This window comes from Procambarus clarkii, chromosome 28 (genome assembly GCF_040958095.1).
Source record: "Procambarus clarkii isolate CNS0578487 chromosome 28, FALCON_Pclarkii_2.0, whole genome shotgun sequence".
In the NCBI taxonomy this organism is placed as follows: Eukaryota; Metazoa; Arthropoda; class Malacostraca; order Decapoda; family Cambaridae; genus Procambarus; species Procambarus clarkii.
Window position 1 is genome coordinate 3,220,033 of NC_091177.1, and position 121,896 is coordinate 3,341,928.

The following is a 121,896-nucleotide window of genomic DNA, read 5'->3' on the forward strand; positions in this document are numbered from 1 at the left end:
ATTGTTTTCTCATTAGTACTGTATAACTCAGTAATTATTATGGAGCAGTGTTTTCAGCTCAAGTATTTGGTAAAGTCTTGCCAAAAGCCATGTACATAATTGTTATATATATATATATATATATATATATATATATATATATATATATATATATATTACTAGACTTATTAATAAGTAAATATATATATATATATATATATATATATATATATTACTATTAATATATATATATATATATATTACTATTAATATATATATATATATATATTACTAGAACATGCTAGTCAATGCATTATTACTCACTGACAAACTTTTGACACTGGTTCTACATTGCAGTCATTATCACTGACAACATTTGTGTCGAGATATTTATTATTGTAGTCATGACTTTGTTTCAGTAAAATGCAATGTTATAGTATTTGTTTTAAAAGGCCTCTGAGTTTTTGACTGGTTATTTACATCAATATTACATTCAATCTGGTTATGAGGCCAATTTTGTTTTTAGTGGAGGGGAATAAATACGAGAGAATATTCCCTGTCCACTTCCCACTTCCATTCTTTTTATTACACATAATATGGGCAATTAGCACCACTAAGAGTGGGGTGGTGAATTCACCCCCCCCCCTGTGTGTGTCATTCAAAACATTTGAAAAGTTTTTTTTTTTTTTTTTTAACTTTATTTAACCTAACTTTCAAATATTTTTAATTTCTTAAAGGTGTTTGGCTATTTAGCTAAATATTTTATAACATTGCATTATTTTGTAATTCTTGCTGTTCACGTCAAGGGCATTTTTATGGCAATTAGTGAATATAATAAAATTCATTGGTATCCATGTATTTATTTGTTCTTCAGGTTATTTGCCATTGTGAAATAGCTAATGTTTGATATATTAATCCTATAAGAAAATATTTGTAAATTTTAATTGAACAGTATTTTATTAAGTACTGCGAGTTGTAGAAATTATCCAAATGATATTTTGATGGTTTAAAAATAAAAGACATGGAATGGTGCATTTTCAAGGAAGCTTCAGATTACTTGGCTGTCAAGAACCTGTCTTTATCTAATAAATTGACAATGTAGTTGCATGGAAATGACTGTTAGCATAAATTAATCGAAAATACAGTACTAATGAACATGACTTAAATATTTTTTGTTTAGCTAAGATAGAAATGATAACATTAAACATGGTGCTGCATATTATTAAAATTCACAGTAATTATAATGTTAGTTTGGTATTTGGGTTAAATCCGGTTTTCATGCAATAAAGGTGCATTAACTAAATGCGTTTCACTTTTTTTTTTAAATTTAGTATACAAATCACAGTTGATTACAAAGAGCATCTAAGTACTGTACATTTAGATTTCTCAATTCATTTTTATTTGAAATTTGGAAAAGTGTGTTGACATGAAGAAATGATCTTTAATGTATTTTGCAACTTATATTGAGTACAGGCAGGAACATGTCTAATTTGTATTTAAAATTATTATTATTGATTTTTAAAAATTGATACTATAGTGTTAAATTTAATATGGACACTTCAACAGGAATACACAAGTAGATACTGTATATGTAAATACATGAAGCAGGCCTAGAAAAATAAAAATGAAAAGAAATGGTAAAGTTTAATGAAATGAAACATCCTTTGGTAGAGTGGTGTTTCAAAACAAGTCTCAAACCAACTTGATTTTTTTTTATTTCTAGAATATAGGCAATTTGTGCATTAGTGCTTCCAGTGGTGGTAATTATAATTATCTGAGTTGTCACTTGTTGAAACCTGTAGCCATTATTAATGAGAGCATTAATGTCTGTAACCCACCAACAAGTTACCTGTACCCTGGTAGCAACTGTAGTGTAATTGTGTATGCTCTGTTACAAATTATTTTCGATAATATCATTTTTACTTTGTTTTAGACATGAATGTGTGTTTGATAGCGCTTAATTAAAATTCAAGAATATATTGAGACATTGCTTTTGTCTCCAATTGAAAATAATGTTAAGTACTTTAGTGTATTTAAAGAGTATTTTTTATGCTTAATAAGTTGGAAATTGTGTGTATTGTGATATAGTGTACAGGGGACCACCCAAGATGCAAGTGGAAAAAACTAATATTTTTCTTTAATATGTACTTCTTTGTAATGATTTGCATGTACACTGCAACATAACCAGTTTATTTTATTAGTGTATATATATATTCTTTATTTTATATGCGTTAGAATGTGGTGTGTATATGACGTGTAGCCAATAACACATTAAGACTTATGCACTGAGAAAAGCAGTTGTGGTGTGCTACTTCAGAGTGCACAGCTTGTATATTATAATAGAATTAAAGAAATATTGTTACTTTTATACTTCCATGTGTGACCAATTCTCTATACAGTATTAAAATGTGAATAGATTAATTATCTTTGATTTATCTTTGTAATTACCCTGCTGTATTTTAAATGAAAATGTTCATATACAGTCTAGTGTATTTAGCTTACACATGTAGGCACAGGAAATATTGTGCAGGCTGAGAGCTTTCCCCTGCTCATAGCTCATAGTAAAGAAATACTTTCATTCCCCCAATCCACCAGTGGATTGACAGTTGAGAGGCGGGACCAAAGAGCTAAAGCTCAACCCCCACAAACACAACTAGGTGAGTAGTAAGCCATACCCACTAATTTCCCTGGAATAATACCCACCAATCGGTTAACATCCAGGGGCCAGATTCACGAAGCAGTTACGTAAGTACGTACTCTGTCGCATTCTCGATTGTGCGTCGAGAACGAACCCGACTAATACTGAATCCCTCTAATTACGACGTTTCACTAGCTGCAGTGTATATACATAAATGTGCGCACTATCTGTACACGTAAATACAGTATATTATACCTGTATACATTGTAAAGCAGTTTAAGGGGCAGTGTGGGACAAGCGTGCGTGACCTGGGCTGACCATTAGGAAAGCCGGTGCGCGCGCAGCTATACACGCTAGTCTCTAGTCCCTATATATCACCCATATCCGTCCTGATGATTTTTTTCTTGCTAGCTACAGCTAGCTTCAAGTCTACACTAATCCTTCATACATAATATAAGGTAGCAGCACGTTGCTGCGTATAACTTGTATGTATAACTATTGTATGTACTAGCTTTATCTATAAATCCAACATTGTTTTCTACTCTCATAACCCAATGTACCTTCTTGTATAGAAATAAATAAATAAAACAAATTATTATATATAAAAACCATTATTATTATTTTTGTCATAAATGTAGGCTTCAACTAACATACTTATACGTAACATACGTATATGTTTTGGGATAAAATCATTGCTTATATGGATGTTAGCTGTTAAATTATTAAATAACATAAAATAACCTAATAATCTAAGCCTATGTTAACCAGACCACACACTAGAAGGTGAAGGGACGACGACGTTTCGGTCCGTCCTGGACCATTTTCAAGTCGATTGAGAATTTTCTAAGCCTATGTTTGCATGGTATTTATCTAAGCAATTGCAAATCTAAGCCTATGTTTGCATGGTATTTTTTTTATTTGTTTTGTTGAGAGTTGCATGAGGCGCCTCAGTGACCATCTTGGTAACATTGTACAAACCTCAGTGTTGCCAGAGGCTCTTCGCCTAACTCAATAACTTCACTCTATATTACAACCACCTACAGCCAATTTTAACGCTCTAATATTTTTTATATTAAATATCATTAAAGTTAGATTAATGTTGGATGTAAGGAAGAGCGTGTGAGGGTGAAATAGTGTGAGTTATGGGCGAGAGTTGCGCTTGACGCTGCTCGGCTCTCTTGGTGTTGTGGCGACGGCGCGCGCTGTTACCAAGACAACATGGCCGACAATTATCACCAAGATGACTTCCAAGATGTTAAACCCAACTTGGGCTACTGGTTCAGCGTGGAGGAAGCCCTGGAACAAGTTGTCTTGCACGAGGAAAAAACGGGTACCAGATACAGCTTCCTGAGGGCCGATGCCAACTTTGGTCGGGCAAGTGAGTCTCAGCTATAATACTTTAAGGGGGGAGATATATATGAGGAGGCGCTCCAGGGGTGAATATCTCTGGTAGGAAGGCGTCTTGGGACACGGGTAGCTGTGGCAGGGGTTAAGGAGGCGAGGCAGAGAGGTAAAGAAGGCTCGTTGGTGAGTGACAAGGTTGTGAGGCGGGAGATGAGTGGTGGTGAGGGTGGGAGTGAGAGGTGTGTCGCGTGAGGTGGGAGGCGGCAACACTGCTCCCTCCCAGGTATATGGTCCTCACTCCTCTCTTACCTCAACCACTTGGGCTAGACGGTAGAGCTATGGTCTCGCTTCATGCGGGTCGGTGTTCAATCCCCGACCGTCCAAGTGGTTGGGCACCATTCCTTCCCCCCGTCCCATCCCAAATCCTTATCCTGACCCCTTCCCAGGGCTATGTAGTCGTGGTGGCATGGCGCTTTCCCTGATAGTTCCCTTCCTTCCTGTCACACGGTGGAAGACGTAATACGTCACTAACGTACCATGAGTCTTCGTGAGTAAGCTGACCTGACGTGGGTCCTTCAGCCATCATCAACACCAAGTTGATGGTTGAAGTGATGGCTCTCAAATCCCTCATGGAACAAAATCATTGTTAACCCTCGGTTACCAATAAAGTTACCTTTAGACTACACAACAAGCCTTCAGTAGGGAACCTTATAAAAGCACTTGACAATATAACCTGGAAATCTAAATTCAACAATACACGGGATATAAATTCATTAGCAGACATCTTTCTCTCCAAAACTAAGCCTCTAAAAAATAAAAAAAAAATAAAATGTTTATTCAGGTAAGGTACATACATACAAGAGATTTTACATAAATTGATTGATTTATAGATGGAGCTAGTACATACAATGCCTAAAGCCACTATTACGCAAAGCGTTTCGGGCAGGAAAAACATTAATGACTAAAAACTTAATACTATTGAGTATAAAGAATAAAATGTGTTGAGAACAAATAAAAATAAAGATAAAAAAGGGGGAAACATGGCTGAAAATGTAGCACAAATACAATTAGGTTGACAAACAGCGTTATTTAAGAACTACAACACACACTGTCCTCTCCTCACTAAGCAAGTTACTGCCAAAAGATTAAACAACCCCTGGCTCTCAAGTGGCAAACTTAAAAGCAATTAACAAGAAATACGAATATGAAAAAAATAGGATTAGACTAATTACAAAAGGAGAACTTAAGAGATACTCATCAATGCTTACCAATATAATACGAAGAGCCAGAGCTTCCTTTTATGAGAATAGATTTAAAGAAACGCGTCTACCAACATCTGTACTGGTGCAGTCATCGGGAGGACAAACCCTTCATGCAAACTGCACCTACTAACAAAAAGAAGAAAAGAAGAAGCAAAAGGAAATATGAAAAGTACATGGAAAGCCATCCCTAACATCCTAGGGTCTAAACAATAATCACATAACAAGCCGATAAAACTCTCCAAAGATGGTTACACACTTGCAACAGACTAAGATATTGTAACTGAATTCAATAGCTTCTTTTCATCGATTGGTGCAAACCTTGCCAGAAAAATCCCCGAGATCCAGACAATGTTACTGCTGTACATTATCTCGCCGGCAGCTATCCTAACACTACTCCTTTTACCAGTCAGCCCGACAAACCTTATATCCATAATTCAATCACTTAAAACGAAAGCTGGGAACATTAATGAAATACTGTACCATCTTTGATATATAAGAGTGCTGCCCCCTGCTCTTACACAACCCATAGCTCTGCTATTCAACAAATCTCTAGTGTGTCATACTTTAACCGGTATCCTTAAAAATGAAAGTGACGGCAGTTTATAAAGGAGGCAGGGTGGAAATCAGTAGTTATACAAGTTGGTCAACAAACAACATTCTTGGAAAATGCAGTAGCAAGACATGGGTTGACATTTAGGGAGTAAGGTAGGTTACATGGAGTTTAATAGGTAGTACTGTTCCTAGTTTTTCTAAGTTGAGAGTTGGTGGTTGAGAGAGGTACAGCCTTTGAAGTGATTAGGAAGCTCATTCCATATTCTGGGTCCCTTGATTTGCAGAGCATTTCTAGTTTGGTTAAGTCATACTCTTGGAATATCAAATAGTATTTGTTTCTGGTGTGGTGCCCATGGGTTCTGTTAAAACCTTCTAGTCCTTGTAGGACATTGTAGAGCAGGTAGCATAGTAGTGCTCCTGGGCGCAGAGGCTGTATCTCTGTGCTGGCCTGGTGCACTTCCTGGTGTAGTGGGAGTACTGGTAGCACTTGAAGCACTGCCGGAGCTCCTTGAAGTGTTCCTTGATCACTTAGGTGGTTGGTATGGTGATTCCTGCACACATAAGTCCATAGTCCATGGTATGGGTCGCTGCAATGGCCGTGGTGAAGGTCACCTTCAGTGTTCATCTGCAATTAGACCTCGGCATTGGAGATGGTTTTTGACCGCTACCGCTGTCAGCGTCAGGGTTTTGGTCGTTAATGCTGGCGAGGATGTTGTCGTCGTCGCAGTCGGTGATCCAGGTTCTGATATTCCTGCTGAAAATGGTCCTGTCTGCCAGGTAGCATCATGGTGTTGTGAGGGCGAGGCCGGCTTCTTGCAGAGTAGTGATGGCGGTAGTGGTGAATATCTGCTCAAGGTCCGAATCGCTGGAGAAGAGCAGGTGAATACCTTCTCTTGTCTCCAGGATGTAGGCCGGAGAGACGTCCATTCCCTGTATGAATCGTAGTGAGTGGGGTGTCATGCTTAACACAGTGAGAGAAGTGAACTGATGATGGCATGTTTTTTTTTTTACTTCATCGATGCATGTCACTGAAATATAATTGAATTTATAACTTATATTTTTATATGTAATGCATATACTGTACTATATTTATATGAATCAAAGAGTGAATTTATTCAGAGTCTGCAATCTACCTTCTTTAATATATGTATTCTACAAAATCTAGATGATGTACTACACCATGAATACTGTACTGGCTTGACCATGCTTAGTTGATTTCCAGCTTGGAATAATGAAGACTGCCGCATACAGTGGGAAGAGAGTGAAAAAGTACCCTGAAGGAGAACGGCTGACCTTTGATGGAGTCCCTTTCGTTGTTCTTGGAACCAAACATCTGGGTTGTCAGTTTGGTGTACGGAATCCTTGCAAGAAGGACAAATATTTAGAATGGAGAAAGGTTAGCAGAATATAGTTACACCAGAAATGTAACTGTTTTGCATTTGGCTGTTATATACTGTAGATCAAAAGGAAGTAAATACAGTAGCTGGCCAAATTTCTTGGGGTTGAGTTTATATTGCAAATAGGAAATGGAAACTATTCATGTCTTATACAAATACTGTACAGTACTGTATTACAAATACTGTATCTTAGTTGTTAATATCTTGTTATAACATTAAAAGTAACTCTAGATGTTCATAAAGTAATTTATAAACATTAAATGAATGTACAGAAGAAACTATCCTTGGAAAAAATGGATTCTTATAATACTGTACGGTATATGGATAATGTGTAATATGGATCTTGCATATATAAGAAGAATACTTTAGTACTAATATAGTGGATATATATTTAAAAGTATTTGTGCATAACTCAGTTGTATTTGGTTATTCCACCAACAGGACCAGTGTGAACAAATAAGTCCACCCAGGAGAGGCAGCTGCCCAGCTAAGGTTGTACTGAAGGAAGTTATCAAATTTCCAGATTATAGAGTACGTGTGTATGTTGTGTTTGGTGTAATGTAATAATGTGTAGTATTCAACAGGTAAAAATAGAATGAAGAATAATTGGTCATGAGTAATGTACTGAATTGTTTGTTGTACCTAATATCCAGAACTGCACTACGAGCTCTAAAAAGTCTAGTGTTCTTATGTTCTTATAACAAGTTTGTAGAGAAACGTCTGCTCTGGCTATCTTCTCATTATGGGAAGCTCCTGGGGAGAGAGTAAAATATTGATCAATTAAAATATACTATAATATATAATCTTTTTCTAATATCTAATTTTGTTAATGTATTTTGATTGCAGATTGACAGCAACACCAATTATGAAAGAAAGAAGTGGTCTAAAATGATACGTGATGATTTGTTATTAGGCAATGCTCGTCCCCAGCAAAGAATATATGTTCAGCTTCCCAACAGTGATGCTCATGTTCACACTGTCTTAGTAAAGGTACAACAATTTTCTTTAATGTACATTATTTCCTAAAACTTTTAAGTCTGGTATTTTTTAGTTTTGTTTTAATATTAAGCAATATCTATTAGCAGGTTCATGATATAGTAATTATCTTCATCATCATCATTCCATTTTGCAAAATTATGGGGTGGGGGAGGCACTTTTGTAGGAAGGATGAATCCCTCATATTAAAAATGATTTTGTAATAATTTTTCACGTCATATGCTAATTATATGCATTCTGTAAACACATTTTACACAAATACATTATTTATAAATTCTGAAGAAATTAGTTTTTTTATATTTCTTTATATACAGGTTTTAAGAAATTCTGTAATTTTGTTCAAGTTTTATTGTATAGTTAGTTAGTTTAATTATTATGCACCTCATACTCATCCTGTAGGTAGTAGTGGAAAGGTTATTCAACTACATAATGGGCTCAGGAGTAGAGCTCAGAATATTTATGTAGCTAAACACATAACATTGATGAACTAGTTAGCGTTTAACTTTTCAGTGTTCCAGTGACAATAAAATGCACCATCCGTACTTTGACAGTAAACATTCCAACCATCTTGAAATTCCAGAAAATGGTTATTTTTTCTGAGCACAGTGTGGGCATAGCTTATCAGGGCACTAAGCAAAGAATCAGGGGAACCATCAAAAGATCGCCTCAGCCATCTCCCTATCACACAAGATGATAATTGCTCTGCTTGTGAGTATTTTCACAATGACTTTCAAATTACCTGCTGGAAAAGTGTAAACATCAATTTTTTTTCAGTGATATAGACTGATCATGTGCAAACTTCTCTATTTTTTATTTTTATTTATAATAAAATAAGTACAGTAGTGGGGGAAATGGGAGGGAATGGATCAAAGGGGTAAACAGAGGATAATGTGGTGAAGGTGTGTGGGCTACAACCACTCATTTTCCTTGTATACAAATTGAGATGTTGTTTTTATCTTGTTATCAGTACATAATTGTATCATCTAAATTATAATTGGTCTGATGAACAAATCCACAAGGGCCGTGATGAGTGTTCGAACTTACGCCCGGGATGATCTGGGCGTAATATAATTGGTCTATTCTGTGAGTGCCCTTCACTCTCTTACACGTGAACTCAAGTTGTAAAAACACAATACTTGCATCTAAAGGCATTTGTAGAACACAGTTAATGGTCGACATATTTATTTCCCAAAATGTATGGCTTCACTAAATCATCAAAGATGCTATTATGAGTCGAGTCACTGATAAGCAATATAATTACTGTACGACTGACTTCCCCTGACATGTTCCTAACATTTAAAAGAAATCATAGGATACTACCACTCTTAAAACTCACCAAGGTCTGAAATAGCTAGTTGGTTGGGATAGTCTGGTCTAGGCCACACATGGCCTGTAAAGCCCTCAGTCTAGAGGTTCTCAATGTCTGAATCTGAATCAGAATTCTGAATCTTGAATCCTGAATGTCTTTCCTTAAACTTGCTCTGCTATTTTGGGGGGGGGGGGAGCTACTGAGCCAAGCTTCACTCGTTAACGAATCCTAAGGCAACTTCACTATCAAACAATGACAAAGCAGCTGCTGTTTGTTGAAAAACCTGAAAGCACACCAAAATGTGATCCAGCACAATTGAGATTAGTAGATTCCAATATCTGCCTTGTCATTAAGTGTGGACCGCAAGTCCTGACTTCTTGGTAAAGGTGCAACTTTACAATCTGTAGGTGTGACCATGCATTGTCTTGCAACACTTCCTGTCACTGACAATCTCCTCTTGTCATACTAGACTCAACTCCTCATGCTGTATTTATCTAACAGTGCTCTACATGATCTTACAATGTTGAAAAATATATAAGGAATGTTAAAATGTTCATAAATATTCATTTATGAACATATACTGTACCACATAATTTTTGGTCTCAAAAAACATTTTGACACCAAATTTATTGTTATAACTCCAAGGTTAACAGAGAAAATTTGAAAAGAGTACAGTATGAACATTTTGGGTGTCACTGAATGGGACCTTGAGATGCCCAGAATGTTTACAGTTGGTTATATGCCGATGGATTGAAGCATTAAACTATTAATATATACATTAACAGTCTCTTGGTAGTTTTGGTTAGTTTAGCTTAACAGGTTACATAGTTGTATAAAAGGTTCAGTAACTGGATTACACTGTTTATAGTGTAAGCAAGTTACATTGGTGGTTACCAATGCAGTATTTAATATGCCTCATATTTGTAATTAAATTTACATGGGTAGTGATATATATATACAGTATTGTGGTACATGGTTACCCAGACACATTAGTACACACCGATAGGTAGTTTTGTAAAAAAAAAAAAATCACTTCCTCAATTCAGAAAAAACTTATAATTTAAACAATTATGCAAATACTGCACTCACCACGATGGTGATCTATGTAATAAGTAATAACATGTATTCTATGTAATAAGACTTTAGACATTGTTGTACAGTTTCTATACAGTACTTACAAAATACATTAGATTTTTGCTTGAACAAAGCAATTTATTCTAAACCTTCCCATTGCATCCAGTTTTGGATGTTTTTCTGTGAAGACGTCTGGGGCTAGGAGGGAAAGAATGGCATTTTAGTTTAGAGCAAAACAGTTTGCTTAGGTAGGGACACTACTAACAGGACAGCTTTATCTAGACAAGTCACAAAATTGATAAGGTAATTGGTCTGAGAAAGTGGCATTCAAATACCTTTTCATCTGTTTGTACATAAGGTTTCCTGTAATAATGTTATGATGTAACACAGAATAACAATGAGGTTTTGAGGCAAATGTTATAGAAAAGTATTGTTTATACAAATGTATTTATATCATTGCAGAGAGTAAATGAAGACACAGTCAGCAAACCCAACCCACCCCACTGTTTAATCTGCAATGCTAAACTTTCAGCATCGACCAGATCTGCTATTGCTATATTTTCTGGGCAGGTGAGAATTTTATTGGTATGCTTCATTGTTGCACATTCATGTAAATAAAGAACTAGGTACATATTTGTTGACCAAACCACACACTAGAAATGGAAATGACGACGACGTTTCGTTGTCTCTTCTATTTCATTGTCCCATTATCAAGTCACACAATCGACTTGATAATGGTCCAGACGGACCGAAACGTCGTCATCGTCTTCTATTTCTAGTGTGTGTGTGGGTTGGTCAACAGTTTTCAGCCACGTTATTGTGACTTTTCATCTGCATAGGTACATATTTGCTAGTCATATCCTGGAAAGACTCCTTAGCCCTTAATTTTCTAAATTGTGTTTTTGGCAATCACAAACATTTAAATGAATAGAAAAAGCTTGAATAGATACTAAAGGTCTTGTATAGTTTATTTATACATACTATACAGTACTTGAAAATTTATAATTTTCCCAGTAATTGTCATGTTTGTACTGTACATACTACAAATCGATCACAAAGATTGCACTAAATTATCTGAACCTAACCTAACCGAGGACCCACGAATAGAAAATATGACAGCCTATCAATTTTGTGAGCTGCTATGATTTAATGTTTTGGCTGTTGGGGATTTATACATCATAATACGATGTGCTATTCGAGAGGACAGGTTGGTTATGCAGTGCTTTTATTAATATTCCCGGGATGAACATTGTATTCTAATTGGTTTGCATGAAACTAAAGGTAATAGGTCCATTATATAATATAGAGATGTTCATCTATGTTTTTGTGTGTGTGTGAGATTGTTAAAGGAAGAAACTTGATAGCACATATAAATTCTTTTCCAGGTCCGTACTTCACATCGAAATTTGGAGTTGCACTCTATCCTGGGAGAAATTATCAACCAAACTTTGGAGGAAAATTTGCTACATTCCACTATCATTTGCAGCAAGTGTTTCAACCTCATTGATGATATTGACTCTATTGAAGAACAGTTAATTAATAAGAAACAAGTAGGTTGCATTGACCAAGTATGGCACTAGTCAGTTGTGTGAATATAGTACTTTTTTTTTTTCCTCTGGAGAGCCCCTCCAGCACCTCGGAGCTATACCGGGCTGATGTGTATATATTAGACCGTGGCAACCTAGAACTGCGTCAATCGATGGAGTTCTAGGCCTACTGGGGACCACGAGCCAGAACCTGGCCCCCTCAGAGAGGCACGAGGAGCAATGGCCTATAGATACCCCCATATACTGTAGTTGGAAGCAGTCTATGTCTGCTATCTACCAGGCCAGGACCCAGAAAGATAGGAATCCCAAACCAAACTACAGATGGTTAAACATTGCAAACCGAAAGCCGAACGAGCAAGCAGAACTCCGCAGTCAGAAAACGAGCAAAGAAGCATGACGTCACCATGCCTTGCACGTCACGATTCATCCGGGGTTCAGGGACTGGCTCGGTTTTGTTGTGGGGCAGCATGCTTACCACTTTTGATGCTTGAATCTGGTGCCTCGCACTTTTACACGCCTTACTCGGGTCATGGTGACCCGTTTGCTTCTGTATTAGGGGTTCGGGTTTTGGCTTTCCTTGATGACTGGCTGGTCTGGGCTTCCAATCAGTCTGCATGTCTGCTCGCCAGGGATTTGATTCTTTCTCAGCTCGCTGGGTTTGGGTTCTTGGTGAACTGGAGGAAGCAGTTCAAACTTACTTAGGAGGGGAACCATTTGGTTCCCCTCTTATGTTTGAACTTGGCTGGGTCTTGTGCGAGACTCTCGGACCTCTTCCTTGTCTCTCCCTCCAGCGGTGTTGCTGCAGCTGTGGTCTCGCCTTTGGCTGTCTTTGGAGGGCAACCAGGTCACTTGTTGGTTGCTCGTGCAACTGTGCGGGAGTCTGAATTTCGCTGTGCTGATCTACCCGTCATGTTGGATCTGACTTCGGCGACTATTCTGGTTCCATCGGGGACGTCCCTTCCGCCGCTGTTGCGATCGCTGGGTTCGGACCCTGGGGGCCTTACGTTGGTTACTGTATCGCCAGCTTCCTCTTCTGGTTTTTCGAGTTCAGTGGCGTGGCGCCTACCCAAGCCCTCACTCGATGTGTTCACGGATACCTCGTCTCTTGGCTGGGGCTTTGTGACCAGTGCTCATCAGGCTGGACATAGTCGGTGGGGTCCGTCTTTCCGTCGGACTTGCAGCACAGTGCAGGAGTTCATGGTGGTGTGGCTTTTGCATCAGAGGGTTCGTGTTGCTAGAGGATTGACAATTCGGCTTCATTTGGACTGCTTCCCGGTGGTTCATTGCCTGAACCGTGGAGTGGGGGCGTTCGATGCAGTCCTTGGCTCTTGGGGGCTAATCACTTCGGATGACTCGTCTGCTGAGTTCTTGGGGTTTGACTTTCCCGGTGGTTCATTTCCAGGGGGTGACCAACGTTCAGATGGACGCCCTGTCCCGTTTCATTCCCCTCTCAACGGAATGGATGGTTACGACGCCTCGTTCCTTTGGCTCTGCTGAATGTTCCTGCATCCAAAGGTGGACCTCTTCGCATCATCGTGGTCAAGGCATCTCCTGGTTTATGTGGCGGCCTTCCCCGACTGCAAGGCCGTTGGGGTCGATGTCTTTCGACTGGACTGGTCGAGGTGGGGCTACCTGTACCTCTTCTCCCCAGTTTGGTTGTTGCCCCAGGTCCTGGCTCGCTTGGAGACTTACCAGGGGAGAGTAGTCCTGTTGACCCCTTGGTGGCCAGCCCAACCTTGGTTTCAGGCGCTGCTTCCTCAATGTCCAAACTCGAGGGTCTTGCGTTCCGCCTCTTTCAGCAGATTGGTTCGGTCCAGTGCGTGGCTGGTTCCATCTTCTCCGATCTTCACGTCTGGTCTTTTTTGACGTGAGTTTACTACCACTTGTATGGTGATCAGGTGGCTTCATTGATGGTGTACCATCTGCGAGTCTCATCTTGGCGACAGTTTGAAGTTTCCTGGTGGTCCTGTCGGCATTTCTTAATTATTTGTAGGTTGTCTCCAATTTCTGATCAGGTTGTTTTGTCCTTTCTCTTTAGGTTGTTTCAGGACTGTCATCTTATGCCAAATACTGTCACCTCGTATCGTGTGGAGCTGGTGGAGCCGCTTCAGCTTACGTTTAAGGTGGATGTCACTTCTGCTCCGTTCCGCAAACTTTCTAGGGCGTTGTTTCACCTCCGGCCTGCTCATGCTCCGCCTGAGCCGTCCTAGTCGTTGGACCGGGTGTTCTTTTTTTTTTCTCTCTCCTCCTCGGTTTGTGGTGGCTCAGGGGGCATGCTAGGATGGTTTTTCTAAGGCTCTTTTTCTTGTTAGCATTGGCTAACAAGGGGGTCGGGTTGGGGAGCTTCATGCTGTCCTTCGGCGCAAGGGTTTCTGCTCTTTCGGTCCTGGTGGTCATTTTGTTCGTTTACTGCCATTTCTTTTTCTGGCGAAGAATGAGACTGCTGCTTTCCAGAGGGGTCCTTAGGCTGTTGATGCTTGGTTGGTTCGGCCGGGGTGCATCATGATTTGTATCCGGTTGTGGCTCTTCGCCGTTACTTGTGTGCCACAGTCTCCGTGGCAGGGGAGGCGTTTTGGGTTGACCCGGTTTCCCTTCTTCTCTGTTCCAGGGTGCGTGTCTCCCAGGTCATCCGCAGGATTATTCAGTCCAGGCAGCCTGCGGTCTATTCCTGTGCCCATGACGTTCGTATGTTCGCATGGTAAACACGATTATATCCACATAGAACTATTATATCCTTCTTTGCATTATATATGTAAAATCCAGGTAATAATGGCTTAAATTGTCATATGATGATAAGCTAATTGCCCCGTGAATAAACATATGATGATAACTGCTGTCTAAGGGTTAAGATTTGAATTTGAGGGAAGACGTTTTTGTATGTGTGGCCACCCTGCTCTTGGGAATGTCTTTGGAAGGACCAAGAAAAAAATATATATATTTTAGTCTTGACAAACTGTCTTAACATTTGTCTTGAGGGAGCAAGATCAAGAACTCTATATGGGAGTAAATATGCATCATTAGTTGCAATATGGAGCTTAGGTGAATGAGACCATGTGTTTGTATCGTTTGGGTATATAATCAAAACATCTAACCCCCACAACTCAAGTTAAGGAAGGGGATGATGCTTCAGTCCATCCTGAACCATTATCAAGTTGTGTCAAGAGTATACACAGTGACAAATTATAATGAAGTATTTATATGAAAGCATTTTGTAATTTTTGTATACAATTGTTATTGTTATATCTCTGCTTCCAGTTAGTTGTCAACAGATATAAGAGAACAGTGGCTGAAATCCAAGGGCGTCCCGAGTCTCCAAATAGCTTTATGCTGGAGGACGATGAATATGATGAGGTGTCATATGGTGAGAAAATGTCATTTTATTTTTTTTTTTATCGCCTTTCTATATCTGTTGTCATTCTTGAGTTTAATTTACATGGAATTCTTCATTTGTGCTCAAACTTCTCATTTCCCAGCTGTTAAGGGAATACTCTATTGCAGTTGCTCACTTCTGCATATAAGTCAGTTGTCACAGCAACCATCATTCTCTCTTTGAAGCTTCTTGTGCATTCATTTAGTACAATATTATCATTTTTGAAGTGTCTTAATTTGCTTATTTTCCCAATTCCAAGGAACATAAGTCTACATAAATTGTGTATATTCCTGTTTTACTTTCTCTGTCTAAAGTTATGGAATTTATACCCATGTTTTTCTGGTAATACCCAGTTTTTAAAAGATTGTTGCAAAATAAAAAGCAACATTATGCCCATCATTTGAACTCCCAATTAATCTTACTATTTAGCCTTCCTTTTCTTCTAGTTCTCTCAATACCACATTAGATGGGAAGTTTGCATATGTGTTTTAAAGACCGAATGATAGAATTGGAATTAAAGAATGCTCAACACAATCTTTTTTGACATAGGTATTGTTTTAAGATATATTAGCTGAAAATTGAAATTTATTGAATAAGAATACTAGTGTATGGTATATCTGTTATTTTTTTTTTTTAAAGTGTCTAATGAAAAGTGTTTCTTAGGGAAAAAACGCGGTCGGGGACGAGGTCGAGGAAGACCACCAGGTCGAGTCCGTGGAAGAGGGAGAGGACGTCCCCGTGGAAGACCAAGAGGCAGCAGTCCCAAGAAGTCTCTAGGAGAATGCATAGTGAAACTGGAATTGGAGCAAGCTGATGATGAACTTACAAATGTTACTTTCTTTTCAGCCTTAAAGTCCCCTCATTCTCTGAAGACTATTAAGAAGGAAGATATAATGGTGAGTAAAAAACATCTTACATCTTAAGATTACTTTTAAAGCAAAAAAGAAAGCTTAATTAGAAGTTTGTTATTGTTACCTGCATTGAGGATGCCTTACTCTACACTACAGTGTAGAGCAGATGCCTTACAGTTTGTGTAGAATCAGTCACATAATAAAATAAGCAAAATCCTGAAAGGTAAGGGTAATTAACAAGTTAAAATGCTAAGCTAGTATGACTAGCACATGGAAAGGATATGAGGACAAGGATCTTGGATAGGATGGAGGTAAGGAATGGTGCCCAACCATTTGGACCGTGGTGTGCCTGACCATTCCCTCAACTTGAAGCATCGTGATCCTACCCCTGCCCCCAAGACAAGACTCCAGGTCCACTGTCTTTCCTGTTTTTCTGGTATGACTTGTGCTTGTGTGTTGAGTCCCACTCCACACTTCTTCCTCTTCTAAGTTCCACAACTGCTTCCAGTCTTTAAACTCTAACACCTCCACCAGCTCCACGTCTTCCACTTCTCTACAATCTGATCCGAGGGCGATCCTCTGGTATCACCGACCAGCATTTTCACCCTTATTTCTCGGGCTTCCCCTACCTGCTGTATACAAGATACAAGATTCTTATTTTAGTGTACAGTATACTGTACACCTCACCTGGCGAGGTGATTCGATGAAATATGTCCCAAAAATTGACCACTGAGTGCTGTTGGGGGTTGGGTTAAGGGTCTGACACCTGCCAATCCTTATGACAGTCATTGTGGTCTAGTGGGTAAAGTACTGGATACGTTAAGGTGCATAGAGCTCTGGCTGTCTGGGGGTCGAATCCTTCAAGGGGTAATGAGTTTTCGGTTATAATGTTAATATATATATATATATATATATTAATATATAGTATATATTATATATTATATATTATATATTACAGGGAATGGAGTACCACCTTTGACTGGAAGAAGGGGGACCCATAGCCTAGGAGGAAACCACGCATAACGCATTAGAGGGAATGTTTGGATCCCCTCCAATACAGTTTCTGTGTGCTTTTCTCCTACCACCCCCTTCCCTTTTTTGTGCTTTATTATGTATTTGATGGTTACAAGATATATATATATTTATATATTTATTTATTTATTTTACACACAACTGCATAAGATACATAATTGAACGGATAAATTGCATGTCACATGAAATCTTAGTTGTATTTGGATTTTTTATCTAAAACTTTATTAAATTAATTTTACATGGGGTTTGGTGCCTTCTTTTGATAATTACCTTACCTTACCTTAATTTTACATGATTGTTGATTAACACTGATAAGTTATCTTTTCCAGAATGACCTAGAATCAACTGATCAGAAGCCAAATAATGAAAATATAGAGATTTCTGAAGTGAATGGAGATGATTTGACTGAGGATGATGTTGGAGAAGCAGACATGCCAATAGTTGATGGGGATGTTGCCATGGAAATCCAGGGTGATGTTTTAGAAGTTGTAGAAGAAGTTTTGGAAGAGGAAGTTAAACAAGGCAAAAGATTTTCTTGCTCTGAATGTGAAAAGCAATTTCTGACCAAAGCTGCAGTTAGGAACCACATCAAAGTTCACGATAGACTCGATTCATATGACTGTGATGAGTGTGAAAAGTCATTTGCAACTAAGTATCGCCTTAAAGCTCACTTAAAAACTCATGTGGACAGGGACAGGCCTTACAATTGTAGAGTTTGTAACAAGGCATTTTACACACGTTATCATTTAAATACACACATGAGATCCCATGAAGGAGTAAGGAATTTTGTTTGCCAGTTGTGTGGCAAGGCTTTGTCAACACAGAAGACACTAGAAATTCATGCTCTGACACATACAGGGGAAAAACCATTCCAATGTGAAATTTGTGGTTCTACTTTTAGGCAAAGAAGTAATCTACTAACTCACATAAAAGCAACACATTTACAACAAAAAAATTATCATTGCCAAATGTGTCAAAAATCATTTGTAAGAAAGAGGCTTTTGGTATATCATATAAATAGTGTTCACACAGGCCAAAGGCCATATAAATGTGAGCTGTGTAATGCTTGTTTTGTATATCCACATTATTACAAAAGGCATTTGCGGAAGCATACGGGTGTTAAACCACACAAATGCCATGTTTGTGGTAAAACTTTTGCATCGAGAGAGAACCGTAATGCGCACATGTTTATCCATTCGGATAAAAAGCCTTATGAATGCAAACTTTGTGGTGCAGGTTTCATGCGTAAGCCACTGTGTGCAAACCACTTGGCAAATCATGGCCACACTGAAAATGCTGAGGCCTATATTATTTTTAATTCTCCAAGCCTTCTGGTTGGTGGTCAGGAAGAATTAATGGTAGCCGAGGACGAAGAAGCAGCCCGTGCTGTTCATGCTGTAAGGATGGCTGAAGAAGCTAGTCCACAGGAAACTATAGAAGAACCAGCACAGGTAATGCGTGATACTAAAGTAATGAAAGTAATGTCAAGACCTTTGCATATTATTGAAACGGATGATGCTACTCGTTATGTTATTCACTCGGGAGACCGCGTTAGAGATGAAAATATGGAGCACTTTTTTGCTGCGTTACAGGGGCAAGTTGTAGAAGTACGTTCAGAAGATTTCTAATGCTGTACTTACCTTTTTGCTCATTTTCCTTAGACGAAATGTGTTAATTTCACATTACTATTACTTATTTAAAACTATATAAATTTATTTGTTAATTTGTTTTCTATATATAGACCCATTGTATGTGATGTCATGCAACCACATGGATTTTATTGTATGGGATAAACTACTAGAAGAAAGTTTAGCATTAAATGAGTGTGGAAAAATCTCTATATACAGTGAAGCCTCAGTACTCAAACTTGATTGTTTTGTACCTGGATTGTACCTGGATGAGGCTCTAGGAGTTCTACTTCTGAAGCCAGGCTTGATGCCAGGCTTGACTTCCTGAAGACCTTTAAGTGCCAATCTGTTCAAGTACCAAACCATTTTTTTCCATAAGGAATAATGTAAATTGGATTAATCCATTCCAGACCACACAAAATACATATATGAATACAATAAATACATGAAATAAATGCAAATACTGTATATTCTCACTTTAACTGCACTTTGGAGAGTTGATGGCATATGTGGAAGGTGGTGAGGCAGAGGAGGAAAGATGATGATGTTTGGTAGTAAGTCCTCTAACATAATAACTACAGGTAATTGGTAATTATACTTCTGGAGTTCTTTCTCTTTTTCTTTTTTTTTCTTTTTCTGTTTCCTTTTTGAGACACTCTGGATGTTTTTCTTACAAGAAACTTGTCCAATGGTGATTGCTTTTGCATGCATTTTAAAATGTTTCTAAAGTGGTACATAGCATTGTCATTCAAGAGGTTTATAAAACAGTTTGTCACAGCTTTGTCACGGTGATATTTTTCAAGTAAACGTACTACTTTCCTTCCCCTCAATTTTGCACAAATCTCTCTTATTAGAGAACTAGGGACATCCTACCCTCATTCTCTGAAGAAAACTCAGCTGCCATATGTTGTTGCTCCCTCTGAAGATCCTGCAGTTCTTTCATGGTGAGCTTTGCTCTGTCCTCCACATTATCAGCACTAACCCCCAAGCCCCAATGACTTGCCTAGACACACACTATCCCCCACAATAATCTCAAAGCCTTCAAAGTCATTTTCTGCTACAACATTTGACAGAAGTTACAAGATGACTTAAACAAATTGAAGGAATGGTCCAACAAGTGGCTACTAAAATTCAACTGGAGTAAATATAAACTAATGAAGCTAAGTGGAGGGAACAAGAGGCTAGACATGGTACCGAATCGGAGACAAAGTCCTTCGCGAAACAGAGAGAAAGATCTGAGAGTTTAGTGGCATATGCAAGGTTGGCTAACATTAGAACTGCTGTTAGAAATTTTGCGTAAGGAATCGTTTAGAACCTTCTATACTACATACGTAAGATCAGTCCTAGAGTATGCAGCTCCAGCATGGAGTTCATACCTAGTCAAGCATAAGATGAAACTGGAGAAGGTTCAGTTGTGCCACTAGACTAGATCTAGAACTAAGAGGTATGAGTTACAAGGAAAGGCTGCATGAATTGCACCTCATGTCTGGACAGCAGAAGAGTTTGGGGTGACATGATTACCACATACAAAATTCTCAAGGTGAATAAAGACATAACAGTATTTAACACAGGTGGTACTCGTACAAGGGAACATTGATGGAAACTGAATACCCAAGTGAGCCAGAGACATTAGAAAAAGCTTATTTAGTGTTAGAGTAGTTAATAAATGGAATGCATTAGGAAGCAAAGTGGTGGCAGACTCCATACACAGTTTCAAATGTAGATATAATAGAGCCCAGTAGGCTCAGGCACATACACCAGGTTCTTAATGTTGATGGGCATCTTAAGAAGCACATCAACAAACTGGAAAAGGTGCATAGACATGCCACTAAGTGTCCTAGAATTGAAGGACAAGAGCTACGAGGAGAGGTAAGAGGCATAAATATGTCAAAACTAGAAGGTAGAAGAAAGAGAGGCGATATGATCACCACGTACAAAATCAGGAATCTAAACTTGATTCCCGAGACCTGGAACTTCAAGAACAAGAGGTCATAGATTTAAACTAACTAAACAAAGCTGCCAAAGAAATGTAAGAAAATTCACTTTCACAAACAGTGGTAGACGGTTGGAACTAAGTTAGGTGAGGTGGTGGTGGAGGCAAAACCGTAAGTAATTTCAAAGCGTTATATGACAGAGTGCTGGAAAGACTGGACACCACTAGCGTAGCTCTCATCCTGTAACTATACTTAGGTAATTACCAATTGATTGACAGTTGAGAGGCAGGACCAAAGTGCCAAAGCTTAACCCCCTGCAAGCACAACTAGGTGGGTACAGTGCATACATAAACACATTGTGTTCATATATTTTGATTGAATATACTGTAGTTATATGAATGCAAAAGTGGATGTATAAATGTACATTTCATATGATGTGTTGTTTTAAAACTTGAAACACAATTATACCGACTTCTGAGTGACTTATAGTTCTATGGTTTTCTCGACAAATAGAAAAAGCTTTTGAAGAGTTGTCTCCCATTCCTGTTGTATCTTTTTTTAACCATTTGCCTTTATTAAAAAGATCGTCAACCTGTAAAAAACATTTAAAATGTCATCGGTGGTGGACATTTGTGGGTTAAAAGGAAAAAAATTATGGTTGTCAAGTTGACAATCATCAGCACTGGTGTGACCAACTTAAGCATGTTTGTTCATGTGAAACATGCATTTATACATCACTTTTTGTGCATACAATTACATACAATAAGAATACTGTATATGATTACAAGCATTACATCATTATTACCCTGTTTACCACTTTCATTGTTGGTGAGTTAAAAGTAAAAGGTTATAGATATTAAATAATAAATCACGAACAAAAAGTTACTCATCCATTCATTATCATTCCAATACAGCATCATGGATAAACAAGTGCTACCCGATACCAGCATTTATCCACAGAAGCAACTTTTCGCTTGACAAGACTAGACGTACAGTGCTCCTTGTAAATTGTCATTTTCATTGTTTACTATTACACTTAAAAGAATGAGAAATTTTATATTTATTTAAGATTTTAAATATATTTTATAAATATATTTAAGACACAAATTTATCAAAGTACATTTGTGTACACATTTCTAAGTTTTGTCACCCACATCTGCAGGAGTTGACATAAAACAGCTGTTCGTATGACATCAATGCAAGGGCTCTATACAATCTTGCACTATGTTGTAGATAAACTTATTTAAAGTTTGCTTTTTACAGTGGGTTATCATAAGGGATTTCATATAAATACCTTATCTCCTTTGCTTCACACAAGCACACTTGCCTGTCCTTCAGTTTTCATGACACATCTATACCAGTTAACCTTCATCTTTATATTTTGCTTAATTTTTTAGTTTACTCTTTCGTATTTCATGACTTGCTCTTTGAACATGTTTACTGTGTATCCTGTTTATAGAGTATTCATAACATATTCAGTGCAACCTAGAAAATCAAGACTACTGTATATTGTTCAGGAATGTTAAAGTACTGTACAGACATTTATTACTTTTTGCTATATTTATTTTTGATCGCAAATAATGTACCACACTCGCATATTTACACACAAAATACAGTACTGTATATAAATATTGATTTTTTATTATAATATTAAAAATTTAATAAAATCAAAATGTTTTATTTACCTTTTTGTTGGGTAGCCATATCCTTGTTACCCAATGCCAGCAAAGTTTGATTTGGTCTACAATTTAAATGGTAAAAATTTGCACATGATCTTGCCTGCCTTACTCCCCAATAGGAAGAAAACCCGCTGGGTTGTTCATCCTGTCACTTGTACCCAGACACAGCTGGGACTTGCTTAACTGTCTCAAGTGAACAGCTCCTCAAACATGAAGATTAACATCTATCAACCCCTAAAAGCTTGTACGATGTGGACCGGTTAGTGTCACTTATTCAGTTAAATTATTGGCCACACTCAACTTTATTAAGCAACATGCAGAGACTACAAGCATTTTACCTGTGGGCCGGCTATTAGTTTCAACTCTAAATAAATATATATTTGTTTTTTGAATTTGCCGCCGAAAAGTGCAGAATCTAAAGTCAAAATGTTTATGCTGTATTTATAATGGTTTACAAGACAGAAATTTTGATATTTATCATTTGTTATACTATTTCAAGCAGATGTATATTATTCCAGGAGGTAGGTGATAGTGAGTGAGAATAGTTTGTGATATGATTGTTTACGTGGTGTGAGGATCAATGTGGCGGCGACACGCAGCTGCTCCCTGCTGACACTTGCCGCTCTGCACACACTCCACCTCCACCACGCCACTCACATCACAGTTGCAACATTCCAGTAAAATGATGGATACATTCATGGGGTTTTCAGTTCACATGGTAAGTAAAGCCACAGCTAATGGGAGGAAGTTGAGCAGCTGTGGATGTTTGTGGCCCCCTAAGGCTGCACTTGACATATGTTGTTAGCTCAACACTTTACTCATAATTCATGTCGGCCTTCGCAACGAGATTCATTAGACTTTAGCCCAACCACTTTGGCTGGACGGTAGAGCGACGATCTCGCTTCATGCAGGTTGCGTTCAATCCCCGACTGTCCAAATGGTTGGGCACCATTCCTTCCCTACCCCAAATCCTTATCTTGATTCCTTCCAAGTGCTGTATAATCGTAATGGCTTGGCGATTTCCCCTGATGTTTTAATTAATTAAATTAGACTTTAGCTTTTAGCGTGGAGGATGTCTGCTTAACTCTTCAGTCGAGTTAAGCGCAGTTGGATCTAGTCAATGATTGTTTATTGTGTGTGTGTGGGGGGGGGAAGGGCAGCCAGTGCATATGGTCGAACACCTTGTGAGAATCTGACCAGATTGTCAATTGGGTTAACCCATGTGTTGTTTCCACAATGGTCGCCCAAGTTAAAATCGGTGAAAGCCAAAAGAATATTGTTGAAAACATCTTGATAACTTATTCAACCAAAAGTCCTAGTTTTTTAACATTAGGTCAGGTCAGTGTTTTACCACTGTGCCATGGGGACTTCATATCTATGGGAAAATTTTGAATGCTAAAACCGGCATTTGCCTATTTTAACTTGAGCGACCATTGTGGAAACGCATCACATGGGTTGACCCAATTGCTACTTGGGTCAGATTTCATTATTGTTTGGAACAACCCATGGAACCCACCTACCCACCAAAGACATTACTGCAGTTCAAAATAAAATTAGAAAAAATCCACAGGAAAATTTTTACCTGAATTTATTTAATGTCCAACATCTCTAGTGGCCTTAATGGGGACAGGATGCCATCAGCTTGTGAAAGGTCCACCCCCAAGTTTTCCTGATTTTATCCAGCTTGACTTTTAACTGCAGCAATGTCTTGGCATAACAACCTGACCTTGGAAGTAGGTACCCTGGAGGTAATCACTTCAAAACCTCTACATAATTATTGCTATTATCTACTTCCTATCCCTAGTTAGGTTAGGTTACAGTATATTAAAATAGTGTATTATTCTCAAATGTAGAATGTAACACTAAAAAAACTATTTGAGTGTCCCCCCCCTCTACCATTTCATTTACAGAAAACTAAAGTCATCACCGTTACAAAGAAAACAAGTTAAGCATAGACTTTTTATACTTTTGACATTATAATACAATAAAGTTTCAACTTTAGAATATCCTCTGTTTAAGACAAAGGTTAACTTGCCAGTTTACAAGTAGATTATTTTTAAAACTATAATATGCTTTCAGACCATCGCACATATCTAGGTGTTTAACTAGGGCAGTTGGCTGGTCATTAGAATCACTTTGCCCTGAGAACAGCTTGCATTTATAGCTTCGGCAAGTACCATAGAAGCTCACTAATCCAGACTGTGGAAAGGACCCCCAGCCTGATTAGCACTACTCCAGATTAACGTACTTTTTCACCAGGAAGTCCAAAAGTAGCCATTTCCAACAATTTTGATACCACAAACAACAATTTGAATTGCTGAACCTTTCTTTCCTGCTGGGTGGGTGGTTAGCTGCCTGGCTGGTAGGCGGGCAGATATGTGGGTGAGTGGGCAGGTAGGTCAGACACCCACCCCCACCACCCACCACACTCATACTCCTGACATGCACACACCCACTTCAGCCTCCCAGCTTGCCAGAACCCTGCCTGATTCCCTCCTTTCCTGGTGGTAGTGTACAATGAGTGTTGGGCCCAGCATTTCACTTGTTTCTCTCTTGGTGGTAAAGGTTCAGATGTTATATTCTGAGGCAAGTCGACCCTTGGTTTTGGAGGTATTTTTAGGCTTGAAACACTCTATCAGTATACACTGATCTGGCCAGATATCCGATGGCCCGGCTTCTATAGACATTTTGGCTGGATAGGAAGGTAACTTAATCCGGCCATGATTTTTGCCAGATTAGGGGGTTTTCCGGATAGAGAGATCCCGGATTAGCGAGCTTCAACAGTATGCAGTTCTGAGGGTTTATAACCCTATGGGTGAAAATTAATCTCCAGTTTTCTGTCTTAAAAAAACAACAACATTATTTTAAATGTTTAGAAAACATAAATGATGTGCACACACACACATACACAGGAAAATATCTATATGCTGTCATCAAAAAGTGAAGTGCATCAAGAGGTGTAGTGGAAGCCACCTTCATCAAAAGCATATATGACAGTGAATTAGAACACAAATTTCATAGCTCAAGGTACAACTGGGTAGATCTTGGTCTCATTACAGATAGGTAAATATACAGTATTCTGTATATTTTATAAAATTATTTTTAATTTTGAGATTTTAATAAATGTAACTTCTTGAAACTTGAATATTACTTAATTTTTAATATAATGTCTTACTCTTGCAGGACTTCGAAGGACAGAAATTGGCAGAGAGACTGTTTCAGATAATTGTAGTTGCATTTGGAGTAAGTAGCATTACTACTTTATTACGGTTGTATTTGGTGAATTATAGAGTACAGGACTGTAAAGCATACAAATTTTTCTATGGGAAGACTAGGTTTACAATTGGTAAAGTATATTTTATGGGTATAAAGTTAGGAAACATATGAAACAATTCAACCAAAGAGAAAATACTGTAGCTCTGAAATGAATGCAAATACAGTATATACAAATGAATGCAAATACAATTCATGGAAGAAATAAAGCATGCAGAATACAATATTGTTTATTGCAGATAAGTTTGCAATAAGACTTAATGATGATAAGATAACATGGCTGAAGAGTTGACACCAAACCCGCCACATCTGAAAATGAAGACCGACACTGTTTCGGTCCTTCTTCGACCATTATCAGGTCGTGTAATTCATGAAATTCATGACTCAAAAATTTATTTGAGGGCCACTAACACACTAATGGCCTCGACAAGGACAGGAAGCTGATGGCTTGTCAAAGGTTTCCCCATTTGTCCTGATTTTTTATGGCTGTATTTGAAAATTCAACAGTTTTGGTATTTACTGCATCTATGGGTAGGTGATTCCATGGGTCTATAACCCTGTGGGTAAAAAAATCATCTGTTTTTAGTCCTGCATTGTGGCTTGTTCACTCACACACACCGGTGAGGGGAGCCGGTGGCCGAGTGGACAGCACGCTGGACACGTGATCCTGTGGTCCCGGGTTCGATCCTTGGGGCCGACGAGAAACGAGGGGCAGAGTTTCTTTCACCCTATGCCCCTGTTACCTAGCAGTTAATAGGTACCTGGGAGTTAGCTGTCACGGGCTGCTTCCTGGGGAAGGGGGGGGGGGGTAAAAAAATAGTAGTAGCAGAAACAGTTGATTGACAGTTGAGAGGCGGGCCGAAAGAGCAGAGCTCAACCCCTGCAAGCACAAATAGGTGAATACAACTAGGTGAATACACACTCGCATTCAATCCAACGACACTCGTGGATCCATTTGGGTACAATTTTTCATCAAATTTTGCACCAGAATTGCATGTGCATGCATTGCATACTGCACGGGCCGTGCTGAGTTTTTACAAATGTTAGAAAGCTGCAGGAACACGCAAGCCATAGATCACTAAGAACTCTAGTTGACCCGGCCAGGATTCAAACCCATGCCATCCAGGATCACCCCTAAACGTACACAGTACCGTGACCACTGCACTAATGATCAATGCACCAATGATCAATGCACCAATGATTCTTAGTGATCTATGGCTTGCGTGTTCTTGCAGCTTTCTAACATTTGTAAAAATGCAGCGTGGCTCATGCATGTCCCAGAATTTGATGGAAAAACTGTACCCAAATGGATCCATGAGTGTAGTCAGAGGTGGATCAGTCGTGGAGCTTAGTAAGCACCAGGACTGACCAATCCTTATAGATGATCATTGGTGCAGTGGTCATGGTACTGTGTACGTTTAGGGGTGATCCTGGACGGCATAGGTTCGAATCCTGGCTGGGTCAATTAGAGTTCTTAGATAGCTACTGATATTATGAAGCTTTGTACCTCTAGTCCCCAATTATTTTTATTGATAAAATTGTGTGGATTGATTGAATTGTGAGAGCTGTGAGGAATAGTCAGTGGTGGCAATTTCAGCAACATGGGTTTATTTGGCTGGCAGCCTAGTCCCTGGAAAAATCTTGGGATCAGTCATTAACAGAAATTGCCAAATGTCAATTATGGAGTCTTATTTAATAACATAATGTATTCTATCATGAACATTATTAAAGATGAGAACTTGTATTAATATTTGGTTAGGTTATGAGAAACCTCTTGATGTATTTTTAGTCTGTCCACATTGAATCATTCTGAATTCTTGAGGCTCCAATAATTGAGTAATACTAGTGTATTAATACTGTATCACTCATTCTGTGGTGTGGTTTTGTTCTAAATACTGTATATAGGGTGAAATATTGGAGCATGTAAACAGATTGACTGTGTTATTATTTTCAGGCAGGTGGTTGGCTGTATGGATACTATGTACAAGACTTCTTCATCACTGTTCTTACCCTTGGTGCTGGCTTTGTTCTGGCTTGTTTGGTTAGTAATGCATTTTTTTTTATTAATCTTTTATTGTACAGCAACAATGAGAACAGGTGATAGGTATTATAAAATTGGTTTGTGCATATTATATAAGGCTAACTTTAATTCTTGAAATTTGGTGACATAAAATTAGACAAGAGATTCTTTATAAATGGGTCATTACTAGTGTTCAGGGATATTGGGACAAGGTTTCCACTCATTAACCTTATCACTAAGGGTTAGGTTGGTAACTACAGTTACTATGATGTTATGCTCCTTGTTGCAGGAGTTTTTGTATAATCTGTTGGGTATTTTCTTACCAGATACAAATACAGCAATAGACTGGATAAAAATTGTCTTTGAAATTCTGTAGTTTTACTTGTGCTGCTTCTAGCAATTACTTAAAAGATAAACAAATTATTTAAAATTTCAAGTACTGTATTGTGCATAGACAAGGTCTATACTATTGTGTTAGGGTGTACAGAAACTAACAGATTTTGTGATTGTATTGGACTTCAGAACTGAAGTTAAAACTTAAATTTACCCTGAGAAAAATTTTGATGAATGTGCCAATTTAAACTATTGGAATTTGTATGGGGATTGTTTCATAAGAATAGAGTATTGTAAAAAAGCCAAGCACTATTTTTGTGAATATTTTCTTTAGGTAACACTGCCTCCCTGGCCAATCTACCGACGTTACCCCCTCAAGTGGGCTCCCTCTCAAGAGGCGGCAGCTTCAAACTCTGCTACTGAAAATGCATCGGGCAAAAAAAAGAAGAAATAGAAGTCTGTTTTGTCAAGAGTGATTAAAGTTCTATAACTAAAATTCAAATTTTCATACATATTCAGTTTTTCTTTTGTTGAATTCAAGAAATTTTTATAAAAATTTAGTACATTTTCATACTTGATGGTTTTGTTTAGTTTTAGGGTCACACTAAACATAAATTACTTGTTCCTGTAAGCATCTGTTAAGATTTATTCCTTATTGTAGCTAGTTAAAGTAATGTTACATGACACGGCAAAATGTACAAACTGGTTAACATACTGCTTAGCTCAAATATACTGTTCTAACCTTATTGACATATACTGTGTAATGGATTGTGACCCTTGGTTTTACTGGTACAGTAATGGGTACTAGAGCTGAAAGGGTTTCGTACTAAAATGACGAAAAGACATTTGTTTTACGTTTCCTACTTTAAAAATGTAAAAATGTGAATTTTGCACCAGTTGCCTTCCCTCAAGACCGATGCCTTGATGTGATGTGGGTTCTTTAATCTGAAGGGCATTTGAAGAGGGACCATGATGTTCCTCTTCTAGCTTAAGGTAATATAATAGGTGTGAGGTATAGTAGGTATATGTATAATAGGCATATGTATAATAGGCAATAGGTACTCACCTATTTGTGCTTGCAGGGGTTGAGTTCTAGCTCTTTGGTCCCATCTCTCGACCATCAGTCAACAGTGAGAGGTAACCGAGGCTACTATATAACCTGTGTGTTTTCTTAGAGATCTGTATATTTCCCATGTCTTTATTTGAGCTCGAGTCTGTCCAAGAGTTGTAGCTTCAAGGGTCCAACCACTTTGACTGGTTGGTATAGTGGCGGCCTTGCTTCTTACAGGTCTGTGTTTAATCCCTGATGTTCCAAGTGATTGGGCACCATTTATTTCCATTTTATTTTAGTTCATTGTCAATGTGTCCCTTTCAAGTGGTGTGAAGTCATACTGGCTTGGTGCTTTTTCATAATTACCTTGCCTCCAGGGGCAACATTCTAGTCACTGATCAGTACTGGTATTTAAGACTTGAGTATCAAAGATAACTGAGGGGGGTGTATGTGCTTAGGGTAGATTTTAATTCCAACTACCAGTTTGGATCACTAATGGAAGCTCTCTTCAATTTCAATAATTGCCGAGAGTTTAACCAGTCTGAAATTTCAAAATAATTGCGATATATTGAGTACAGTGGTACCTCGGAATGCGATTGTCCCTGTATGCGAGGTTTTCGGAAGGCGAGCAGTATTTACTCCAAAAATTTGTCTCAGAAGGCGAGGGTTACTTCGGGACGCGAGTTTGTTGATACGCGTACAGGCCGACCTAGCGCGTGGTGGTTCGGCGATCGTCGCCCCTCCGCCCCTCAGTTTACCATTGTCTCGCGCTCAGTGACTACCCCCACATCAATTCTTCTCGCGGATTTTCAGTGTTTTGTTGGATTTTTGGTGATTTGTCTATACAATTTGTTATTATATATCTCACCATGGGTCCCAAGAAAGCCAGTGGTAAAGATAAAGGCCAGAAAGCCCATGTGAGGATGACAATAGAGGAGAAACAAGAGATCATTCGGAAGCATGAGAACGGTACACGTGTTGTTGAACTTTGTAGGCAGTACAACAAAGCCACATCAACAATATGCACTATACTTAAGAAGAAAAATAAGATTATGGGTGCTAAAGTGGCAAAAGGAGTAAGAACATTAACGGCACAAAGACCACAAATACTTGAAGAAGTGGAAAAGTTGTTATTAATTTGGATACACGACAAGGAGTTGAGGGGTGATAGTGTTTCGGAGGCCATTATTTGTGAGAAAGCCAGGGTGTTGCACGAAGACCTTCTAAAGAATACCCCTGCAACGAGTGATGCAGATAAGAAAGAGTTTAAGGCAAGCAGGGGCTGGTTTGAAAAATTTAGAAAGAGAAGTGGTATCCATAGTGTTACAAGGCATGGGGTTATGTGATGTGATTATGGAAGGGGACTCCCCTTCCAAACAGTAACTCCTCTCCTCCTCCCCACCATCTTCTATACGCCTACAGCACTCGACAGCAAGGTAAGTAATAACTGGAACACAGTTTTGTAGGTTTATTTAGATGAATTAGGTAAATTAGGTATAAAAATTTAGTTTGATGTGGGTTTTTTGGGGTAGTCAGGAACGGATTAATTCATTTCCCTTTATTTCTTATGGGGAAATTAACTTCGGAATGCGAGTTTTCGGAAGGCGAGGCGTCTCCAGGAACGGATTAAACTCGTATTCTGAGGTATGCCTGTACTAGACTCAAATCCCATGGATATTGTTGCTTTAGTGGGCATAATTCACTTTAAACTCAATCAGTTCCTCTTAAAACTGAACCATAACGATGGCAGATGCTTGATAATTCAAGGTTTGATATTTCAAACCTAATTCCCTAGGTTTGTATTCTAAGGGCAGAAACTCGAACATGATTCATAGCTCAAAATCTGTGAACCTCTTAAAAATATGCCCTCAGCTTTGCTAAATAGCTCTGCACAGTCCATTTTTTATTCAATTATCAGGTGGATCATGTACAGTATTTGAATGGCCCTTTCTTAAGACAAATGGTCATCTCCAAGTGACTTACGAAAATTGGAAACAGGACTAGTGCAAGACACTCCCTCATGGGTGCTGCCTTATTTTTGCAATCCCCTTAATGGATGTTGCCTTGTCCTGTGAAAGGGCCTCTAATGTGTTACCCTCGTACTAGTGTAATTAGCTTCAACCCCCTTCTCTGCCTGTTAGGACCCCATTTAGTTCATCAAACCACCTGCCATAAGATGGCTTAGGTTGTCCAGGCTGAGGTGCAAGGGAAAATGGGGTTTCATCTACCTAATCCCTCGGTTCAGTTGATGCTCTGGGTCTTTTCCAGTAGAATTGTACTCGAGCAGGCTGATCCTCCTGGCTCTGGTGGCCGGCTCGACCTAGGTTTCCTGTTCTTCTGGCACTGGTCAAACCCTGGCATTTTTCTGCAGCTCCACCTCTTCTCAGCATATTAGCCCAGCAATGTACCTTGTTGGTTTGATCTCTGCTCTACATCTGGAATTTCTAACCATACAAATGGTTTATCACAATTTGTATAGTCAGAATTGGCCTCAACAATCTTTTCCTTTAGTGCATTCCACCTGCCAACCATCTGTGCAGGGAACGAGAATTTCCTTTTATCTCTTCGTCTCAATTGCATGTCCAGCTTCCACCTATGTTAGGGGTGCCATAGGCACAATCAGAGAACACTGTATAGACATAAGAGGTTCACGGTTGTTCAACATCCTCCCAGCGAGCACAAATATTGCTGGAACAAATGTGGACATCTTAAAGGGAAAACTATATAGTTTTCTTCAAGGAGTGCTGGACCAACCGGGCTGTGGTGGATACATGGACCTGTGGGCTGCTCTAAGCAACAGCCTGGTGGACCAAACTCACAAGTCAGGCCTGGCCTTGGGCCGGGGTTGTGGAGAACTACTACTCCCAGAATCCCATCAAGCAGGTATGTCCTCTTATCTTACTTCTCTTTAATTTAAATTGGCTTCCCTTATCTACTTTATTCCCTGTCAAGATCTTGTGTTTTGGCATTGGTACCATTTTGCAAGTTCTCTCATCACCGTCTGCAGACTTAGACCCATTGGTGAAGATGGAAATGGAGTGGGAGTGTGAAGAAAAGTGTTCAAGGAAAAGGCATTTCAGAACTGTAGGAGGGAATAAAATCTTTAGTGATGCAGGTTAGGGATTTACAAAATGTAGGAAGGGGGACCCTCCACGTGGACAAGGACGGAACAACACGAGAAATATTGGTAATACGAACCGAAACAGAATCTTGCAGGCAAAACAACCAGACAGAAAGAGGGATGTGGTGAAGAACAGGAACTACAGGAGGGGTAAAAGTCAAAGCACAACAGAGGTGAGCGAGGGTGTTGTAAGGACCCACGCAAGGTAGAAGACCGTAGTGATCACAGCGGTCCTGGAGAGATAGGGAGCCAATGTCAACATAGAAGCTGGGGTAGGAGTTGAACGAAAGGCACCAGAGCCGAGGCACAACCCAGTATGCTGCAAGGCATCAAGATGGCGAAGAGTAGAAGAAGCAGATGAGTAAGCAAAGCAACCATAATAGAGTTTAGACAGTAGTAGGCATCCATCAGTCTCAGGAGACTATGATGTTGCGCTCTAGTTGTCAGTCTGAAGTGGCCTCACCAGGGCGCAAAGCCAGGGTAGGTTGATATGGAGAAGCTGTTACCCAGGCAGCAGAAGGCCCCTTCCCCCTCTCCACTGCGCTGAAAGTCTCCAATGGAAAGACGAATGCCAGTGCAACTGGTTCCAGCGCTGTCGCAGGAAATGAGTTCCATGGTTGACCTCGAAGTTGGTGAAAAAGGGCACAGGGACCTCCAAACCCGGAGACCGCCGTTGACGGGGCTGATGAAGAAACATCATCATCATCAGAAGTGGAGTTAGATGAAGAAACATCTAACTTATATATTATGTGAGAAATCTTAAAAAAAATTCTGATAAAGAAAGATCTAGGGGTGGTTCTAGATAGAAAACTATCACCTGAGGACCACATAAAGAACGTTGTGCGAGGAGGCTATGCCACGCTTTCTAACTTCATAATTGCTTTTAAATACATGGATGGCGATATACTAAAGAAATTGTTCACAACTTTTGTTAGGCCAAAGCTAGAATATGCAGCGGTTATGTGATGCCCATATCTTAAGAAGCACATCAACAAACTGGAAAAGGTGCAAAGACATGCTACTAAGTGGCTCCCAGAACTGAAGGGCAAGAGCTACGAGGAGAGGTTAGAGGCATTAAATATGCCAAAACTAGAAGACAGAAGAAAAAGAGGTGATATGATCACTGCGTACAAAATAGTAACAGGAATTGATAATATCGATAGGAAAGATTTCTTGAAACCTGGAACTTCAAGAACAAGAGGTCATAGATTTAAACTAGCTAGAACTTCAAGAACAAGAGGTCATAGATTTAAACTAGCTAGACACAGATGCCGAAGAAATATAAGAAAAATCACTTTCGCAAACAGAATGGTAGACGGTTGGAACAAGTTAGGTGAGAAGGTGGTGGAGGCCAAGACCGTCAGTAGTTTCAAAGTGTTATATGACAGAGTGTTGGGAAGACAGGACACCACGAGCGTAGCTCTCATCTTGTAACTACACTTAGGTAATTACAACGAAGTCAGAAAAGGATCAGAGGTATGCCACCAGACTAGTCCATGAGCTGAGAGGTATGAGCTATGAGGAAAGATTGCTGGAACTAAACCTCACAACACTGAAAGACAAAGGAGTTAGGAGAGACATGATCACTACCTATTAAATTCTCAGAGGAACTGACAGTAGATAAACTGTTTAGCACGGATGGGACACAAATAAGGGGACACAGGTGGAAACCTAGTACCCAAATGAGCCACAGGGACATTAGGAAAGTACTTTTTCAGTGTCAGTAGTTAACAAGTGAAATGAATTAGGCAGTGATAAGGTGGAGGCAGACTCCATACACAATTTCAAATGTAGATATGACAGAGCCCAGTAGGCTCAGGAATATGTACACCAGTTGATTGACAGTTGAGAGGTGGGACAAAAGAGCCAAAGCTCAACCTCAATAAGCACAACTAGGCGAGTACACCATTAGTGGGAATGGAAAATTATAATTATCGTTCAAATTTGAGCAAACAGACTTCTGCTGTCCACGGCACTGAGACGGGTACTATAGGACGTACTATGGTACGTGAGGAAGAGTTGGTGCCTAGTGATAGCTAATAACTGTAAATTTACCACAGGGAAACTGTGAACATTAGTATCATAGGAACTATAAGCATTATGTGACATAAGTACTATGGTATCCCGAGGACAGGTTGAAACTGCCATAAAACAGAGATGGCACCACTCCCGTGCCAGGTAAGTCCACTATGGGCTCACCATAGCCCGTGCTATTTGCCCCGCTCCTGTGCCAGGTAATTTACGGGCTCACCATAGCCCGTGCTACTTGGAACCTGTTCAGAGTAGCTGAATCTATAACAACAACAATACCATGAATATTCCATTGAAGAATAGACATTGCCAAAAAGACAACAGAAAGGGAATGAGAGAACAAATGTAAAGAATGGTAAATTGCAATCTAGCAAAGACGACGGAGTCGAGAGAGTGGTAGGATGGGCCAGAGGCAGACTGACAGAATCTGGAGTGGGAGGGGGCATCGGAGGACAGTCCTCACCCCAAAGGAAATGAAGTGAGGAAGGGCAGAAACAGAGGAGTGTACTTTATCAAGGATGGCCCCCGAGAGAGAGAATTAAGAGCCAAGGGAATCTTCACAGCTGAGACAGGTGATGCCACTATTAAAATGAGAGGAAATGCAAGGACAGAGTTGGATGCAGAAGGCAAGGGATGTATTTACTATTTGTGCCTGCAGAATCTAGCCATTAGCTCTTGGACCAATGTATTGATGCGTTCTTACCTGTCAGGTTTACATTTTACGACAGACAAGTGTACCGGTAGCAATGTACTGGGTGGCAGCCTCCACAGTCTCAGCAGGAGGAAGAATGAGAGCAGACAATGCAAAGATGGCAGGAAGTAGGATGGACAACGGCCTGGACAGACAGGTGTTGTGGAGGGCTAAGAAGAATGATAGGGTCGAGAGCACAAGAAACAGAAGACATAAGAGAAGTGACACGAGGACGAGTAGAAGACTAGGAAGGAAGGAAACACCAGGCAGGGAATCATGAAGACCCTCTGTTTCAGAACGCAGAGGAGCAGAAGTTGGGAAGTTGGTGGAGGTGTTTGGGTCCAAGGAACTGGAAATGGTTGTGGATCTGGGAAAGGTTGAGAAGTGGGACGCAGTACATGCTGAAGATAGAGGGAAGACGATGCACCTGGCATCTCGCCTTAGGGAAAAATAAACAATCACAATGTTTTAAATTAAGAATGGCTTCCTCAAACTTGTAGTGCACATGTGGGAGAAGGCAGGGTGGGAGTCACCACTATTGATGCAGTGAGCTCGGGAAGATGAGAACTCCTCAGAATGACCCGAGACTACACAAGGGACACAGACACCTCACTTGTGCACTTCAAAGACCATGTCCTAATCTCCAGCGCACATGGCAGAAGCAAGGAGAGGGGCTGTACTCCTGAACGTAGCATCTGGCACATGCAAGATTTATGAAAGACAGAAAGATCCACTATCAAATTGCTACAAATTTGCTACACAAGGGGGTCGAGTGAACGTATCAATCTGGAGGATAGAATGACATTAGGGCTTGAAGATATATTTAATATCCTTGTGGCAGTCTGAGGTCCCCATCACAAGTCATGATGTGGTGTGGGAGAATAACTGTGGCAATGCTGCCATTTAACCAGGCATTTTTTGAGATCCAAACTGGGGGTCTCACCAATGCAGGACACGTAGCCAGGTGGTCCGTTGCCTCTTGAGAAGGGGCTGCAACTACATGTTCCAGTTTGGGACATAAATGAGGTACATTGCATATTCAGATGCACGTTTCCATACAACAAAAGTTAATATATCGTAGTCAGCATAACTATTTTGTAATTACCAGATATGATAAGGATACAGCTTACAGGGATGACTATTTGTAACTAAAAATCTTGCCATACTATATTCTTAATTAATATCCCTTGTACCATAACAAATAGGTTTATTGTCTACTGTAATGCCAAAAAGAACATTTGAAGTCTGGACATTTACCTACCTTCCTTCCTCTTAGCTCTCAATGTTTTAAAAGTCCCCAGTACAACTCATATTATTTTAACAAAAGTCAAGGAGTTATAAAAATTTCATTACAAATAAAACTTCAATAGTATTTACTTCTCCATGTCTATTTTTCTTGCACATCCACTTATCACATATAGGATTGAGAAACCACTAATTAAATGTACACAACAAATAAGGCATTTACCTTATATATTTGATTGGTATACAAGTAAGAGGGAAAAAAAAATCTATACTACAGGTTCTAGGGCAGATTCATTGGCTAGGATTAAATTACGCTGAACACACAACAGCTTTGCTGCTGCTCTTCTCGCTCCAGCTGCTTGAGCAGGAGTCTGTGCACCTATAAAGTTACCAACAAACTCTCTGGCTGTATCGGTCTGAGGTGACGGCTTAGGTGCAGTGATAGCCAAGAGTTCTGCATATGTGAATGCATCTGGTGGAGACAGAAGGGGCACTAAGTTTGGAAGAAGTGCTGGTGGAGTGAGTGTAAGAAGAGTGTGGCTGTATGGGGCAGCTATCAACTCGTGCAGGATGTTCACAACCAGCTGGGATACAGGACTCACAACTCCAGCCCGACTAACCTTAAAAAAAAATATATATACACATGTAAAAATATACATGGGACTCGGTTATTATGTCTCCTCACATACTATATTTCAAGACTCTCCCCCCCCCCCCACCTACCCATTCCCAATAAGTGAATAATGCATTGAGACAAAAGTCTCTAGGATGTCAGTAAGAAAAACCTTGACTGGTTACTGGAAAACCAAGGCAAGTGATGGTAGGATGCCACACACATAATGATGGTTACCAGTTCCTGCAACTGTATTGTGATGATGGGTGCTGTCACCTAGTGGCAGTTTGGGTAACCTTTGGTTGCTAACTAGTATTTAACAAAGTGAAAGCTGCATTTTTTGTTTTCCTTGCATTTTTATATTGTGGCTTAAGATTGACTCCAATGCCTCCATTCCCTGAACTATAACTGGCACAAGGTCAACAGGAGTCTGGTGGGTTCCGATATAGATTCTGGCCTGAGAAGCATCCAAGAGGTCAGTTGCTAGAAACAAATGACAAGTATCAATGGAGAGAAGAGATAAGGAAAAAAATAAAGAGGTAGGAAAGAGAAAGACATTAAGGATACAGCCATAGGATGTAATTGAAAAAATGACTTAATTAAACTATTGTTTCATTATTACCTGTGTCATGAGCATGAGTAGTGACTGAACAGCAACTAAGAGGGATGTTCCATCTTTGGTCAGCCCTGGAGTGCCCCTGGCAATAGCCAGGTCCATTGAGTGAAGTTGGAGGTTACACTCTAGATCCTCTAATTCCCTGTCATGATAAGTCCTCTTTCTGTTGACCCCACCTATCACAGTCACAGATGCTGCTGCTGCCTGAAAAGTTTGTAAAAAAAATTAAAATTTAATAAATGTACAAAATAGGTAAAGATTAATGAAGAGCTCAATAACAGTGTGAATTTTTATTCTCTCTTTTATGACCCATGTTCCACTTTTATATGGTGGATATCTCCAGTAGATTTAAGACAGTGGAGTTTTGCTGGGTTGCCAGCCATATTAGCATGTCCTTAAATGAGCTTGTGACGCTGTTGCTAAGCAGACTATCTGCACTTGTCCCCTCTCCCTTAAAGGTATCCCCTATTATGACTTCTACATAGTTATCCATTCCTCAACCCTTGCCCATTGGCAGGGTCGTTGGTCTTCTGTTACTAGTAACAAACTGCGTGCTCTTAAGAGTAGTGTATCCCCATGGCCCAATCTCCAATATATATAAATACCAATATATGGTATATATGTATCTATGACCAATACTGTATATGTATCCCCAATATATGGTAAATACTGATACCTTAATTACTGTTTTATAAACACTAACCTCAGACTTGACTGGGGCTTGCTGGACAGCTAACCATGCTGATATAATCATCATGACAGTCAGACGAGACAGCGCTTCTGTACGTTGTTTGCTTATTAACTCCCCTAAAAAAAAAAAAAAAATTATATATATATATATATATATATATATATATATATATATATATATATATATATATATATATATATATATATATATATATATATATATATATATATATATATATATATATATATATATATATATATATATATATATATATATATATATATATATATATATATATATATATATATATATATATATATATATATACATATATATATAATATATATATATATATAATATATATATATATATAATATATATATATAATATATATATCTCCATAAAAAACATTAAAACATTCATTTTTAACAAGTGAAAATAATACACTTAAATTACCTGAAGAATTCCCCTCATTGTTACCTGGGACAGATTTCTCAGGTGATCCAAAAAATTTGTTTGATGGTTATGTTATAATTTAATTGAAAATGCCTCAATATCTATTGTTCTTATGTAAGTATACTTTAAGGCTTTGAGTATTTTATTTGAAAAGCACTTTTTTGAACAGTATACAGTACATAACAAAGGTAAGATCCTACAAATTGCTGATTAGAATGTGGTGCAGTTAGGAAAACAGAAAAACTGGAATGGTAAGAACAAACCGTCTCCTACCATTGGTGCCAGTAGACAAAATATGGCCACCACAAAAGCATCATAATCAAGGTTATGGGGCAGCAGATAGGGAGTTTGTAGTTCCAAGCAAATACGTACATTCAAATCGACTCGAGGGATTGAGTATTTTCCAGGATCTTCCAAGCACCAGAATGACCCAGTGTAGACAAGTTTGAAATGTTCCCTGCTGTACCAGAGCGAAATGTTGACCTGCTCTGACTGCCAAATCCTAATCAGGAATTGGTACGATCTTGTCTTAGGAAGCAACCGAGTGGAAAATCTTGGGTAATAATGCAAGTACGGAACTTATATTTACAAGCAAATATACATCATATCAATGTACTAAGGCTATATTAATTTACCAGTAGCTAGCAAAAAGCAATCAGTTTATTGACAAAATATACAACTACTTAGATCTTACCTGAACAAGGCCCAGATATATACATGGGTAGAGCATGTACCAATAAGCTTAGTGTACAACCCACTACATCTTGATGTAGGAGACCATAAATTATGTCCATTCCACGAGTCAGGTCAGAATGAAAGACACTATGCATACCAGCCTGTAAATAAATAACTAATTACAGCTATGAACAAAGTGAAGTGATCATATCTTAAATTTATGAAACTCACAAGGTTCTTTCTTATTTCTCTTAGAGGTCTATTTTATATATTCAGTATAATTTTCTTTTTCATCTTCACTAAATTTAGCTTCATCAAGGATATCTACAGATTAGGACAATAGGCAAGACAACAAACCACCATATTTTAGGTTAAAAGAAACTCTAGGAAGAAATTCATTTTGTGCTCCTGCTAGGCAGACTGAAATGTATAACCAAGGAAGGCTAACGAAAACACTAAGAATGTACTAACCTTAATGAGATCGCAGACGAACCACCTCGTGCCTCCTAAGCGGAGAAGATCCCTGAAAGTGGCTAAAGCCTGGTGTGAAATAATGCCACTGGGAAATACTTGGTTCCAAGTTTCTCTTAAGAGATGAGAAAGTGGCTCTTGGGAGGACAAGAGAGTGTGAGAGTTGTTCTCTCCTGGACTACTGTTGCCACTTCTGTTATTGAAAAATATAATTTAAGTCAATATTTAACTGACTTTACAGGAAAAAATATGTATCACAAATTAAACATTTTAATAAACATTTCATCAGAAATTTTGAGCAAACAAAAATTTAAATATTAATAGTGTCAGTTATATGGAAGGAATGATGCAAGTCAAGATGGATAAAAGTATTTCCAATACTGTATGGATGGATGTATTTGCAATACTGTATGGATAAATGTATTTGCAAGCCAAGATGGATAAAAATGACATGAATAAAGTGAGGCCCTACAAACCTGGTTATATTTTAAGGGGTGTTTAAAGAACATGCAGTATATTAGTAGTGTAAAATTACCATGTACTGTTATCACTAAATCACAAAGAAAAGTGGTTTTTGGATGTCATTGCTTAGCACAAAATAATAAGGAATCTTTCTTATGATAAAGAAAATGAGTCATGTTTACACAAAGAGGCTGTGTTTGTTTTAAAGCACAGACTGACAAATATGAAATTATTCTAATCATCTTCACGATGGGGTATCAGACTTACTTACATTGTTCTTTAACATACCTATTACTGTTTGCAGAGTTTGATAGTGAATGGACTCCCCCTTTCATAACCTGCACCATATTCTCCACAATCTGTACCATCAGTGTTGACCTGATCACAAAGTATACAGTAGTAGTGTATTTGCATAACAAATGCATGGTATTTGAAGGACAAAATAAATCATAACTAGTTAACTAATATTCCCTATAGCACGGTATGACCAAAACAAAACAAATGGCGGCACTTGCGTATGCTCAAATATTTCAACATTTTTATTACCTGTCTTTAAAGTTGTCAAGGGTAGGTATAGATGGATCATGATCACCAAGAGAGGTATGTAAATAATGCAGAAAACTAAGGGGCTCAACTGCTTGCTCTGCATCCACAACCTGTAATGAAATTACAAGTTTCATGTACTCTGCCTGCAACTTTGTTACCAAAATAATATGGCAGTACCCTAATTATAAAGCAAATTTTATATATGTTTAATTTCCTCTGATGGGTAGCATATAAATATATATTTTTTGTTGTCAAACTATAAAATACAAATAAGTGTAATGTCTCCCAGACATTACACTCATCTGTGAATGTGAGCTTCACATACACCACCCATTTAGATATTGTGTGTCATAATTATTGTGCACGATAATTGCCTGTCCCATTGACAGTGCCATTGTGATTTATTGCACATCATCATTACCCGAGTATCTGGTTGGAACTCCTGTGACCCCTTTGCACACCGGCAGTTAGGTTTGCTGTGTTAATGATTGGCTGTCAATCGTGTTAAGTTAGGTGTTTCTCCACGAGTGGATCCGAATCGATTAGTCAGACGTCAAGAGTCTCGCTAATGCAACCATAGCCTTTCTGACGTCAATCTAAAGTAAATCAAACACTCTTTGTATTAGTGGTTAAATTGTAAATAAACTACTGTTAAGCTTTATGCAGTGTTTCTGTTGAACCACTTCTGAATACTGCCAACTATTACTCAAGCCATCAGCTCCAGGTGTCTTCAACACCGAGTTGCCTATTATTCACTGATCTATCAATGTGAAGAGGACCCTAGAAGTCCCTTAAAGTGTTTCAAACATTGAGGAGATTCTTATGACCAACATGGATCAGGACCAGGTGAGGCTAGTCTGAGAAGAGACCCTCAAGGACTAACTCGACCTTGCTCCTAGGCCCTGTACGGTTGCTCTCGTATTTTCTCTGCTGGATTCCGACAGCTTCGTGAAACGTCTGCCATATGTACATTGGTGACGTACGCATTGCAGTCAGGAAAGGAAAATAGAAAACCCCACATCATATTTCTTGTTCGGCAGAATTCACAGTACTGTATCCTAATTACTATTCGGATTAAAAGGTAAAAATGGGTTAAAAAGTGGAATGTGAATTCGTTCCGAATACTCTTTGAGATTCGGCTTACCTGAATCTGAATTACAGAGCTCTTACAGTACAGGATTACAGCAAACTTTTTTTTAACTCGCCTGAACATGGGAACAAAGCCACGTGACCACACAAATAGGGAGACAGCAAAGGTGATATCGAAGTCGGTCGAGGAGTTCCTTAACATGCTGTACTGGAAGTGCTCCTTGTTGTGCAGCACTCACCACCTCCCTGAGTGCCACAGTTGCTATTTGGCACACGTCACTCCATCTAACCATACTGTGGATAAACCATTATACGAGGTAATGTAATACAAAATGCTAAAAATGGCTATCAGACTGATATTCAAGTCTACTGTACAGCATAAGAATGTGAAGCAGAACAGCATGACCATTCAAGTGCAAGAGTGATATGAGGCCATGAAGTGAATGAACAAAATGTACTACTGAATAATAGACAATATTTAAACACACACAATGTAAGTGGTTGGTGTGAAGAATGGAGTAATTAAATGCTAAGGAAAAGGGAAAAAAATGTTTTGAGAAAACATTCACTTTACCACAAAGCAAACAGGAAAACTTTCTTGTCCAACTACTTGGGGTGGACGGTAGAGCAACGGTTTCGCTTCACGCTGGTCAGCGTTCAATCCCTGACCGTCCAAATGGTTGGGCACCATACCTTTCCCCGGTCCCATTTCAAATCCTTATCCTGACCCTTTCCAAGTGCTATATAGTGGTAATGGTTTGGCACTTTCCCTTGATAGTTCCCTTCCTGCCTTACTTGAATTCTAATGAATAATTACCTATACTTATTTCAATATCTAAGACCTACTGATAAATACTACAGTTTACCTGGATGATACAAAAAAGCTTGACAAAATATACTCTGAGAAATAAAGTTATAATTAGATAATAGGGAGGTAATAGTAATTAATGCAAGAATTTGAGCTCTGACAAACTATCACGTGTAGTTAGTGTGTTGAATGAATGAAACAAAGCTGCCAAAAAAATTACAAAGTTCACTTTTGCAAACAGTGTTAGACAGTTGTAACAAGTCGAGTTCCAAATGTATTTGGAAGACAGGACACGAGCATAGCTCTCATCCTGTCATCACTTGGGTAATTATGAGGCAATGAAATGGCTGAAAGAGCAATGTGGAAGTTGTGCTTGTATGGAGGCACTAGTTTCCTATGGTATCCTACCAAGTGTGTCGAGTGTCAATGCAAATATTTTAAAACCCTTTCCTATTATATCTTCCTTTTCTCTAGTATTTGCCACTCCACCTCCAAGCAAGAGGGAAATGGAATAGAGAGATAAAACACAAAGCAATTAGAAAACACACTTGTACTTCATGTCAAGCTCCGAAATATTGACTTCTCTAATGAATTCTTCTACAGCATTCTGGTCAGTGCGAATAGTCATCAATGGAGCTTTGACACGACCTAGCTCTGGCATATTCTCTTTCATCCATTGCTCCACAAAGGTTTCACATTTTTCTGACACTACAACCTGAAAAGAAATTAACTTTGAATACTTATGTAAAAATAATAATTTATTAATATTAAGTAATATTTAATGAGAAATTTAAAATCTTCTCCCAATGTTCCATTTAAAAAATAATTCTGTAAATCATTCCAATACATTCATCTGCCAAATAAATATAAACACAAGCACGCACACACACACACTACGAATATACAAAATAGTAACAGGAATCAACAAAATTGACATAGGAATTCTTGAGACCTGCAACTTCAAGAAGAAGAGGTCATTGATTCAAGCTAAGGAAACAAAGATGTCAAAAAATATTTGCTAACAGGGTGGAAGTAGTTAAGCAAGAAGGCATATGACAAATCATACTGGAAAGATGGGACACCACGTGCGTAACTCTCAACCTGTAACTACACACTACTGTATTTCCATATTGTACACTCCCTCCACACACGCACACAAACACACATACTTTGCTTGTATTTTATATTACATCTCAATATTCATCGGTTACATAACTGGCACCTTTCACTATTCATTCCAGTACAACTATAAAAGTTAATTTTACTGATTATCATTGAAGAATATCTTAAAATCTTAAGAAATCATAGAAGAAAATATGGAATTAAAACATCATATAGCTCTGGAACCCTTGACTTTACATTTCATCAGGATCACTGGTTTTCTGGAGACAGAACTCCAAATAATCATCCTTATACACATCTTGATAGACTGAACTTTACCTCACCCCATCTCCTCTCCAGTGCCTTTTGAATATCCAAGACACAGACAATGCTACATAGTTTTTCTGGCTTGGTACCTTTTAATAATTACTGACTTGCTTCCCCTTTCCAGCCAGGTGACAGTTTCATTTACGTTACTTATCTAGATAGGAACCCAGGGTTAGCTGGTTAGTTGTGCCTGTCCATAATGCAAGCCATAGCTTACAAAACTTTGACAGCCTTGCTCACAATTATTAATATATTTTTAATATCATACATAGATACTATATACAGTACTATATTCTTTTCTTATATATTCTGCTTAATTTTACACACACACACACACACAAATACAAGGTATTCCACACTTACATCAATGCCATATAACTGTACTATATGGCATAGCAGAAGAAAGGATATATCAAACATAAGTGCACGGTTGATGGCCATTTTCGTAGTTTCACCAGGCTGTGGGTCCTGTGGACAGCAAAATGAAGACGAAAAATACAAATGAAATATCCCACACATTACATTTGCATTATTAATGTATCAAAGAAATCAAACAAAATGTCCAAATTTCAAAATAACTCACCATACTTAGCTCATTGAATTTAACAAATTTCTGAGCAAATATATGTAAGCTGCCAGAGGCTGCAGCAGCTGCCAGGAGGAGGTCTCTGCTCTTGCCATTGATAAGGAGATTCATTACAGGTAACACTGATTCCTGAAATATAATTTAACTGTTCACAACTCAAATTACAGGACTAAAATTTAAATGTGAATCTCTCTCCAAGCAAAATGATCATACACCATTATGCACTTGTTTTGTGGAGGTACTTATTATGGAAGGTACTAACATGGAAAGAAAATAAATTTAGTTATGTGAAAAGCAAGCCTACAGAAAGTATGAAGGTAAGGTAATTATGAGGTGAAAGCACTGAGTCAGTGTGACTATACAGCATTTGGAAGTGTGGTGGTGCTAAACTTTAACACAACGAAAGGAATGCACATGACAAAACAGCAAAAAAAAAAAAAATTGACAAATTTTACTCCACTTCTTAGTGGAGAAACAGAATATACTTAGTACAAACAGAATATACATTATCATTATCCTGTTTCCCACTTATGGGGTGGGAAGGTATCTGACAGGCAAAAAAAAAAAAAAAAAAAAAAAAAAAAAAAGGCAAAAGTTTTAGATAGTCAATTCAAAAATTTAAAATATCACTCAGTCAGTATGTGATATATCCACAAAATGTACAGTAATACGATGGCTAGCCAAGCACTGCTACCACTCTGGCAGTTATCTACAGCAAAACCCTCATTGCTTCATTAAGACAGTGTAGAGTGCTCCTCATCAATTGTCATATATAGCATACAATTTGCTCCCCTTCCTGCAAGCCAATTCACTCAGCCTTGTCCCTTACCGTATCTCATGCATTATATATACTCGCACCCAGTTTCCTCACACAACTCTGTCACCATGTATACCCATCTTCTTGACCTTTCTCTATCCAACTTTATTCAAATGCATTAGTATATTTTCTCTTCACAAGTACAATACAGTATATCTTCCTTCGGTTACACATTCCCAAACTACTTAAAAACTCTTCAATATTAAAATTTAATGAACAAATGAGTTTGGGGGGATATTAATAGGAACTGCCTCATATGGGCCAATAGACCTTCTGCAATTTTGCATATATCATATATCAAGTATAATTTGATATATGTGCATATATCAAATCTAACATTCTCAGATTAGCTATGAATAGGTCTGCAACCCTCTTTAGGACACTTGCTTTTATCTTCTGAATAATCCATTCATGTTACCACAGTTCTGCTGTATATACATCACATGAACATCACTACACCTATGTGAATATTAAATCACTCATTACTGCATTAACTGTTACGCATACACTACTTCCAATAAACAAACATTACACAGTGTTTAACAAAACTCAACCAACTACTGTATATGTGTAAAGTGCAGATAGTGCCAATGTTTGTTGCATTGGTTCTAAACTCCATCACATTAATTTTAAATAATCATTGCCCCATGTTGACCAAACCACACACTAGAAGGTGAAGGGACGACGACGTTTTGGTCCATCCTGGACCATTCTCTAGTCGATTGTCACAATCGACATTTTCACAATTGACTTGAGAATGGTCCAGGACGGACCGAAATGTTGTCGTCCCTTCACCTTCTAGTGCGTGGTCTGGTCAACATATTTCTGCCATGTTTTTGTGATGCCTCGTCTGCATCATTGCCCCATACCCCATTCTTTTCTTAACAGGCACTTCCTTTCTTCTTTCTCTTGTTCTTATAATACTTACCTGATTTTTATTACTTAAGGTCTTCAAGATGCTGGTGACGGTGGGCTGTGCACGGAGGACAAGATTTGGGGTGCCTGGATGGGATCCCTGGGCATCATTATTTTGGATGTTGGCCAGGACATTTGATTCTTGAACTCTGCAAGAGACATACATTAGTTATTCATATGCAACGTTTTTGTACCACTATAGCTGAAAACATTAATAATCAAATAAAAATCAATCTCAGAACTAGCCATCAACCTCACTGCTATGATGGCTTGAGCATCTCTCTCCGATATAAGGCTTGTTTTATTGACAAGCTCATTTAGGAGGTACTCCAAACAATTGCAATTGACACGTAAGTCAACTTGGTCCAGGAGCAGCGTCAGTTGAGACAGGTGTTGCACAGCTGTCAACAAGTCCTCAGATTCTCCACTGGTGGCTTCCCCTGCAAATAAAGAAAAAGTATTGAGCTTTCTAAACAAAAACTAAACACTTTCACTAAACACACTTTCTAAACCGGTCTTGCAGTTGTTCCCAAACCAAAGTCATCATTGTCAGAATCTTATCTCCTGCCAGCCTTCCGTTGACCTTGTCCCACACCATGATAAGTCACACTGCAGACAGTTTTGTCAAGGTTTATAAGGAAAGAAAGGTAGTGGAAAGTCTAACATTAGCTATTGCTGAGGGACAAGACTGCTAAAAAGATATGCAAATTATTGTCTTGTTAGCTGCAGTACTTATTAAGAAACCAAGTTACCAGATGACAGCACATACCATTATAACAGTGTCAAAGTCAGCAACCTCTCTTTAAGCCAGACCATCCAAGCAAGCTCTGGAGAAAGAGATCAAAATGTTGGAAATGGAAGCATCCAGGGGTTTGGCTCAGAAAGGAGTGTAAGTGTGAATCCCTTGGAGTGACTCCTGAGCCATCTCCCAACACTGAACAAAGCTATGCAAGCTAGATAAAAGGAATGAAGAAAAACAGGGCACGTATGTTATCCAAACATGAAGTGCATGGTCCAAATGAATGGAAGTTAAACCAGAGAAGAGACCAAAGGTACCCATAGCTGCCCATCATCAGATGCAGCCCAAGGCAAGACACATTAGTGAAGTAGCAAACTGCCAACATATAATTTGACCTCTAGAAACCATGGTCCAAATGTCAAAGCTTAACTACCTGGTGGTGAAGCTATGATAGGTATACTGTGGAATATAGCCAAGGTGTATGGATTTGAAGAGCAGCAGCTGAATGAGAAGCACAGATACTTGCACAACTAGGACAGAGGGTATGATGAATATCAGGGCAGAGGAACCAAGCCAGAATAGGAAAGACAATGATGAAAAGTATGTAAATCATTCATAGCTAAGAAATGAAGTTATAGCCACTGACCAAAACCATCAGGGAGCAAAGCCTTCAGACTTACATCCTCCAAAGGCGGCAAAACCCAAAATCAACAAGGACAAATTTCTAGAACAATGTCTTGTAGACCATAAATGCTTTCTAAAGAGTATGAGAAGGATGAAGAAAAATTACAACCCAACTTAGGAATAGGAGTGTTGTGCATGAGGTAGAGCTCAGGGAATAACCATGGAAGAAAATGTCATGAACACTGCCACAGATGAATGAAGACAATTGAAGTACAAGAAAACAAAGCCAGAAACCAGTGATTGGTTTAGTGATGGCTGGTGACAAAGCCTCAGCACATGCCAGAAACATCTGCTTGAAAACAACATCAAACAGCACCTGGGAAGGTAATCCTGAAACACAGTCATGTCAGATATCTTTAGCCAGTACATAACTAATTATATATGCTGAAAGTCAAATTGTAAAACATGGACAAATCCCCTGTGCTGAAATAGCAGCATCAATGGAAAAACTAGTAAGATGTAGAATGAAGCACTATGGTTGGAAGATGCTAGGCACAAAGTGAAATTGTCAGCTTTTCCAACCCTGTTGATGTGTAAGGTGCTACTACCTGGTGGTGTGAGGAGCATGTAGTTTTATAATAGCAGTTGGTGCAGTAGTGAAAAAAAGGCATTCTTTGTGATAATTAGAACATACAGAGGTTGTTGAGGGTATTGCTCACTTTTTGGTGTAATAGTGAGCTGGCCTCCTCTGTGGTGGCAATTAGAGAAATTCCTGCAAGAAGTGCGAGACCAACAGTTATAGTGGATAAATGGGCCTGAGGGTTGCTTCAAGCAGTAGGCTGTGGGACTAAGTTATCACAAGTCGAGCCTGGGCCCCAGGCCAGGCATGGGGAGTAGAACTCTTGGAACCCTCCCCAGGGTTCCAAGATATTTGAACCCTTGCAATAACTCTCCAGGGTTATCTCCAGATAACACACAACACACTATCTCCCTTACCCTATATATCTCTAGTAAGACCATTTGCAAAAATCTTTGTCAGATTAGAGCAGCAGCATCACAAAAGTGTAGTGTGGGGATACAAGTAATAGTGGACCATAATGGATTATGCTCAGAAGCACCCAAGGTCTTTCAGTTCTGAAAATATATAGCCGAATTACTGTATTACCAGCATAATAGCAAGTGAAAAATACCTCTGGCTAGGTTGCTCATTATCCAAATGTCATTAAATCATGGTTATTTTATAGAACAAAGTCTTGCACCTAACTGTCAGAATTGAATTGGTAAAGGGGTAATTTATGCACCAGATATAAATGGGTAGGAGGCAGTGCATAAACAACTAATATCACTCATTCACCTGTAGCCACTGATAGATAAGCACCTATTAGTACAGTATTTTAGGTACCGCTCGTATTTTCTCCCTTCACACCAATGATTTTTAATACAGTTCTAAAATCTGTCACTATGGAGCAACCTGGCCCAGTAACAATCAGGAGCTTTCTTGCACCACTTTACACAAGTCTTAAAAGGTTTAAAGCCAATATATGAAGGAGTTCTCCAGATATCACATACAGTACATTTTTTAAAGATAAAACATGACAATAACAGTTAACATCTTCATAAACTCACCACTAAGAATAACATGAATAGTGTACAAAATGGAAGGAACTTTTATAAACGTGAAGCCAACCCATTTAAGCTCTTGATAGGGATGGTATTCTGGACAACTCAACCCCAAAAAACTGTTCCTCAAAAGCTCCAGATAAAGCTCCATGGTGCTCAGTCCCTGAAAAGAAAGGAAAATATGCATGAGGCTACACTCCCGGTTCCAGTTCCCAGTTCAGCATAAGGTGCTTCATGTAGCTGAAGTACACACAAACATCAAGTATAAAAGACGAAAAAAACATTGGTTATATATCCAGTTAAATATAATTATACTTAAGTATATTGATGCATTCATAATGGCACATATTTAAAGGTGTGTGTGGAAGACTGGACACAAACATGTATAAAACTACCTTAAAAAACTATAAAACTTTACAAAACTACCTTATGTGCTCAATTGCCTAGTTGCCTTTTTAAGGTATAAAACAAACCAAAGAAAATTTGCAGCTTTGTGGAATGACAACTAGACAAATATATAGACAGTCAAAAGTATTGCCTTATCATTCTCATTCCACTGGTAACTGACAACAGTACACATGCGAGATCAAAATGGAATATAGTCATTGCTCTTTGAATTCTCTGTGGCATTTTTGGTTAATACAAAATCAAATTTTAGTATGAAAATAACTTAAGGATAAAAGGGAATACTGTAATAGATAATATTTATCATCAAAATATATGCAAGACAGGCAAAAATAGATACAAAAAGTTCAAAGTATCTCAAAATATTACACATTATATATATTACTCATGAAACATGAAAAACAGAGTTAAACAAGGTAAATAATACCTGGAGCTGTTGAAGGAGCAGCAACTGGTGGGCAAATGTGGATGCATCACGAGTGGTATGAGTTATTACCTCCAGCATTACGAGACTGTGCATAGCATGACATAATGGAGTGGTTCTGCTGTCAAACTTGTGCTTGTTATCAATGCTCTCCAAGGGTAGATAATCACGCAGTTGGCTGCATCAACAAATTAGCCATAAATAATATTCAGAAAATAAAATAATGTATTTATTCATTAGTTGTTAAATGTATGTTTTCCACAACCAAGTTAATATATACTTCCACACTAGCATTCACATCTTTATTTCCAAAATAAAAAGATAATATGACTGGAAAATTTCACTTACCAAACAGTCTTTATATGAATGTCCTTGTTCTCTACAATGGCACCAGCACCAGCTAACAAAGTCTCAACTTCTACCATTTTCTTTACACAGCTTCCCCAAGTTGCTAAACAATTAATGAAATGGGAGAGACAGATATAATTACATCACTTATATGAAGCACAATGAATGTTAATCAAATAGAATACCTCTACATCACAATTGTACAGTTGTTGGCATGACAACCCACACACTACAGCATAGACACGGGATGAAATCAAAAGTATGACTCACTGAAAAATGCACATCCGTGCACATACACAAATGGAAAAATGTAGTGCACTTAAGGAGCAGGTTGTGGAAGCAAAAACTATTCATAATTATAAAACTAGATATGACAGGGAAATAAGACCGGAGTTATTGCTATAAACAACCGATGGCTAGAAAGGGGGATCCAAGAGTTAATGCGCGATCCTGCAGGTACAAATAGGCGAGTACAATGAAAAATTAAAATTATGCTGTGCTACTGGAGCATAGAAACGTAATACTGCATAATTAAAATTTCTGAGATTAATATCATTCCATTAAATAATGTTCTCTGAAGTCTAGATCACTCTGGATGTTGCAACAATATAAGAATATGAATAATGTGAACGGCAATAATTAAGATACTGTTAGATGAATGCAAGATATAACTAAGGAGTGACTTCAACTGTTTTATATGTACTGTATTGTTAATAAATGGATGTCATTTTGAAAGTTGTTAACCTTTTCACACACACACACATTCTGCTCTCCCATGTTTTCTTAGCAAATGCCTTCCCGACTCAAGTGAAAATGCAAAATGGGGTAATGTTAATACAGTGTATTAATAATGATTCTAATGATGGCATTGATGATGACACTAATAATATTTCAAAGGTGCAACTCTTACAAAAATATGATAAAATAAAGGTGAAGTAGTAAGTTATACTGTAAGTATTACAAATCTAAGAATCTAGATGTAACAACAATAGAAGACAGTTATTCTCACTTGGCTCTTCCCGCCGACCAATTTCCAGCATGCAGGTGAGGAAAGGACAATTTAGGATGTCCAGCATGATGGAAGCTACCAGGCTGAGATTAGTGGAGTGCTCTGGAGCATTGCGCAAATCTAGCAGTTGTTGTGTTGTCCATCCCATCACCTGTTGTTAACAAGATGTTAAAAGCAATATCTTAACAGGTTCTAAAACATCAATCTACAAGAGGTCCCAAATGAGCAACATAAAAAAGGTCCTAATCAACTTAACAAAACAGATTAACTTGCAAGAGGCAAGTTAATCTTGCCTCTACCAGGCTTCAACCTTGAGGCCTGGTCGAGGACTGGGCCGCAAGGATGCTAAGCCCCGAAACCATCAGAAGGATAACCACATGGCAAGAGGTCTCAAGATCAGTTTATGAGACTTCTGGTAGGATCAACTTCATTTTAGAGTAGGGGAGAGGCAAGTCATTTTGCTCTCTGTCCTGGTATACTGGCTCCAAGTGCAGTACCGTGTCCTAGTACACTCGCCCAAAGTATAGTTCTGTATCCCTAAAACTGCTTGTAATTCACAGGTACCAACACTGCAGCTGATGCACAAAAGCATGGCAGAAAAACTGGTGTTACCTAAAGAAAAGTGAAGAATGCATGACTGAGGAGACAATACAAATATGGCTTTGAACTTTTGTGAAACTACTTTCAGAGTTGTATCATTTGAATACTACCCCCCCCCCTCCCCCACCGCAATTAAGGATGCCACTGTGTTTTGGGATAAGAATAATGTAGTCAAACAGATGTGACACAGCACTTCATTAAGAAAAATCAAAGCCCTCCCTTATAATCCTTAGAGGCCAAACGAGAGCTCTAAGAACATAAGAATAAAATACAGAAGGCCCATTGGCCCAAATGTGGCCATTCCTATTTAAATCCACCCAAACACATTCATATACTGTACATGTCTAACCTGCACTCAAACAATTCACCAAATGATTTGCCAAAGGCAGTGATTCTTTTATGTTTTCTGCTAGTTCAAAAGAACACTAACTTTGCATTAAATATGGATCCTACAATACAATTTCTTATTATGCAAGCCTATTTTCCATAATGGTGCAATTTGCACCTACATCCACTATATAAAAATCTTACAAATTTGAGGACCAATGTCATCAACATTAGGAGCACACTTTGTCATTCCAATACAAAACAATTAAATTTACCCGATATTTAGTTTTCATTATTTTTTACTTGTATAATATTGATTTTCATACTATATAAATTTTGTGCTATACAATATTCTATTATAAAAATGTCATAATATTAAAGAATATGAACCATACTCTGGAAGTTAAAACTAGCTTCCAGAGCTAAATATATTTCATGGGTGAAAAGGCTTCTTTTTTAAATTAAAGTTATAATAATTTTCAACACTCCTGCAAGTAATCAAATGATTACTGAGTGAGACTTTTAAAGTAAATACTCTACATTTTTAGCAATACAAGAAGAGAAGCAACCCACTGTAAATGTTTTTGCTACACCATTACACACAAGGTCTAATATACAGGTAGCACCAGCCAGCCAACTCCATCAACAACAGCAAAAGCCTGCATACCTCTACCAGTCACTTAAAACAATAGACATGGGCAACATACCTGCACCAGCCACTTGACCCCACCAACAACAGATGTAGCCAACATTAAGCAATCCTCGGGCTTTCCTCTGCATGACACACTTTTCTGTGAATGGCGCACATGTGAAGTGTGTCAACCTTCTTCAAAACTTTAATTAGCTTCAACAATAAATGATGCACTTAGTACAAGTGATTGATTTACATATTTAGTACTCAGTTTATGCTCCTAATCCCATCTCTCCCTTAAAAAGTACAAATTAATCAATTTCTGTTCCTCCACTGTTATTAATAATGTGCAATAAATTCAATTTAATACAAGTTTACCACATAATATTGAATGATACTGTATAATAATTTATGATGCATTAATCTGGGCCAACTTTTTTCCTAGCCATTCTTACCATAGACCTATTGATCTACGGAGAAAGTTAGTGCCCTCCACATTTAAACAATGTTAGAATTGAGACCATATTTCAGTTTAATAGGCAACTCTCAGGTTTACCAAGACTTTACTATGCTACTGCATAAAATAAAAATAAACCAAAGTTCAATCTAATGTTTTGTATTTTGTGCATAGTTATTATTTATATGCATACAAAATCCCTTTATATATACCTGTATATTATTATTTATCCAAAACAAAAATGTGTATTATATCATTAACAGTAAGAAAAATTGGTGATAAATACCTTAAAAAAATTATTAAAAAAAAATCATGTGAATCCAGATTAAGCCCAGAATGACGTACCTACTATAAATCTGAATTCTGGATGGTCCACTGTACTGTATTATACATACATCATTTAAATGTATAATTTATTAAAACTCTTGGTGCTGAAATTAATCCTATTAAACAGGGCTTCAAAATACACATCTCTATGCAAAGTTAGCCGTCTTCTCATACAGAGAAAAAATTTAACCCAATAATTAGCTTCCCACAGTTCATATGTTTGATCATGCAGTAGTTTTAAAATTCACTCCTGTATATACAGATTGCATTACGTATATTAACAGGTCGTCACCCTATCCTTATGTTTTCATAGAGCCCCTTACCATCATCGACTGCATCAGAGCGAGAAGAGCATGTACACAATGGGGCTTATGTAGGCCGTCATACTTGCTGATACTCTCAATCACACCACCAAAAGACACAATCTGAGAATAACAATACTGATTAGAAGATTATAAACAATATTTGCTGAAATTCACATCAATAACTTGTTAAATGCCCAAAATGCTATGTATGTTAGTGGCTTTGCAAGAATGTACAAATACCAATTTTATGTAATCTCACCAACCCATTGTACCTTCTTGTGAATGCAGTATTAGGTCACTATCTATAGTCAAGTCTGTTCAACAAATTTTTGACAAAAACTAATAAGCAAAATACAGTACAGTACTGTACTCCTATATGAACAAATACCTATACAGTATAATAGGGTAAAATATGAGTCTTTATTACTATTAAGAACAACCTGAAATAAAGATATCAAATTTTGTTTAGTCTATGAGTAATGGACATACAGTACAGTATTTAACTTTAAATTGATTTTATAGACAAAATATTTATCTTATTATGACCATTTCCCACAATCATAGGATGGGGAGTCATTGCCTGAAGAAAAAACCAAGCAGTGGAGCAATATAATGAAAGGTTATAAATATGAAAAATATAGCAATTGCCATTTAAGCAATACATGTAGTGCAGATAATATTTATTTGATCAGTACATTTTGAATTATCAAATGAATAACAAAGAAAAATGTATGATTTTAAGTTAAAGTGCACTGTTCACTGTTCACACAACCCCTGCTGCTCTTACACTCAACGCGCCCATCTTTCTCCCAGCCTTCCTCTCCCATTGCTACCCTCAAACACACTTGAATACTGTACTCTCTTCAAAAGTTGTACTATTCATACATTCGTTCTACATGCTTCAAACATCTCGGTACATGCTTTTTTAATTATTGAACATTTTTGTTCATAACTATTCTCCTAACACACCTATGGTTCTCAGATTATCCACTTCTACTGCTCTAATTCTTGATATTTCCTGATTTTACCTGACTTTCACACTCATACCACACCATCGTCTTACACCTGTAAATAATGGTAGAACAACACTCCACTGGCTGCATCTATTCTTATCTCTCTTTGTTTTCAGCTAGGTCTTTCATTGCATCAGCCCCTTTTCCCCATGATTCACTACTTTCAACTTCACTTGCACAAATACTGCATTTATCAATCATATCCAATTTTCCCTTTTTTTTGTTTTTATGCCTAGCAAAATATAGCACTATACAGACAAATAATATGATGGATATGACAATATTGAAAACAAGGGATGCCACACTAGTGATGGTACTCTTCAAAGCACAAGGCCATCTTGCATGGAATACAATATTGTTCAGTCCTCATATCCCCAATCAAGATGGCAAAACTACAGAGCCTGAAAATAAACAGATATCCTTTACTGCTTACACACAATCAGTGAAGCATTTAAATTACTGGGACTGCCTCAAAGCACTCAAACTATGCTTTCCATATGCTTGTAAGAGATGGAAAATACTGGAAAGTAAGGTTCCAAAACTTAACCAAATTACAACGTACTGGAGTGAGAGAAATGACAAGAAGTGTAATGAATAAACCACATTAAAAGTAGTGGTACCATCAGTACACACACTGTAAATATCAGAGGTCCATGACTTTTCAGCAACAACAAATGTAAGAAAATTAGTTGGAAAAGTAAAAGCTTTCAAGAGAGAGTGAGAGAGAGAGAACTTGAAAAGTTATTACTCAAGTTGTTGGACCAGCCTGGCTGTGATGGTTATTTTGGCCTGTGGGCCCAAATAGAAGAACTGTCAAAATCCTCAACAGGTAATCAAAAATTATCTTTTTATGTACTGTACCTCACATTTTACCTCACCCTCTCTTGTTCACTTTGTATCCATAAAATTCACTTTTTTCTTAATAACTCCCTAGCCACTTCACCATACCCAGCAGTTCTCATTACTGTACCAGGTAATTTGCAACTCAGCACATTTGCTTGCCAGTCTTAACAAAATATTCTTGTACACATTCCACACATCATAATCCAAGAAATCTTACATTTCTTAAACATAAAGGCAATCATCCAGAGAATATAAATGCAACTAACCTGAGAACTGAGTGAATGTCTAAGATACGAGAGAATGAGATTATTGGGCAGTGGTCCCATCAGAGCCTGCTGCAGAATATAATCAGCCAAGTGGTATATGTCACCACTCACAGCCCTTGGTAAAACCTGAAACATTTACCACTATAATAAAAATTTTGTTACCCTAATGTAATATTATATTTTCAGAACATTATATTATTATGTATATAATACTCAATATTTTACCCTTAACTTTCTCATCCAATTATTCTTCATCAAATTCACTGTTATTAATTCACTCAGATATACACAAACATGTTTCTTACGGTTTTTATATGGATTCCCCATTGTAAATCTGACCAGCGTTCCCGCCAAGCTCGGATCAAGAGTGAGCGGATGGTGCCAGCTTTACTGCTGGTCACTGGCTCAAGAACCATTTTGAAAGGCCAATTATGGCTACTTTAGTGAATAGTTCATGTATGGCAATACTGTATTTCTAGCTTGCACTCAAGTTAGATTTATAATCTGAAATACAGGACTAAAATATAATCATGCTCGATACAGTATTCAGTATTAGCAGTGACCTTAAAAATAAACAAAGTTATGTAACATGAAAAAAATATTCTTGCCAAAGGAAGATTACACACACTAAATTTGTGTGATACTTAAATTACACACACTACTGAGTTTAGTTTGAGAATGTTGAGACTTTAAAGGCCACAAACTGCATGGAGTATGTTCAGCATGTTTAGGAATTTAAACAGAAGGGTTGTGTGTTTGAAGACAGAGTTTGTTATAATTCTAAGAACAGATTCTTGCTGGGTGATGATGGGCTTCAGAAAATTTGCAGTGGTTGCACCCCATACACAGATACTATATGTTAGATAGGGATAAACTAGCGAGTTGTACTGTACAGTGAAATGAGAGCAGAGTGGGGAACATAATACAGTACAGCATCTGATTTTAGAGAGTATACCAACAGTTTTTGGTACTTTTTTTTTACTGTGTTGTATGTGGGTGGTGAAGTTTAGTCTCTATATGGGAGCCGGTCGGCTGAGCGGACAGCACACTGGACTTGTGATCCTGTGGTCCCGGGTTTGATCCCGGGCGCCGGCGAGAAACAATGGGCATTGTTTCTTTCACCCTATGCCCCTGTTACCTAGCAGTAAAATAGGTACCAGGGTGTTAGTCAGCTGTCACAGGCTGCTTCCTGGGGGTGGAGGCCTGGTCGAGGACCGGGCCGCGGGGACACTAAAACCCCGAAATCATCTCGAGATAACCTCTAGTTTATGTATTGGCTAAGGAACATTTCCATGCTAATGCTAATGTTAATATTTTCTATCTGAAGGTGAATTTGGTGTAATGATTTACTTTAAAATAAAATGTAGTAGGTCTTTTCTATGTTTAGTACGAGTTTGTTGGTCAACATCCATGAGTGGACTTTTTTAAATCCTTATTTGCAATATTATTTAGTGTATGTGGTTTGGGATCTGAAGAGATGAAGGTAGTATCATCAGCAAATAGTAGTAGTAGTAGTAGGGATCCATCAGTCTCAAAGACTATGGAGTTGCACATTTAAATATTGCAATCAGTATAGGTTTAAGAATGTTTAAGAGACATTTGGCAAATACTTGATGTATATAAGAGATAAAAAAAGGTCCCAAGATGCTGCCCTGTGGCACTCCTACAATTAATCGTAGAGTGGGGAGACATGTTATTGATGGCTACATAGTGGGGTCTGGCTGCTTGTAACTGACTTGCTACCACCATTTTAGTCCTTCCAGCAAAACAAAATGTGAATTTCAGCATCTAAATAAGACATTTGTGGACAGTCTTTAGTGCTAAGACCAGCTAGTAAATATTGAATATTTCTGGTCATTTCACACCCTTATCAATTTGACAGTCATTATCCTATCCTAAACTAACTAATCTTTTACTAAGAACTGTGCTGGCAGCAAGGAGGACTTTTCATTAATTTACTGGAAATGTATTGAGAGCTACTACGTCACTCGTGGCCTCGACAAGGAGAGGAAGCCGTGTCAAAAGTCATACCTGATGTTTTTATCGAGCTAGAGTTTAAAATTCAGCAGTATTTTGGCTTTGGTGGGCAGGCAGTTCCATAGGTTTATAATCCTATGGGTGACAAAGCATCTCCTGTTATGTCCTACATTGTTGGTAAGAATCATAAGGGTAATAAACTCATGGAACTGTCTAAACACAAATACAAAGACAAATTCACTTTAATATTCAGCTGGAAAAATATCGTAAGGAATAATGGGGTGTCTTTGATTAGCTGCTGGCTTCCAGTCCCCATCTAGGTCAGTAGATATACAGTAGTGGCTTTGAGGTAAATCCAGGTTAATAACCAACTTAATGTGCCAGAGACATATCAAAACATAAACCTATACCACCATACTCCAAACACAAATAAGGCTAGTTTGACCTTAGAGTATTATTAAGAAAATTACATGAAACAAAAGATAACTGTAGAGAAAAATATTTCCTTGCCAAGCTGCAGAAATTGTCAGCAAACCAAGTTGAAAAGATAATATAAATATCTTCCTTCTCTGGGGGAACTTAAGGTATATACTCACGCCGAGAGGCAATTACAAATTATTAGACCGAGTATACACATGACCAGGACAACCGAGAGTAGGGGGGGGTGTTCCTGTGATAAGCCGCCGGCTTCCTGTCCCCATGGAGGTCACTAGATGGTGTCCCTCAGGTAAAAGAAGTGTATGGCACAAGTGTCGGGAGGAGCGTGTGCCGACGCCTCTCACTCACCACGGCTGTCAGGCCTCAACTGCTGAGGGACCAGACAGGATTGCCAGATCCAAATTGCTAAAAGTAGCGAGCTGACGGTCTAAAAGTAGCGAATTTGTAATAAGAGTAGCCCAATTTTTTGTTTAGTGACTGATACGGGTTTCAAAGTAATCTATTATGATATATAGAGCACATTAAACGATTATAATTGTTTTATTAACATTATCTCTGCATATTTAACCAATATGATAATAGGATAACTTACCAATATTTACTGTTTGAAGCTTAATGGGTGTGAAGTCCTTCCACGTCTTTACAGTTGAAGATTACCAAGATCTTGATCTGCATCCACAACCTCGTTCTTGTATATTGCAGACTCATATTTAAGCATTGACATGAGTGGTTCAAATGACGAGCAACAAGTTACATTTTCTTCAAGATATGTTTTGATTCTCAAGACTGATGTCAAAAGCTCAAGTCCCATTCCCATTCAAGATTTCTCAGTTTAGTTTTCACAGACGTTACTCTCGAAAATATCCGTTCAACCAGGGCATTACTGATTGGCAAGCTGAATATTTTCAACACAAACTCAGCGAGGTCAATCAGTATGGGATTGAAGTCAATCAGTATATCTGAAGTGTCGGAAATTTGACTCCTGAGTGTGATTTTTGAGCCGAATTCCGACTCTCTGCACCTATTTTCATTTTCAAATTACGACTTTTTATGCCGAAAATATGCCAATTACTGAAAACGGCGATGGGTCATATTTTGCCCAAACCCCCCTGCAGTTTTCAAAATATCGTAAATCTCCTAAATTTGACTCCTGAGCGTGATTTTTGAGCCGAATTCTGACTCTCTGCACCTATTTTAATTTTCAAACTACGACTTTTTATACCGAAAATATGCCAATTACTGAAAACGGCGAGGGGTCATATTTTGCCCAAACCCCCCTGCAGTTTTCAAAATATCTGAAATGTCGGAAATTTGACTCCTGAACGTGATTTTTGAGCCGAATTCCGACTCTCTGCACCTATTTTCATTTTCAAATTATGACTTTATTTCGAAAATATGCCAATTACTGAAAACGGCGAAGGATCATATTTTGCCCAAACCCCCCTGCAGTTTTCAAAAAATCTGAAATGCCGGAAATTTGACTCCTGAGCGTGATTTTTTAGCCGAATTCTGACTCTCTGCACCTATTTTCATTGTCAAATTATGACTTTGTATACCGAAAATATGTCAATTACTGAAAACGGCGATGGGTCATATTTTGCCCAAACCCCCCTGTAGTTTTCAAAATATCTGAAATGTCGGAAATTTGACTCCTGAGCGTGATTTTTGAGCCGAATTCTGACTCTCTTCACCTATTTTCATTTTCAAATTACGAATTTTTATACCGAAAATATGCCAATTACTGAAAACGGCGATAGGTCATAATTTGTACGTACCCCCCTGCAGTTTTCGAAATGTCTGAAATGTCCAAAATTTGACCCCTGAGCGTGATTTTTGAGCCGAATTCTGACTCTCTGCACCAATTTTCATTTTCATATTACGAATTTTTATACCGAAAATATGCCAATTACTGTTTTTTATACCGAAAATATGCCAATTACTGAAAACGGCGATGGGTCATTGTTACGACCCTGGGTTCTCCAGTGGAAACCAGAGGTCAAAATTGAGCTATTAAACTTCCTGGTAGCACAGTTGGGCATCTAGAATGTCAATTGTTTGTATCTTCCCTGCCAGACGTAAGACTATTATTGTTTCTCAAAGAGCATTTAAAGACTGAGCTGGGGGTTGATTATTAAATAATAACATAGGCACCAACTTTGCTTACTAATACTTTCTAATCATTCATAAAGTAACAATACGTTGCATAGGGGAAGATCTTTAATGTGCTTAGCTGCACGATCAATTAGGCTCCTCCCGGCACCACGACATGAGGGAGGCAGCTGGTGGCTAGCTCGGTCTTCTCTTGGCTGGTGGCGTGAGGTTAAGACCTACTCTGTGGCTGTATCCCTACTCTCCTTCCTTCTCCTCTTACTTATTTCCCTTACCTGAAGTTCCTGTACCCTTAAGTTAAGTATTATATGGTGTAAGTGTGCCTACTCTGGTAGTAACGATTGGGGAGACCTGGGGATAGTATTTTGCCAGTGTTTGGGTACCCCTAAGTGTTGTGTTTTGTATTAGGGTCCCACGTGGTTTCACTACCCTAAGCTGCATCCAGCTTCAGTGCTTATCCAGTAGTACTTTACCCTAGCTTGTTATTAGTGTAAACCTTGTATCCTGCCTACGTGGACCAAGGCTTTTAACGTAAGATAGTGTGGTAAAGTTATTATTATTATTGTTATTGGTGTGAGTGTATATGGGGGGTTGTTAACGGGTTAATAAATAAGTACATGAATTACAGAGTATCTCTTCTTCCAAGGTGGGAGCGCAGTGATCAACCCTTAGACGAACATATTTGGTCTTGTAGCAAGTTATTACTACTGTGGATAGTTTATTTTGGGGGCCGGGCCTTTTAGCTCTCCCATATTTGATACTCCTGTCTTCTAACTACCTATACCCCTTAATAGTACCAGTACCCCATAGAAGCCCCACTCATATCAGTTGTAACAGTTATATTTTGCCCAAACCCCCCTGCAGTTTTCAAAATATCTGAAATGTCGGAAATTTGACTCCTGAGCGTGATTTTTGAGCCGAATTCTGACTCTTTGCACCTATTTTAATTTTCAAACTACGACTTTTTATACCGAAAATATGCCAATTACTGAAAACGGCGAGGGGTCATATTTTGCCCAAACCCCCCTGCAGTTTTCAAAATATCTGAAATGTCGGAAATTTCACTCCTGAGCGTGATTTTTGAGCCGAATTCCGACTCTCTGCACCTATTTTCATTTTCAAATTATGACTTTATTTCGAAAATATGCCAATTACTGAAAACGGCAAAGGGTCATATTTTGCCCAAACCCCCCTGCAGTTTTCAAAAAATATGAAATGCCGGAAATTTGACTCCTGAGCGTGATTTTTGAGCCGAATTCTGACTCTCTGCACCTCTTTTCATTTTCAAATTACGACCTTTTATGCCGAAAATATGCCAATTACTGAAAACGACGATGGGTCATATTTTGCCCAAACCCCCCTGTAGTTTTCAAAATATCTGAAATGTCGGAAATTTGACCCCTGAGCGTGATTTTTGAGCCGAATTCTGACTCTCTTCACTTATTTTCATTTTCAAATTACGAATTTTTATACCGAAAACATGCCAATTACTGAAAACGGCGATGGGTCATATTTTGGCCAAACCCCCCTGCATTTTTCAAAATATCTGAAATGTCCAAAATTTGACCCCTGAGCGTGATTTTTGAGCCGAATTCTGACTCTCTGCACCAATTTTCATTTTCATATTACGACTTTTTATACCGAAAATATGCCAATTACTGTTTTTTATACCGATAATATGTCAATTACTGAAAACGGCGATGGGTCATATTTTGCCCAAACCCCCCTGCAGTTTTCAAAATATCTGAAATGTCGGAAATTTGACTCCTGAGCGTGATTTTTGAGCCGAAACCTGACTCTCTTCATCTATTTTCATTTTCAAATTACGAATTTTTATACCGAAAATATGCCAATTACTGAAAACGGCGAGGGGTCATATTTTGCCCAAACACCCCTGCAGTTTTCAAAATATCGTAAATGTCCGAAATTTGACTCTTGAGCGTGATTTTTGAGCTGAATTCTGACTCTCTGCACCTATTTTCAGTTTCAAATTACGACGTTTCATACCGAAAATATGCCAATTACTGAAAACGGGGATGGGTCATATTTTGCCCAAACCCCCATGCAGTTTTTAAAATGTCTGAAATGTCGGAAATTTGACTCCTGAGCGTGATTTTTGAGCCGAATTCTAACTCTCTTCACTTATTTTCATTTTCAAATTACGAATTTTTATACCGAAAACATGCCAATTACTGAAAACGGCGATGGGTCATATTTTGGCCAAACCCCCCTGTAGTTTTCAAAATATCTGAAATGTCCAAAATTTGACCCCTGAGCGTGATTTTTGAGCCGAATTCTGACTCTCTGCACCAATTTTCATTTTCATATTACGACTTTTTATACCGAAAATATGCCAATTACGTTTTTTATACCGAAAATATGCCAATTACTGAAAACAGCGATGGGTCATATTTTGCCCAAACCCCCCTGCAGTTTTCAAAATATCTGAAATGTCGGAAATTTGACTCCTGAGCGTGGTTTTTGAGCCGAATTCCGACTCTCTGCACCTGTTACGGCCCTCTCGGGACGCAACGGGGTCCTTACTCTGATGTTGTTAGAGGAAGATATATGTATCCGTTCCCAAGCCAGTATTGGCTATCAAGGGATGAGATTCGTGACGCAAGTAACTTTAAAGGAAGTAGGGAAAGAAAGTTAAGAACTTAATATTATAATGTTCACCACCACCGATTAAATATATAGAATAAAAGAGTACACAAGGGGGAGGGGTATTAACACTTTACAGGGGGATTATGCACAATATAGTCTTCTGCTGAAGACTCTGGTGCCACAACTCTTGGTGCTTTCTTCGTGGCCTCACGACGTGTCCTCTGAGAATGCCGAGCCTACCCTGGCCACAGGTCAGCCAAAACACAGGTCCACTGGGGGCACCGCCGTGGAGGCCGTCAACCACACGTCCAGCTGGTCTGCTGGCAGGTACTGAGCCACCAAGGCTGGTACGGCCACTCCACGAACGATATAAGGGGTACGCCCTAGACAGGAGTCTCGTGTGATATCACAAATCACCCTCCTGTCCTCAATACCCCAGTGGATGATCGTCTCCAACAGTCGGTCCCGGGTAAATCCTTTTACTGCCTCTCCACTGGCAGGCTAACACACCACAGTGTTCTTCCGGGGGGACGACGTCACAACAGCTGCAGCAAACTTCACAGTATGGATTCAGATTCAGATTCAGATTCAGATGTTTATTCAGGTAAGGTATATACATACAAGTGATGTTACATTAATGGATTGATATATAGATAGAGCTAGTACATACAATGCCTAAAGCCACTATTACGCAACTGCGTTTCGGTATGGAGACTGGCTGCCTCGGGTAGACTGCCTCAACCTTCAACACAGTGGTCCCAGGTCAACTCTGTAAACAGACACGTCATCAATAACCTGGGACACTAATACACCTCACTTACGGGCTCGGGCGCAAACACCTGACGTATCCAGTCCATAGATGGCGCTGTCGTCGGAGCACCACCTCACCAGAGGTCAGGAGCGGCTGTGTTGTGAGCTGCACAGGACTGGAAACTGGCCCTTGTGGCCGATATTCGCCGTCCTCATCCGGTGTCGTCGTTCGTTTGGCGGGGGTTTCGGGAGCTGACCCACAGATGACGTAGTTGTCACTGCTCCAGGCTCGGATGCTGGATCCGGGTTCGTAACAGCACCTATTTTCCTTTTCAAATTACGACCTTTTATACCGAAAATATGCCAATTACTGAAAACGGCGATGGGTCATATTTTGCCCAAACCCCCCTGCAGTTTTCAAAATATCTGAAATGTCGGAAATTTGACTCCTGAGCGTGATTTTTGAGCCGAATTCTGACTCTCTGCACCTATTTTCATTTTCAAATTACGACCTTTTATACCGAAAATATGCCAATAACTGAAAACGGCGATGGGTCATATTTTGCCCAAACCCCCCTGCAGTTTTCAAAATATCTGAAATGTCGGAAATTTGACTCCTGAGCGTGATTTTTGAGCCGAATTCTGACTCTGCGCCTGTTTTCAGTTTCAAATTACGACGTTTCATACCGAAAATATGCCAATTACTGAAAACGGCGAGGGGTCATATTTTGCCCAAACACCCCTGCAGTTTTCAAAATATCGTAAATGTCCGAAATTTGACTCTTGATCGTGATTTTTGAGCTGAATTCTGACTCTCTGCACCTATTTTCAGTTTCAAATTACGACGTTTCATACCGAAAATATGCCAATTACTGAAAACGGCGATGGGTCATATTTTGCCCAAACCCCCCTGCAGTTTTTAAGATGTCTGAAATGTCGGAAATTTGACTCCTGAGCGTGATTTTTGAGCCGAATTCTGACTCTCTGCACCTATTTTCATTTTCAAATTACGACTTTTTATACCGAAAATATGCCAATTACTGAAAACGACGATGGGTCATATTTTGCCTATCCCCTACACAATGATTTATTATTACCTATTATTTTATCATTTAATTTAAATATTAAATAAAATAATTCATTTAATTATTATAGTAAGTACTTAATAATTTAATAAGTAGTAAGTACATAAAAATGATTAAAAAGTACAGTTTAGTCATAGGAGATTCCTAGATTGGAATTCACAACCAAATTTCAATACATCCAAGTATTTTTAGTGTGAAATGCTGTTATTATATACATAAATTGTTGTTTTAATAATACCACTTGGGTTGGACGGTAGAGCGACGGTCTCGTTTCCTACAGGTCCGCGTTCAATCCCCGACCGCCCAAGAGGTTGGGCACCATTCCTTTCCACCGTTCCATCCCAAATCCGTATCCTGATCCCTTCCGAGTGCTATATAGTCGTAATGGCTTGGCGCTTTCACTTGATAGTTCCCCCACCCCCCTGAATAATATTACAAGAACAGTATTTACGGGCTATTCATGCCCGTGCCACCTCTTGGGTGACTTAATCTTCATCATTCGAGAGCAGTACGTCCTAACCAGACATTATATAATGATATCCTGAACAGTTGATAAATAAAAATAATTGCGGAATACTTATCATAAATGGTATGAAACCTTATCATAAGCCAAGGGATTTGTAGATCAGTGTTTAAAAGGGAATTCGGAAGTAATAATAACACAGCTGATGCCATCTGTAGGCAGAAGAGAACACTATCAACTGGCTGGTCAATAGTGGCCATAAGATACAGCTTACGCCATCAAATGTTGACATCAAATTACACCTATAACAAATTACCCTGCAAAATACAACTAACGCCATCTCTTTTTTTTCCAACGCACTATAAATAGCCAAACAGCAACCCATAAGGTGGGTTGTTGTGCTCGGGTAGGAGGTTCCAAGCTCCGTCCACAGATGGTATGGGGTGCATAATAAATGTCATATCATTGGTAGATATTCTTTGTTGACATTCACACAACAGCCAATCACAGGACGGGATCAGCTAAAGGCTCCATCCACTTAATAAATCATCGTTATTCAGCACACCATCCTTGCTTATGACATTCTGCTTCAACTTTAATCTTCCTAAAAAGTGAAATGTTAAGTATTTAAAAATATTAATATAGTGATAACTAAATACTGCAGGATGTAACGGGTGTTACAGGAAACATGGACTGGCTACCTAACTTGTGACGTCATCAGTGGGGGTTGCCTCACGCAAATAATATCGGCGATACAATGCCTCCGCCCTCTTATTGGTCTGCATTATTCAGTTAAATGGAAATTTCTGTCTTGTATAAAACAGAAATTGTTGTTCTTTTGTACAACAACAAGGTTATTGAGCAAAAGGACGTATTTCTTATTTTGCATTTTATTCATATAAGCGTTGGCATTCCCCGCAATAGCCAATCACAGGAAGGTATTTGTTGGAAACTCTGCCTTCAACAATGTTGATTCCTAATGAACTCTAACGATAAATTCGTTTAATAAACGAGTATTTAGGGTCAAGCTACCGATGAACATCATAGGATAACAGGTGTTTTAGCTTAATTGCAGCTTCGTTAGACAGAATCCCTGGTCTTAATTTAAAAAATAAAGAACTAGAAAGCGTATTTTATTGCTAACTTTTCGAGAAATAAATCCCAGTCTCGTATTTGCGAACATATATGCATTGATTTTTTGGCTTAAGTTCTTATCATAATCCCTTTTGCAATCTCAACACCATCTGGCTCGTATCTTGTAACTATCTTCGTTACTTAGCCTCAAAACCTTACATTTGTCTTACATATCCTCAACAGTAGATAAAAAAAAGTAATTGTAGAATTCTAGTTACCTAATACCACCAGCATGGTATAAAACCTTATTATAAGCTACCAGACGTATAGATCAGTGTTTAAAGTAATAATAATACATTATTAATAATGTAATAATATTATTAAAATAATAATAATACAGCTGATGCCATCTGTCGGCAGATAAGAACACTATCAACTGGCTGGTCAACAGTGGCCATAAGATACAGCTTACGCCATCTGTTGACATCAAATTACACTTATAACAAATTACCCCACAAAATACCACTAGCGCCATCTCTTTTTTTTCCAACGCACTATAAATAGCCAAACAGCAACCCATAAGGCGGGTTGTTGTGCTCGAGTAGGAGGTTCCAAGCTCCGCCCATAGTGGGTATGGGGTGCATAATAAATGGCATATCATTGGTAGATATTCTTTGTTGACATTCACACAACAGCCAATCACAGGAAGGATCAACAACCTTGTTGTTGTGCACAAGGACCTATTTCTTAGTTTAAATTTTATTCATAAAAAAGTGTTGGTATTCCCCGCACCAGCCAATCACAGGAATGTATTTCTGGAAGCTCGACCTCCTTATGGACTCAGCACATCGCTCTAGCTCATGACTCTGTTTCATCTCTTGTATATACAAACTATGACTTTTTTTCGATTACTGTTATAATTAATAATATGAGATATAAAAGTTTTTACACAAAATGGCTAAATTCTGCCATTAAATGGACTTTGTCTGCTATACATAAAAACATACACCAATTTATTACCATTCATCCATTATTAATTTCAAATGTAATGTATAATGTCAAGGTTTTTCCCTCTCGCCATTACTTGGTGCAATATTTGAAAGTTGTCTATTTATTTATCGATCTATCTATTATCTTGTATTTATATTTACAAGATTCTGTGCATGGAAGAAAACTCTGCATTGAAATGGGACTAATTTATTAAATAATATTATTTAGTATTCAATTTCTTTCTTTATTATGCACCCCATACCCATCCCGTGGGCGGTGGTGTAAAGGATTACAGAGGCACATAATCGGTTCAGGAACTGAACCCTCTAGTTCGTTTAGGTAAGCAAATAACAATTTCTGACCAGGGGGAGAAAGATACTGGCAGTATGGGGCGTTAAAGTTTATTGAAGATTAAATTCTGCAGAACATGTAAATGTATAAAGTTCAAATATAAAGTAAGTAATTATATAAAGTTTATATTAAACACGGTTTATATTATAGGCTTATAACAAAGTTGATATTATTAAACTTAATATTGAACATGTAAATATATAAAGTTTCAAAATATATAATTTAAGGACTATATAACGTTTATATTAAAATATATAAAGTAAATATATAAAGTAAGAATTAACAGTAACAATTCCAAGTCCGAGGACTAGATTTAACTTAAAAGGTACACCCGTAGTAAGTATGAGACCTTAGCCTATAGTGACATGGAAACTAATTCTGCAGAAACCTAAAGGTTAACTGGTACTAGAATTAAGGCCGAGTGCAAATGTGTAGTAATTATATAACACTAGGATATAACAGGCAGGACACAAAGAATAACTAATAAGTGAGAGACCACATAACACGTAATGTACCCGGCCAAGAGGCCGTAAAAGACCTAATGGATAAGGAGAAGGGGGTGTGACTACAAGTAGGGCTTACTAGCACCTAGACTGGGCAAAGTATTAGCTGCGGACAGCGGGACACTTGGGGACCGGCGCTGCACCCCCACCGCAGGCCAGCGGCCGGACCCCCCCCCCCCCCCCCCCGAAGGGCGAGTGCCAGCTGGCCGCGTGAGGCACTCAATGTAGCAGAGCAACAACGTCCCGCCTGACGTAGGATGTGAGCACTACTCTTCCGCCTGCCGTCTGCCATTATTTCTGATGTGGCGAGCCCGTCCCGAGACAGCTGGGTGCGGAGCGTAGTCATCTGAGTCAAGCCTAGCGCCGAGGCTTGACCGGCGCTGCACCCCCCTTCCCACATGCAGTGGGGAGACAATCGGGACAACTGTGCAAAGCATGACGGGGGTACAAAAGCAGCCGCTTGCAAAAGGGGGGGAGGGTGGGGTTTTGCGAGGGCAGCGGCGAGGGCAGGCGGAGTGAGGCAGAGCCCCAGTGTGCGCCCGTATTTATACGGCCCCAAACTGCCCGCGCAACGCCGCGGGACGCGCTGCGCAATTGTTTCTTTCTCCCCCGCCAGAAAAATCCCCGCTTGCGATCAAGCAGTGACCATTTTTTGACGCTAGTTACAAAATTATTAATGTTATATATACATGATCGCACGTATATATATATATATATATATATATATATATATATATATATATATATATATATATATATATATATATATATATATATATATAATATATATATATATATATATACGTATACATATATACATACACATACATATCTAATCACACACACAAATACACACATCAATAATCTTTTGTATCACAAGTGATCAACAAGAGGCTCGCAACAGTCACTATACAAGGCACTTTACATCTATAGTGAGTCACACAGTTACTAATCCTGCTGCCCACCCACCCAACTGGGCGGCAGCTTTACAGTCATGTGCATGCATTACCTACAGTAAGGAAATTTTGGATACTTCGCTAAGATTTCGGGCAGCACGTCATTATGAATGAAGTACTTACACATTTCTTGGACATTATTGATGGTGTTATCTCTAAATTCCGCAATTTTTTCACATTCCATTATATAATGACGCAAAGTATGCGAATAGTTCTGCTGACAGAGTTTACATTTAGTCAAATCTACATCAGCAGATGTTACAAACTCCCAGAGGTACTTGTAGCCGAGCCTAAGCCTAGCAGTGGTAACATCTAGAAGTCTGCTAACATTATTGGATGACCCATAGACATGCGGTTCTTCATGCATAATAGAATGATAATAGATGGAGTAACTGGTGTGAATTTCACTTTGCCTCAAGTCTCCGAAATTTAGTTGATGTTCTTACAATTATTATTAATTACAATTATTTATAGCTTAGTTACTTTCATGTTACTCGCAATCGTACATTCTTAACATTAATAGCCCAAATTAGCACATCTTGCTTTTAAATTTGCCCAAAAAGTAGCAAGTAGGGAAATTAAAAATTTGGGAGCGCGGGGCTTTCAAAAGTAGCCCAATTCGCTATTTGTAGCCCAATCTGGCAACACTGCTCCCGGGCTCCCAGCAGAGGGACTACGCTCTTCCTCTTCTTGTACATGCAGCTCCTGGGAACCAAAAGTTCCAAGTAGCACAGGCTATGGTGATCCCATAGTGGACTTACCTGGCACAGGAGCGGGGGCTGTAAATGCGGAACTAATAGTAGCCAGTTTGTATTGAAAGTAGCCCAATATTTGTTTAGACTGCTAAGGGGTTTCATAGTAATCACACTTGTCAATGATACAGGCCTATAATTAAGAGGGTCTTTCCTGCTACCATTTTTGTAGAGTGGAACTGTTTGTCTTTTTCCACATACTGTACAGTATCTGCCACGACTCCTGTACCCAAACAGGACAAAAAAAAAAATAGAAGTGGGGTGTAATTACCGAAGTGTAGATACAGGATGAAAGCTACGCTCGTGGTATGACCCATCTTCCCAGAACTCTTGTCATATGTTGCTTTGAACTTACTGATGGTTTGTCTGCTTTCCCTCTTGTTCCAACCACTTACAGTATAACTGTTTGCAAAAGAAAATTATCTAATATTTTTTCGGTGTGTGCATGTGCATGTCAGTAGTGACTTGATATTAAACATATTTAAGGATTCAAGTAAGGATACTGATTGCTGTATGGGATTGGAGTTTGGTATTGTTCTTATTAAATATTAACTCCCTCCACACATTCTCTTGTGTCAACTACATTTACAAAACCCTGTTCTTAAATGCAAACCATGCTCTGAAACTCTCCCTGGACAGATGTAATAGGACCCATTATTGCCACACCAGAAATAAATATATCTTTGATATCCCCAGGGTCAACCTTAATCTGTGTAAGCACTCTATGCAAATAAAGGGACCTAGTCTATGAAACTCACTCCCTAGTGAATTGAAAAGCTGTCAAACTTTTGCCTCATTCAAAAACAAAAAGTATCTAATTTCATCTTCGTAGTTTCCTATACTGAGCTTTAAATTTGCTCTGTATCTAGTGTTACCCAGTCTCCCAATCTTTATGTACTTAATCCAAACAACCCTATCATTGTGTTCATTGCTGTCTTCTTTTATGTGCTAGCCATATGCTGTATTGTGCCTACTAATTTTTGTTAAACTACCATTTAAGCTGTCATTGCAATCTATCTGAGCTACCTATGTGCTTTAATATACTGTACCTACAAATTTCTCTCATCTTTTATTTTTTCTTGCTATGTACCTGTTATCATTTTTATAAATTTTGCTAGTTTTTACCTACTTAAAATTTTCTTAGATTTATAAGGACCTGCCTGAAACGCTGCGCGTACTAGTGACTTTACAACAATGTAACTACTATGCTGTGTATCCTAACAGTCCCAATGTACCTTCTTGTATACAGTATATAAAAATAAATAAAGAATTAAATATTACTGATTTATGTTGAGTGAGTATGTCATAGGTAATTTTGGGTTATCGATTCCCTGGCACAGATACCACAGGAGAGATATGGATAGGCAAGTGAATAATATAATGTTACGAAGGAAGAGTAGTCCATAGTATTAGACTTTAGAGAAGGCCTACTTTTGGAAACCTTTTGGGTTATATTTTGTACTGTATATGGCAATTCAAATTAAGCTTGTCAATTTGAACAAAGAATTTTTCCATCTACTCTGTTCTCAATTTCTGCATTGTTAATTTAGTTTAATTTGATTGGAGGGACTTGTTTCCAAACAATATGTATATAAAAGGTTGAAAGCTTTAATACAGTAACAAGGTGGCATACCTAAATTCAAACAAATTAGAAATAAATCATAACACAGATCATTACATATAATAGTCAACTATACAATTTCCTTCCTGTAAGTAGATTTATTCATGATTCTTAAGGCCTTTAAGTTGTTTTGTGTTATCTGCTATTTTTTTTCTAAGTTTCTGCAGTATGTGGCCTTGAGATCTCAACGTTGCCTAACTTCTCTACAAATTTTTATTATTACATGACTTAATAATGGTCTATGATGGACTGAAATGTTGTCATTTCCTTTATCTTCAGATTTGTGGGTTGGGTGTCTAATTTTCAGCCACATTATTGCGACTTATTGTCTGCCGACTCTAGCCTTTTTTTTTATTTTAGATATCGGGGAAGTCTCAGAGTTCAAGTGATTTATTGCAGAGTAACATTGCTACGACTAGAACTGAAACACTCGAGGCTTTTTTATAAATTAAGGATGCTCTCTCTGAAAGATTATTGTCTGAAAGAATCTGAAAGAATCTCTCTGAAAGATCATTATCATAATCAATTACTTGATTATGTTTTGAGAGGATTATAGCTTTACATCTGAGGAATTTGTTGGATGTTGATACTTGAGATAGCTGCCTGAGAGAAAGTCATTTACCTTTACCCTCAGTATTACACAAGTTACTGCATATGCTTTAGAAAATAAAATGTATTTAAATATTACAAATCCAAAATAGTTTACTGTTAGAACAATAAATACAACAATTTACATACAGTGCTGACAAATGGTAATTGTTTAAGTTTTAATTGGTTATATTCATACCAAAGTAAGCACAGTAATTATCAAAAGAAGGCACCAAGCTGGGAAGACTGAGCACCATCTGTGTCACTGTACAGTATATTCAAAATGCACTAAATTTCACAAAAGATGCCAATATGAGAACAAATGGACATCAAGGGAGCGTTATCAAAAATATAATACAGTAATTCATTGTGTTGGAGGACAGGCATAACGTGTATTCATACACATTAAGCTCCCCCAAAGGTCAAATTACTCACCCCACCCAGAATGCAACCCCACAATAAGCTGACTAACTCCTAAGTACCTACTTACTGCTAGGTGAACAGATGCATTAGATAATAGGAAATGTGCCCAACCATCATTATAGTGGAGGTGAGTGCAAAAGTACAAGGGGCGAGATTCAAGGCTTATGAGTAAGGAAAGGAGGAAGACGAGTATCAGAGCTCGGGGCTAAAAAGTGCAAATCCAATTCCTTCACGATCAATAAAAATATTTTTACACAATGGCATCATGGAGATTGACAAGCAACATGTCTAAAACAAATTTAGCCACAATCTTATGGATTTCCTCCCAGATATGAGGGAGAGGGAGGTCAACAGCAGGATCTCCAACTGTCGTGTTTAGCTGTATGGATAGTCTATGGGCCACCACACTTGCCTTCCAAAACAGAATAGAAGATTCAGGTGTAATCCAGTGTTAGTGCCTCTTTCAGGTTACATGATTATAGAATACAGCCAGAGCACTGTTCAAGTTCCACCAAGGAATACACTTCAGCATGCCAAGGGAGGCATAGCGAGGAACAGAGCAGATAATAGCAGCCATTGTGGTACTGTATTATGAAAAAGAGGGAGCGAAGGAGACATCAGATGGGCACAGAAGAGCAATATGAAGAGTGAAAAGATTTCAGTACAATATATCAAACCACCACTGAAGGGAAGAGAGTTGAGCAGAAATGCAAGGGGAAAGGAGGATGGGAAAATGGTCACTGTCATAGGATATCATCAAGGACTCTCCATGTCAGATCTATATAAATGGAATATTCATACCAAAAAATATTGTATTATTTTCAGTAGCTTCTGCAAGTTCCAGGGCCATCTACTTATATTCAAGCAAACTTGTTATCTTGACAACTATATAAAGCCTGCTACTTGTGGAGACATCACTAGAGATTCCTATCAGTGTGCTATTTACTGATAAGAAGTACTGAGAGCTATCCAAACAGTGGAAGGGTTAAAACAGTTTGTGCATCAAGGTGATATACCATATTATGGTACACTATGCATATGCTTCCTAACTGCTGGGGACAAGAAGCCAGTTACAAGGGTCCCTTAGACCAACTATTGACTTTTTCCAGGATGCAACCCACAACAGGCATCTTAATTTTGAGTACCTAATTACTACTTGGTGAACAAAGACCAAGTGAAAGGATACATGTCCTATCATAACATGGGAATAAAGAACACTGCAAAGAGCTTATACTGACCCATAATGAGACTATCCAGCCAGACTCATTTATATGTACTCCTACGATTATTACATTACCAAGAAATTTGATCCAGAAATCTACAACTGTACAGTATTTCCAAACCAGTTATTTAGTCAAGATTTTTTTTAATCTAAACATAAACAATTTATGTCCAAAGTTCAGTGTTCTATTTTGTCAATATTTGAAGCCTTAATTATAGCTCCTTTTGTTATACTCTTTTTATCCATTTATATTTTGTACTTAAATCATGTCACCCCTTATTCTTTATCTAGAGAATTTTAAATTAAGCTTTTTTTTAGTCTTAAGTAAATAAACCAACCTCCACACAAGAAAGGAAGATGATAGCATTTTTTCTATTCTCCTCATAAGATAGTTTTCCAGTTACAAAGACTAAAATTGTCATCTTTCACTGCACACATTCAGATGATTTTAAGTCCATTGTATGGTATGGTGACCAAGACTAAAGACCTATGTTGCACTTGTTAGGCCCAATACAGTTTCAAGCAACTGTATACAAGTAATTTGTGGAAACTTAATAACTTAGCACTTTCATGTTCCAACCCGCCAGCACATTCCCAACTGTAAACATTCTGGGCATCTTGGGGTCCCACTAAGCAACATCTTAAATGTTTATACTGTATTCTGAACGTTTCCTCAGTTTTTGGATTATTACTATAAATTTGGTATCAAAGAGTTCACAAATAAGTTTGCTAGTACAAAAGCAAAAGAAAGGCGATTTGATAATACAATTTGCATGATTGTGCTGAATATACAAATTCTTATGAACATTTCAACATTCCTTATTTATTTTTCAACATAAATATAAATTAAACACGTGGAAATGCCCACACAAAATTGGTCTGTGTTACTGTAGAAAAGAAAACAACTTTTATACTTTCCTGGCAGGCAATTTCTAAAGAATATTCTCACAAGCAGATCACTTATTGTCTTGAGTGATAAGACAGTTGGCCAAGGTGATCTCTAGATGATCTCCTGATATTTTGGTTGGTCACATTATTACTAAAAAAATTCTGGAATTTCGAGATGGACGACACATTTTAGTGTCATTGGAACATTTACTATTAGACTACAGATAACACGTTTTAGTATCAGCAAAAAGGTAGTGTTAGTACTTAGTAATACAAAATCTGGCCTAGAGGAGCATTCTTCCCTGTTTATAAGAATCATCACTTTTCTCTATTTCATTCGTTGCAAATTATATGTTAAAACTCCAAACTGGTAGAAGCCCATAACCAGGCAATCTGTTCTAGGAATCCTCCACCACTAGGCACTAGTGAGCTGACATAGCTATACTGTATATGCAAAAAATACATAAAAATACTGATTAAAGGACTATGGCATTAATCATACAGCTTTAAAATATTTTTTATATTCTGAAAAAATATTTACATTATTCTGAATGCATATCTAGATTGTCACCAAAAACATTTTCTTCATGAATATTATGAAAACAAAACATATGAATGTATTTCTATGACTAATAATTTTTAGTACCACATACCAAGACATTTCCTCGTATTCTCAGTAATACATCTTCAAGTTTAACTTTCGCACCTAGCACAACAATACAGGCTATGTACACCTGATTACACCTCGGCACTAAATTTTGTGTAACTGGCATATAAAAGTATTTTCAATATTTAAACTCTTCACGTTGGGATATTCAGCAAAGTTGTTACAAATAAAATTTGTTCCCATAAAACACACAAATTCTTCTTGCAATGCTCAATGCCAGAGAAAAAATAAATCAGTATTTCACATACAATAAATGCTATTATCATGTTTTTATTCTCCCAACAAAGATCATGTTTTTACTCTCCCAACAAGGATCATATTTTTACTCTCCCAACAAGGATCATATTTTTACTCTCCCAACAATGCTTCTAACTATTTCTGAAAGCATATGCCTTAGTCCAAAAACATAATTGCTGATCTAGGACACAGTACAGCTGTTCATTTACCCAAATTCTACACTCATCTCATATGCGATCATAAATACTCATGTACTGTATAGCCTTTGCAGCTACTGGTGACAATCTTTCTAAAAGATTATGTGGCAAATTAAATGCTTTATCAATATTAACTTAATTACACCGAGATTCAGACAAAAACAAAATTTAACAGTGGAATAAATACACATGCATCCATACACTCCCAGCATCATCTTGCATTCAGTAAGAATGAGAACCTTGCCTCTCCTTATATCATACAACACCGGTTCATTAACACCTATGAGCATTGTCTTAACTAGCAGTAACACTCACATCTTAGCAAGGATGTGTGTGTGTAGCCATCCTATACAACAATGAAACAGCTGGTGTACATAAAAACAAATAAACAATACTGCCATGAAGAGGTCTACATCATCAATACTTTTAGTGAAGAATTAAAAAAAAAGACTTTCTTAAGATTCAGCAAAATATAATTAAAGCAGTTTATTAATACATTATAGAGATTTAAGCACTCATTGAATATTGAAAGTTTCATTCATACACACTGTCAGCTTTAAAAATTACTTAAGTGGTCTAAGATTGTCTCAATTTAGTTCATTTAGTATTGATGAAAACACAAGTTTTTACCTGTTGTAAAATTTTATATAATAATCAGATCTAAAGGCAAATGAAAGCCCAAGTCCAACAAATGAAAATATCTGCTTTGAAAGAGAGATTCTGTCAAAATTTTTACCTTCAAAAGCAACATACTTCAAGTATACACATTGGTTACCATGGAATTGCCAACTTTCCATATTATTTCTAATTTTCCTTACCATAGAACCAAATTGTAATGTGTCAACATTCTTTCTTTTCCTTTCCCTTCTTTTCTTCAATGCAAAGCCCTATGCTGTACATTACAAGCTATAAATACCATTTACAAAATATGACAAACAAGGTCAATCTACAACAATCTCCACATGTAAACTACCAACCCCTACATGATGAGAAGTGCAACCCGTGGCAAGAAGAGAGCAGTGAGGAGAGAGCTGATAAGATTTACAGCATGATTATCGAGGATGTACGACCCACTGATTGGTATCACTCCCTCTTTAGGCCTTTCAACAATTTTTCCTTCTGAATCCATACCTGAAAAAGAGTAAAGCTGATATGGTACCCATAAGCATACACCAGGAGATTATCAATAACTGTACATACATAGATAATTTGCTATTTGTCTTACAGGTTCAGATACCTGAAACAGCACTTTACTACCTGCAGGCGATTCAGTTTTAGCCAGAATAAAATTATTTATCATATATTATATATATATATATATATATATATATATATATAAAATGTTTATTTCCACGGAAGTGTGAATGACAATTTATTAGTATATCATAATAAATTATTCTTCCATTGTTCTTTAATTATTATTATAAATCAGAAAATGCTCTTCTAATTTTAATGGTAAAAGTAGTAGATCATGAAGACCATGAATAAAATTAAAAGAATTAACATGATTTTTGTGAATACATTACATTTGCAGCAACCTCTGGGGATCCTAGCAGCAACCAGTTCACATCCTTAAAAATTATTTGAATTTCCAAATATGATATAACTAACTACTGTAGTTACAAAATGTTTATTCTCTTGGTGGCTTAAATCTTTCATGAAAAGCACCCTTTTGAGCAGATCATTCTGTTGTTGTTTCTGGAAAGAATCATGGTCAGTCAGGCAGTACAACATGCTATACTGGCCCCAACAGGATCTAAAAAAAATCAGAAATTTTAAGGTTTGCCACATAATCATCATAATGCAGCGGATTCCAATATTTTCACTGACCTGAGAACTGCATGGTAGCTCCAAGTATTGAATCAATAAGACTACCCATTAGGCCCCCAACAGCTCCAACGAAGATAATTGGCCACTGTGGTGGTGCAGAGATCATGACAGGGCTGGACACACACATCAACAGTGTTAGATAATGACCAATACCCACCACAAGTCCTCCCAGAAGGCTCACAACCAAACCAATGAAGGTGATCCCACCATTTGTGCCTGCAGAGAAAGCTTAATAGATTAACATATCTTTCAATACCCTCACTAATTTGCTACGAGAAGAGGTTAGAGTCTTTAAATATGCCAAACTAGAAGATAGAAGAAAGAGGCAATATGGTCACTACATACAAAATAGTAACAGGAATCGACAAAATTAATAGAAAAGAATCAATTGATAAGAAAGAACTTAAAGAAAAAAAAGGTCATAGATCTAAACTAACTAAACAAAGCTGCCGAAGAATTGTGAGAAAATTCCCTATTGCAAACATAGTAATTACCTAAGTGTAGTTACTTACAGGATGAGAACTACGCTCATGGTATTCCGTCTTCCCAGCACTCTTATCATATAATGCTTAGAAACTACTGACTGTTTTGGCCTTCACCACCCCTCTTACCTAAGTTGTTCCAACCATCTACCACTCTGTTTACAAAAGTGAATTTTCTTGTATTTCTTCAGTAGCTTTGTTTAGTTAGCTTAAGTCTATGCCCTCTTGTTCTTGAAGTTCCAGGTCTCAGAAATTCTTCCTAATCAATTTTATTGATTTCTGTTACTATTTTGTACATTGTAATCACATAGACTTTTTTCTTCTATCTTCTAATTTTCGCATATTTAATGTCTCTAATCTCTCTTCATAGTTCTTGTCCTTCAGTTCCAAGTCATTTAGTTGCATATCTTTGCACTTTTTTCAGTTTGTTGAGTGCTTCTTAAGATATGGGCAACATACAACTGCTGCATATTCCAGCTTTGGTCTAACAAAGGCTGTAAACAATTTCCTTATTATTACTTCACTTGTGACATTTCTTCAGTATGATACATTACCTCTGATTACTGCCCTCATTTTTCTGTCAAAGTTTTTCATCCATGTTAGAAGCCTATATGTCACTCCTCTAATATGTTCCAGTTTCCAGAACAATCTCTTATGTGGAACTCTATTGCAAGTCTTTTTAAGGTCCAGATAGATGCAGCCAACCTAACCATCTCTTTCGTGTAAAATTTCTGTGGCTCTATCACAGAAACTGAGTAAATTCATTACAAAGGATCTTCCAGATTGAAAACTATACTGTCTGTCTGTTTTTATATCATTTTTCTCCAGGTGTTCTACCCATTTAGTTTTAATTATTTCTAACAATATTTTGACTATTACACTTGTCAATGATACAGGTCTCTTATTGAGTGGGTCTTCACTGCTGCCACTTATGTAGATTGGAACTATGTTAGCCTTTCCCCACATATCTGCTAGGACTCCTGTACACAGGGATGCCTGAAAAATCAGTTGAAGTGTAATGCTGAACTCGGGTAAGATGAAGAGTGCTGGGAAGACAGGACGCCATAATCATAGCTCTCATCCTATAACTACACTTAAATAATTACACTAAGGTAATTACTCAATCAACTTGTACACAAGTACCGGTAGATACAGTACAGAGGTTTTAATTCACTGTTTATCACCAACAATAGCTATTCAAATTAGCAACACCAAAAACTATATTTAGTTATCCTGTATATTTTTTCTGGATATCGTAAATAATTTTTTATTAAATCATTCGGGTTTTAATAAATTTTCAGTTCCTGTAATAGAAGTTTGGACTTTTAACACTAACTGTACTAAACAAAACTTCAATTAAATGCTTAAAGCCATACACATCTATCTAATTATAATTGAATAAACAATAATTATTATCAAGGTAATGTAAGACAAATATTTTTCAACTCAACTGTCCTGAAAGATATTTTTTTACCCTCTCTAGCAGGAGATACTGCCATCTAAACATTTTAGTGCACGCGCACACACACACACAGTGACAGTCATGATGATATACAGGAAGCAACGTACCTCGTGGTACTGACCGCAGAGAAGTGATCAGAACAGGATCTCCAGTGCTTAACACTGTTCCAATCTCGGAGGCCCAGGTATCTCCATTGCAGCAAGATAAAGCTCCTGTGATGAAAAATGTAGCTTATTGTTTCAAATTATAATAAAGTAATACTGTACTTTCCTTGTACACTTCACACTGATAATGCTTAAAACTTGTGACCTTGTGAAAACTACCATCTTAAAGAATGCCTGCCCCTCAGCCCCAGTGGCTCTATTTCATTTATATAAAAGTTCATCCCAGCTAAGAGTTAGCATGAAGAAATCACTGAGACTAACTTCTTGCCCATGTCAGAGAAATTCAGATTCCTGAAATTAAATACAGTAGTTAATAACACAAGATAACATTTTTAAAGTCATAGAAGACTCTTCTAAGCATGCCTGAATGATGAGGAAATCATATCAATGGTGAACACCCCCCCACCCCCACCCAAAATCGCAAGGCTGAGGAAGCAGAAAACTGATCAGGTAAAAATCTAAAACACTCATGGGGGTGTAGTTGACCAAGCCTCGTCACATCTCTTATGGAGCTTGAATACTGTACACTACATGTCATGTTCTTGGACCCATCAAAGGCTCCTCAAAAGATCCTGCAACATCAGAATTTTAAACTAGCACTTAAGGAGATTATGTCTCAAAGTAGAAGATACCTACTACCAGCTTTCAACCTCCATCAGCAATATGTAATACAGTACTACACACTCCACACCACACCAAATTCTTAAGCAGAACAGCAGTACAGCTGTTTGGTGAGTATAATACTAATTTTGAGTTAATCGTCAAACTCGTCTATTTGATTGGGTCCCCAAAATTTACTGGGCCTAGTCAATTTCTCAAGCTCCCACATTCTCATTGTGCTGGAAAATGCTGTACATCAGTGACTTGCATCTTTGATGTACAAGAAATATCTTTCCTATACAATACAGTATATGAAAAATTATCTTAAAAATGGAGGGGAAACAAAACTTAACACACCTAAAATGGCTAAACTAAGCCAGGAACATCGGTAATTGTAGACAAGGTCAATTGGGTGTTCTCCAATGCCACAATCAATCATGTAGAACAATGCCATCAGACTTGCCACTCCTCCATTGCATACTACTTGCACCCAATTGCGTTCACCACCTACAAATAAATAATTCAAGTACACACTCAAAATTATTTTTAAAATACAGAGCTGTACAGTATTTACATTTTTATTCTTTAAATGATTTCTTTTACCAGTTAAGCATATACAGTACATCAAGTAAATCACCATTCCACTTACCCTCCTTGAAGTTATCCTCAAGTTTTCTTTTCTTGGCAGATTTAAATTTAGTAGCTCTTGAGGACGAGACAAAGAACACGAGAAGGTTCATGAAGAAGACATAGCTCCCTAACGTCAGCAGAAACCCTACCACAAGACCTGAGGGCAAAGGAACCGATCTCTTCTGGCTCTTTCTCAACAAGGCAAAGTAAAATTCAGTAGTCTAAAATAAAAATACAATGTTTTTCTTAAAAAATATTAATCAGCGCTATAGCATTATACCCATCCAAACTTCACTCATTTCAGAGGCCAGCACAATAAACATACAGGAGGCCCAAGATTTGTGCAGTAGGTTGCAAGTATTGGATTATATAGGTAAGGACAAACTAAATTTTGAAATGTGCAGGGGAACTTTAAAGTTATGCAGGTTACTAATCAACTAGTCTAACATATCCAAAGTAGTAATTTGAATTCCAACACACTATATTCTTGTTTTAAAATATTTTGGGGGTAATAGTATATTTATGCATCACTGTATATCTCAAGTATTCTAGAGTTCATTATTTACCTGAAATTTACCTGAGGGCTACCATCTCTAATGGTCTCAATGTAGACAGGTAGCCATCTAAAATTGATGATTAAAAATGAGAAAAAGTGAACTTTTGGAGTTCTCTGAAATTTAAACCAATTTTTTTATATATATAGTAGAGTACTGTACAGTACTGTACTTATATAGTTTTAAATAAGAGTTGCAAATTTTTTTATTTTAAATAAGAGTTGCAAATTTTTTTATTTGTATGGTTCCAGCATCAATACCAGTGCAAATTGAGGGCTACTTGTATTGGTACTGTAAATTACAAAAATATTAACAGTAAAACCTTATAAATTAATTTCTGCCAAGTGATATTTTAAACAATATCACATGCTGAAATACCGTACAATGAAAAATATGAGTAGCAGGGCTTGCAATTATACAGTATTTTTTGTGCATGTGTTTTTGTCATGGTCTATGACTTCTTCCTCATTAGGCATTATTCAATCTGTAATAACCATCACTTACCAGACACAGCACCACTGAAAGACAACGAGCGTCGCCGAAGACCCCACCAAGCTAGAAGTATGGGTAACAAAGTGGCACTCAGCCACCGAGCAGGTTCAACTACCTCAACTGCAAGAGAAATTGAATATGTAATTAAATTCAACATTTATTAAAAAATACATACTGCGTAAGATATTGAACCTAAACTTACCTGATGGCCACCAACTCTCTAGTGGCCAAAGGATTTTTTCCAGTTGAATTCTGAAATTTACCTCAATTTACCTGAGGGCCACCAACACTAGTGGCCTTGACGAGAGCAGGAAAACGAAGTACAGTACAGCAGTATAGTACAGTGATCCCTCGTAAATCTAGACCACCATGTAACAGATACTGTACCTCTAGGCAGTGGTTCAAATCTGCCCACTATATTTCCTATCTGAAATTTGGATTTAAAAAAAAAAATTGTGTTATAAACTCATTTATATATATACCGTACTGTGCAGTGTAAACAGAGACCAGTTTAACCTGGTTGTTAAATGATTTGATGAGTCGTAATCCGGGGAAAATTAGGATTAAGGACTTTACTGAAACACTATGCGTTTAGCAGTTCCCATGGCGTAGTGGTAAAACACTCCCCCTGGTGCTTCGCAAGCTCATTGGCCTGGGTTCGTATCTTGGCTGGGGAGGATTTACTGGGTGCCAATCCTTAACTGTAGCCTCTGTTCACCCAGCAGTGAAAGAGTACTTGATTGTTAAACGATTTGGCGGGTCGTAATCTGGGGAAAATTAGGATTAAGGACTTGCCCAAAATGCTATGCATTTCTTCTGTATAAGAATGTAAGAACTCCTGTATAGTATAAAGTATATAAATAAAATAAAAATGTGTGCTAGTGGTTTTACAAGAATGTTAGTACAGGTACTTCTATATATATAAATACAGAGGTGTATATATATATAAAAAATTAATAAAATACAAAATTGTATTGTTTAAAATTATTTATCAGTACTGTAGTATTATTATTGTTTGAAATCAATCAGTTATGTGTGGGGGAGTTTCTAATGTGACCCACTTTAAACTTTTTACTAAATACATTTTGTATTGTTCTAATCAAATGAATTATTAATGAATTATTAAATGAATAGTACTCATTTAATGAATGAATTATTAAAAATAATATTTCAAAAGATGGGGTAGCGGGTCGGGGGGAGGCGACGACCCTCGCCTCAAGCGACCCCACCAGCCTGACTGTGTCAACCATCTCGCCTTTGTCTTGCTCTAATGTTAAATGTCTCAGCCTCCCTGATCACACGGAGGCCACCATCACCTCACCATCTTCATCTACATATGGCAGGAACACGGAGCGAGTGCCAGCTGGTCACACCTGTGGCATCCACCTTATACACACGCCACATATTGTCGTTAACACGTGCATAAACAAATGATGTGACGAACATAAATAAGTTGTTTTAGCATCATTTGTAAACATATAAATGTGCAACAGTGTTAATGCCTTTTTCTTGCATATGTATAAAACCCTGAGTGGGCAATGTTGGCAATATCACTTACTTCCAAGAGTCGAGGATATGAAGGCATTGGAGAGCCACATTATCATTGATATCGGCAAGGTAAAGAGAAACAGAAGTAAGAATCCCTGCCGCATGGTTGAGCGAGAGAGAGTGCATTTATAGAAGAGGAGCAGGACGAGCGACTACTCCCCTGCCTGGCTCTCCTACGACTGGCTGACCAGCTGACCCGACTCCAGCTGGGGACGAGACCATGCCGCAGCCTCCCTTATTATGATCTTTAACATCTCATGCTGTCTAGTAATCCTTTCTAATCACTGTATGTCGTTTTAGATTTAGCCTACTCGGAAATAAAATTTCAATATAGCACGGGCAATGGTGAGCCTGTAACCCTAGTGACTATTTATTTATTTATTTATTTATTTATACAAGAAGGTACACTGGGTTTATGAGAGTACATAGCATTCATGTTTTTACATAAGAATATAAGAACACAAGAACAAAGGCAACTGCAGAAGGCCTCTTGGACCCATACGAGTTAGTTTAGTTCATTTATTATGCACCCCATACCCATCTTGTGGGCGGTAGTGGAAAGGGTTACAGAGGCACATAATGGGCTCAGGGACTGAACCCCACAATTCATTTAGCTAAGCAAGTCACAATCTTGATGAGCTAGTTACAAAATTCCATATAAGTCATCACATCATCATTGGGCTCGAGATCGACCACAAGTACAGTTTCTAAATTAATAAGCAACTGACATATGTGGAGAGCTAGTGTCACAATTTATATGTTTGTCCTGCACACCACCCCCCCACCTCATCCAGCCCATACGAGGCAGCTCCTATTTACAACCACCCAATCCCACTCATATACATGTCACATCCACGTTTGAAACAATCAAGGGACCCCACCTCTACCACGCCACGTGGAAACTGGTTCCGCAAATCAACACCCCTGTTACCGAAACAAGTATTTACCCAAGTCTTTCCGATTTAAGACTATTTACCCAGTCTTTTTTTTTACATTCTTGTAAAGCCACTAACACGCCTAGCGTTTCGGGCAGGTCCTTAATTTAAACAGATAATGTCATGCAAGACATTGCATGTGAGGCATAGCAACCTACGCCACAACTACCAAATTCCATTACAGCACATTGAAGAAGAAAAGGACCTTGGAGTCACAATCCACCACTCACTGAAAGTTGCACAACAGGTGGGAGCAGCAGTCAAAAAACTAACCAGACCCCTTGTAATAATCAAGCGTACCTCAGACTTTAAGGAATGGAAGGTAGTGATTCAATTTTATAAATCTCTGGTGCGGCCCCCATTTGGATAACTATATCCAAACATGGAGACCCCATCTTCAGAAGGACATAGCTGTTTTGGAAAAAGTGCAGCACCGGGCAACAAAAATCATGCCAGAGCTATGTCATCTCTCATATCAGGAACGGTTGAGGGCCACAGAGCTAACAACACTGCAAACCAGGCATGACAGGACAGATCTCATTAAAAAAGTTAGAATACTGAACAATTTGGTAGAGTAATAAATATGGTAGACAACGGCTCGCAAAGCTCCTCTTTGCATTCTTTAATTAAGCACCAAGGGAGCCGGCCGGCCGAGCGGACAGCACGCTGGCACGTGATCCTGTGGTCCCGGGTTCGATCCCGGGCGCCGGCGAGAAACAATGGGCAGAGTTTCTTTCACCCTATGCCCCTGTTGCCTAGCAGTAAATAGGTACCTGGGAGTTAGTCAGCTGTCACGGGCTGCTTCCTGGGGGTGGAGGCCTGGTCGAGGACCGGGCCGCTGGGACACTAAAGCCCCGAAATCAACTCAAGATAACCTCAATATAACCCTGGCAAACACTTCGTCCGGCCCTGCTGGGGATTTGTTTGGCTTGAGTTTTACTATTTGTTTAATAACGTCTTCCCTGGTAACTGCTAAACTAGTCAACCTGTCCTCTTCCCCACCAACATAGACTTGTTCGGCTGAAGGCATTATGTTAAGTTCCTCTTTAGTAAATACAGATAAAATATTTATTTAAAATATTACTCATCTCTTCGTCATTATCAATTATCTGACCTGTCTCAGTTTTAAATGGACCTATCCTTTCCCTAATTTTTGTTCGATATAACTGAAAAAACCTTAAGGATTTGTTTTTGCTTGCCCTGCTATACGAACTTCATAGTTGACCTTTCCACCCAACTTTTCAATCTATTGCATCCAAAAAAATTCCTAGGCTATTAAAATCTGCGTTTTCGGAAATCTGACTAACAATCAGAAACTCATTCATTGCTGAGTGAACAGAGGCTACAGGTAAGGATTGGTGCCTAGTCAATCCTCCCCCGGCTAGGATACGAACCCATGCCACATCAATCTATGACGAAGATTATCTAACATACACGGGTATATAACTTCGGCTCCACAAAGTAAACCTTCCAAGCCTCACGTCTTTATAGTAGTCACATACAGCCTAGTCATTCACCAAATCACTCAGATCATAGTAATGTAACTCATATATTTATACATATTTCTGTTTTATAAAAACTTAGTGATATTCGTTACATCTTCCAGATTAGTTGCCATGGCATTATAAAAAATTCGCACTCAACGTGATCTGAATATTATTAAATTAATACTGACATGGTGGCAAGGAATGTGTGTCACCAGTCAGCAATATATGTAACTAACTTGCCACAAGCATAAATTAGTTAGTGTTTTGTACTCCAGTTATTAAACCCATCATGCTTTAAAAAATACTGATATGTATATTAATCTATGTAACTATAGCTGATCAAGATTAACTTGCTTGTAGCTGTGAGAGCTTTTGCTCTGCCACTCACCCAGGATGGGTATGGGGTGCACAGTAAATGAACTAGACTAAAACTCTGAAGGATCATATATAATTATAATATAAGTCTTAATATAAAGTAAAGAGACGACGACGTTTCTTCTTAAATTTCTAGTGTGTGGTTTGGTCAACATTTTCAGCCACGTTATTGTGACTTTTCATCTGCATAATATAACTACACCAGTTGTAGTTTTCCTAACATCTCAATCTTAATTGTCAAATCTTACAAACTAATTAACTTGATATTAATGTTTAGAAATGCAGCAATGGAGACGTACTTCGGCCGTGTGTGGTCTTTACAGCGAGTGATCACGACTACGTGACTCCGCATCCTTCCAAGAGATGTCTTCAAGGTGCACGCTACAACTTAGTACGGTGAAAGTCATACAGGGGTTGCAGCCCGTCCTCCTAAGAAACTGTCCGCTCGGGAGCCGGTCGGCCGAGCGGACAGCACGCTGGACTTGTGATCCTGTGGTCCTGGGTTCGATCCCAGGCGCCGGCGAGAAACAATGGGCAGAGTTTCTTTCACCCTATGCCCCTGTTACTAGCAGTAAAATAGGTACCTGGGTTTTATAGTCAGCTGTCACGGGCTGCTTTCTGGGGTGAAGGCTTGGTCGAGGACCGGGCCGCTGGGACACTAAAGCCCCGAAATCATTTCAAGATAACCTACCAGAGACTGCAAAACAGAAAACAGAACAGTATGTCAATTTCGTGAGCCGCTACCATTTTCTTATACGACAATTATTTGCCTTATATATAGGTAAAGTATGGGTCAAAATGCGACCCCTCTGTGGGAGAACGGGTCACCAACTAATCTTACCATGTAAGTAATCTTACTTACTACTATATATTTAGACCTAATTTTCAGGAGGATATAGCTGCTCTATAGAAGGTGCAACACCGGGCAACAAAAGTCATTCCAGAGCTAAGTCATCTCTCGTATCAGGAACGCTTGAAGTCCGCAGGGCAAACAACACTGCTAACCAGGTATGACAGTGCGGATCTCTCGTGGTCCGTAGAATTAACCAAATCAGCCTAACATTACCTAAATAATGAATAGGCAGGCACAGATGATGGGGAAGGCACAACAGGTGGGCCGCCATTTGGTGGTGGGAAAGTACAACAGGTGATGGGAAGGCACAACAGGTGGGTTAAGTTATAGTGCTGGTACTTTAAAAAAAAAAAAAGTATAAAAGTTATTTGGGCCATTTGTTTCCCTGTGAGGTAGAAGCGTGTGTCTTATCGAGGTAGTCTGGTGCAAATCCAGAGTTATGAGTTATGAGCTCGCACAAAAATGTTTGCTTTTTCGTGCTCTCACTTTTCATACATCTAGTTGTGAATGAACTTGAAATACATTTCCCAGTAATATATGTATCTACTGTAATTACCAGTTCTTAAACATGGCAAATATAAGCACAATAATTAACAAACAAGATGTGTCATCAATATTTCAATGAGTAACAATGAGGCAACACATCATGTCTTGAAGGTTGCATTCAATTCAATAAAAGGCAAATGAGGGCTTCTTAATGAATTATATTCAATCTTAACCCAAGTTTATAACAAAGCAAAGCTGCTTTATTTAATACTAAACCACAGTGGGATAATTTATTACCTGCATGATAAAGACTCTTCACTACTTGTATTAAATCACACCATAAAAAATCTAATAAATAACTATGTTGACAAAGATTGCATTTATCCCAAAATCTGCAAAAATAGATTAAAAACCCTACTTGGTCTCCATGTATTTAATCCCTTCTACACAGATTCAGCACAACACAGCATGGCCTTCACCATGCAGTTATATACGTGAGGCTGCATGTCTCCTGCAATATTTAGCTCACATTAAAATGAGACAAATCAAAATTATGAACAGTATTAAATTTTAGTAGCATGCACTTGATATATCAAATGCTCAGCCATCCTCCTATGTTAGTATGAAATGACAAAACTAATATATATTAGACACATTGATACATTTTCCAAAGATAGCATACCTTAGTTTCAGCCTAAAGCAGTTCATTTTCTAATTAAAGAATTTTGATTAAAGCTGTGAAAAGTAAATGTGAACAGCTATGCAAGCAGTGAAAGGACAATACCAATCATTACTTAGATAATACAATTTAACGAAAAAATAATCTACCCAATAGACCTAGGAAAGCATTATGTTTATTTATACTGTACCTAGTCCTAATTTAAGTGTAGTACACAATGTGGCATATATGGTGATGCCAAAGTGTCTCAAGGGTACACCACATGGACATACGAGAACATTTACAATGTTTGTTCACATTATTATTCAGATTTATAAGAAGGATATACATTTTAAATACCGGCAATTATTTTGATTAATAGGAGAAAAAATTAAGCAGTTTGATACGGTCATGTTCTCCACTGGTCATTCTCTACTGTTTGTTCTCAACTGTTTGCTCTTCACTGGTGATTGTTCTCATGGAAAACTTTATGAAACGCTTATATTTTAACAAATCTAAGCTTTTGAAATATATTTAATTAACCTATTAAAAAAAATTGTGCAATAAAATCAACTTTCATTTAAAGTATACAGGTATTAGATAACTCATTATATTTGCAACAATAACGTTTAAATTATAACAACAACCAGTGTTTACCACTTCTCAATAGTGTAACATTAAGTTTATATGAACTGGGTATCTTAATGCTCTGAGACAGTGTAACCTAAAACGCTAGCCAGAATTCAGTCAAATACTAATAATATGCTAGATAAAAATGAAATATCTAGGTGTACTGTTCAATCTCTAAAAATGTAAATATTTTGCAAAACCTACAAAATTAAAATGTATAACATAAGCAGACCCATTAACTGATTACAGTGTTTAAACTGCGATGTACCACAATTATGGTACACACTACAATTAAAAAACATTCATGTTCTATTTCTTGCACATCTTAAAAATGGTACAGTATGGCACTATAATAATAATAATTTTTGTTATTACTTTCACAAACAAAAATGACTTAACCAGCAAACACAACATATCCTGGAATATTGGAAACGTGTACCTAACAGTATTTCAAAATCACCATTCATTTAAATTTCACAACAAGGATGAAGCTGACATGAAAAAATCTTTAATCCTAATTGGAATGCAATAGCTCCCATAAAGAATGCAAAAAAGCTCCCATAAAGAGGTTAAACATTAAGAACATATTCATTGTTCTAACTCCATGTGCAAGGGATTAAATACAATATACAGTAAATAACAAAAATCATGGAAAAATGGCAAATAAAAATGCACACATTAAAGGTATTCAAAAGTGAACAGCTATTTTCACCATGCATTACACTAAGTAAGATGCTGAAATGTGGAACGCAAAACGGTGCACGTGTTCATACCCAGCACTAGCAAAAACTTGGTCAGTATCTGGATGAAAACAAGTCTAATTTGCAGTGTTATATGCTGTTACATATCACTATGACAAACTGACACCCAAACAAAAGAATAACAGACTAGTGGCTCATTTTACTCCAGTAATTCTGGTAGTACACTGGAGAGTAAAGAACTAGGTTCATGTCATAAGGAATTTCAGAATAGACATTTCATTTTGCATGATTTAGAATGGGATCCTTCAATTTTGTTTAGCTTTTAAAAAAGCTGTAGTAGTGTCGAGATTAGCCTTTAACAACATATATTACATATTTGAAATAAATAATAAGAAAGCATTTACTCTTCCCATTTAACTGTAGTACCTTAGGGAGGAAAAGTTTTCATTTCACAGCCGTAATATATATATATATATATACTGTATATACGTACAATACATTTAAATCTACATTCTAGTAAATGGTTCAACTTTCACCAAATATATGTTCAATCACTAGGAAAAACAATGGTACAAAGAAAAGTATTTCACCACTGGTATGAACTATAAATTAATCAGATGATTCTACTGTAATCTCAAGCCATAAATGTCTGTGGTATATAAATATTTAAAAAAGCATTTCAAGAAATATAAAATCTGAACATATTCCCAAAATATTGAATTGCTTTCTAAACTCCACCCATGAACAATGAAATTATCACCAATATAATTCATAAGTTTATAAATCATGGGCACAAGGTATTGTGTTATTCTAATTTCCCTAGCTGGTTTTATAGATTATGAAATGAAGGGACAACCAAAAATTATTCACCTTAAAAAAGTCCACCGATATCTTGATTTTTTACTGTCACATATTGGTAGCAAGAAAGTGATAATTGTTAGTTATGTCACCAAATATTCTCATTTGATGACGCACATTATTTAAACTCCACTGATCCTCACAGACCACTTCTATGCACTCTACATTACTGTACTTATTTACGTCTCGCAAGCCACTGCTGCTTGTGAGGCCCAGCATGATCTTTGCCATTAACATTCAGTTCTTCATTGGAAACATTTGTATAACAAAAAATCTACAATAAATATGCAGTATATTTTATTTTGAGAATAATTTAAGGTTTTTGCATTAACACTCAATGTGGCATAGAAAAACAAAAATAAGTACAAATATACTTCTGGATATTATAATCAGTATTTATATACAATCTATACTGTATTTACAATCAAATATTATTTAGATAGTTGCATCTGATTTTATAATTTTCATTAATAAAATATTCTAGTAATATTATGTGACAAAATGTGCTATACTGTATTATTTGATATCAAATACACATCACATTTAAAATACAATTCAAATTATAAGATACTGTATGCATATTAACAGTAAGGCTATATAATGAGCTAAGTCAAAGACATAGAGCATCTCAGTTGTAAATTACTCTCAAACCCTAGTGTTTACTATTCAAGTCAAAGTCTGCCATATGAAATTGTATTTGTGGTGATATTTTCATAATTTCCTTAAATCATACTTGAACATGAGTTTTTCCAAAGACTAAGATATTCTTTAAACAATCAGAATCATAGTACACATATTCAAGAATGGGATTTGTATAATACAAAAAGCAGGTTTCAAAGCATAAAATGGGTAAAAGTAAATATTGTGTTAACTACTCTGGATAGTTTTAGTAATGAACAAAAATCATCACCATTGCTCTATTTCTAATGTATAAAGTCTGCAAATGTCTGCATTCTTTTTCACATGTATTTTACTTGCGTCAGATACACTAGGAATACAAATTAGATGTTGATTACATTTTTTGTCAATTCCATTATAATAACTGTACTGGTAATCATTCTCAAAATGCTCAAGCATGATTTTTATATGACTAGAGGAAATGGTTCACTGTAACCATACCTTATTTCTGGAGGAAACAAAGTGTTTAAAATAGATATAAATATAAACCCTAAAGCCACATTGGTTTAACAGGATTTAAGATGAAGCCATGTGCTTGGACAGATGGCCATTCAGTTCTTAAACATTTAGTTTTCTTCTATTTTTACTACCACAATGAAGCATAAAAATGTCTATGGTAAGTCTTTAACTGAGGATGAATCATTGAAATAGCTTCTCCTCATTCCCTCCTCTCCTCTTGGAAGATAGGTACAAAGAAAACATTAAGCACTTAAGAACATTTATATGCAAACTTAAGATAAATATGAATCAATGGGAATAACAACAAACATGACCAGCTTAGTGTTTGTCACACAATTACAATATTTATAAGAAAAATCTATAATATACCTGGTACCATTTGCAGCAATTATTCTAGTTACCAAAACAAGGTTCCAAGAAGCCTATATATATAAGGTGCAAACTTTTTAAAACCAAAGAGACCTAAAATATTTTATTCATGAAACATGATAATTTAACAATAGTTAATATATTTGACTCGTATCATTGTATTTTGGAATTGAGTAACTGTCTTATGATCAAATCAGAAAAGCATAATTTATCATTCAAGTATTCCATAGTTTACAATAAGACCAAAGAATCCCAAATTAAATTTTTGAATATCATATCCTTATTTTAATGAATAAAGACTGTGCAGGTAAATGATAAATGACCTTTTCTGCAAATTTTAATTTTCAAAACAATTTTCCCATATTCCAGATTTGTCTTCCTCTTGATCAGCACAAACAGCTTCATAAACTGTGCTGGTATTATATAGTCTTAGCATAAGACTATCATATTGTATTTTAAGACTATCATATCATATTGTATATATACTCTTCTTAGCATAAGACTATGCAGTGGGAATATATTCTGGGTAGCTACATTTGAATGATTATATTTAAGGTTGTGTATGATTGGGTAACTAAAATATTTTAGTATCTCTTGCATTACATTGACTAATAATGAGACTTCACATCAAAAATCTTAAACTTCTGGTACTTGTCCTGGTAAGAATAATCAGTGCTTGGGTATAATATATACTCTTAAGAGAAGGAAGAGTAAAGCTTATGTGAGAGAAGCTCTCAGTGAAGAAGAAGAATACAATTTAGAAAATAAGCTTTCCACTAATTGTATTATCTCTTCACAACTTGGAAGGTTACAGGTCTGTTTTTGCCCATTCAAAAACAGATTGCATACTATTCAAATAACTAGATCAAGAGTCTGTTATAGCAGTTCTGAAGAATTCAGAAGCAGAGTATAACATAACTGCTATGAAATACATTATTGTAGTTATCCTGGGTATCTAATTCTATGAATATTTCAGCACAACTCTTGGATTCAGAGCAGCCTTTCAGTCACCACCCAGGCTTCATTATAAATAAACATTGCTTATACTGTATCTCTAATGAATATATATAAATATACTATTTTAATGAATGCAATAGAAGACAATTTTAAAGTACACTTACAAACACGTCCTCATGGGTATATGCATCCAGATACACAGTATAGTCGGGCAAAAACATTACTAGTGGTATAAATATGAAAATATAAAACAAAAACATGTATAATATACTAGGTAACACACAACCATGAACACATGAGACAAGGACCGTAGAGCCTCACCAGAATATACAAGCATGAGCATGTGCCAGAGATGTTAATCCTCCCAAGAACATACTAGGAAGGGGGGGGGGGGGGAGAACAAATTATCACTGATCTTGAGAACACACAAGCATAGATACATGCACTCAGTGATCCTTACAAGAGAACACTAGTATGGGCATATGCATTATATTGATCTTTACAAAAGAACACGTGCATCAAATTGATATTCACAAGAGAACACATTAATCCTCACAGGAGAACACATACATCATACTGGTCCTTTCGATAGAACATACGCACAACACATGCGTTACACTGATCCTCATGAAAGAGCACAAGCGTAATCACATGACTCGTATTAAGCCTCACGTAAGCACACAAGCATGGAGACATGCATTATACTAATCCTTGATATGATTCACAAGCAGGAACATGTGCATGAGATACAGTACTGATACATATGGGAACACGAACACATACTTGTTAAGTGCACTGAGTGAACAGCTTGAGGGAAATTTCAACGTAAATGAATCAACAACATAATTTTTGGTCTGCATATTTCCACATTAATTAAAAAAATACTGATAGTGATTAGTCTTTCACAACCCTTTGAAAATTAACTGTTTTGTAAATTACACTGCTAATCTTAATTGACAACAAAAAATTACTGATACTGAGATAACTTTCCAATAATGCTTAAGAAATCCTTATACAACACAAAATTAGAAATAATTACAGTATTTTAATTCTATGAAATCTTATCCGCAGATTCAATTTTCATTTGAACACAACAAAATTTCTTTAGATAAGTTTCATTGCTGTATATACATACATTAAAACTGCCCTAGTCAGGACATTTGCTTACTTCTTCCACATAACAATAGCTTGACATTAGACAGTGTAATCCCAGCAAACAATGTTCTCACACACTACTAAAACATCACAGCTCATGTAATTCCATTTTTCATGTGTTGAAAATTAGATATTTGTCTTGCCAACTAGCACATTCAAGTTTATACAATATAGGTATCACCACTTGATTCACCCATAATGGAATAATAATAATAATATTACTTACATTTTCTTCCAGTTCTTTGCCAATATGTTTGCAAACAAAAACAAAATAAATAGACAGATCTACTGCCAAACTTTTGGTTCTCAGAGACCCATACTGAAGGATCACAATTACATTTTATATTCTTTCATTTTACTTAACCATGAGCTAATTATCTGGATTTTTTTTATCCATTTCGTTCTTCACTTGTAACAAAATATTTTCCGTTTTCTTATAAGATATGTGTCATTAGGAGTAGACTGCAAGTGTTCACAGATCATGACCACAAGAGCCAGGCACAGTGTTTACAGATCACAAGGACAAGAGTTAGTCACAGCTAAAGTGTTCACAGATCATGACTACAAGATCCAGACACAGCCACAGTGCTCACTCTTCACTCTTCATAACCACAAGAGCTCTCCACAGTTTGCATAGGTCATGACCACACGAGCTAGCTACATTATTCACTGATCATGATCATGAGAGCTCTCCGCAGAGTTCACACATGACCATGAGAACTAGCCGCAGAGTTCACACATGACCATGAGAACTAGCCGCAGAGTTCACACATGACCATGACAACTAGCCGCAGAGTTCACGCATCATGACTGTGAGAACTAGCAGCAGAGTTCACACATCATGACCGTGAGAACTAGCCGCAGAGTTCACACATCATGGCCATGAGAACTAGCCGCAGAGTTCACACATCATGGCCATGAGAGCTAGCTGCAGAGTTCACACATCATAACCATGAGAGCTAGTCAGTGTTCCAGCTCATGACCACAAGAACTAGCCACAGAGTTCACAGTTCATGACCACGAGAGCCAGCCACAGACACTCGGGTTGGCACACTTCCTGAAGAGCCCAGACCCAAATCACCATCATATACTGGGTTGGATACACTCTGGAAAAAGACAAATATAGGTACTGTACTTCGTTATATATGCCTCTTCCTTTTACAAAATTTTAGCCATACATATCAAATTACAGGCATTATTTGAAGGTTGTATAAAAATACTAAATAATAAATGATAGCATTATGCAAAAAATACAACATGTGATGATCATTTGCCATTAAAAATAAGAAACAAAAGATAAATGAATCAAGCATAGGACACAAAAGAAGTATAGAAGCATAGTGACAACTTGTCAACCTGTCGAACTGAAGTGTGAAATGCAGTATATCCCTGGACAAGTGTATTCTGAAAAGGACATCAAAAGGCATACGGGTTAAAAACATTTGCACCTTAATGATTTTTCAATCATTTGCAAACGCTCTGGTTTGGTGAAGATAAAAAAAAAAAAAATAAGCCGCAAATGAAAACAAAACACAGAACATCAAAGACATCCAACCAGTGCAATGAAGACAGGCAATAGCTGCTTTGTTAAGCATTTGGTTTGCAATTATTTTAGGTGCAATTTTTGAATACAGTATATGTACTGAATTCACAACAAATGTAACAATCCACGAACATTGTAAACAATGCAACAACATACATACGACCTCCTGTGGGACATGGCCATGTTTTAGAATAAAACATTAATTTAAAATGTTTAAATACTGGTATTACATTAAAATGACGTAAACATTATGCCTAATTTGCACAGCTTAATTATGCTCAATTTGAATTTTGGTTTGTTGCACAGTAAATGAAGTTCCTCCAGACACCCGGAGGATGGTAGTATGATAATAGTGCAACAGATCCAAAATGTTCAAACCAAATGCCTGCTTGCCATGTCACATACCAGTCTGGTCGTTCAGTAGTTAGTAGTTCCATGGTGGTGGTGGTGGTAGTAGTAGTAGTAGTTAGTAGTGGTGGTGGTGGTGATTGGTGAACAGGGTCGTTAGTTACATGAAATTCTGGGCGTCAATACTGAGTTGGCTACGATTATCTGCAGAGTCACGCTCCCGCTTTAGTATCCAAGAACCAGAGCCGATGGGTCCGTCCGTAAGTTATCATGGAACAAAAATACAAAAAAAGAAAGAAACAAAATAAGCATGAAAATAAGAGCAAAAGGAAAGAGATGGCACTAGCTACAAAATGTTAGATTTTCTAGCTGAGGACATTACTGATGCTGAACAATACAAAGATTAAGTAGGAACTGCAATTTTGAAACAATCTTGCAGACACTGACAAAATTCTAGAAAATAAATAAATGCCACAATATTATGTAAAGACAGTACCTTATAATATAATTAGAGTATAACAATAATGGAAGCTGGTTACCATTATTTAAAGTTTACAATGTCTAAAGTTCCATACTAACTCTACTGACTTTTTTTGAAGGGGAAAACAAAAATTGTCATTGTTTAGCAATTACTGTCAATCATACAGCAAAGAAATCTACAGACAATCGTTAAAGGGCATAATCACCTTCATTATCTTATTACTACTGTACCGCATTTTGATAAAACTGTACTGCACTGTCCACAAACTTTTGCTTCCCGATCAGAAGACACAGTACTACAGCCATTTATCGAAGCAGAATGATTGAAATACTATGCCTCACCCAATGATGGTAAAGCATTTCTTGTACAAGACTCAAGATCACTAATTTCTGATAAATGTAATCAAAATTAATGTTATGGAAGGATATAAAGCATCACAGACTGCAAATGAGTACTGTACTATATAAACTTTTGATGTATCGCTAAGCAGGTGGCGAAAGGTGTATCTGGTAGGATGTAAAAAACCAGACACATTTTTCTTCAAGTTCCCCAACGGAAAAGAAACACCAAATACAGTCTACTGTACTTTTGTTTCTGACATTTGGATAATTTATTATAGAACATTAAAAGCACCTATAAATTAAGACAGGTATGCCGAGTAAATACATGTGCAGTACTTAATACAAAATTAAAGTCATAGGTTGGCCTATGGCCTCGACTCCCAATCAAGGATCCCAATTTTAATCTGCGGGTAGGACAAAAATGGTTGGGCACATTTTCTTTCACCCAGCAATATATAAGTACTGGGAGTTAGGCTACTGTTGCGCAAGGCATCCTGGGAAAGGACAGTAGGGGGACCTTGGTAAGCCATGTGCTTCCTGTCACTGACGACAGGAATTGTATGATGACCTACCCGAGGGAGTGAAGTTGCACGTGTCAATGTTTACAGATGATGCATAGCTAGTTAGGAAAGTAAAAACCGAGGACTGTAGAGTACTGCAGGAAGAACTTCGCAAACTATAGGAGTGAGCAATCAAATACCCATTAGCTGTCAAAGTTCTCACTTATACAGTAACCATACTGTGAACTATAACACAAGAACCTATTCATTGCTTCATAACAAATAATCCTTCCTTCACCTTATTCTTTCTCACTATTGTTCTTATAACATTTACAAAATTTCATTGTTCTCTTTAATAGTTGTACTTAAAAAATCTAGCACATTAATTTCATGTAACCTTTAGAGGCGTTTATCTCTTGATCACCATGAGAGGTTGGCCAGTTATGCTTCTCACTTTTTGAGGGAGTGTTGACAATTCTTGGGCCCTTAATGATAGAATTCTCTCTTAGTTTACCTACTGCACCTCTGCTTTTTTTATGAGGCAATTTTGCATTTCCTGCCATGCCTCCTGGTCTCATGTGGTGCTATTTCCGTGTTCAGATTTAAAACCAATCCCTCTAATATTTTCCCCAAATGCAAATTATTATGTATCTTTTCCACCTGCACCCTAGGAAATACAGAATTAAAAATTGTTAGTGGTTCTAATAATTTAGATTTTATTGACTAGATTTAGGCAGTAAAAGCTATTTCCTCGTTCTCCAGGTCAGCAATTTCTCCAGCTTTGAATGGGATTGTTATTGTGGAGCAATATTCCTAGAGAGCAGTAGTGTCTTAAAAAGTATCATTGGTATGGCATCTTTTGCTTGAAAGGGTTGTTATCCAACCTGTCTCTTGCAGCAATGACAGCTACTTTATTTTACTGTGTTCATTAAATGTTAAATCTTCCAACATTACTACTACCAAATCTTTTACTGTATACTTCTTTTTGGTTCTATAGTGATGATTTGACTGCAGTTTTATATATGGCTTCCATTTTTATATTTTCTGTGGCCTATTGAAAGGCCTGATTTACATCAGTTTGGTGCTTTTCTGTGTCCTCTATAGCAGGCATGTCAAACTGAGGGTCCCCAGAGAGCCATATGGGTCACATTTATGTTATCATGAGGGCCACACATGACAACTAATTGAAGTCATTTAATACAAATTATTGCAGAATATTTTTTTCTATTTTATTATATTATATACCAAATTACAGTATCCCTTTTTGCAGGCTGCATGTGTGCTTGCAAAAGGTCACATGTTAAACATGCCTGCTCTATAGTGTCTACTCTCATCAACATCCTAGCAGTCACCTGCAAAGGATGATACGGTCCTAGAGTTTATCTCGTCTATACCTGATACAATGAGAAAAAGAACTGGATCAAGCACAATACCTTGGGGGACTGAACTTTCCACAGTGGATGATATGGATTAGGATTATACTTTGTTGACTATTACACACAGGGTTATGTTCATTTGGAAATTAAAGATCCATCTCCCTATTTTGCCAGCAATTCCTTGTGTGCACACTAACATCATGGTAACACTTGTCAAAATCTTTATGAACTGTGTGTACATTACATCAGCGTTTTACTTGTTTTCTATGGCAGATAAGGCCATGTCATAATGGTCTAGCAATTGAGTGTCAGGAATGCCCTGTTCTGAGCTCATATTGTGCAGCGTTATGTAGATGCTGTGACTCTAATGTGTTTTTGTGATCTTACGTCTTAACACACTTATTCAAAGATTTTTATGATGTGATGTTACTGCTGTCTATAATGTTTTCCCTCCATTTTATTTCCTCCTTTGTGGAGTAGAACAATCTCCAGTGTTTATGTTGGGATAACACTGGAATCTTGGCTTCATCTCCAAATATTGTTAAGCACCTGTGATACAGTAGTGGTTTATTGCAATTCCTGATGAATATGGATTTTCCAGGAATCTGGGCAAGGTACAGAGTGCATAGGCATACTGTCTATGGATACTTCAAATCTAGTGGGGTTCAGGTGATATCTGATGTATGATGTGATGTTGACATCACATTCATGAAAAATTTGCTTGAATTATCAATATTCGGTGTGTTCAGGGGTTCACTGAAACCAATCCTACTGTATCCTCAGTATTCCACTAATTTCTTTGTTGTTATCTGTGAGTTTCATCTTCCTTGTGCAAGTGCCAATGAAATTATAGAAATTTGCACACTACAAATCTACCTCAGTAACCTCTGGGCTATTCCAGATTAAAAATCACTCCAAACACACAGCTCGTACAACACAGTTCTGACTGTAATAGGACTCAAAATGCCTGTTAATAAGCCATGTCTTTGTGACAATAATTCCTTCATAGTTCTAAATATCCAGCTGAGGTACTTACTACTTTCTCTACCAACGAGTAGTTTAATTCTATCCTGTATTCCTGCTACGCAATTACATACATCGCTCATTATTAGGTTGTTTCCTAACACAGATCAGGTTGTGTTTCTTAACACAACTTAACACTTTCACTCGGTAATGATGCAGTATGGTGTCAAAAATTTATTAGACGATTGTGCGGGAATGACGCAGTATTGCGTAAAAAAATTAGAAAATTTGGCCTATTTTCGCCTTGACTGTGGGCGGAGCATGCTATGGCCGTGAACATTATATTCATATACTATTGTAGGGAATTTTATTGCAAACACATTATTACCAAATTGAAAGACCTAATACGAGAATTGAGGTGACCAAAGTGAAAGAGAGTATACACATTTTATTGCTCTTGAGCTTTCACGGGTAACACACTGTCACTTTCTCTTTGGTGCGGGTGGTACTCCACACTTTTGGACTTTATATGCATATATGTACTCCTGTAGGGAATTTTATTTTGAACACATTGATACCAAATTGAAATACCTAGGATGAGAATTAAAATGATAAAGTTGAAAAGAGCATACACTTTTCAGTATTACCACGCACTCCTCTGAAAAGCCCGGCACACCTTGGGGCGGTCAGGCACTCGCCCAAAGCGCAAAAGTGTTAAGTTGCGAGTTAATATTTAAGTTGCAAGTTGAAATATCAAGTTAAATCAAATTGATATTTCTGATAACGTGGCTCATAAGTGAGCCTGAAAAGAACAAAGTTGTGTTTGCTGGATGGGCAATTCCTTTTAGACAAACCGATATAATTCATTTATGAATTATTTCTTCCCAAGTGTAAGTCGGAGATTACAACAAGTGCACAATCTTCTTAGACTGTGATTTGTATTAACATCCACATTTATATCCAGCAATGAATAGCAGCTATTGATTGTACATGATCTGTGATGCTATTTTGGTGTACCACTACATGGTAATGAAATAAAAAAAGCACAAATATTGTATGTTTTTATTTAATCGATTTCCTTGTAAAGCTTCAAATTTACACTCAAATTCTTCTTTCCCTGCCTGAAAAAATTCACATTTTGATGTTAAATGTATAAGTAAACACTACATGTGAATTTTCAGGATAAAAAGTGCACATCACCTTTTATTCACGTCAAGCACCAATCATTCATTCACAATGCACACAACTGTCTTACTATTTGCTTTGTTTTCTTCCCTATGATATATTAACAGCCGATTAAGACCCCAAACTGGCTCAAAGACAAGATCAAGAAAAATTCTTCATATGTTCTACAGATAATTTTAACCTTTAAATTGTGTAACACTCGTCTAGAAAACTAAATTTGCTATATAAATCAGTAATGTCCCCAGAAAATAAAGATGATAAAGTGGCTTAGGATGCATGACTCCAGAATGGCATTAGTGGCAAGCTCAAAGATGGAATGTCTTAGGAAGTTGCATATTTGGGAAATGAGTATGCTGCAGAAATGACAGCATCAGGAATGTGGGTAAATCAGTTAGATTAGTGGGAGACTGGCCCACAGAAGACTAATGAAGAAGCTGCAGTAACATGTAGGTCCAAATACTGTATTAGATGATTACCATCAATGAACATAATTGCCCACTATATAAAAAAAATAATGAAACAGATTTACTGTACTTCCATTAAATAAATTTCTATATCGATACCTCTAGCTTGCAGGGAATTTTTTCTCAAAGTTGGGTAATGAAATTTACCCTGATGCCTTTAGTTCCCAACCATCTACACACCTGCATAAACCATACAACTCAATGCATTACTTGGCCCTTTCTAGAGCATTGTAGCATAACAGCATAGGTCACAAGAGCCTTTACAACAAAATGTATGAAAGAACATTTTTTATTTGTTGTGTAAATTTACAGGTATTCATATAAACCTTCATTGTATTTATGTGCATGGCATTTTGTGTATTCCCATGTCTAATATGCAATAATAATGTACATGTTCCAAAATTAGCATCGGTTAGCTTCTGTGAGGCTTTATTACAAATTTATCAGCAAGTGATTATTGAGTTGTTTGAATTTAGGCAAGAAAGCATTTGTATTTAAATTATACATCAAACCCCTGTCTCGTGTGTCTTATACAATTCCTTTACTATTTTGTCCTTCAAAAGGCTGATCAATAGCTATTTAACATATTTTAAAGCAAATTATGAATATTACATACTAATAGCTGTAAAGGTCAAAGATTTAAGCAAATTTTTTATTGAGCATTTTTGTTCAAGGTCAGCAGGAAAATTTTGAGGTCACTCTAGAGTAGAAAAATGAAGAGGAGAGATGATTTTAGTTAAGCCAACCATTACCTAAGATTTCTTAAATATTTCCTTCACCATATTAGGTCCTAAATGGTTCAACAAAAATTTAATTTTTTCCACACACATAAAGGAACAATAATTAAACTAAAATTATCAAGGAGCAATTGAATGCTTAATAAAATCAAAACATTTTACTTCTGTTTTGTTTTACAACAAAACATTACTTCTCAGGAATAATTTGAGTTTATGTTACACCTGTGTTGCCTAGTGAAGAAACATAACAAAAGTGATGCAAAAATACATTGATGATACCAGACTGGAGTTGCCTTAAAGACATATTGAAGGGTTAAATAAAATATATAGCACCAGAACATGAAACAAATTATAGTAATTTAGGTCAAACAAATTTGACACACACACAAGGGTTAACAAAAAAAATTGAACTTTCAACACTTTCTATCCAACACATCTAAAAGGTGTACATACACACAGGAAAGACCTCCATACCCAGTTCACCCATCTTCTTACACCACTACACATTTATCTGTCCATATCTCGAGTATGGAACTACATATAGGGATCAACAGAAACAATTTGTTAAGCCTATTATCACAAGAATAAGAAATCAGAATCATATCTAACTAATTTCATACACCCAACTTGCTCATTGAAATCCCTAAAACTACTAAATATACAAATCCTAGTCTGAACTTGAGACTGTCTTAAGTAAACAAAGCTTTTATGTACTTTGTAAACACTCAATCTGTGTTGAGACTATGCAGATAATGGAGCCCAATATGTGAAGCAGTTTGCAACCCAAAACCTAAAATTTGTACATTATTCTACAATTTGAAAAAATACATTTTTAAAACATACTATCAAACAATCAGAAACTAGAAGAAGCAAATTAAAAAATACAATAATAATAGTTTTGATTGCTATGTGTAACTATTCCTTCTTAAAGAATGCATGTGTGTCTAAAACCTGAAAATAAAGGATCTGACGATATTTTGGTCCATCCTGGACCATTACCAAGTCGTGCAATAACTTGACAATGGTCCAGGGTGGACCAAAATGCCACCAATTCCTTTTTTTTTTATTTACGAGATGGATGTCTAAATATTTTCTAATTGACAGTGTCTGTATATAATTATTTTATTAGCTCTAAATTTCAAACTGAAATAAATAAATAAACATTTACATATACAAACATTTAATTTTTGAACTTTGCATCAATGAGAGTTAGCATCACTCATACTGGCTATGTTCAATCTCAATATTTTGTAACTGACAAATGATCTACATGATGTAGATTACGTAAATGAAATATGGGGTGATTTCTCCTGGCATTAGCTGAAGCCACTGATGGTGCCCAGCAAGACATCAAGTGCTCCTACTAGCTTAAAAGAAATGGGCTGTGCAGCAATATACAGATTTTGAAGTGAAGATATATAAAAACAGAAAACCCTGCTGAAGCACAAACTCCAACCTGAACACAAAGCAAAAGCTTTGCCCTTTTCCATTAATAAGAAGCACAAGATACACATTACAAGCAGAAACTGGAGAGAAATGTAATTGAAATATTAAGACAAAGCATAGTAAGCTACATAATTACACTCACCTTGCTACTAGAATCTATGGAAGTACGCACTCCACCTGATCCTAAGAGTGTGTCGTCTAATGGCAGGTCATCATTGAGAGGATCCCGGTCCTGCTGGTAAAATTGAATTTCTCAACAAATATATAGGCTCATTAATGCAAAAATAAAAATTAGCATCATTGTAAACATAATTTTTTTACACAGCAATCCTATGGTTTAAGTTGAAACTTGTTCAGAATTAACCTGTTGCAGTCACATAATATCAACATTCATTGACAATATTTAAAGAAATCAGTACTGATACCTTTCACCCATTCTGCACTGAAAACTAACTTGCACACACAAACGTCTTACTTCCCCTGGTACTAAAATCTTTCACTCGTCTTTCATAGAAACCTCCTTCACCTGCAGTGTACAGAAAACTCCCGCCAGAGACAAAAACCTCTCATCCACAACATACAGAAACCTCACCCATCAACTGTGTACAGAAACCTCACCCATCAACTATGTACAGAAACCTCACTCATCAACTATGTACAGAAACCTCACTCATCAACTATGTACAGAAACCTCACTCATCAACTATGTACAGAATCAAGGCCAAATGGGGGGCGGGGGCGCTTCAACAAGCTGCCGGTTTCCTGTCCACTAACCCCCAGGTTAGTGGTCTCAACCCTACAGAGCTTCTCCTCTTACAGAGCACCCTTTCACCCGTCTCATACAGAGCACCCTCTCACCCGTCTCATACAGAGCACCCTCTCACCCGTCTTGTACAGAGCACCCTCTCACCCGTCTTGTACAGAGCACCCTCACACCCGTCTTGTACAGAGCACCCTCTCACTTGTCTCGTACAGAGCACCCTCTCACCCGTCTCGTACAGAGCAACCCCACACCTTTCGCGTACAGAGCACCCTCTCACCCGTCATATAGAGCACAATCTCACCCATCATGTACACAGCACCCTCTCACCTGTCATATAGAGCACAATCTCACCCATCATGTACACAGCACCCTCTCACCTGTCATATAGAGCACAATCTCACCCATCATGTACACAGCACCCTCTCACCGGTGACGTACAGACCACCTTTTCACCCGTCATGCACACAGAACCCTCTCACATGTCACACACACGGCACTCACACCAGGCATGTAGAGTATCAACTCTCCTAATGCCAAACTAATGTAAACATTATTAACACTCATTCTTCAACTTTTAATCAAACACAGTAAGACAAACTGTATTTCACCTGCTGGCCATAACGCTGGTACCTGTGTGAGCTGTTCTGTGGTTGTAAGTAGTCTTGCTAGTGGAGCACAACACAGCGGTGTTGTGTCCAAAAGGGTGGGTCTACTGTTGGTTAGGAAAGGCTTCATGAACTTCACATCAAACTTGGCCCAAATGCGGAAGAGCCAAGCTTTCTCAAACTTGCCCACATTGTTGCAGTCTGTCCCACACTCCTCTCCCTCTTCTCCACCAGCACCCTGTAACACCCAACACTTTAAAAGAACTGAACAAAAAACAATTCAGAGTGATGAAAGGTACATGTGCAGTTATATTGCAATAGATGTGCACGATGTGTATGAAATAGATGCATACAATAGATATGTTGAAATTTTAAAATGGATTAATTAACTTAATATATCAAACTCTCAACCCTCTCACACAGCAAATAAATACATCATTATTAATCATATCCATGTCAATGGCTATAACAATATCTATGTACCCTCTCAACGATAATACTGCTATAGCCACCCTATATCTCCCACACTCAAATTTGCCTCAGCACAATCAATACAGTGAAAGCAATCACTAATTGGAATAAATGGGCCTCTGGAATAAATTGTAATCACTGGGTTATAAGAAACATTACAGTAATGATTCCTGTTTGTAAGCTGCCGCTGCTACTCCAACAGTGGTACTACAACTACTACTACTGTATTCACAAACATCAATATACAGCACTGAACAATTGCTTACAATGAACAACATTGCTTCCCAAATGTATTAAATGTTTTAGCTCTAAGTCCACCAAACAGACTAAATTACAATTTTCATATTCCCAACTACTGCACTACAATACTTCGACTAATTTTGTATTTTTTGTATTAAATCCATGTACAAATATATATTCTTAATGATGTGTGTAAATCACGAAAATAAACATGTGATGAATGAAATTCTTAATGATGAATGTTTTACTAGTTACAAAGTGAATCTAATACCAATACTAGTATTACATAAATATATTAATATGGTAGACAATATATATATAATTGATGATTTACAGTAACTAAGGTCTATTTTAAATTGATGCAATATAAGAACTTAATATAATATATTAAGTAAAACTTAATATAAGAATATGCAGCAAGAATATTTGCCGCAAAGGTGTTAAGACTGGTAAAAAATATTATATTTCTGGCAAATGAACTCTGGAAAAGTGATACAATCACCAATTGTTGTTAAGTGATGCCTTCCAGGGATCACTTACCCCCGAGTGTTGCTGGTGCCATCCCAGTCATTTGCCTGTCACGTGGCAGTTGGTTTACAAGCCAAGGAGCAATTCATGCATCAAGCTTGCAAGCTTCACTTACCATAGATATTATTATTACCCAGCCAACACACACGAAGAAGAGAAGTGACTACTTGATAAGGGTCCAGGATGGACAGAAATGTTGTCACTCTCCTTTCTTCTCCTCTCGTATGTGTGGGTTGGGGTTATCACTTTTAAGTCACATTAGCGTCACTTATTCTTTGTATTAGATAACATTACGCATCCATATTTTAATTCGAGTTACACAGTGTACTCTATATGTAGTTCTGTAGTGGAGACCTCACATGCTGACGAGGTAACAACATTCTGCCTCCCCCACAACCTCTCCTCAACTTAAGCAACTATTAAATTTATATTTCACTAGATTTCTAAAACTGCAGTTCCAACTCACAATTATAATACTTTTCACTAACAAAAAATAAATGCACAGATATTTACACGTAAAATCTTTCAACCAAATGATTTGTAGCAAAATAAAAAAAATTGAATTAATTATTCAAATATGAAATGGATATAAATTACATGTGAAGAGTCCTTTAGTTAAAGAGACTAATACTCAATGGGCAAGGCTAAACAAGAGGCATAAAGTGAAAATAATCCTCATTTAAAATTTATCTACACTCAGCATGCTTATTTTTCCATATAGCTAATAAAAAACCTAACCAATCACTCCACACGTGGCAACCCTTGACTTAAAAAACACACTGTACTATGATTAAATTAATTTGCTATTACTACTACTTCCATTTCTTTTCTCACCAAAAAGTCATTTATCTGAAGCTATTTTCAAGGGCTAAGAACACAATATATTACATATTGAGAGACGAGACGGGACAGACACTGGCAACAAGCACAATACAGTGCAGCATGGCAATGAAAATGAAGCAGTTTTTACAAAATTACAGATTGCAGTGATTCCAGAAACACCTATTAGATGAAGATACCTATAATCTAAAGTCCATACCCCATGCAATAAAGAGAAAACTAAAAGGTTACGTACCCAGGACCCTTCAATGCTTTTGTAATCCTGAAACATCAAAACAAAAGAAGTTTTGATGGCCTTTAATGAAAATAATATCATACAACAAAAATAATACGAAAGCCAAGTGACAAGCTGCAAAACTTATTAATAATTTTGCACTAATGAAGGGAGAAGCAAACTATATAATGTGATTCAATTATGTACACTCTGAAATCAACCCACCAAGACCTGTGAAGTTACATACTTCATTAGTTATACAAGTGCTTAACTCTTGCAACAACACTATGTGTCTTGGTAGACTGACATAAGATTTGTACATGGACCACAGTGTGCCACGTGTGGAGGGTACTGTATAAGAATTTGGCTTTACCGCCAGTGTTATTATGTCACAGATCAATGGATTAAAAACAGGAGCACCAATTCATAAAAAATGACAAACTAGCACGAATAAAGAAACTTTAAAAATAACACCCATCAACACCTCACCCTCTCTTTCCCCCCAGGTTAAGTGCAACCTTAACCAAATTCAAAGAACTGAATGGATAAAAACCCACACATATATATTCGTTTATTTTTTGTAAAGATTTACGTCTTTCGCACTCTCTCGAGTGTTTTATCAAGGTCTGAGTATGTGCTTAGGACGAGACTTACATCTCAACAGTTAATACCTATTAGCTGCCGAGATGTAAGCCTTGTCCTAAGCACATAGTCAGACCTTGATAACCCAGGAGAGTCCATCCAGGAGAGTCCAAAAGACAGTGTGGAAACGTCAACCACTCCTCCTGTTTATAGAGTACTTTTTGTAACTATGTGCACAATAGTACAAACATTGATGTACTAAGCAATTAGATAACAGAATTTTGTACTACTGTATTTACTTTATAGTCCGAAAAAATTAAGCTAAAAACAAATTTAAGTATTCCTAGGCCTAGTATAGCACACATACCGTATGTACTATATTAGGTCTCAGATAGCAGGCCTAAGAAGATTAGGTTAGTTTAGTTTGTTTTTGCATCATAATTAGAAAATCGTTTTCCGACCAATCCTTTTTTATTTTGATTTACTACCACAAGACACTTAATGACACAAGTGAAGAGATATTTTAATTAATTTGGTGCATCTGTTTTAACCAAAATTTTAAGTTAGAAATTCACTTTGGCTCATAAAGCTTTACAGTAATATTTAAGTACAGAATAGCATTACAAAATTTGTTTTCATTGTCAGTCGAGATAATGTATCTTATGTTGAATTTAATGAATGAATAGATGTAAGTGATTTGGCCATTACATATTTGAATGTAATCCCTCACTAAGCCAAATAAATAATACACACACACACGTGCAAGTGTCAACACACCCCCCTTCGTACAAATTGCATACAACGCAATGCACAGATATTTTTGCAAACATAGTTCTTGGTGCACCTTAAGGATGGAGTTCCTCTTTAGTTATGATCATTAGGTCAAGAATAATTTGTGCAGATGGATGAAATGACAGTGCATAGTAAGGACGTTATAAAATTTGTAATGTGCCTCTTCAGATTTTCAGTAACGTTAAAATTGTTACTTATTTGTTCTTCAAGAGTTTTAAGTTGTATATTTTAATTTGGGCACAAAAAATAATAAGTGCTTTAAAATAATTTTTGTTTTGGAGTAATTGTGCAGAGTAAGAAACACTAGCTGTGTCTTGCATGCTCAAGTCTATTATGCCATCTCTTGCTAGCATCAATGCATAATGCAGAATCAACAGTATGTAATACAGTAAACTCCTGGCCTAGCACATGGGGATTTAACAAACTGAATCTATATGAAGTAAAAATTGTAACTATTAATGTTTTTAAAATTGTCTGAATCAACCGTATGCAAATTGTGTGATGATACTAGTAGTCAGTACAAAAATCATTTTTGTTTCAAAATTTTGGCCAAAATTTAACTGTTTTCAATAAAATTGAGACTTTTATACCAAAATAATCTAAGTAGCAATGTATTGCATTAATAAGCCTCTAAATTTTACTGAATACATTACACTATATATTATTTAAAGTAATAAAATGTTTGTTCAACGGATTGACAAAACACTACTGCAAAAACTGCTTAACATAAGATATATGGAAATGCATCTGCACATAAAACCAGGAGTGTACTGTAGTTATCATGTACCTCTGCACAAACTAATTCCTAAATATGCAGCTAAAAGAGAAAGAGAAAATTATCCAGATCACACAGAAACATTGGGCAGGTATTTAACTATAAAATACTTCAATGCACTAAAATGCCCCCAACATGCCAGATGCCTTTGACTTACATTTCTGATGGGCTGGAACTGGTTCAGATGATGGGTCTCGTCATCCTCAACATCAACACTGCATGAAAAATACCATTACTCTCATCAGTATAGATAGAACGTAAGCAATGTGGTATGGTCTATTAACTTCTATGTTCCAACTAGGTAAATTATAAAATTTATAAATTTGACCAGAGAGAGAAATTGCAGTCACAAGTTATTATAAATGCTAATTTAGTATCTTTTTGGGTGGTAGTTAAGACATTCTTTAAACTGACTTGCCTGAAACTAACTATGAGTAAGTACAAGTCTCAAGGGACTAAATCATATATGAATAAATGTCATAAAGGTGGTAGAATATTTGAAGGTCGTTAGGGTAAAATAAGGAACTTGACAGTACATCAGGATATCTAGAGGCCTACAAACCCTCAATCCAGGTCTGACAGCATGTACAGAACCATTAGGAGAGCCACGGGGGGGGGTTTTGGAACAAGGATTATAATTTTGGGGGGCCCAAATCATTATAAACCTATTACTACAATATAGCAGCTAAATTAAGACAATAGTTAAACTAGGCACGAACAAGATAGTATGGCAATGTATTACTAATCGGATATAGAAATACATTTAAGACAAAAAGTAAGTCGGTAATAGGGTTGGAGGAAGAAAGATTGTTTGAGAATGACATGCACAGACATACAAGACAACAATAAAGAAACAGATTATCAGGTTATAAGAAGTGCTGCCTCTTGGAAAGTGACAATGAAGTCTGTGAGGAGTTAAATGAAAGGTACCAAGAAGTCTTCAAAACTAAATTTGAGTGGTACAGACAACTACAGAGTAGAGGATACATTGAGCCAACATTATAGAAGTTTACAAAATTAGTCAACAAAACTTCATGTAAGCAAGGTTGTAAGGCCAGACCAATTGTGGTCAAGACAGTTGAGATACTATATAACCCATTAAGTAGAATCTAATGGTGAAGGTATAGCTCCTGACTATATGAAAAACTACAAATGCAGTGACAATATTAAAGAAAGGTGTGGATAACCAGCAACTTTATAAAGTACCGGAGAAAATAATTACCAAGAGGGTTGTAGAACATGATAAACTTAATAATTAAGAGGAAGCAAGTTCCCGATTAGCCAGACAGTTCGATGACATTTATAGAAGACAAGACGGGCAAGATGGTCAAATGTATTGCCGCAACATTATAGAAGAGAAGAGGGGACATGATCACTATATACAAGATCTTGAGAATAGATACTGCAGATAAAGCAAGACTATTTAAGTTAGAAGGAGGTAGGACAAAAGGACACTGGTAGAAGCTGGATATGCAATTAAGTTGTAGAAGTGTAAAGAAATTCTCATACCCTATATAGGTAGTTGTCAAGTGAAATGTATTAAGGAAGAGGTTATTGAAAACAATTCCATCCACAACTTAAAGAAAAAATTATGATGAAAGCTTTAAGATTGAGAGAGGTAATTAGCAAGCAAAGTATAAACGACCAGAAGGCAGGGAATAAAGAACTAGAGCTCACTCCCCTGCAGTTACTGATAGGTAAGCACCTCCCCACTTCCTAATTTCTTTCACATATTGTTTCACTCTAGTGTAATATTTAATATACTTTTCTTATATAGTACTGCCCACCATTTTCCTACCAACACAATGACAGAAAGAAATGGGGTAATAATGAAAATGATCATTCCTAGGCAGTAATTGTCAAAATAACCTTCATTATCTTAACACTGCAATAATGATTTTGATCTCGGTATCAAATACCTAAAGAAACATCAGACAAGGAAAAGCCTTTATGAAACAGATTCTTTGCCAAGTAATTTTTGTTTCTGTTGTCTCTCCTAGCCTGGTGTTCCCTTATTCAAACAGAAATGAAAATATTTGTACTATCTACTTACGGTATTCCTAGCCATGACAAGACTTGTGTGGTAAGTCCACCACACAAAATTACAGTAACTATTACAATGAGAGATGTCGTTGTCAAGATGGACTTTCGTGCATCACTGCTTGTGTTGCGGATTGCCAGAGCAAAGGCAATAGCTCCTCTTAGACCTGGAAAAAAATGATTTAAGATCATAAAGGACATTCTGCAGCTTTTCTTTTATATTAATATCTTGTTGCTCTATAAACTTAAATAACATTCATATTGACTGAATAAAAGTACTCTATATACTCAATAATTTACATCAAAATTTAGTCTCGCTTCCAAATCCATTGAAAATAACCCCATTGTTTACACTAAGTAGTACACAAATGTAACCTATGTTTAAATAATTAGCATGTGACACCCTGACAAGTTTTAAAAGATTTATTATATTCCCCACATGTGTCCATGCCTTTGTTTATGTACTGTCTTGCAATTTTGAAATAATTCCCCTGAATTCTTTGCCGAAATATTAAAAGTTGATATTGATATTATTTACCCGAAGGACATATGTGGTGACTTCCCACTATGAAAGTGAGAAATGAAATAATAAATGTACGCATGCATGCATGTACTCTATGTACCTGAGAAGAACAGCATGTTCATGAATTTGACAGGAATCTTAGGGCGGCGTCCAATATTGAGCAAGCAGGAGAGCGGGTAAATATTTAAGAATCTTCCTGCGATGACGGCCAAAAATGCAATGCAAATGAATCCTGGTTCCCACTTGTGATGGTCGAAGGTAAACATTGAGACACCAATGTAAGAGAAGATGAAATTTTCCGACAAGAAGTTGAGTAATTCAAAAAGCGTTTTGGTAGCTACACGACTCTCCACTGAGAGATTGTTGTATGTGTAGTGCGCTTGACAAATACCACAGAATAGAACTGCAACAATTCCTGAAAAGAAAAGAAAAATGAGGAATAATAACGGGCAGCACCAAATAATGTAATATTAAATGTGGTCAATTCTTAAAAGAAAATATATATAATAATAATGAATATCTTTCCACTATTCTATCATTTACCCAAATACAGTATAAAAGTGTGTCCTCTGAGAATATAAACAATTATCTTTGTAATAATTCACTAAATGATTAATTACAGATGTTTTTGAGAATACAGTATTCATTAAAAAAATTAACAGAACACAAATATAAAATAAGAGCAAAATTAATTGAATAATCAATTACCAGTGTTTAAATCATTGCAATTACCAGTGTTTTATTCATTATTATTAATGTCACCATATATTTCAGAGGCGTCTTCCAGTTGGACACATCAGAGTGTACATGGACAAAATTATATTTACTGTCACCCACCCTCTTACGGACAATTTCCACATATACAAATAATTTATTTATTCCAATTAATTTAATATTTAATTATTTCAATGATGTTTCCTCTTTAACATTTTCCTGTACTCCAAACATCTGTTCATTTTAAAAAGGGATGCATACTCTCAAGCTTACAATACTTCATTGTCAAAATTCTGAAAGCTGCTCATACGTATGCAATGATTGAATGTTACTGAATGTGATTATCTTAATATATACCTCTAGAGACAAGGATGTCTACCCTTAGATACTTTTCTTGTTCTAGAAGCTGTATTTCCCTATTTTGTGTAATAGGCCTTTCAGTATGCTGATTATGTAGCATTTACTTAGGTTGAAGTCATGAAGTTAGTTCAGCATTGGCTGCAGAGAAATCCACTTCTTTGGTCACATACACAAGGAACAGGACATATCTTGCTAAAGATTTTTGTAGCATTCCATTGGCACCTCACCTACATCCTAATTTATCCTTTCTTACAGAGTATCTGCTTCCAATTTGACCAACTTCAGCATATAGATTAAAGGAAAACTTTACCTGTTAGATCTGCAGCCTCTGCCATCAGGAATGTTGAGTATGACATGAGAACAAATAAAGCAGTCTCCAGTAGAGGAAAGTCTTTCAGGCGGGTGAATTTTGTGAGTATCGCAGTGAGGCAACCCATAACTGAGCCTATGAGGAAGGACATACTGAAGATCCACAGAAAATTGAGTATTGCCAAAAAGAATGCAGAAGTCTCAAAGCCTCCAGTGTCACTCCCGTAACTTTCTATGGCACTGTTCAGGATGAGAGAGATTTATTATTATTAATGCCGAATAAAAATTAATATTGTATACACTTCCCATTTCTTCTTCCATTATAACAATAGATGCAACCTAAACCTTTAGGGTGATGCTTTAAAACTGTTGAAGGCATTATGAATGAATATCAGCATTAGCTTCAAATTTTTAAAGGCAAAATAAAGGCATTAATTATCACTTCATACAAACCTGGATAACACGATTGCCACTGCATCATTTAAGACACTTTCACCAAATACAAGAGCATACAGGTTCACATCAACATGAAGATCGGAGAAAATAGCCAAAATTGTGACTGGATCTGTTGCAGAGATAAGTGCGCCAAACAGCAGGCAGTCGATGAAGGTGATGGAAGAACTGATAAGCCACAGGAAACCATATACCAAACCACTGAAACATTGCAAGTTTTAAAAACAATTATTAACAAATTATGTATGGCAAGAATGTGCATTTAATAAATTTATAAAAAGGGGGAGGATAGCAAGAAAATTAAATGAGCTCATTTTAATTCAACTAAATACTAAAGTTATATTATCAACACTGCAATCACTCAAGGCAATAGATTCTAAATGCTAATGGGTCAACGTCAAATTTGAAACACAAATGCAAAGGAACGAAATGCAAGAGGCTTACCCAACAACAAAAGTAGATATAGTTGTTCCAAGGAATGCAAATGTGAAGATGGCACCAAGATTCTTAAAGAAATGTTTCTGAAATTAAAAATAGCACATCAAATTACTGTATCTCAATGATTGCAGAATATTTTATATAAGCAATCAGTTGATCAGTTGAAATAAATCATTTTATTGAATAGGAAACTGTGTAATCAGATGCAGACATAATGGAAATAATGAAATATTGAAAGTCTCCAGGACATGTTTTACGATCACCTTTACCACTCCGGTACAGGCAGATTAACATAATGTTTAGCAATATCTGCACCTGATCATTAATTTTTTTAGTTCACATGTAATTGTGTTAATAAACCAATGTTATATTTTACAAGAAATTAAATATTTTTGGATAGATTTTCCTCACATTTTAAATAATATTCAATAACTGTACCCCAACAGAGAAAATGAAAGCATATTTTACCCTCTTAAGACTGTAGCCTGCACTGAAGATTATGGGTGGCAGCAGAATGTTGAAGAAGATCTCTGGATCAAAAGTAGCCTTCAAGACAAAAATAATACAACATATACTGTATGAGCAAACACAACACAGGCTATGGAAATAATCTTAATACTGTATACCTAAATGAAGTAAATTAATAATAGTTATTAATATTAATGTGAATCAGCTTCATTACCTTTAAAATGTGTAACAAACATTATTTTGGCATGATATCTGACGTACCTTTTGAACAATTTCATTTTCCAATGCCTCTGGAATCTCGCCTTTAAAAGAGTAAGCGTATATTCTGCCCAAGCTAGCATTACCTGTAATTAGAACCACCACCTGTTAGTTCAGACACCGAAACATTATTAATCTCACTTTAACTGGAATACCACAGCTCGGTCGGCCCATACAGTACAGTATTTAAATATAGAATAAACAAAATTAATACCACCAAATAGAAAATACAGTATTTCAGTATATAATAAATGCCTTTAAAGTACAGTATTTTAAAGATAAATTAATTTTGTATTAAGTACATGCAGCAAAAAATATACTGTAACCATAATTTTGTTAATTTAAAACACTTCTTTAAAGGTCATATACAGGGGTACCTCCTCGAATTAATCCATTACCAGAGACTATTCGAATACCGCAACATTTTCCTATAAGAAATAATGTAAATTGAATTAATCTGTTCCACGCCCCCAAAAGTATTAACTAAAAAATACATTTTATACAGAAAACTACTCATAGGTACCTTATCTTTTTGGAGGACTTGTTGGTGTATGGAAGACAGTGAGTAGGGGAGGTATTAGTGTTTGGAAGGGGAGTCTCCTTCCATTATAACATCAGGCAGTGATGACATTTCTGAGGTACTCTCTCTCTCATGTTTTGCAGGTATACCACTAGGACCTGGTTGTGGGTCACTGCTTGCTTGTCTTCCTAAGAATCTATCTATAGACACTTGTTTTTCCCTACGTTTTAACACTTGTCTGTAGCGAGACATCACATTGTCTCACTATGAATGATCTCTCTTTTTTCCTCTATTGTCATCCTCAACTATTTTCTTAGGTTGAACTTTACCACCGACTTTCTTGGAATCCATGGTGCAATATATAACAAGAACTTTTATGTTCAGAAAGCAAAATAGCACAAAAACAATTAAATTCTTCAAAAAAGAATTCAAGTTCAATCATCACTAGGCAGGAGACACTGGTAAACTTAACGCGCCATGTGCTCAGTCGGCCCATACATACAGTACAGTATATCAACAAACTCGAGGCAAACTACAAGTACCATGTCAAAAGTTTTGAAGAAATTGAGCTCGAGAACCATAAAATTTTAAACGGGCATTCGAAAACCGAGGTTCCACTGTATTGTAAATTAATTTAGGCATTAAGTTAAAAAATTATCATATTGCCCCATTTCCCACTTTCATGGAGAGATATATATAAACTTGTTCTTTTGTTGGAAAAGAACAGTTATTTATCATATATCCTCCCATCATCGCAAAATTATATAGTAGTTATTCTGGCAAATGCAGTATGTGTACTGCACATGTTGCTTTGCAAAGTCAGTCATAAACCACAACCTTTCACAATAAAAAATAAATAAAAATTACTAGAACATTTTCCAGACAAAATTTAGAGTGCCAACACCTCTTCACCCCATAAAAGAGGGAATTAGCATGTTAATACAATTTGCAATGCAACACCCCAACCCAAGTTATTGTCAGGTTCAATCTTTTAAGTAAACAAATGCATAAAACTTCCATTGTAAATAACTATTGTCAAGTGAACAGAGGCAGTAGGTTCAAGGAAACATGCACTAATGTCTTACCTGACTCGGAACCAATCCCAGCACCAATCAGCTGAGCCATTTGTGGCAGTGGTCTAAATTTTATACTGACATTTGTTACTCTGAATTAGTTCTTTGTTTTGTTTATTTAAATTAGCTAAATTAGCTGTTTATTTAAATTAGCTGCTTACAAAAACTGGTCTACTTTATAATTAACCCATACAAGGCAAACCTTTTCTTATCCACATGCATTCAGCAAATTAAATTTTATAATAAATAATGCTTGCTTTCAACAGATGGGGCAGATTATATGCTGTCCAAGCTATATTTAATACCCAGGCTTAATAACTCGGCTGAATCCATTCATCATGCACCTGACAATAAATTTTGTCTGGGGCATAATGTCCGAGGAATATAGCAAAACTTTTAGTAACTTTCTAAACATCCTTCAACATTAGTAAGTCTAGGTACAGTACCATACAATATGAAGTATTGTACCAAAATCACAAATAATAAACCTCTGGAGTCCAGAATGTACAACTTACCCCGATTATACTTTAGCCACAGCGAGTCGGGTGGTACATTGTCATTGTATGCAGTGTCCTCTGGTACTACTCTCATGTGAGTTAGTGAAGTACTGTCTCCACTGTACCTCAATATGGCTCCCACTATTAATCCTGTATACAGTATAAAAAAAAATGTAAATGACAAGCATCCTATGCAATCATGTCTCTCAACAAAGAACTAGACAATATTCCTTGTACAGTCCAGTAAAATGAAAACAATATTTGTAACTAAATAACAAATATTGAAAACTAAATTACCAATAAATAATTGAGAAGTACATCAGATTGATATCAATAAACGTAACAAGGTTCTCCAGTTAAACGTGGATTGAAAAGTAGTGTACTGTACAAGTTTGTTGGAAATACTGTAGGTTAAAATTAGAAAGAACCTCTATAAAACAGTTACCACAAAAACTGTAGAAATCAACTATGCATACTTTGAACTCCATTGTTCTAAGTACAAAGAAATGGTACCAGGTAATGTCAAAGGAACAAAACATTTATATTATGCAAATCAGTTTTAGACCAACATAGTAGTGGACATTAATTTACTTTTTGTGTGCAGAAATGGAAGACAGCTTATCCCAAGAATTAGAACCCTTTCTTATGAAGAGATTTATTTACATTCCCTGGATAGATGAAGAATAGATCATGACAATTGATTTACACAAATGCATGAAAGGGGTATACAAAAGGGGGGATAGAAATAGGGTTTTAATATACATAAACATATGGAACAAAAAACAATTATATAAACTTTATAAGTTTAGAATCAGAAAAGACTTGGGGTAAATGCAGATTTAGAAATAGGGCTGTAGATTAATAGAACAAATGACAGAATAACATAATATAGTATATGTGATCTCTGGAATGTTAGACATATATATGAAGGACTTTGAATGGATGTAAATAGGAGTACATAAGAACATAAGAACATAAGAACAAAGGTAACTGCAGAAGGCCTATTGGCCCATACGAGGCAGCTCCTATTCTATAACCACCCAATCCCACTCATATACTTGTCCAACCCGTGCTTGAAACAATCGAGGGACCCCACCTCCACAATGTTACGCGGCAATTGGTTCCACAAATCAACAACCCTGTTACTGAACCAGTATTTACCCAAGTCTTTCCTAAATCTAAACTTATCCAATTTATATCCATTGTTTCGTGTTCTGTCCTGTGTTGATACTTTTAATACCCTATTAATATCCCCCCGGTTATGTCCATTCATCCACTTGTAAACCTCTATCATGTCACCCCTAACTCTTCGCCTTTCCAGTGAATGCAACTTAAGCTTTGTTAATCTTTCTTCATATGAAAGATTTCTAATTTGGGGAATTAACTTAGTCATCCTACGCTGGACACGTTCAAGTGAATTTATATCCATTCTATAATATGGCGACCAAAACTGAACTGCATAATCTAAATGGGGCCTAACTAGAGCAAGATATAGCTTGAGAACCACACCAGGTGTCTTGTTACTAACGCTGCGATTAATAAATCCAAGTGTCCGATTTGCCTTATTACGAACATTTATGCATTGATCCTTTTGTTTTAAATTCTTACTAATCATAACTCCCAGATCCCTTTCGCAATCCGACTTCGCAATCACAACACCATCTAGCTCGTATCTTGTAACTCTATCATCATTACCTAACCTCAGAACTTTACATTTATCAGCATTAAACTGCATCTGCCAATCCTTTGACCATTTCAAAACCCTATCTAGATCAACTTGAAGTGATAGTGAGTCCTCCTCCGAATTAATTTCCCTACCGATTTTCGTATCATCGGCAAATTTGCAAATGTTGCTACTCAAACCTGAATCTAAATCATTTATATATATTATAAACAACAGAGGTCCCAGGACAGAGCCTTGAGGCACTCCACTTACAACATTTTCCCACTCTGACTTGATTCCATTTATACTAACTCTCTGTTTCCTTTGGTATAGCCATGCCCTAATCCAGCTTAATATAGCACCCCCAATACCATGAGACTCTATTTTTTTAATCAGTCTTTCATGTGGCACTGTATCAAAAGCTTTGCTAAAGTCAAGGTATACAACATCGCAATCCTTACCACTATCAACTGCCTCAACAATGCTAGAATAAAAAGATAACAAATTTGTTAAACATGAACGGCCATTTATAAAACCATGTTGCGACTCAATTATTAATTTATGTTTTTCAAGATGAAGACGAATTTTATTTGCTATTATAGATTCGAGTAACTTTCCCACAATAGACGTTAGGCTAATTGGTCGATAGTTAGACGCAAGTGATCTATCTCCTTTCTTAAAAACTGGTATCACATTAGCAACTTTCCAAAACTCTGGCACTCTGCCTGACTCTATTGATTTATTAAATATGGAGTAAATAGGAGTTTACCTCATATGAGCCAAGAAGCTTAATGCAATTTCCTATATTCTTATGTTTTAACATTTCTTTAGGTCTTTTCTGAATAAAAACTAATCCAATTTGTATTCGTTATTTAGTATTCAATTTTGTATTGGTTCCAGATTTTGTTTAAGAAAGAAATTGATAATTATAAAAAATTCTCTGACCCTACTAGCACACCTTTTAATTAATCTACCTTCTCCAAATATATTCCTATACCTCTATAGTCTAACACTTTAAACCTACAAGTGATTATTAGTAAACACTTAACAGACAGTTAAAGGTCAAGTGATTATCATTAACTCTCATTCAATACAATTAAAAATATCAAATATATTTGTCAAAATTAAATTACATAATGAGAAGACAGCAAAGAGGAAGCTTTTTAGTTCAGGGGTGTAATCTACCAAATGCTCAAGGTGGAATATTTAATCAAAGTCAATCTCTGTGAACCTCTGTGAATTACGGGCTCACCATAGCCCGTGCTACATGGACACTTCGTTCTGAGTAGCTAAATCTAAAACAACAATCTGTGAACAGTAGATGAAGTAAAGAGTATTAATGGCCTATACAGCAGACACTTGTCCAAGTCTGCTACTTGACACACACACACACGGTACAGAGACTGGCACCATCTCTCACAGTATAAACAGTTAGCACTTACCGTATATGACAGCGAGTCCGGTCTCGTGAAGGTACCGTGCACGTCGGTATTTGAAGATCCATATTGTCACCACCGTTAAAATGAGCAAAAAGGTGTATAACAAAATGTTGAGACTGTCAATACGATGCGTGATCAAGTACTTTTCATCCAGCTCGATGTCAGTACCGGTCGAGGGCTTGGCAGTCACATAGCGAAGGAAAAACACCAAGACAATTGCCAGGAAACCTCCACTCCCACCACCTGCCATGGCGAATGTTTACAACTGATATTGTGATCAATAAATCCTGGGGAACTAGACGCTTAAACAACCAAGCATCGCCAGTCACCTACGTCGTCCTCACTCCATAACCAACTGACGCTGCCAAACTAACCCAAGGCGCTTATATACACCAATAATGGCTGGAGATGCTTGAGAAAATAGTGTGGTGGGAGAGAGAGGGTGTGGTGGAGCGGGGAGGGCTGGGGATGAGTGTGGTGTTGGGCCGTGGCCACCGCTCCAATAGACGGAGGAAGACTCTTCACACTCACGGTCACGGGACGAAACAAGGCTTCCTGCAGATAACATTCTCATGAAGCACTCGCCCCGCAGACTTTTCTGGAAATTCTCCAATATTTAGGGTTGTCCCTACAGAATCCTTATAATCCATCCAAAGTTTGCTGGTGCAAGCTAACAGACATAATGTCTATATCAACCGTCCTGCGATTGAGATAGTGTTTGAGATAGCACATTACTCCATCACATAAATCCTCCAAAAATAAGCCACAACAATAATCCTTCATAAAAATCCACCTCAATAACCCTCAAAAATACTCTACCACAATAACCCTCCATAACAATTCACCACTATAACCCCCCCCCATAATAATCAATCTTAATTAATATTTAATTATCATGGCATATGGAGAGACCTTTGGCAAGCCGGCAGCTTCCTGTTCTTTCAAATTCAAATGTTTATTCAGGTAAAATTACATACATAGAAGATGGGTTGGGTCAAGATGGGTCTTGTCGAGGCCACTAGTGTTAGTGGTCCTCAGGGAAATATAAAATAAGAATACAGTAATATTCAAAAGGTTATATTGTCCCATTTATATTTATATGGGAGCATGTGTGTGTACAAGGTTGCATGGCAGACACTTGGGGCTAGCCTAACCCAACTTTGCAGGGTGACTGGTGGGGGGATTGGGAGGGTCACTAACTGGTCGGGGTCGTATCTA

General features: G+C 37.3%; 5 protein-coding genes across 21 annotated transcripts; 2 read left to right on the top strand and 3 right to left on the bottom strand.

Moving 5' to 3' along the window:
- The first annotated feature begins 3,734 nt into the window (after positions 1 to 3,734).
- Positions 3,735 to 22,586, top strand: LOC123755021 (uncharacterized). 2 transcript variants are annotated; one of them, XM_069332784.1, is made up of 9 exons: positions 3,735 to 3,995; positions 6,987 to 7,171; positions 7,614 to 7,703; positions 8,019 to 8,162; positions 11,014 to 11,121; positions 11,937 to 12,101; positions 15,354 to 15,459; positions 16,132 to 16,364; positions 17,681 to 22,586. In XM_069332784.1, the coding sequence occupies exons 1-9, from the start codon at positions 3,836 to 3,838 to the stop codon at positions 18,977 to 18,979; spliced, it is 2,490 nt and encodes an 829-aa protein (XP_069188885.1). In that variant the 5' UTR covers positions 3,735 to 3,835; the 3' UTR covers positions 18,980 to 22,586. The 2 variants fall into 2 exon arrangements, with proteins under 2 accessions (XP_069188885.1, XP_045593393.2); XM_045737437.2 differs by having other exon boundaries at positions 3,797 to 3,995; positions 6,998 to 7,171.
- A 557-nt stretch (positions 22,587 to 23,143) lies between these two features.
- Positions 23,144 to 29,061, top strand: Spase12 (Signal peptidase complex subunit Spase12). Its single transcript, XM_045737436.2, has 4 exons — positions 23,144 to 23,310; positions 25,776 to 25,835; positions 27,820 to 27,906; positions 28,553 to 29,061. Exons 1-4 carry the CDS (start codon positions 23,275 to 23,277, stop codon positions 28,670 to 28,672), a joined length of 303 nt encoding a protein of 100 aa, XP_045593392.1. The 5' UTR covers positions 23,144 to 23,274; the 3' UTR covers positions 28,673 to 29,061.
- A 7,420-nt stretch (positions 29,062 to 36,481) lies between these two features.
- Positions 36,482 to 59,305, bottom strand: MED24 (mediator complex subunit 24). 2 transcript variants are annotated; one of them, XM_045737435.2, is made up of 22 exons: positions 59,232 to 59,305; positions 56,774 to 56,972; positions 56,469 to 56,594; positions 54,365 to 54,466; positions 53,334 to 53,417; positions 51,700 to 51,850; positions 50,691 to 50,793; positions 50,346 to 50,520; positions 49,520 to 49,676; positions 46,784 to 46,970; positions 46,544 to 46,679; positions 44,796 to 44,927; positions 44,576 to 44,680; positions 43,333 to 43,499; positions 42,093 to 42,270; positions 40,888 to 40,997; positions 40,630 to 40,719; positions 39,880 to 40,072; positions 39,428 to 39,569; positions 38,290 to 38,393; positions 37,593 to 37,790; positions 36,482 to 36,977 (listed from the first exon to the last, which is right to left on the bottom strand). In XM_045737435.2, exons 2-22 carry the CDS (start codon positions 56,882 to 56,884, stop codon positions 36,624 to 36,626), a joined length of 3,105 nt encoding a protein of 1,034 aa, XP_045593391.1. In that variant the 5' UTR covers positions 56,885 to 56,972; positions 59,232 to 59,305; the 3' UTR covers positions 36,482 to 36,623. The 2 variants fall into 2 exon arrangements, with proteins under 2 accessions (XP_045593391.1, XP_045593390.1); XM_045737434.2 differs by lacking the exon at positions 59,232 to 59,305 and adding an exon at positions 59,042 to 59,195.
- Positions 59,306 to 75,770: 16,465 nt separating this feature from the next.
- Positions 75,771 to 84,320, bottom strand: LOC123755018 (transmembrane protein 19). The gene is made up of 7 exons (XM_045737433.2): positions 84,139 to 84,320; positions 82,593 to 82,700; positions 81,554 to 81,691; positions 81,262 to 81,411; positions 80,248 to 80,352; positions 78,197 to 78,412; positions 75,771 to 77,497 (listed from the first exon to the last, which is right to left on the bottom strand). Exons 1-7 carry the CDS (start codon positions 84,230 to 84,232, stop codon positions 77,346 to 77,348), a joined length of 963 nt encoding a protein of 320 aa, XP_045593389.1. The 5' UTR covers positions 84,233 to 84,320; the 3' UTR covers positions 75,771 to 77,345.
- An 8,175-nt stretch (positions 84,321 to 92,495) lies between these two features.
- Positions 92,496 to 121,227, bottom strand: Nhe3 (Na[+]/H[+] hydrogen exchanger 3). Of its 15 annotated transcripts, none has more exons than XR_006772450.2 (15): positions 120,682 to 121,227; positions 117,595 to 117,726; positions 115,490 to 115,572; positions 115,229 to 115,306; positions 114,767 to 114,843; positions 114,323 to 114,523; positions 113,871 to 114,109; positions 112,587 to 112,901; positions 111,977 to 112,130; positions 110,081 to 110,138; positions 107,796 to 107,822; positions 105,507 to 105,719; positions 104,256 to 104,345; positions 96,678 to 96,843; positions 95,696 to 95,835 (listed from the first exon to the last, which is right to left on the bottom strand). XR_006772450.2 is itself a non-coding variant. In XM_045737426.2 (14 exons), the coding sequence occupies exons 1-14, from the start codon at positions 120,926 to 120,928 to the stop codon at positions 95,734 to 95,736; spliced, it is 2,019 nt and encodes a 672-aa protein (XP_045593382.1). In that variant the 5' UTR covers positions 120,929 to 121,227; the 3' UTR covers positions 92,496 to 95,733. The 15 variants fall into 15 exon arrangements, 6 of the variants coding, with proteins under 6 accessions (XP_045593382.1, XP_045593386.1, XP_069188886.1 ...); XR_006772449.2 differs by having other exon boundaries at positions 104,256 to 104,348; XM_045737426.2 differs by lacking the exon at positions 96,678 to 96,843 and having other exon boundaries at positions 92,496 to 95,835; positions 104,256 to 104,348.
- Between the last annotated feature and the right edge of the window lie 669 nt (positions 121,228 to 121,896).

Coding starts and splice junctions, on each gene's coding strand:
- LOC123755021 (XM_069332784.1), top strand. CDS start 3,836: ATGGCCGACAATTATCACCAAGATGACTTCCAAGATGTTAAACCCAAC. Junction 11,122..11,936: donor TTGCTATATTTTCTGGGCAG/GTGAGAATTTTA, acceptor ATTCTTTTCCAG/GTCCGTACTTCACATCGAAA. Junction 12,102..15,353: donor AGTTAATTAATAAGAAACAA/GTAGGTTGCATT, acceptor CTCTGCTTCCAG/TTAGTTGTCAACAGATATAA.
- Spase12 (XM_045737436.2), top strand. CDS start 23,275: ATGATGGATACATTCATGGGGTTTTCAGTTCACATG. Junction 25,836..27,819: donor TAATTGTAGTTGCATTTGGA/GTAAGTAGCATT, acceptor TATTATTTTCAG/GCAGGTGGTTGGCTGTATGG. Junction 27,907..28,552: donor GCTTTGTTCTGGCTTGTTTG/GTTAGTAATGCA, acceptor TATTTTCTTTAG/GTAACACTGCCTCCCTGGCC.
- MED24 (XM_045737435.2), bottom strand. CDS start 56,884: ATGGTTCTTGAGCCAGTGACCAGCAGTAAAGCTGGCACCATCCGCTCA. Junction 44,681..44,795: donor AATTCAATGAGCTAAGTATG/GTGAGTTATTTT, acceptor TGCTGTCCACAG/GACCCACAGCCTGGTGAAAC. Junction 36,978..37,592: donor TACTCATGCTCATGACACAG/GTAATAATGAAA, acceptor TTTTTTTTTAAG/GTTAGTCGGGCTGGAGTTGT.
- LOC123755018 (XM_045737433.2), bottom strand. CDS start 84,232: ATGCGGCAGGGATTCTTACTTCTGTTTCTCTTTACCTTGCCGATATCA. Junction 81,692..82,592: donor TTTCAGTGGTGCTGTGTCTG/GTAAGTGATGGT, acceptor CTTTGCCCTCAG/GTCTTGTGGTAGGGTTTCTG. Junction 78,413..80,247: donor TCTGCGGTCAGTACCACGAG/GTACGTTGCTTC, acceptor CTTTCTCTGCAG/GCACAAATGGTGGGATCACC.
- Nhe3 (XM_045737426.2), bottom strand. CDS start 120,928: ATGGCAGGTGGTGGGAGTGGAGGTTTCCTGGCAATTGTCTTGGTGTTT. Junction 115,573..117,594: donor GTGGCTAAAGTATAATCGGG/GTAAGTTGTACA, acceptor TTCTAATTACAG/GTAATGCTAGCTTGGGCAGA. Junction 114,110..114,322: donor GTGGCAATCGTGTTATCCAG/GTTTGTATGAAG, acceptor CATCCTGAACAG/TGCCATAGAAAGTTACGGGA.